At 41.2% G+C, this 144,179-nt stretch overlaps 2 protein-coding genes and 1 long non-coding RNA gene across 3 annotated transcripts; 1 reads left to right on the forward strand and 2 right to left on the reverse strand.

Moving 5' to 3' along the window:
* Positions 1-38,564: 38,564 nt before the first annotated feature.
* LOC133279556 (uncharacterized) lies at positions 38,565-40,866 on the reverse strand. Its single transcript, XR_009746918.1, has 2 exons — positions 40,770-40,866; positions 38,565-39,670 (listed from the first exon to the last, which is right to left on the reverse strand). It is a non-coding gene; the product is annotated as an uncharacterized LOC133279556 (long non-coding RNA).
* A 579-nt stretch (positions 40,867-41,445) lies between these two features.
* Positions 41,446-118,764, forward strand: USP7 (ubiquitin specific peptidase 7). Its single transcript, XM_061474120.1, has 31 exons — positions 41,446-42,009; positions 75,690-75,794; positions 81,600-81,798; positions 83,658-83,796; positions 84,498-84,586; positions 85,263-85,371; positions 91,854-91,984; positions 94,735-94,789; positions 95,286-95,366; positions 95,464-95,554; positions 96,313-96,395; positions 97,344-97,453; positions 98,345-98,501; positions 99,600-99,744; positions 100,326-100,456; positions 101,528-101,662; positions 101,838-101,939; positions 102,621-102,726; positions 102,985-103,077; positions 103,750-103,817; positions 105,030-105,130; positions 106,543-106,696; positions 107,072-107,139; positions 108,234-108,342; positions 108,440-108,517; positions 108,884-108,984; positions 109,614-109,713; positions 110,576-110,695; positions 112,036-112,107; positions 113,014-113,104; positions 115,911-118,764. Exons 1-31 carry the CDS (start codon positions 41,925-41,927, stop codon positions 116,015-116,017), a joined length of 3,315 nt encoding a protein of 1,104 aa, XP_061330104.1. The 5' UTR covers positions 41,446-41,924; the 3' UTR covers positions 116,018-118,764.
* A 3,729-nt stretch (positions 118,765-122,493) lies between these two features.
* On the reverse strand, positions 122,494-126,906 carry LITAFD (LITAF domain containing). The gene is made up of 4 exons (XM_061473900.1): positions 126,663-126,906; positions 124,356-124,421; positions 123,040-123,199; positions 122,494-122,602 (listed from the first exon to the last, which is right to left on the reverse strand). Exons 1-4 carry the CDS (start codon positions 126,766-126,768, stop codon positions 122,494-122,496), a joined length of 441 nt encoding a protein of 146 aa, XP_061329884.1. The 5' UTR covers positions 126,769-126,906.
* Positions 126,907-144,179: the final 17,273 nt, after the last annotated feature.

Here is a 144,179-nt window from a genome sequence, read left to right on the forward strand (position 1 = left end):
CATTCCAGTAGCTTTATTTTTGAGTTGTCAGCTTCCCTCCATACAGATGGTAATGTCACGTAAGCCACTGCTTTTGAAATCAAGAAACAGGGTCATAGGTTTAGTACACTTGTTTACTACATAGCCTTGTTGGGTACTGTCATGAGAACACTCATTTTACACTGCTGGAGTAAGCTTTGAAGAGCAAAGATCCCATAATCTTTTTAGACCTGATATTGTTTTGAATGAGAATAAATGTCCTCCTTTTATCTAGTAGCACATACCAGTCCTACAGCTGAATAAGCCATGAAAAGCAGGCTCCCTGATCACACCTTAGAGGCTCAGCAGAACCTCCGCTGAAGCTACTGAATATTTTGTTTCCTCAAGGACAACTGAATTTGAACTTTTTCTTGAAAAGAGCAAGTGGGAATGCTGTGCACAGCTGGAGTTAAGCAGTAGTATGAACAGAGGTTAGACATCAGATCTTGGATTGCAGCTTCAATAGCAATGTCCTTTCAGTTCTTACCAAATTATTTAATTCACAAAGTACATCTCTCCCCACACTCTTCTAACCAGTTGAGTAGGAAAAAAGGAATCAATCCACCTACTCCCATATTGTAATGACTGACTGTTTGAATTTAAAGCATTTCAAATGCTAAATATAATATTTGCAGTTCTGCACCTCAGCTATTGGAGGATTCAGTAGCTGTTCGAATACCAGTAATCTCTTGGGACCCAGGCCAGGGAAGACTTCATCTAGCTTGTGTGGGAGTAGGACACACAGCACTCCGCAGATGGGTCCTGTAGCTTCTCTGCTTAATTCTCCTCCTGTGTAACAGAGATAGTACACTTCTATTCCATAAGAAGTATGGAATTAATACCTGCCCTTCAGGGATCCCTGTAGTGTCAGTTCTTTAAAATCTGCTTTACAATTTGTCCAGAGCAAACAGGACATGCAGTAAACTGGGGATGGTAATAGAGTCATTCAGCCTCAGTGGATAATGCATGGGGTTTTTTCTTCTGTAATGCCTCTTTTCTAGTTCAAGGAAAAGGTTGATGTCCTATTGACTTTGTAAGTGCTTAATGAAATACCTTCTTCCACCAGGAAGATTGCATAAGAACAGATTTTTGTAATGAATTGTTAATAAAATATTTAAAATGAAACATGACACAAATACCAAAGAATACAAGGTTTAACGGACAAGTTCTAGTTACTAGATGTAAGTTGACATTATCAGCTCTAGCTGCCTGGCTGACATGTGCCAGCAGCCACAGACACAGCTACGGGGATAGCAGGGCTGAATGGGAGCCCCAGCATCAGCTCCCACAGTGCATCCCAGTGACTTGGACTCAGGTAACTTTCAGCAGATCTCAGGATGTGAACTGAGCCCCTATCCTCATGGTGGGGGCTAGTGGTACTGTGGGGGAGGGTAATGTGGAAAACACAACTGGAACTTCATCTCAGATTAAATCTCTCCAATACACACCGTAAAGAGCAAGCGCTGGGCTCCAGAAGGTTGATGTGTGTTGAAGGCATCTCCGCAGCTTAGAGAAACACTGCTGTTTCCTGTTGCTGCTGTTCGATGGAGTACAGGAGACTTTAAGTGGCACTGGATGGGACTCGAGCTTTGAGTGCTACTTCACAATCTGAATATATCAATTTCCTTTGAGAAACAAAGACAGAGGAAGATTGGTGTTGCAGAGAGTGGAAATGTACTCTGATGGGGCAGTTTTCTGTGTTGCTATGGTGAGAGTATGTCCTGCTGTGCTCTGTTGTAACAGCCTTAGAAATACAATGGCTAAAGTCTATTGCAGTGCAGATTTATGAGGATGCTGGATCACTTATTTGAGCATATTCTTCTCCTCCCAACACTATAGTCAGTTGTTGTCAATAAATGTTCTGTAACTCTTCCTGTATTTTACTCCTGGGAGCAAACCAGAAACAGACCTTTAAATGCAATAAACATGGAAATGGGATAAGCTTCGTTTCTTTAAAAAGGGTTTTTTGTTGGGTTGTGTTTGTTGTTTTTTTTTTTTTTGCTTTTTTCCTGTATTTTCTTTGCCTTTCACTCCAGATCTGAAGTTCTGGTTCTAGCCTTGAGACAGTTTGGGTCTTCTATGCCTGTTTTACCACTCCAGCTCACCTTCATTTCATTTGGTGGGAGATGACGGCAGCGTCAAACAGAACAAGGTTTAGGCAAAGTACAGGTATTCACATAAAGTTCCTCCCCAGCCAGATTTTTCCTTCCATTTTCTTATGTCAGCGGTCACAGTTGTGTATCACATACCAAACCAGATCAGACTGAAAACATTCTTTTTATCTTACTGTGTTTGAAAAAAATACTTTTTTTCAGCCAAATTAGTCCCTTCATCTGGCTTATTAGCCTCATGTGATGTGGAGATGGTGAGACACAGTCTGATAACAGAGCAGGCTTCAGTCAATATGAAGTCATCAAGCAAGAAGAGCTAAATTAAGTGGTTTAAGTCATTCTTCTCTTCTGTAAGAAAAGTATTAGCTAAGTCCTTCACCTTTAAATTGTCTTTTGGAGAGGAAACAGAAGGGAAGAAGATAGGGAAGGGAGGCTTTTTAGACATTGGCCTTCCTTAAGGAGATGCCAAAGAAAAGTCATAAATAATTCCAGTACAACATGCAGAACAAATGAGGCATGCTAAAAACTCAGTTCAAACCTATTTTAATTCCCTTAGGAACAGGGAATTAAAATTAAAATTACCACCCAGGTACTGCACAGCTTTGGTAGCCTGTTTCAGTACATGGTCTTCCAGCCCCATGGATTATTGCCACTGCCATCAAGGCAGTTCCTTGTCTTTATTAATACCTTTGTGCAAAACAGAAATGGAGGTGTCTGCTCTGTGGAGAGGTGCTGGAGGCTTAGTGCCCAACAGCCTGCGGGACCTGGAAGGAATTTCTGGGCTTTATCATGGTCTGGAGGGCTGGTTTGGTTTTCTTGGCTGGCTTAGCTCTCTGTCAGAGGTTTGAAGAGGCTTGTCCTTGACCACTCGTTGCAGGACGAGTTTGGTAGCTTAGCGTTTACGATGAGTAAAATCTGGCTCGAAGGTACTTGTGACGTGTTCTCAGGGGCACCAGTTTGGTCTTGTTAAATAAACTACTTTTAGATTTGTGGTTTTCCTATACCCCTATAATCTCCATAGTGAGGCAGCAGTGGGATCAGCTAGTTGGTATGTTCTCTGCTTCTCATAAATTCACACTATTCCTTTTCTGAAGTCATGCTTTGCTGCTGTCACCTCTTTTTGTTTTTTCTTTTTTTCCCAAAACTGAATTGTTCTTGTCCACATGGCACATCATGTTTCCTACATAATGGTTTCTTCGTTTTGGGGAGAACCATCAGGATGTATCTCTTTAAAAAGGTGGTTTTCTATTTATTTCTGTCATTTAAAGATCACTGTACCAGGTCCTTACCTGCGAATCAGTGGAAACAGGTTGTAAAAATACATATGGGGTGAGAAATGTCTAAATTTCCTTGACTGGAGCAGGCTGAATGTCTTGGTTCACAATGTGCCACAGCTAGCAGCCCTAGGGACGTTGGGAATGAGGGTGCTGGAGGAGAAGATACACATGCACATGTCTTAGTACACAGATGCTGAAATATTGGGGCTAGAAAGCTAGCTAACCTGTTCTAAATAGTAATATATTCCTCTAAATATAGCCTAGAAGCATCACATAGAGTTGAGAAGGGAAGACATGTACTCCTGGTGTTCATTTTGAGGGCTTAATACTGCACGTAGGATTTTTTTATAGCTGTTTTATCTGAATTCATGACAGTTAGATTATCCCTTGGTTTTATTGCAGTGCATAATACTTTTCATATTCGGAGAACCATAGTTCAGCAACTGTAATCAAATAATTACAGATGCCATTAGCTGAGTTATTGCACCAATCTGGGTGTATTTCAATAGATAATAAATTAATAAAATTAGCACTTAACTTCTGGAGACTTCCACGCAGAAACGAAAATGAAATGAAAGTGCTACTCAAAACTTCCTTCATTAAGAGACTGTGGGCTTGATTAACAGGATCTGAAAATCCAAACATTTAGAACTCATTTTCCTAAATTTCTACCCCCAATAGTATTCACAAGAGGACATCTCACTAAAAATAGATCAGAAACCCCACTACACAAACCATGTGTAGGAGGGGAGATGGGAGCAGCGATGCCACCTCCTCTGGCTGCACTCCTGGAGCAAGGAACGTGCTGAGCAGTTATCTGTGTCAGACATTTGGATGGCAGGCACGGTTGTACAAGTAGGAGGTAAAAGGAGTAAGGTCTCTGTAAGCAGTTCCTCTCCACCCTTAAAGCTTGTTTGTGAAAGAGCTGGCTCATGAGAAGGGTCAGGAAGACAGGGCATCAAAAACATTGGGAAAGAACAACAAAGGGAAAGAAACAAATGGATGCCCGAATGCCTGCTAGAGTTCCCCTCCAGTGTCTCAGACAAAGACAGAAGGCTCAAGTCTGGACTTGGTGATGGTTACCCCTCATGATGACCTTTGTTCTTTAAGATTCAGTGTCTTTGCGTCCCATGGTGTAAATCATATAGTTTACAGTAAATGACTCCTTAATGTGTAGCCACTGACAGTGGGGATTTGTGCTGCACTGTATTTCAACCAGCTTTAAACTCACATTTCTCAAATAGATTTGCGAACAATGGTATAATGGGAACCTGGTCTAGTGGAAGGTGCCCCTGCCCGAGGCAGGGGGTTGGAACTGGATGAGCTTTAAGGTCCCTTCCAACCCAATCCACTTTGTTATTCTATCAACTAGATGCAAGCCCCACAGCTGCAGAGCAGCCGAATCTCTTTAGGTGCTTCCACCAGAAACTGCTGAGGCAGCCTGAGATGTTGTGTCTCACCTCACCCAGTCCCCGCCCCTCTTCTCTCAGTGTATCCTTCATCCATACACACCATAAAGAGGCAAAGTGTGGCATCCACAGGGGACATGAGCTGGGAAATGACCCTGGCACTGGAGCAGATCAGGAGCATCTTCTCCATCCATTCCTGCCTGCAATGCTGATGCAGGGCTGCCGTTCTCTGCCCAGAGCCTGATGCAGCCATTCTGGCAGGGAATGTTTGCACATGAGAAAAAACACACCTGAGCACTCAAAGGAGGCTGAAACAGCAAAGAATCTCACTCTTGTGAATACAAAATAAAAGGGTTAAAATAACTAGGGGATTCACTGCCAGCACTGCAGTGGTCTGAATGCTTTTGCCTGAGGAATTCTCTAAGTTCCCACTACAAAGCCTGCATGAGTAGGGCAAAGGAGGCTGACAGCTGTCTCAAGCAGTGATGCAAGTACCAAGTACATCCTCCCTGATGCACACATACAGAGCAGTGGCTTATGGACTTTTTGAGTCCAAGGTTTCATCCATTTCCAGTAATAACTGTCTGTTAATTAATACTATCCCTTTATAAATACAACCAAAACTCTTGAGAAATTACATACTGTGGGATCATTTTCAGCAAACCAGACTGTGAATAGCATTTTACCTTTTATCTGGCCCAGGAATGAGTGGCTCTGGCTATCCAGACTGTTAACTGTTGTACTGAGGCGTAACTCGACAGGACACTCGACACTCCCCAGTATAAAACTGCAGCTGAAATTCTCTGCTCTGTGATAAGCAGAAAATAAGGCAGATTTTCATACGAGCATTTCAAGTAAGCATGGGAAAATAAATTGGAATTCTAGATAAAGGCTTTGGTTGAAGCACTACCTCATTTCTGGGTTTAAACCCTTTCTCATTCTGGGCCCCATCCTTGGATACGGTTCCTCACTTTCTATGCTGTGTATTCTGTGTGCTATTAAGGGAATGTTATGTTCCACTTGAGAGGTGGTAAAATGAAAATCATATAAATACTCGGGGAAGAGCTCCTTGAGATGCTTCAAGACTTAAAGGGCTATGAATTTGCAAGCTCTAGTAGCATGATCTCCTTTTATGGCATACATTTGTATCGAAATATGGTATTCTCACACTCAGATTTGACACATGGATTCCTTCCAACAGGAATAGAGAGATGCCATCAGTCATCTGTATTTAAAATCCAAAAGGAGGAAGTTACATATAGCAACTGACATTAGGTGATGAGAGGGAGGATGCCAGTGATCCCTATTGATATCCTCAAAGTGTGACCCTGAGTGAGTCCCTAAACCTTTCTGTGCCTCAGCCTGTGATGCTGAGACACAATTACCATGTGCACTTTATCAGCAAGGATGTTGTTCAAGTTATTTAATGAATACTTGCAAAATTATTTGTGGCACTTGAATGAAAGAGGCTATGTAATTGCCAAGCGCTGCTGCATTGTATAACTGTATATGTCGCAGGAAGTGTATGGCAAGCCACTTGCTGAATAGCCTGTGAACAAATGATCTTTTAGCCTGTTACATTGAAGCCTAAGTGCGGATCCTCTGCTTTTCTGGGCTTCCTTGTGCAAAACCTGGTGGTAGAAGCCTGCTACTGTGTGCTAAGCAGATTTTCGTAGTGGTGTCTTCTGACTTGGAATTACTATTTAGAAGCAGAGAAAAATCCATCAAAGTCAGTAACTTCCATCTCAACAGCAGGGAGAAAATACCACATTTCAAGAATGTTTCCATCAGGATTGAAACCTTCTCACTGAAGGTGTCTTTGTCCCATAGGAGTGCAATCCTTGCATGTATATGGTCAGTCGCCTATACTGCTCACACATACAGCTGGGAGGTCAGACCCATGGATGTGTCTTATCACACAGTACTGAGCCCTTCTGAATGAACATGTATGACAGTGATGAGACTGGTTGCTGGATCTCACTCATGGCATATCACTTGCCTCTCTCTGCCACCTCTGACTTCAGGGCTGATGCCCTCCCTGATTTCCTGACCCCTGACGTACACCGCACACAACTCCAGCCAGTGCTTTGTCCTGCCTGTGTAAAGAAAACAACTCTTTTTTGATGTTTGCACTAGAATTCGCCAACTGCAGCAGTGCAGAGAGGAGCCAGTTCAGCGGTCATTTTTGCCACCAGTGTTTCTCCCACACAGATGCCTTTTTGCAGAGTCCTGTTTTAAAGCTTTACTGCATGTGTCAGGTGGCTTTGACATTTAACTAAAAGCACAGAAGTATTTACTGTTAAAGGAAGTCTACAGGACCTGGTACAAAGAGTAGTCCATATGAAGGAGATGAATTCTTACTAATTTGGCCTTTTCCTCCAGCAACATACTGGTTTTATTGCAACTTTCTACTCATCTTTAGAATCTTCTTATCCACCTGCAGAGGAGAGGCTGTGTGCATCTCACCCTATGCATGCTCTGCAGGCACAGGGGTGCTGGTCACGGCACTGTTCCCCCCAGCGGCAGCACTGGGAGCCAACAGCAGGTTCAGTGCTGAGCTTTGTTCTCCCAGTGAATGGGAAATCCTCTATGCAGTCTTTATGTAGCTGTTTTCCTTTGGAAAGCACTGCAGGATCTGTGCATGTGTGTAACCTGTTTATACTGCATGACTACAGTGGTCATTTCACACGCGTGTCAATCAGGCTTGAAGAAGGGGTTGAGTCTGGCAGGGACAGAAAAGAACTGGAGCCTGTGCAGAATAGGTATGGCTGCTCTGGTGCTGATGGAGTCCTGCAAAGGCTACATTCATGGGTGCATGCTATACGAATAGGGAAATCATAGAATCACAGGCTGATTCGGGTTGGAAGGGACCTTAAGGCTCATCCAGTTCCAACCCCCTGCCATGGGCAGGGACACCTTCCACTATAGCAGGTTGCTCCAAGCCCTGTCCAACCTGGCCTTGAACACTGCTAGGGATGGGGCAGCCACAGCTTCCTTTGCCCTGTCACTGCATGCCCTTGTCAAAAGTCCTCTAGATTTGGGCAAACATTTAAAACCCGTAGAGCATGATTACGGTTGCTATGGATATCCAAGCTAATCTGCTCTAAAAAGGTGTTTTGAACTCTCTTTTGATTACTAGGAAAAAATACTTCATCAACAGGCCCTGGATCCCAGAGAGGCTTCCTGGGTGCAGTGCAGCAGTCATTCATGGTGGCAGGACTGAGTGGCAGAGGAGGACAAGCAGCTGGGCATAGCACCTACATATGTCAGCTCTTCTTCCCATTAAAAAATAACAGGAAAACTTCCTAGCAGTGCCCCACTGGAACAGAAGGCGAGCAGGAAGTGATTTGTTGGTACTGGAATATTCACTGCCACCTGAGCAGGCTCGACTTGGGAAAATACAGATTCCAGGAGCTGAACCCCAAGGCTTCTTCACAAGCATTGCTTTGTGTTCACACAGACATTGATGCACTGGAGTGCTGGGTGCATATTTGTTTAGTTTCTTGAATTTCACCTTCCTTTCTCACTGTAGTAGATGAGAAATACCACAGAGCTCAGTTCTGCCTCTTTAGGGCAGTGAACACTACACAAACACCCCTTAGCTTAGGGTTTAAAAACACTATTTAAAGATTAGCATGCAGTTCATTTTGTTCCATGTCGAGGTATATGCCCATTCATTCTGAATGTGAATATGAAGTCCATAGATTCAACGTAAGCTGCTTCATTCCTCAGTGTGGATTTCACTGAGATGGAAGGAATAAAGCTGCTGCCCACCCCTGGACACAAGCTGATTTTTGGACAGGATTGGCGTTAGCAAATCCTCTCCAAAGGACAGCACAAAGGCAAGAGGTGTGAATTGCTGTAGCTATCTTACCTAAATTTAATTTCAGTCTGTTTTCTTTAAGGAACTACTCATGAGCTTATTTGAACAAGTGGCCTTTAATAATAAGCCCAGGGGTGCTCGTGATTGTAGGTGATCTGTTTCTGTTATTAATGCTTTATTTTTCTATATGATTTTGGGGGAAAAAAATCCTGAAAGAGATTTTTAAACAAATCAGCCAGTTTCTTAGGCACATGCCAATTTAGGTGACAAGAAAGCTGGAGAGTGACTTTTTACAAGGGCCTGTAGCAACAGAACAAGGGTTTAACCTGACAGGCTTTAACCTGACAGAGGGGAGATTGAGATGAGATCTCAGGAAGTTCTTCCCTGTGAGGGTGCTGAGACACTGGTACAGGGTGCCCAGAGAAGCTGTGGCTGCCCCATCCCTGGCAGTGTTCAAGGCCAGGCTGGACGGGGCTTGGAGCAACCTGATCTGGTGGAAGGTGTCCCTGCCTGTGGCAGGATGGAACTGGGTGAGCTTTAAGGTCCCTTCCAACCCAAACCAGTCTGGAATTCTGTGATAATCTATAAATACTTATTATTTGTACCAGTGCAGTTTAAAACAACCGTGACTCCAGCATGACCGTTTTGAGCTGTGTGTTAGAGAATGTGCTGTCAAAAATCAAGTCTTTGACTTTTTGTGTGAGCAAATGTGTGTCTTGGGCAGTTTGCAATCCACTTGGTGGGCTCAGAAGCAGGTCCCAGGGAAGTGCCACACAATTTGATGTGCTTTGCAGGTGATGGAGCTAAAACTTGGAGGAAAACTTGGCAAACATGAGAAGACTTGGGACTACACAAGGGCTAACCTGAGAACAAGGACTAACCTGAGCCATGGCTCTTCCATACACAAAGGCAGCAGTTCCCTGCTTGTGATCCAGCAGTGGGGTTCCAACACATGCTCTGGAATGACCCAGCCAAAAACTGCTTTGTGTGCTTTAAGGCATGTGTACAGGCTCTGAAGGACAAGAGCTCCTGTGCTGTTTGTGCACAAGTACTTGTGACCAAGAAGCTCTGGACCAAGATGTGAAAGCCCTGAGGTGTGAGTATCCCAATTGGCATGGTCTCCAGTATCACCACATTGTACTGTGTGAGAAAAACCCAAAGTTTTACTAAAGGCCCAAAAGCTATTTAGCTGGGAAAAATCACCCACTTAAATGGGCAAAATTTTTGATATCTTCCAAGAGGAGGGCTATCTGGGAAAGCATTTCAGATTTCTTCCTTTTGAATGCACATCTCATTTTTTAGGCCAACTGAACAAAATGTCTGTCTGGAGAGCTCCAGAAAGAGGAACAAAACTATAAATATTCAGCTCTTGACTTCAGGTTTTAATAAATGATGAGCTCTGGGAGAAGCATTTTTTCTTGCAAATATCAAATGACTTGATTCATTTTATAATTTCGTTATATAGTGCTTGTCACTTTCTCTCTGGATACAATACAGCAGTCTCTGGCAATGCTTTAAGATGACACATCCCGAAGGAAATTGGGTCCAAGGGTCTAATGAGGAACAACCAGCTGAAGTTTGTTCTAATGAGGAACAACCAGCTGAAGTTTGTATCTTTGTATCTGTGTCTATATCTATAAATAAAATCTCCTGCACTGGAAGGTCTGATACAAAACATGATGTTCAAAGGTTATTGACCTAAATATATATCTAAATGACTGAGCCCCTAGGGCAGGATGATGGATAGAGGCTCACTCTGCTGCTGCTTGCCCACAGACCTAGGCTCTGCTTGCAGCACTGGCACTGACCAGAACTCTGCCTCTCAGATCTCTGCCAGCCAGCCTTGCATGGACAGAAGCCTGCCATCTGTGTTTCCAAACCACATCTGGCACACCTGGATGCTCATGCTTCTTGAAGATGGATCCTGTGGCCCATCCAGTATCACTGGCTTTTATTGAAAACCTTGACATGCAGATGCCTTCTGCTCTAAGGGATGTTATTGTGAAGCCAAAGCAGACTAAGGCCCTTGTAAACTGTTAGTGTTCTACTTGCTTATATGCTATACATATCAATGTTTTCCAAGAAGTACACGTGGCTGCTCAGTGCAGTGCATTGGCACCACCCGAGCATGCCTGATTCCAGTAATGACAAAATAGCTATGGTGTGTTGCTGGCTGCTTCCGTCTGATGCTGTCCACTGCTTCTGCCCACTGCTGCCCACTGCTGCCCACTGCTCCCTGCTGCTGCCCACTACTGCCTGTTTCTGCCCACTGCTGCCCACTACTGCCTGCTTCTGCCCACTGCTGCCCACTACTGCCCACTGCTGCCGGCTTCTGCCCACCGCTGCCCACTGCTCCATGATGCTGCCCACTATAGCCTGCTTCTGTCTACTGCTGCCCGCTTCTGCCCACTGCTCCGCGCTGCTGCCCACTGCTGCCTGCTTCTGCCCACTACTGCCCCCTGCTGCCTGCTTCTACCTCCTGCTGTTTGCTTCTGCCTCCTGCTGTTTGCTTCTGTCCACTGCTGCCCACTGCTGCCTGCTTCTGCCCACTGCTGCCCACTACTGCCCGCTGCTGCCTGCTTGTCCACACTGCTGACCACTACTGCCCACTGCTGCCCCCTGCTGCCTGCTTCTGCCCACTGCTGCTCACTCCTGCCCACTGCTCGGTGCTGATGCCCACTACTGCCCACTGCTGCCTGCTTCTGCCCACTGCTGCCCACCACTGCCCACTGCTCGGTGGTGCTGCCCACTACTGCCCACTGCTCTGTGCTGATGCCCACTACTGCCCACTGCTGCCTCCTGCTGTCTGCTTCTGCCCACTGCTGCCCAACACTGCCCTCTGCTCTGTGCTGTTGCTCACTGCCCCGTGCTGCTGCCCACTACTGCTCACTGATGCCTGTTTCTGCCCACTGCGGCCAGCTTCTACCCACTATTGCCTGCTTCTGTCCACTGGTGCCCACTGGTGCCCACTGCTCCCTGCTGCTGCCCACTACTGCCCACTGCTGCCTGCTTCTGCCCACTGCTGCCTACGTCTGTCCGCTGCTGCCCACTGCCTGCTGCTGTCCACTGCTGCCTGCTGCTGCTCACTGCTCCCTGCTGCTGCCCACTGCTGCCTACTGCTGCTCACTGCTCCCTGCTGCTGCCCACTGCTGCCTGCTTCTGTCCACTGCTGCCTGCTCCCTCTGTGCTGCCGGCTCCCTCTCCCTGCTGCTTGCTCCCTCTCTCTGCTGCCTGCTCCTGCCTGCTCTTTGCTGCCTGCTCCTTCTCACTGCTGCCTGCTTACTCTCTCTGCTGCCTGCTCCTGCTCCCTGCTGCTCGCTGTTGCCCCCGCTTCAGTGTCTAAATCAGACACCAGCGCCGGGAATCCTGGGCTTTCCCAGTTTACACAAAGCATTTGCAGATGGTGTGTATCCCTTGAGTCAAGCGCTGCGTGTGACGAGTATCCCTCTGGTGATCTTGAAACGATTTCTTGTAACTTGAGGCTAAGAGAGATTTTATCATTAGTTTAATGCCCACCTCTAGGGAAGGAGAAGTGTGGTCACCCTTCCCTGCGGGCTTCCATGCACTGACCTTCCAGGGATTTTTATGATTATTTTAAAATCGACACAATAATATATTTAGGAATTTCAAGGAATAACTTTCCTCCCAAACAAATCCTGCCCCGCACTGCGTGGGCTATCACACGTCACACCAGGCAGTTCAAAGTAAGAAAATGAATAATTAATCCTAAGTGGGATTGCACTGCACGTACAGCAAAACTTCAGAGGGTACATCTTTCCACAATAGAAACCAAAGGTTTAAATTCTACCTACTGTTTTAAGCGGGAAATTTCAATTTACCCGAAGAGATTGCTAAACACTAACGTAACCCTGACTTTGGGAATCTGTTTAAAAGTGTTTGTTTCCATGAAAGAAAAGCCTTTGGGAAATGAAAATAGCATGAGTTATGTAAGGAGTGACTTAGAGAGCCATAATACAGAGAGAAAGCCTGAATTACAGATGAGTGTCTGCAGGGCTGCTCCAGGCTCCTCCAGAAAGCTGCCTGGCCACTGGCACACAGCTCAGTTCCCCATCTCCTCAGGGGCCAAGCACCTGCAGTCAGCTCACGTCGGGTGCAGCGGGTGAGGAGGGCACATGTCTGCCCAAACACACCTCTGGGGAGAGACTGGTAAAGGGAACACAAAGATCCAAAGAAACAGGGAGAGGTTTGCTACTGGACTGAACCTCCTGGTTGGCTGCCCCTGTGCAAAGTGGCTGCTGTGCTTGAAAAGAGGGACATGCAGCGTATGAGAACCTCTGGACGAGCAGGTCTATCCCTGAAGTTCCCCTGGGATGCTGCATCCCTGCAGCCAAAGTGGTCCTTACTGGCTCAGCCTCTCCACCACATCACCTCTGCAAGGGGAGCAGTGTATTTATTTTCCTCTTCCTGCTTTCAAACACTGTATGGCGCTGTGTGTGTCCGCTTCATCCCTGAGCCTCCCAGGGAGGGAAGCAGTTTTGGGGGAAGCTGCTCATTGTGCTGGTGGGCCTCATCCTGAGAGCAATTCCCCAGAGCAGCCCGAGATGAGAAGGAGTGCTTTTGGCCAAGCACTGCCTCTAAAATCACCGAGCTTCACTTTCCCCTCCTCTGAAAGAGCAAGTTGTGGGTTAGAAAAAAAAAAATCATGTGAAATCCGGGCTGAAATTCTCACACAGTGACAAGATTCGGGCATGTGGAGCTATAAGAAAATCAAATCCCCCAAACACACCAAATACTGTGAAATGCCTCCTATAGCAATTAGGAACTGGCGGCGCTGCAGGAGCTTGTACACCTGAAAGGCCTTTCTGGCCTGGCAGCCAGCTTCAGGTACAAATGCTTGGCTGTTGGTACCATTAAGATCTCAAGATAAGGGCAGAGCCCAAGAATGCGGGATGTTAATGAGGCATCTCCCACCCTCTGGCACAGGGGTCTGGGTGGCAGCTGCCCTCCCCCGGGCTGGTCGTCACCTTGTCAGCACAAGAGCTCCCCTTCCCACTTCCAAGCTTTCCTTTACTGCTTTTGCTCTGCAAATCCCAACGTGCACTATTTTTAGCTTCTGCAAAGATGGACCATGGTTTACTTTGCTCTTGAGATTGATGTCCTTGTGCAGCATCCTCCTGCCTTCTGCTCTGACTGGCAGCATTCACTCACTTGGCATAAAGTCTCATTTTTTTTTTTTTGCTAGAATCCTTATGTAGCAAAGGGGACTTGCATACACTATGTGGTGTGGGCTCCTTGCAGGCTCACTCTGTCAGCAGCTCTTGTTAAGGCAAGACTGCAAAGGTTTAAACACAACCTCCTGCTCCCGCTGAGCACTCAGATGTGTTTAAATCCCTCTTGGTGACTCCTGAAGTATGAATGTGCTAAGATACAGAGTATTTGTCATTGTGCACTCTAAATGTTTGAACCGGTGCCATCGCCCGTGGCCAAAACAATGAAACTTCTCTCCAGAAGTGGAGCAGAGATGGCCCTTGTAAAGCTTGACTCTGTCTAACATCAAAGTGGGTTACACAAATCGAAGATGAATTCAGCAGCTCTGAGGGGGTTCCCCTTCCTGGCCTCACCTTAAGAAACCTTTGTGTGGAGCTGAAGCCTTTCAGACAGGGATTCAGGTAGGGGGGACTCGGAGAGCTTGGCCTGGCAGCCATGAGTCTGGGGAGAGGCTGTGCCTGGTGCTTGGCAGCTCAGCACTAGCACCCTTTGCTCTGGGGGAAGGAGGGAGCTGGTCCTCTCCCAAACATGTCAGATGAAGGGGAAGAGAGCAGCAGACTGGCACTGAGGACCAAACTGTGTCAAAGGGGCTGTATCCCACATGCTGGGTGCTTTATGGGAGCGGAAGAACACGGAGACCGTCCGTCATTATCCCCCGGTGCTGTTGCTCAGCAGTAATTCAGAGCAGGTTGAAGGTAACAGAGTTATTACAATGTTTCGGTGAAAGCCACTTCCTCATGGTCGCAGCATCCCAGGAAATCCCTGTACACCCATGTTGCTGCCTGTCAAGGAGGTAGGTGCACTGCAGACCGCGACTGGCAGTGGAGCACCGGCTCTGTTCCAGGGCCAGCTTCAGGCTGCTCCGCTCTCCAGCCGGGAGCTGCAGGAGCACAGGGCTGTTTGGCTGCAACAGACAAGATCCCTTTTCTTATAAAGGAGTGTGAAAGGTCTCAACAATGGGTGCCTCCTCACCAGAAATACTTATCTCCAATGCATTTGTCTTTTGCTGCATAATACTTGGCTCAGGTTCTTGGTGCCTTGGTCTCTATGTAATTTGTCTAGAGCAATATTCAAAATCCAAGTAGATTAAGAACTTATGTTCTTAAATTGGGTTTGGTTTTTGCTTTGTTGTTTTTTTGTTTGGTTTTTTTTTCCACTGTGCAGCTGTACAACTATGTCTTTCTAAAGAAATAAGAAAACCAAACTATGATCCAGAATGCTTTAGACAGATATTCCTGGGATAACCAGTGAGTAAGTTTTGCTTTCTTGGAAGAAATCATTTCCACAGACCTTAATACTGATCTTTCACATCAAACCTGTTAGAGGGAGCAGAATCATTACACCCATTTCAGTTACACTTAACCTTTTGACTTCCAATACCTTTAGGTTCAGACAAATTACAAAATCCTGACGCATATTAGGACTTTGTATTTCATCATACCATATAGTTTCCTTGCTAACGGTGCTTCACAGACTCATGTGAGACAGATGCTACTGCCAGCTTCATTTCACTGACTGAAAAACCGAGGCAGGGAGGGATGGGATGATAAGAGCAAGACGGGAGACTGGCAGGGCTGAGCCTGGCCCTCCCCGGTTTTGTCTTCTTACAAAGACGTGGGCAAGGCTCCCTTTGAACCCGGTCTGGTTTCCTGAACCGCTTCAGGGACTGTGATTAGCCAGAGGAAAAAAATGTAAATTTGTAAATGTGTATTTAAGAGAGAAAGAAGATTGAAAAGGTACACACAATAAAGCCAAGTGCTTTGGAAATCATGGCCATTAGGTCTGATTATCATTAAATCACAGCTTTGAGCAGAGCCCTAGGGCTCAGCTCAGCTCAGCTCGGCTCAGCCCTGGTGTCATCCCTGGTGCTGCTAGGTTACTCCCGCTGAAGGGCTTTAGCAATCACAGAGGTGTCAGCTCCCTGCTTGGAGCACTCAAACCTGTCCTCAACTTGCTATTCAAGTACTAAACCTGCACAAAATAAGTAAATAACATCTATTGGGTACTGAGAGCTGAGACATGAAACACGAAATGAAGCAGTTGGTAACATACATTTATCTTTTGGCATTTTTAGAAGATTACAGGAGTGCAATGATCTCATAAATTTCCTAATGCACTGAAGTCCGTGCCATGCTGAACTGTGGGGCTGGCAAGGCGAGAAGCCAGCTTACATAGGAGAATGACATCACTGTCCCTCACATCATCCCATCGTTAGTCTTAAACTACAACACATAAATGCCGCTGAACCAAAACTAACCCAAGTAATTTCTCACACCAACGGACCTATGGGGGGTTCTATGCTCTTCGGTTTCATGTATTTCAGATGCTGTATTAGGTACATCTAACTTAACTGCAGGACCTGCTGCCTGGATGGGGGGCTTAGGGATGGGTGGCCATGCGGATGCAAGCACCCCATCTGTAAGCTTCCACCTGGGATGTCTGGCAGAGGGGGGTCCCCAGGGAGCTATGCTGCACACCCCATAAAGGGGTGCTGCTGGGAGAGGCAGCAGACTCTGCCTGAGTCCTTGGGGAGTGGGCTGTGAGCAGGCAGACATACAGGCCCAGCTGGCCAGCTCTGCACTCATTTGGACCATCTTTAAGCACGTCTGTGTAGCCTGTGTATCAGTTCACACATGGCCCGTTCAGACGTGCTGGATGAGGAAACCTGGAGGGGACTCTGCTGCTAACCTCAGGAATTATCTGATGCCCAAGCACTGTCTGGGAGCAGACCATTTAGTTACAGCTTTTTAGAAGTCAGTTCCCCAGTCACGGAATGACTAAACTCTACAGGGAGGAAAACAGCAAAAGAAATTAATCTCCAAGGCAAGTAGATGTTCCAATAATATTATTCATTTGGTCAAATAACTGGCATAAAAGCAATATTTCCTGAACCTCTTGAGAGATGTTTTGCTTTAAGCAGAGACCTGACAATTAGGAGACCAAGGGGTGATGGAGACCTCGAAGGATTCAGACCCACACAAGGACAGAAATACCAGGACCAGGATCCCCATGAAAGGAAATAATTCTATTAGACTTCACTGCTTGTCTCCAGTAAATCTGCGTCAGTCCACCCACACTAACACTATCCGTTTTGGAAGTGAGAATCACTCAATAACTCCAGCCAAAGTGCATGATTTTTTTTTTTCTGTTGGACAAGAAGATGTCAGAAATCATCAGTATTACCTTGTGAATTCTCAATGTCAAGATGGTTTTGCACTGAATCTGGAGTGTTGACCACATGGGGCCAGTGGGGCTTTGTGCTTCTCACTTCAAATGTGAGTTATACAGGATAAGTGACTGAGGGTGAGGATGGAGTGCATCTTGTTACTTCTTATCAAAGCTCTATGTGCTGGCACAGGTTGCAGAAAAACATTAAACCATAGCTACAGTTAGAACAAGGTTTAGGAGGCACAAGAAGCTTGACTAGAACATTGAAGAAGTGCCTCTTTGGGAATAGGCCTGTGTTAACAGGGCATTTTGGCCAACTGAGAGAATTTGCATGCAGGTTTTGCTGCCTCAACAAAGCAAAAGAAAAGATTTTTCATCCTTTCGGCTGTTAATTCTTCCAGAATTTGCTTGCCAGGGTAATTGGGATGGTGAGTGATTAAGATCTGCTTGCAAACAGAAGTATAATGAGGTTTTAATATCTGGCATTTCCACAGCAAGACTCTAGAATCCCCATAAGATAAAATACACAGTCAGTAAGAACAACAGACATCTCTTGGGTTGTCACCAAGTAGTCTCTGGCTTCAGTGCCTTTGTGTGGTTTTTAAAAGAAAAAGGAATTGAGATGTGAGATTATAATTATCTGTGATGGCAACACAATGCTCACAACAAGAAAACAATGCTCCTTGGACTTCAAGCCAGGGCAGCACCCGTCCCTTCCTCTCTCCCTCCCAATGACTAGCTGCATTAGAACAAAACCACCACCGGAAGAGCAGGCACGCTGCCCATCGGCAGAGGGAGCACTCCCTGCCCTGCCCTGCCCTGCCCTGCCCTGCCCTGCCGTTCTGTGCCAGCCCAGCTCTGGCATGAGCCATCGAAAGGCCCCCATGCCGCAGTAAAGTGCATTTGGGGCCCGTGCTGGAGGATACTGGATTATTTCTTGCTTTGAAACAGGAAGTCTGAGACAAGGCATTTCCCATTCTTGTTCCAGCATTATATGAATGGCCTTTTAAAGTGTTGAGGAGAACTAAACACAAAGGAATGTCCCACAGAGGAATGGGTTTTGACAAAGCCCCTGTTTTCTTCTTGTCCAGCTGCTTGGCTGAGCATGATCCCTCACAGGTCAGTGTAATTCTGCTCGCTTCATGGTGTGGTGAGCTTCTTCCTTGGTCCCCTCCTCTTGATGTCACAAACCATGAGATCTCTTGCACTTTAAAAATGGTGCTTCCTCTGGGGCTTTAGGACTAATGATCATGTTTCCAACCAGTGTGTGGGGGTTTAGATCCAGACCCACTTTTCCAGGTGCTGCCCAAATCAAATATTGAACGCTCACTTCAGTCATGGAGGAAGCATCCCTTCCATGCTCAAGTCTCACTGCTGAGGTCCCACCGCCTCCTAGACGTGGTTGAACAGGTTTCTACTGTCCTTGATGTGTAGGTAGAGCCTCTTCCAACTCTGCCTCTGCTTTCTGACCCTTCCTGGATCCTTTCCCCTTCCACCACCTCACCCTCTTCTACAAACTGCTTTTCTTCCCACATCTCTCTCCCCACCTTAACCCCTTCTTCCACTGTGCCTCTAAAATAAGATCTCATGTTCAGTACCACAATTTACAGCACATCTTGAACTCATTCCAGTCATTGTGTCAACAACTGGATGTACAAAAGTATAGTTGATGCCTTCGCCATTGCCCATTTCATCCTATTCTTCACCCGTCAGCTACTGAGCAGAAAAGATGTGGGCTCTGCATCTCAGGAAAAGAGGATCTCTTCTGAGACTGACCCAAGGAGGGAGAAGAACAGGGTTTGCACAGGTTAGTGCTGGACTGTCTTGTTGATAGAAACCTGGTCTTGAAGCAGCTGCTGAGGCTATTTTCAGCTGGAAACCTCTCCTGAGGAGGTCTCAGGTATCCCAAGTCCTGTTCTGAGCAGACAGGGTGAGTCCCATCTTTCTGAATATTCTTATAATAAGAATCAAATCCATGTCAGAAACAGTGAGTGGTAACTTCTTTGGGTTTATTTGTTTGTTTGTTTGTTTGTTAATAATGACTAACGATAAAGCTCAAAGGTTTTAGCTAACTTGTGATTACAGTCCTGATTATGGCTTATGGTCAATGTTAGATCCCCTGTTCACACCTGTCACTACAAATCCACTGCTGACTGTGTGTTAAAAGGGAATTCAAATATGGATTATGATATGGAAATTGAGTTCCCTGTCCCACAGAGACTCCCAAGTTGTGCTGCTCTCAGCTTAGCAGTTTCTGATGAGTACATCTCCAAAACGCCATGTTGAAGGCTGAGGCAGGGAAGCGGCAAGCACTCTGGATGGCTGGTAGAGCTGCCAAATGGCCTCCTGACAGTTCCTTTCTTTTTATTATCTTGATTATCGTTCACAATGTTTCTGCACTTTTACAGTATAAAACCGCAGACATGCCTCCTGGCTGCCTCTGTACACTGTCCGTTAATCAATGCTTAGCTAATTCATAAATATCCCCTTTAAACTTGCCTTCCAGCCTTTGGGCTGCTCTGTAAACTTTTCTATGGTGCATTTTGGAAAGAACTTGTAAATTATTCAAATCCCTGTTCAAGGTCAGGTTGGACAGAGCCTTGGGTGATATGGTTTAGTGTGAGGTGGGGTGGCAGGGGGGTTGGAACTAGATGATCTTAAGGTCCTTTCCAACCCTAACTATTCTATGATTCTATGATTCTAAATATTGCATGAATTTTTCACGAGTCCTCTGCAGAGAGGTGACATTCATCTGAACAATCCATCTTTAATTTGCACCAAATGGGACAAAAAAAAAAGTTAATCTGTCTCCTCAAGGTCGTGCAACAGTCCAGGTAGAAAAGTTTGTTTAGCAGTTTCTTGACTCTAGTCAAGACCTGGCCTCAAACCGTGCGGCAGGTTTAGCTGCAGATCTGCCACTAACAGCAGCGGTGTCTAGCTGCTGCTCAGACACACTCACCAGGCCAGTCTCACCTTAACAATGTAGCCATCGGTGGGGATGGTTTGTAACCTGTGTCACCTCACCAGGAGAGAAGTGCTTTGTGACTGATTCATATTTTGATAGTGCTGCATTTTATGTGCTGTATGTCAGGCTTTGGCACCATCAGAAAAAGTTCTAGTGAAACCTTTTTGTGAGAGGCAGAATGGGAGGGGGACAGGAAGATGGCTCTTCACCCTGCCTTGGTGAATGGAATGAAAAATATCTCACATAAAAAAAGAGAAACTGGCAGTTCACAGGAATGTTACGCAGTCTGCCTGTGGCTCTGCCATGTACTAAGTTCAGAAACTCTAAAAACCCCGTGGTTTTTTTCCTTCTGGAATCCAGAGAAGCTGTATAATATTCACATCCTTCTTTAACAGACCGAGGGGGTGAGTCGCCTCCCTTATCTCACACTGTTTCCTGACAGCATCACCTGAGGCACTGAGCAGCATCACATTATTCAGGGTAGGACTGGGAGAGTCAGCACAAGGGCTGGAACTGGGGACCAGATCCACATCTGGCAGCTGAGTAGCGATGATACACACACAAGAAATCCTGCCGTAGCTGAGGTTATACTCCTTATACTTAAATTGGGGCATATTATTAAAAGATCTGAGAACTCTTGGTGCAGCCAAAACCCAAACAACTTAAACTTGGTGAGTTAGTGTTTCTTTCAAGCTTTTCACCCCACTTGTAACCTGGTTGGTGCCAAATTGTACTTGAAAGACAATTTTCATCTGATGCTTTATGTTATTCCACTGGATCAATGTAATATTAGTCACCAGACAGAGCAGAATGAGCTGAAATACAGCACTGAAACTGCATTGCTCTAGTCTGGTGTACTCAGACACAGCTCAGCATCCAACTCTGTCACCTTAAATTGACCTTTTGTTCCTAATCCTACCTTCTCTGGAGATAATATCCAGTGAAAGTACTGTAACTTTATCTGGAGAAGTCTAATGTCAATCAAAGAACAGGGTACTTTAACATACAGAACATTGTGAGACAAATACCAGTCTTAGAAACAGAGAGGATGCAGAGCATGCTACGTCCTTTCATAATGAGCTGTGACAGGGAAATAAAGTTATTCATCTAATACCTCTGAATTTAGGAGGACTGAAGAGATTTCAAATAGGTCCTTGTGTTACAACAGTTGCATTATTTTATCACATTTTTATATCCTTTTGTATACTAATAGAGACATTTCTACTTCAACATTTGCAATCGTTTATCTTTCCTGCCACTGTGTTCCAAATATCCATTTCTCCACTGAGAACCTTCCAACACAACCATGTAATCACTGTCAACCAAGCACCTTAATGTTTGAGTATTGTATCATAGTTGCCTGTATCATGAACTGCAAGCTTCTTGGGACAGAGAGTGCAATGCACTTTTAGAGAAAATGTGAAACAATGGAGAGAAGATGAAAGTTGGTCTTGCTATAGAGCTTTCTCATGACCTCTTTCAAGCCCTTCAAACCTCCTCTGCTGAACTTTGTTTCTTACTTTTTCACTACAGCACTGTAAATCCTTACAGTCTCTCAATAAAGCAGGGCAGCACATTTTGTTCTCCCCCCTTAAAGATGTCTTATGCTTTGGGATGCAAGGCAAGAGGTAAGCAAGTTGTTTTTGAAGGGCCTTACAGTCTGACACTATGCCAGAGCTTATGAAGGTTTAAACAAAAATTAAAAACAAATGACATTAACTGAAGGTGTTGATTGGAGAGGGAAATGAACATTTTGGGAACTGCCAAATATTTTTTGATCCAGTGTCAATCTACAGGCTTCGCCTTCCATTGACTTATCACTTTATTGCTCTTTCAGCTCTTGCTTAGTTTCAAAATGACACAGGTTCTCCCAGGCATCTGGTAACCAGGGAGAATCCTTCTCTTCTGTAGTCTCGCATGCACTGCATACCTCACATTGGTGGCCTTGCAAGCTGTGATGATGTCCTTCCTGAAATACATCTCAAGAGTGAAATAACAACTGAATGCTGTACAGAAACTTTGGTAACATCTATGTGCATTGCTTAGAAGTTTGCAACATTTAGCATGTTAGGGGCTTGCCACTGCCATACTCTGGGCTTTACACCGGGCTCTAATTCTGGATCTATGACAAGTTCCTTTTGCCTGGGCAGTATGTCTCAAAGTTTGCCTTTGTAATCCCCATCTTACTCTTGACTGGGAGTGCAGTGCAGCTCTCAACAATGCAGACCACATGGGAGACCTTATAGAATCATAGAATAGTGAGGAATGGAAAGGACCTTAAGATCATCCAGTTCCAACCCCCCTGCTATGGGAGGGACATCTCACCCTAGACCATGTCACCCAAGACTCCATCCAACCTGGCCTTGAACACTGCCAGGGATGGAGCATTTACCACTTCTTTGGGCAACCTGTTCCATTGCCTCAGGAACCTCACAGTAAAGAACTTCTTCCTTGTATCTAATTTGAACTTTCCCTGTTGAAGTTTAAACCCCTTACCCCTTGTCCTATCACTCCTTATCTTGGGACACTTACTGCAGCCAACCATTAAGACAAGCTTTTACCTTTAAAGATGAGTTTAAATCTTCAAAATCTGACATGAGAATCCCTCAACAGATTTGAAATTTCTCCCTACAAGAAAGACCCAGAGCACTTCCTGGCTGTGAGGCAGTGAAGTATTTTCACATGTCTCATAAGAGAGCCAAGCTTTCATGGGATATAAAGTGCTTAAATCCTTCTTCTGTAATGGCTCCATCTTCTGGGATGCAATCAGGGAGCTTTCTAAGTACATTATCAGTTTGATGCCCAAAATTTTCACCGCTCCCTAAGCCCTATAAGCTTGGTAATAATGTCCATTGAAGTCTTCGAACCTGCTGAGCCTGCTCTCCAGTTGGAATTTACTAGTCCTGCTGCCTCTCTAGTACCAAGTCCAAACTTGTGAGCAAATGACTCTTCTTTCAGGAGTCCTACATGCTGGAAAGCAGAGATAGTTTCATTATAATCTCCTATGACAGCAGGATGACTCTTAGCCCTGGGAAGAAGTAGGTCGTATTAGGGAGACTAACAGGATTATGAGCAGTTCAGTAGGACACTCAGAGGCCACAGATCTCTCCCCTGCTGCAGCTGATAAGCACTATGCAGCACATCTGAAAGTGCTGGATGTCCCTGACAAAGGAAAGACTTAAATTATTTTTCTTCAAGTACACACCTGTTTTTAACCTGAATAGAGACAAGAACAGGCAGCCTCATAATAGGGTCCAGAGAGCCATTGGGAAGACGATGCAAAATGATTCCCATTTTACTCTTGATTCATCTCCTCAAAATTCCCACCGTCAGAGTGGGAGCTGTGAGTATGTGCAGGATGCAAGGCTGGGCACAGACCAAAGTCCCTGCTCTAAATCTCCAACCACTGTCATAACAGCAACAATTATATCCTCTCCACTGCCTCTAGAGGGTAGAGCAATCACGAATGTCGTTAGTGGGCAGGTTGAACAGGGCCACTTAACCCCCCCTGTTAAGTGGGCAGGTTGAACAGGGCCATTTCAGGCTCCTAAAAGCTTCACAATTTCCTTGGCAACCCTGCACAAAAATCGCCAGTCAGTGCAGCCAGCTGGCAGCCCTGAGACTGGTGATACAGCAGTTTTGCAGTGCTCTGCCAGATTTATCCCGCTCCAAACATATTCATAGCAGTCTCATGGAAGTCCCAGGACTGCTTTGGCAGCAATTGTGCAGGATAAATAAAGCTCCCATTGTTGCAGATGACTCTGCTTTCAATCGCATGGGAATCCAGGACAGCAGAGACTTCTGACTGATAAAGGTTAGCACATTTGTACTACTTTTCTAGTAACACAGGGATTCAACAGCACCACTGAACTGCACCTTTTGGAGTTTGGTTTTGGGCAGCTGTTTCCTAATTCCTTGCAGTATTTTTCTAAGCAGCTAAGGCTCCAATACAATGTTTAGTTCTTGTGTCCCCAGCCTTGCTTCACTGCTATCTGAACAGGCATGTAAATATATTCTCAACCACAGGTATGTCTGGCTCTTCACCTAAATACAGAAGAATTTCTACCTTAAAAATCATCAAGGGAGGAGGGGTTTACATCATGAGAGGAGAACACAGATCTATAATCAAGGGCTTGTGCGATTTTGTAATTGTTGAGTGGAAGAAACAGTGCTCTTTTTATGATATGCTTTGATAGAAAGTCTTTTTATAGTTAAGTATAAGCCATGCAGGTTCACTTAAAGCAGCCCTGATCACGACCTCTGAACATATTCCTGAAAACTCTTTGGATTTCACTAGCTGTAAATATTCCTTCCATAAAATAAATTAAAAAAATCTGAAGCAGTTCTTTGCATGAAACCTTAGCATTACATTTATTTGTCCCTCCAGCAATTTACCAAACTGAAGTTACTGCTCCTGAATATACAGCACGTATAGAATAGAGATACAACCTCTTCAAAGACAGAAAGTGTTCCACCTTCATTTGCATAACTACCTTCCTCCTAAAACACTTGAGAAACTGCATGCAACTTCCCTGAACCAGAAATTTCCCACTAGCAGGCACCTGAATAATTAGGGGTGTTATTCAAAGTTGTATCCCAGCAATCTGGTTTGCCTATACAGCATGTGGGGTTTTTTGAGCCTAATCAGAGCTTAGAAGGCAGTTTATATAAATCAGCCTCAGGATGGTAATATGATAGCAGCCGCACGGATTTATAATGCAGCCTTCTACATGGTGCAAAGTCTGAGTTTGATTGTTTATAGCAGGCAATGAAAGTCATACCTCTGCCTTGCCCTTTGATTTCTCACCTGATCTGAACCATTAAAAGCTGCAAAAAAAAACGTTGGCAGCCTTTTTTTCTAGATTTAATTCACTATGTAGCAGCCTGTAGAATAGAAAAAACAAATGTAGTGAAGTTAAGGCAGACAGTTTTTCTGAAGTCTAAACATCCTCACATGGGGCAGGATGAGAGTGTAAACATGTGTGTCGCTCCATAACAGCATAGGAACAAAATTGACCATTTCACGCTGCAGCGACAGCTGTGTGCCTGAAGCCCAGCAGTGCAACAGCGCATTGCCTGCATGCTGGCAGCCAGCACGCTCAGGCAAGCTGGTCCCAAAGAGAAGGCAAAAAGTGGCATTGGGACTGAGAGAGAGTTGTTTGTTTTCCCACTTCTCTGGATGCCAGATGTCTCAATCTGCCTGTAATTTGGGGAGGGAGGGATCCCCAGGGGAGAATGAGGGAAGGGAATGGAGGAGGCTGCTTCCTTTGGTCTCTCAGAGTGGCAACTCATTGAGAATAAGGGAAGACAGACAAAAATGTTGTTAAAATATAGTCAATTAGGGCTATACAGGGCCATACAAAAGGAAGCAATGTTGCTTATAAACAATACTCTATAAACAGAAGAAATGATGAGACTTGCTTTCTGCATGTTATCTCATGCAGATTCTCTGATGTCTGATAGCACAGTTGTGCTCTTCTTGCAGCTTTTATACTTGGGGAGACATGGTGGGTTTCTCCCCTGTGCAGCACTCTTAACAGAGTGACACATGGAGCACTCTGGATTTATTAATTTGGGAACTTATCTCCTTGCTTCTTTTGTGAAAAAAAAGAAAAATGTGAAGGGCACAGCCTGACCCCAACACAGCCACACAGGGCCAATGCAGACAGCACTTCCTCACCATTAAAAACAGGTTGGCACACCTGGGCTTTGTCTCCAGCAATCAAAAGTAATGTAATTTGTCTGACTGGGAGATCGTCTTCACTTTTGTAAGCTAAATGGCAATCTTTTTGCTAATGGACTTCCCACAGCCCTCATGCAGCTGTTCAGACCATGTGCGGTTGGCCAGAGAGGGCAGACAGTGCTTCTCAGCACTCCTGGTTCACCCCAAGCACTGTACACACAGGGAGCCCCTGTCCTCAAATCACCCAAAGTTGCAGCTGGGTCTCCATCAGCTCTAGCATAACTTGCCCTTCTAAAGGTCTCAGAGAACAGATCATTTGACATTACGTAAAATACAATGGAAACACGAGTGGCCAGGACTTGCTCTGCAGTGATGACCTATGGCCATTGTAAAGCCTATGTGGAAAGTCACCTGATGCTGGTGGCTTAAGACAACTGTGGTTTAGGGCACATTGTTTTTCCTTTTATTGTGCTTCTCCAGGAACGTGGGGCCACCTGAGATTTGCAAGATGCATATTCTGCGGTGCCCAACAGCCCTGCAGTGGGCTGAACTGACACACATGTATTGACCCCATGGAACTGTTCAATTTTACGGCAGCTGAGGATTTAGCTTGCAAAGCCTGCAGCGTGTTAACTATGTTATCCTTGTAACTTTGTTGTCAGATGATCCCACAGCTCCCTGGGAATGGGACTGTGTTCACCCAGTGCTGTCCTGTGTTCTCCCCACAGGATGAGCTGGTGGTGGTGAATGAGCTCCTCTTTGGAGAGCTGTTCCAGGCTGTGCTCGCTGTGAAAGACCAGGATATTCAGAGCATACACCCAGGTAAGGCTTTTTTGTTCCTTTTTTTTTTTTTTTTCCAGTATCTTCCTTTAACCTTAATTTTATATTTATACTTTTGGTACATAATGCCTTTCCTTCTCACTCTGAACATTGCTGACAGTAATAGTGTAGCTATACAGATGCATTGTCCTGGTTGGTATACAACAAAGATTTTAAACCCATAAAGAAAAATTAGAAGTGTTATTTTGGTGATGAGCTCTTTTATTAGAGTGGAATACAAATCACAGAACTCTTAATATTCTTTACCTTGCTGCCCAGTCCCCTCTCTTCTTGAATTAGCTGTCATTTTTTCCAGCTTATCACCAACATGCTAAGATTGCGATAAACTTCACAGCAAATTATTTTGGGAGTGGGAGTAGGCAGTCTGAATTTGGGAACTCTGAATTCCAGATATATTGCAGAATCATTTTACCTCTCTGTTACGAAATTCCTCTGGGACAAACTGAGATTGCCTACAGGTTACTTTTATCCTTTTGTGCTTCTTTCACCTACTTAACCTATTTTTCTGCTTCCTGGATTCAACTATTAAGGTTATCCAGTCCTTCAAGGAAAGATTCAAATTTCCTAACAGAGATGCCATTGATATTTGAAACCTCTTATTTCTTGAGAGCAGTTCCTCTGGGACCTCTACAATAGCTAAACATATGTTGGTTATTTTCAGTGTAAGGGTTAAGGAGCTGCCCCAAGAAGCAGAGGCAACACCAGGCATCTAGCTGCAAACCACCACACAAACCTTCCATTTGTAACATCCCTATTCAAGTGTCTTTTGCACAGTAAAAGCATTCAACAACAAAAACAGGCCACAAGGAGTTTGTGTCATTGTTTGATACAAGAAATGCTATCTGTGAGCATCTAGTAAACTGCAGATATGTTTTTAAATGTCACCAAATGTGTGGCCTGAAAAAGAATCTCTGTCTGCAAATTGCAAAGCAAGATGACAGATCTATATAGGAAGATGATCTACATTGTTCCTGCTCTAATAGCCAGACTTCCTCTGTTTCACTGAGATGAGCCTCTTTCATATAATTTCTATGGTAATTTTTCTGTACACAAACTCCCAATTACTACAATATGCGTGTAATTGGTTGTTGTGTTAGTTAATCATATAGCCAAATAATCTCTCCATAAATAAAGCAGGAAGAATCACACCCCATCAATCTAGGAAAGCAAATGAAAAGAAGATTTTCTACATAAAGATTTGTAAAAACACTTCATTCCCTTAGTCTCAAGAAAAGAGAGAGTGTGCTCTGCCAGTGATGCTGCTGCTGGGCCTGGCTGTCTCCTCCTCTCCTTGGGTGACGGCTAGTGTTCCCAGAGGGATCCTCCTTCCAGGGGATCATCAGGCAGGTTCAGGGAGTATTTGCTAGGCATTAGGAAATATGAGATTTGGTATTTCATTGATCAGTCTACTTCACATTTTGTCTTTTGGAACTGGAAAGAGGTGGATTCAAAAATAACAGGGAAAGAATGAGGAAGCTCCTCTGGGCAGGAACCAGCAGAGAGCTGATGAAGCCAGAAGAACAGGAAAATCAACAACACAAGGGCCAATAGGCCTCTCTCCTTCACAGAGGGTATTGCTATTTTGTCTTCTTCGAAGTCTCATATCCCCAGAAATTACTCCTGAACCAGCCTTGGCTCCCTCCAGTTCTTTCATATGATGTTTTCTGATAGGAATTTTCAAAGTGCTCTGAAGAATTAAGCTTTGAAAAGTTCTAGCTTTCCTGACAACTATAAAATGGTGCGCATTTTTATTTATTTAATTTGTGTCCCCCCACCAAAACAGTCATTTTATTTCAAAATAATGGGCAAGGAAAAGTATTGAACCTGAGTTGGATGTAGCAGAGAAAGACAAGAGGGTGAGTGAGCATTCCACAAGGAGCATGAGTTTGTACATCTGCCTGTGAAACAGCAGTTTTCCTGCAGTGCTCCATACCCCACTATCAGGCAGAAACCCACAAGCAGGTATGTTCTTCTGCACTGCAATATGCTGTAGACGTCGAGTGACTGTATCGCTCTCCAGAGCTGCACCCTGCCACAGGTTGTGGGTACATGCTCGCTTCCCTGCACACAGGAGCATTCACCTGCACTAATTTCACCCCTCCGCACCAGGACTTCTACCTACCCTTGCAAATTTCCTTCCCTTCAGGTAGTGGGTAAGCCTGGGCTTCCACTCCTGCCTCCCTCCAACAACATACCCTCTGCTCAGCCACTGATTCCCAAAATCAGTGTCCATTCTTACAACCCCTTAAACACCAGGTAGAGTCCTTCCAACTGTGGATCCTTGACATATTTCCCTGCTGTCCTGCTGCTGTGTGTGTAAGATAACTATTTTACTTTTCTTCTTCCTTTGCTGAAGCAGAAGAGGACTAAGGATGTTCCATGAATTTCTAGACAGCCAGTCCTCAAGCTTTTGCCTGGCATGATTCAAAAATAGCTTATCAGTATGTCCAAACTCTACACAGCCAGCAGAATCAGACCAACAATCTACTTGGCCTCTAGTACCTGTCACATAGCCCAGAACCTCTCCCTCATGGCTACTATATGATGCTTAACCAAGCACCAGCTCATGTGGGACAGCAGATTAAAATCAGCAGTCTGAGGTTGCACTGCCTTCAGCCTTATTCCTCTCCAAGGCAGAGACATCTGATCCTCTGGGGAATCAGGTCCTATATTGCCACTGTCAGCCCAATATACTAAAGGAAAGTAACTCTAGCTTGGGTTGGCCTTAATACAGAACTGCAGCAGTCCCAGCTCTAAATCATAAAAAGTTGTCTTTGCTTTTGGGGGGCAGTGACACCTGACAAAAGCATAGGAAAGGTGACTGACAGTAGTGATATCTTTAAGCATCATGATCTTTGCAATGTAGTATTTCTGGGACTGTCTGACATTGCTATTAGTTATTGTTCAGGAACATAAGAAATGAGGACATTGGACTGGAAAAAGTTTCCTATTTCTTTGGAAGTAGAGCCTAGCTGTTGTATTGAGAGATGATCAGTAACAAGTTGGAAGTATCCTTAAAGAACAAAGTATTTAAACATCAAATTACCCTTGTGTTTGAACAACACTCCCTCTACTACAAATAATTTTCAGCCCTCAAATTACAGGATATAAAGAGGAAGAAAACTATTGCATTAGATTTGCAGGTCTGCAAAAGTGTATGTGTAAAGTTATGCACAGGAGTATCCCCATTGAAAAGCTGTGCCTGTGCCTGAAGGCGTCATGGCTCATCCTCTTCCAGCTGTAGCCATGCTGGCCAAGGCAATTACTGCCTTCCTCAAGTCCCAAGAGTCTGTGTAACAAGTACTTCAGCCTGTCCTATCTGTTAATACAGGATTGCTTCCTACTGTTTCAAACCCCTTAAGGGACATGCTTTGACCTTTTTTTCCTGGAAAGATATGTCCACAATTTAGTAAGTAGCACTAATAAGACAGTTTTCACATACTCAGCCCGAAGTTTTGAAAAAATATTCTGTCCTCTCACTCAAATTCCCAGAACAAATAATGGGAAAATCTTTGTTTTTTTTCTGTTTTTTTTTTTTTTTTTGTACCTGTGTAGATCTGAACTATCTCTTAGAATAATCCATTTCTGCATTAATGTGTGCATTGTTTTGCCTAGTTGATGCTTTGTTCTCTAGTTTCGGTTAAGCTTTAATGCTGTGAATGCCTAATGACATCTTACACTATACTAGCAACACCCAAACAGTATCAATTGAAAAATACCAACAGCCTAAACCAAAGAAAGTTACTGACCTATAATTTTTCCATTTTAAAAGAACATTCAGGTTCTCATTTCAGTGAAGATTCTCAGTCCTACATCCTGATTACTCAGAATTAGATAAACACAAGCCTTAATAACTGGGAGAGGTTTGGGTTCATACTGTGGTTGCTTGGTACTAGTGCCAAGCACAAGCTGGTGGTCTCCACAGCTGGATCAGCTGCTCCCAGTTTGAGCAGGAGCTAATGTTTTACCAAAGAAATAAACTAGCCAAGGAGGGAAAAAATAAGAGGATAAGAATGGGAAGAGAGTCTGACAGAACAATACAGAAGTTACAAAATCAGTATCTTATTAGAGACTCTCCAACAATAGGACAGAGGTGAACAGTCTCTTAGGGAAGTCAGTTCTCATGAGTGGCTGGCCATCTATGCAGGTCTGTCTAGATTCTTAACCCTGGAGTAACAGGAGGTGACAAAAAGAAGCTATTACAACAAGAAAAGACATGTAATGATGGAATTGGTAGGAGAAATGGATGGATACAGAAGCCAAGACATATTTAAAACAAAAAATAAGGCAACTCTCTGAAAGATACATGCGAGACTACAGCAAAAGAAACTCTGAGCTAAGTAATGCTATCCTGCAACAGATGAAGTTTCTGCTGGGTTGAAGAGCTTGATTCCTATAACACTGGAAACTATTTCCACAGCACAGGATGACTAAAATAAGATTTCTTGCTGCAGACTAAATCTAAAGCATAGTGGTTTTGTAAATGCATGGAGAAAGTCCACATAGCTAGTTATCTTTGATGGAAATATCCCTGAGACAAACAGTGTAAGGGATAGAGGCTGCTTTGGTCAGATCAGATGAAGTTTGACATAACTTAAAACTTCAGGCCAGATAGGTGATAAAACCGAAAGGTATTGGAGTAGTTTAGCCATTAGACGAGGTATTGGTAACAGAGTTCCCTGTTGTGTTGATACAAAGTGAGACAATAAGTTAGATAAACCTTTCAAGGGAATTAATTTGCTCAAGTAGCACTTTACAACTGCTTTGTATAAAATATTTAGAACAGGGCTCCATTATAAGATGCAGGGTAAAGTAACTCAAGTCTCCTCCTTGCAGTGATTTTCATCTGAGTTCTCTACCAGGTAAAATCTATGAGAAAATAAGCGACTGATGCATGAAATTCACTTGATGTCACCAAGAAAGTATTTAAGAAACCAGACAATGACTGATTCCAAGGAAATGAGAAGGCCAGACTCCATAAAGACCCTAGAACAGAGCTTTTGTAGGAGGTTTCAAAAATACCCATTGCCATATGAACTCATAACAAGGTGTTGAGCATCTACCTCGGAGAAATTCAGTTTAGATAAAACTTGTTGGCATTTTTATATCAAGGAGCCTGACTACTGGGATGTACTGCTTCCCATGTGATTTGAGGAAGGTCAGTGCTTTAAGCTTTAGGCTCTCATGGACTTATCACCAAAGAATCATCAAGAAAACTGTCAGTTCTTCTTTACTTTCAGCTGTAGGTTTTCCCAGATATGAAACGCAGCTGAACATCACTCAAAATCTTCTGCTTGTTCTGATCTGAGGCCAGAGGTAAAGGATTTGCCTTTGTTAGAAAGCCCCTGGCAAGATCTTTAAATATTCAATCCTCCTGGGGTTTGGTGTGTTTTGAAAGACATTCCTTCAGCTTCTGCTGTAGAGGACTTCTGGGACTGATCTCCTTGAAGCTTCTCAGAAGCACAAAATCCTATCCTCTCCCCTGCCCTGACTGAAGCATTCAGCTGACACCATGAGTTAACCATTGGTGGAATCCTCCAGTTTGATGGTGACAATGTACAGGGCCTATGGATAGGAATATGAAAAAGACATCCCACTGAGCATGCAGAAACACCAAATTAACCCTTTTGTAGAAGATACTGTGTGTTACACTGTTAAAGAAAAACTTCTTGAAAGTATCAATGCAAGGAATACAGTGAATACCAACAACAGTCTGCCAAAACACTGAAGTAGCCTCCAGAAAAGTCAAAGAAATCAAGTGTCAAAGCAGGTTCTTACATGCATCATATTACTCCAGGCAACAGCCTTCAGCATTGGCAAAGCAGTGATGATTCTGCAAAGACTTCCTTTGCCAGGTACAGTCAGAAAGAAATGATGGGGGATATTAAATATGCATATACTTGGTGGAAAGGGCAAATGATGACCACAGGAATCCTGCTTTTTGCTCGATGCAGCAACTGTAGACATCAAGGATCAAACAAAAAAGTTATTGAAAATTATCCTAAGGATCCCAAATCAAGAAGTGAATTCTGACCAGAGGCAATCTTTGAAAAAGATCAATTCAAGGTTTTCAGTGAGTAGTGTATCTGAAAAACTGAACTGATAATTCTCTCTCTTCCACATGCCCTACTGCTACCAACCACACCATGCATCACAAATTATTTCAAATACAATATATCTAAAACTGCCAAAAAGATCCTCCCCTCACTCCAATTTTCTCACAAGAATTAAATGGTTTACTCTTACTGAAAACCAAGCTCAGCCAAAATGCACCCTGAGTGAAAGGCCACTTCACTTCCACTACAGTGGATATAGGAGGGGTTGCCTAGAAAGCAAGGCATGCTGAAATAATGACAGCCTGCTTTGAGCTGTGATGTTAGCACCAACTGAATGTTTAAGTAACTTTTCTATTCAAATCACAAGACAGCTTGTACTAAATATAATTAATATTCATTATTAAATATCAAGAACAAATAAATGTAGAGAGATGCCACATTTTGCTTTGACTTCACCATTGTGGAAATGTTAATTCATGCTCTCATCTTGCCTCCCACATTCTATTGTTAGTTCTTCTTCTATGCTCCTTAAAAGTCCAGCTTCCTGAACTCCTCTGAATGTAAACTACCTCTGAATGTAAACTAATAATAGGAAAAAGTGCAATTATGTGATTCCAAACAACTTTACCAGTTTCAGTTCCATTTCAGGATCCTGGTTAAATTCATCCTTCCTATTTTTAAGTCTTCAAATGCAATTGCCCCAGGGAGCCTTCCAGATGTTTATCTCTGTGCTCCCAGCCCTGCTCTTTCTATTACTCTAATTGGTATTTTCCTCCTCTCTGCAACATTCTGCACAATTCTCATTGCTGTGGTGAGAAACTCCACCTCCTCAAACCCCACATATAGGAGCAGTTTTCTAGCATTTAATTCTCAGTCTCTGCTTAAATGTCTGTAGCAATCATTTCTGTTCATATATGCCTCTGAAAATACCTTGGGGGGGGGGGGTGGAACAAAACCCCATCTCATTTGTTTCTTAAGGCTTTTATGACAAGAGGCTGAAGGTATCTTTTTTAATTCTGTCCTGGGTTTTTGGCTTCCTTGCACTTTGACCTCTCCAGCTTTACTAGCTGGCAGATAGCATAGAAAAACCAGGAGGATTACAATAGGGCCGACATCTGAACAATCAGAGAGCAAGGGTTTCTAATCAATATACTTCTTCCTCCTACTGAACTCAAATTCCTAATAATACTTAGGAGACAACTTACTCTGGGAAAAATTCAGCAGTTCCATCTTTATCAAAAGTCAAAGGGCTTTCACTTCAGCAGTTTCTTGTAGGAAAAATGAAGCTTTGTAAGTCTAATACTCCTTTCATACACACACAGAGGGAAAAATATTTTTGTGCATTTTACTGAGACCTTCTGAAATCAAAACTCAAGGCACTGAAGGACACTACATTGGCTCCTGGATCTTCCTGCACATAGCTCCCTGCATGATCAGTGCATTTGAAAGTGGTCTAAAGAGAATCATGTCTTCTAGGACCTAGTTTATTCACTTCAAAGCAAAAGGTTTATCTTCCCAAGTTTATCTTTAAAAAGTTTCCGTTATTAGTTTCGCTTCTTTTAATTTATTCCCTCTCTACGATCTTTTCTCTGCCACTTGAACCAAATGGATTAATTCAGCCAATGTTGTAACATTTCATTTGACATAAAAACGCTAACTTCAGATCTCAGTTCCCTTGTTTTATTTGGTGATTTTGTGACTACAGGTTTTGTGAGGTTTGCATGTAAAACAGCTTAAAAGAATAAGCGGAGTACTGGAATCCGATCCACCTGTGCAGACTCCACTGACTTCATTGGGTTTACCTAAGCTGATCAAATTGTAGGATCAATTCCTACATTTATACTGAACTCTGCCAGATGTAAGTAACACATTGAAAAGAAATCAAATCTATCCCTTAATATACCACAGATTATCCTTATATGGTAGACAGAGATTCAATGTAGCCATAGCATCACCTATGCTTATGCTGTCCCTGCCCTGTTTGTTAAACTGTCAGGATAAAGTGAAGACCAGGGTGAAGAGGAATCTGGCAGAGAGGAGGCAATCATCAATGTGGACCCTTGAAAGAAGGGAAGGATTTGTGGAGGCAGGATTTTCTTCTGAAGAAGGTAGAGGAAGGTGATAAGGAAACTGCAGTGGATAGATGGCACTGTAGGTCTCATGCTGATGCCTGTGCTGCCATTAGCTTCATAGTACTCAAAAGCTAAACTCAGCATCCAGGTGGGGATCTGATGCACAGCCAGGCAAATGGAGGTGCTTTCATGGAGGAGAAACAGCTCAAATTTTGAAGTACTCAGATTTTCCATGTTATATTCTATATTTATTTTCACTTGAACATAATAGTTTGCATACTGGTTTGTTTGCTTAGCAGCACTAACGCTTGGCAGACCTACTCAACATCAGGAAACACTTTATTTAGCAGAGACAGTACCTGCCCATCTTTGTGACCCTTTCCTGTGATCAGACAAGCAGAGAACTACATTTGTTGATACATAACTACCTCCTCTAGTTAGCAAGACCCAACTTAAATGTGTGTTGTGTTCTAGATGAGTAATCAGGTGCTTTGTAGAGGAGATGTCACAGAAAAGGTCTGTGACAAAGCCAAGAACTGAAGTCCCATTTCCTAAATCTCAGCCTGCTACCTTAACTGGAAAGTTTCTTCTTGTCTTCAAGAACTTTCTTGGCAAAGGGAATAGAAATTCTTTAGCATCCTTCACAGCTGGATAGACAAGTGGCCAAATACCATTACATGTGATAGTTACTTTTGGTGTCAAAAGTCAAGAGACTTAAACAACAGCAACTTTGCAACAAGGTGATCAATTGCTATGCTGTGTCTGAGGAATTCATCTTATTTTCATTCCACTACTCTGTGCCACCTTTTCTTGTATATGTGAGAGAGGGATGGCCAGAACGTACAAACCATCATTTTTTTTCTAAAAAAGACCACACAACTCACTTCTCTAATACATATACAGCTCACATTCTGGTGCTGACAGTGAGTTAGCTGTTGTATGACCTGTGGTGCACAACAAGCTACTTCATCTTTTGCTGCCTGTTTGTAAATACAGGGATCTTAAGCACCTCCCCTCCCTTACAGTGGAAATGTACAGATTATTCAAATTCACCACATGACAAACATTTTGAGAACCTCTGCTGGTCAAGTGCTTCAGCAGAACAACCCATGCTGCATGAGAGGCATCCGTTTTCTTATTGTCAATACTTATTTTCCATTAATAACACATGTATTTTAAAAAGGGCTGTTGCAAGTGTACTTAATTGCATAGGTACTTTCCAGCTTCACCTTCTGCCTTCTACTCAGAGACACCACTTTTACAGCTACCCTTAGTTGTACAGGAAAAGATAGACCAGTAAAGTACCTTCCATTCCCTTTTTTCTTTGAATGTATATCACTGTAACATGTGGCTTCATAGTTTACTGTATCCAACAAAATTTGATGAGAAAAATGAATCACTGGACTTTTCAGTGGTAGTGAACAGAGACTGAGTTACCTCCTAGCAGCTTAGATGTAGACATACAACTTTTTAGGAAAATGGGCTTGGTTTTATTGTGAAAATGAAAGTTCATCAATTCTTCTCTTAAACAGGAATGAAATTAAATGCCTTGACTCTATGAAAGTTGTATGAAAGATGTGGCTTAGAATAACTGCTCAAAAATGTACTTTAAAACATGTAAATGCATCATGGAATGCATTAAGTTCTAATGGATTTACCACCTTTGATTATTAATGATTTATATCTCTCCTTCAAAGATGTTTGTTCAGTTAAAGAGAAATCATCAAACTAAAGATCTCTGAATTGAAAACATCCCTGAAAATTTTGTAATTATGTATTTTACCCTGGTTTCTTGATGAAACAGAGCTTAGGTATTTCACTGTCTGCCTGCCTGTCGCCCTCAACATAAAATGGTAAAGGAAGAAGACTGAAAGAAGACTGAAATAATATTCCTGCAAACTTTGTGGAAATTGCTGCCTCATTAAAGAACCATAGAATTAATTTCAGTTGGGAGTGACTTTCACAGCTCATTGGGTCCACCCCTGCTCAGAGAAAGACTGGGGTTATCTGGAGCTATTTGTCACTTTGTGAAAAGAAAAGCCATGAAGGTCTGGGTTTATTGCAGATGCTGAGGGTTAGAAAACACTGAAAATACATTTACAGGACATGAAACTTCATCCATCTCACTAACAGCACAACAAGTTGTTATAGCTACATACATTGCAGCCAAACAAATTAATCTAGTTTTTCACCCAGTTTCATGCCTTTAACAACATTCTCTGCCTTTCACCTCATGTTCTGCAGGAGCTGGTGATTATTTTCTTCCCAACACTCAGCTTGAAGGCGCTTGCTAGAGCCACTGATCACTTGGTTGAATGGGAAGGTCTCTGATTCACCATTGTGTTCATCTAGAGTGTCCAGGACAATGGATTTGATTTTTTGGTTCCCTAAATAAGGTCTCCTGGGATCCACCTTTCACTCTTCAGGTACAAAGCAAACCAGGCAGCATTAGCAATAGGGCAAAGCATCAGAAGGACCACAAACAAGCAAAAAGAATGCTTCCGGCAACAATGAGGATATTTTATCTACTTTTAGCCATGTAGTACTAATCATCTCTGATCATGGATATGGAATGAAGGAGAACTGTGACAAATGAAAAGAGGCTGCCTGAGTGGGGAAAGCAGCCTGGGTATGGTGGGTATGGTCCACCATATGCAAACTCAATGTCTTGAGGAAGCACGGTGCTGGCACAGAGGCACATTTGCATTAATGTATATTCCTCCAGAAACACAGCAGAGTAAGCTGCACAAACAGTAATCCCAGTTTTGCTGGTTTAGTGCATCTATATTAAGTGTGCTGGTTTAATTGCTCTTCTGTCATTAAATGGCTATAAATTTTCTTAATTATAGACATAGCCACCTGCACACATTATGGAGCACCATAAGTGGTGCTGGAAGTAAGTGTAGAGACTGGCCAGGAGAGGACATCTCTGAAGCTGAAGCCAGGGCAGCAAATGGAGCAAAGACAGAAGCAAGATTTCCTGAGGCAGCTGAGGAACAGGGAGGAGAGCAACAGACTGGCAGAAACACTCCTGGTCTAGCTGACTCTGCCATGGGGCAAAGGGCAGGACAAACACCTTCCTGCCTTCCTTCAGCCCACTTTTCTGTGGTTCACTCCTATAGTTTTCCCTGCAGTAGCCATAAGGCCCTGCTGAAGACAGGGGAATCCCACCAACAGGGCAGGGTGGGCCTCCCCGGTTTCAACATGGCTAGGATATCTCACCTTGAGGGCAGAAACACAGTGCAGACCCAGGACTTGCTCTGGTTCCTGAAGGCTCAGCTTGCCACACATGCAGAGGAACACAGGCTTGAGAGTGTTTTAAAAATAAACAGCCTGAGTTAGATTTATTTTTATATTTCAGGGAGGTTCGGGAGCAGGCCAGCCTCACAAAATGAAGCTCATTTCTTCAATGGCATTTTAAAGATGATAGCAGCTCTTTAACTTCATCTCTCATTACAATGACTAATGTGGAGAGAATGCCAGGAGGCTGCAGCCAGTCTCACAGCTCCGTTGACCTCCAGAGCACACATTAAGGGATCTCCTTTGCCTACTAATCTACCACCTCACCTGGAGGATAAAATCCTCTGCTCAGGTGCAGCTTTCACCAGCATTTCATGTGGGCACAGGGGCCAAGAAGGACTGGGATAGTTGATAGGACAGAGGCCTAAATTTAGACCAGATTCAGTAAGTGGCTGTAAGAAATGAAAGAGTAGAAAAAGAAGGACAAGAATAAAAGCAATAGGAATGGATACATAGATTGTATTCATCATGTTCCCACTTAAGATCTTTATTTTTTGAGTATCAATAACCCTTGCCAGAGATTTGCCCAACTCCTCTGCGCAAGGAATTTGCCATCAGAACTACAGTAGACAGGAATCACTTGCAGAGGAATGTGGCTGTTGAGGATGGGGGGTGCAGTGCAGAAACACATTTATTAAGGAAATAGAAGGCATTTGTGGAACAGCTGGAGAAATAACTGACTGGGTATTAACGCTGGAGTAGAGGTTGGGTGAAATGCAGGCAGCAATGGTGTGTCCTGGTGGTTATACAAAAGGTGACTGTCCTTTCCTTCAAAGAACAGTTTGTGTGTCTTGTACTGAAGAAAGGTGAAAAACATAGTTTCAGGATGGAGTGGCAGTGGACCAGAAAAAAAAAATCAGCATAAGTATTTTTCATGTAGTTGGGGTAAAACATTAGAATATGTTGAGACCTGCACTTCACCTTAGGCTTGGCAATTAATAAGATTTCTATTTCCTGTCTAGAAACAATCCAATCACAGTGCTACAATCACTGTCAGATGGTATAAAATGCCTACTAATTAATTACTTCATAGATGCATCTGAGATTATTATATACACATACTTAAAATTTATTCCCTCTTAAAATAAGTACCTGAATCAATTCTCAATAGATTTTTTCCTTTTTACTCATGGCTGTTTTCACACACTATAAATGATACATTTTCACATGTCTTTTCAAAACATTATAAGGTAATTTAGTCTGGATTGTAGCTGGACTCTGAGAAGATAAAAGTTCAGTTAAATTAGGAATATACAATCAAGTGCTAGACTGTGATATGCCATCTTTACAAAGTGATGACGCATCGCTCCTGCATCCAGTTACTGACAAGAAAATTCCTGCCTCTCTCGTCCTTACTGGCCTTCCCAGAGAAAAAGGTTTGTACAGTTACATTTTGCATGACTTCTACTCCTCTAAACCAGCATAGGAAGTCATCAATTTTGGAAAATCAGTTACCTTAAAATGAACTGAAGCTCAAAGAATTTTTGTATATAATGGAATGTGTTTCATGCTTACAATAACATCAGCTTATGGTTGACTTTAGGGACTCAATCTGTGCAGCAGTGAAATTGTGTTCCTCAGTTGCTCTCTGCCCACAGACTCAGTGTCCATGGCTGAAGAATCGGGTAATAAGCTGTACCCACCTTGTTGTTGTGACATACTGGTTCATCCTGTATTCGGGATGGCTCGTGGAGGGAGGACAGAGGGATGAGTTTAAACCTGTGTATGATTTAGGAGGTTGGAATGGAAGTCATTAGGAAAGAGCAATTGTTCTGGGAGGTAATTATAGGGGAAGACTGGCAGTAGGGAATTCAGAGTTTAGGACATTAAGAAACTAAAGATACGTGCATCAATCTCTCTGAACCTCTGTCCTAATCCTCCTCTTTTGTCAAGGTATTTTAAACCCAAGTCTAGCAGATTTGTTATGTTTTTGCTTGGGTCAATGGTAACAAACCATTTCTAGATTATAAATCATTTTTCTTTAAACAGCTTTTGAAAATTCAGGGGAACACCATGGAAAGTCAGAATGTACTTTTTGGAAGGCAAAATATCAAATTTGCTGTTTTTAACACCTGATCTTCCCACTAATATCTTCAACTTCCCTTTCCCTCTTTCTAGAGTTTTATTACTTAAGGCAGAGCTTCAGACTTGGAAATTCTTTTCCTCTCCTGCCCACCCCTCCAGACTCCATGAAGGGGCCAGCTGGAGCCCAGACAGGCTGGACTTGTCCCCCAGATTGCTTTTGACTTGCTCATTTTATAAACTAGAAACAAAAATAAACTTTCAGTTCACTTATCCACTTGCAGTCAGAGCAGTACTGTCTGCTTTGGGTACACTTTCAGTCCCTTCAAGAGGCCAAATTTTGCATGTCCTGAACCCTTCCCTTCACAAACGATTCAGCTGCCTTTTTCCCCAGCCCGTGAAGTAAATACTGGACTGTTAAATACAACTCTCCATTGCCTTCCACATACTCTCACCCCTAAGTGAAGTTGCTTCATGTGACCAACTGACTTGGTCCAGTTGTTACTTATTTACCTGCACCCCTCCTTTCTCCTTCCAGCACAGACAGGTCCCTGCCCATAGCAGGGGGTTGGAACTAGATGATCTTTAAGGTCCCTTCCAATCCAAACCATTCGGTAAATTTATGATTCAATGACTATGCTCTCCACACAAGCAACCCAGGTCAGGAACAGTCTTGTTTACAGCACGTTCCTTTTTCCTCTCCCCACACATCACACAAACTCATCCTTTCTGCCTGCCCATGCACTACACGTGTGGCCTAGGGCCGCGAGGCAGTGAGGTGCCCTGCCAGGCTTACTTCAGACACAGCTGATGCCTGTGCCCCGGCTTCAAGGCTAGGGCAGAGGTCTGGGAACGGCTCCGCCGTGAGCCCCGCACCAAGCCGCACACACGCGGGCCTGGGCACAAGGGGGAAACATGCCCACAGAAGCCCAGCAGGGCCTGAGAAACCGATACCGGCCCGCGGCCCCCGGCAAGCCCCGGCGGGGGCCGCCGCGTCTGCAGTGAGAGGGCTCGCGGAAGAGACAAGGGCCCGGGCCTCCCTCAAGTGGAGCCGAAGCCCCTACTCCTGGACGGCGGCAGAAGCGAGCCTCCGCTGCAGAGGTCGGGAGGGGCCCGGCGCCTCTGCCGATGGGCAGCAGCGGCCGCCCTCCCCGAGCTACACGCAGCTGGCGGCGGCGGCCTTCGGGGAGACCACGGCGACGCCAAGACCCGAACCCAGCCATTGTAGCCCCGCCCCTCCGGCCTCCTGTGGCGGCGGCGGCTGCTGTTCCCGGGGCGGCCGCGGCGCTGCCTCCCCCTCCCCGGCTCGCTGGGCTGCCCCTCATGCGGATGTGACATTTCACGGCGTTTACCGCAGCCGCCATTTTGAGAGCAGAGAGCGCTGGCGGCGGCGGAGCGGCACCAGCGAGCCGGGGCACAGGCAGCAGGGGCGGCCCGCGGGCCGGGAGCAGTGAGCCAGGCGTCGGCTAGCGGCTGTGCCGGGGCGCTGGGGGGGGCGGGAGGGCAGAGGAGGGGCCCCGCGGCGACTCCCCGACTTCGCAGCGCCGGGGACACCTCGCCGGGGGAGGGGGAAGCGCCGGGCGCCGCCGCCGGGCCCTGACTCCTGGTCTCCCGTCCCCCCCTCCCCTCCTCCCGGTCCCCTCCCCTCCGGCCCCCCGGGGAAGCCGCCACCCCCGGCCGGTCCCTCCTCCCCACCCCTTTCCCCCGACCGGGTGCCGCCGCCGAGATTGGGCGAATAGCGAGCAAATACGTGCGCGTCTCGCTGCCTCCGCCGGCTACCCGCTCCCTGTCCGCCGGAGCCCAGCCGCAGCCCCCCGAGGTGGGTGCTCAGTACCGGCCGCTGCCGAGGCCCCGCCGCTCCTCCACCCCTTCCCTTCCCGACACAGGCCTGCAGCCCCCAGCGGGAAAGGCCCAGGCCGCCGCCACCGCTGATCCCGAGCCCCATCCCGACATGAACCACCATCAGCAGCAGCAGCAGCAGCACCAGAAGCCCGGGGAGCAGCAGCTGAGCGAGCCCGAGGACATGGAGATGGAAGGTAAAGCCCGGCCCGGGCAGGGCCTGCGCCCTCAACTCTGAGGAGAGTTTCCCCCTCTCGCCCTTCTCTTGCTGGTTCCCGGGGCTCCCCCGCCCGGCGCCGCTTATCCTGCGGGGAGCTCCCGTCTTCCCTCCGCGGTAAACACGCGCCCAGCCCTTCCCTCCTTTGCGAGCGGACTGGCCGCCCCTCGCCGTCCCGCGGCTAGCTGGGGATCCCCCTCCCGGGGCGCGGGGAGCTCCGCCCGGCGGCACTTTGGCCGGGGAAAGTTGAGGCGGTGAGGAGCAGTGCGGGGCCGCGGGAGGCGGCTCGGGGTTGGGGGGGCTCCGCAGGAATTTGCATCGCGGGAGGGGGAGGATGCGGGGGAAGCGCTGCCACAAAAGGAGCCCCTCGCCCCCGGGGCGAGGCGTGCGGACGTGAGCCCGGACCTTCGGCCTGGCGGGGCTGGAAGCCTCCCCGTCGGGAGGTGAACCCGGGAGGCGGATGGTGGGGACAGACAGCCGCGCCCCGAGGGGTCCCGAAGGCCGGGATGAGGGGGTTTTGGGGTTTGTCTCAAAGTAGTTGTGATTTCGGGGGAGGGTTTTGCCTTCTGCGGGGGAAGGGGGCGCGGCTGTCCTGAGGGCTGCCGGGCGGTGGACGGTGGGCAGCGGGGCCTAGCCCGACGCGGCCCGGTGTCCCTACTCCTGCCGGTGGTGGGCTTGAGTCCTTGCCCTGCCCGGGGCGGCGCGGCCCGACCGCTCATTGTATGCAGGCAGCCACGCTGCTCGCCATTTTTAATTAACCCTCCTCTGAGGGTTATTTACAGGAACGGCTGCAGGCGGGCCTAGCGCGGGGTCGGCGGGCAGCGTTGGCCATGTGTAGCGGCTGCATAGCCCTCGGCCCGGATCCTGCACCGTCATGCAGTTGTGCTGGTTTCATAAAGGAGGCACTACATTTTCAGGCTTGTTCCCTCTCCCGTCCGGTGTGGTCTCCGTTGGTGCCTTTTGCATTTTATTTTGCATTGTGTTGTTATTTTTACGCACCCTCCCTCCCCCCTTTGAACAATACCTTCCGCCTGGATTTAGCGATGTGAAAATTATTTTGAGCAAATGTATGGCAGGATTTTGTTCCCTGAGGAAGGGCAGCTACAGCATGCTGCTCATACCGATGGAATTTGACTTGGAGGTCAAAAACGCCCAACTACCTAAATATCGTTTAGAATGCCTGGCTGCGAAGATGGCAATTCTGTTACGACCGTTCTAATCAACAGTGGCATAAATATTTGCTAACACAAGATATTTTACTTGGAAACAATGACAGTTGACTTAGTAAATGTATCTTTTTGCTAAATAATTGCCATTGAAATCAGGAGGAGCAGAGATGGAAGTGGAGTGGAAGTTTGTCAGGGTGACTGTGAGATTACATTTCAAGATTAGAAGGTCATTACATAAAGCTTTGCTTTCCTGAGCATAAATCTCTATTTCATGAAATAATAGCTAAAATTTATTTACTATGAGAGTGATTGTTTCTGTTTTTGTTTTGAAAAAATCTCCAAACTGGGGTTTATATACTGTGTGACAAATGCATTAAAGGAGGTGACTTTAAGTATATGTAATATTTGTTTGTATGCACACAAATGTTAACATCTCATGGGTTATATTTTCCAGCAGATTGTTTGATAGCCCTTAGCAAACTGCTTTTTCTGAATACCCTTTTCAAGTCCTTTAGAATATTGACTGTATTTAATGGTTTTTTTAGTTTGATTTTTGTGTGCTTGATGCCCTACAATGCTGGGCACACTGTGAAACGCTAAACTTTTTTATGCATTTTAAAGGTTTTCTGAATGTCTCTGGATTGCATCTCCTCTCTGAGTAGGGATACAGGAGTCCAAAATACAGGCAGAAGTCCCTTTGGCTGTGGAAGTCTTACACAGGTCACCACCTCCATTGGAGGGGTGAGGAAGGAGTCTCTGCATATATCAACATAGCAACACCAAGAATAAATACAGCATTATCTTGGAAATCTAGTTGAGATCTATTCGGCCACACACAGCTGAGTCTCAGTGATATTACAAACTGGCTAATTGGTGAGAGTTTACAGAACTGTCAATTTCATTTGTGCAAAAACAAAACTAAGAAAGTTTAGTCTTTGGAGATTTTTTCCTGCAATACTTGATTTTTCTTGAGAAATATGTTAAGTACAAGATAGCAGATTATTGCTGAGTTTTAATAATCATCATGGGTGTATGTTCATTTAGTGTGTAAAACAGTGTTTATTTTAATTTATGGGTGTGCTTTCTTGAGAGAGATGCTTTCAAGCAGTGAGGAAAATACTTAACGTGTAGTTAACTTAATTTTAACATGCACGGAACAGTGTTGGGTGCCATTCTTCAGTGAGTGATCATGTTAGATTTAGGAGGTATGTGAAGAATGCGCAGTAGAAAATTGCACATCTTGATTTTGAGTTAGGTGCAGGTTCACTTATTCTATGTACAGCTACAGCAGATGATTGATTTTGGTAAGCGAGATAACCATTTCAGATGTAGTAAAAGAAGTGTGGAATTAAACTCTGTAGGATTAAATCAGATGTATTTTGAGTGTCTGGTCTCATGTCCCTGTTTTTCTCCCTTCCCTTTCCCTTATGACTAATTTACTCTTCCTTAATGACATTATGGACGCTGTGTATAAATAATAGTAGTACTAGACAGGGCCATAAGACTTAAAGTGGGAGGAAGAGATTCCCTTTAGAAGGAAAAATTAATCTCTGCATCATGAAGGAAAGAAGCAATGACAGCTTTGGTAAGGGTAGGTCCCTGCTCAGCGGGACTAGATGTGATGCAGGCTCACCTCCTTGCAATGCTCAGAATGCAGTGGTGTTACTAATCACCTCTGTGTGTGTTTAGTCTTCTGTTACCTGTGGATGTTGTTTGTAATCAGCTTTAGCCTTGCTGAGGCTAAGCAGCAGCGGTACGTAGACAGAGAAACTTTAAATTTAAGGAATGTCTTGAAGGAGGTTGTGTTTCCTAATACAGTTGGGCAAACAGTGTTTGCTGCTGCTTACTTTCATCTTGTGTGCCATGCCAGCCGCTGGGCTGACGCACCTCCCTGTGAAGGTGAAGTCCTCAAGATTAAAAACAAGAAGTGGGGGTTTAATTTGGTTCACCCTGCAGCACCATTTAGTGTTGTATGGTTGTGGTGAAGGTTTGGCATTGGGGTGGGAAGGAACAAGAAGGGCTGCTTGAGGCAGTGCAGATGCTGGCAGTTATTTGGCCAAATTCTGTCACTGGTTATGGATTTTGTGTGCAGCTCTGATCCACTGTCATATAAAAGCTTGTGATTCTGGCTGCTGTTGCTGCCTTTGGACTGAAACCACTGAGTGGGAGTGTGCAGGTGAGCTGCTGGTGCCTGAGTTTTAGATAAATTAACAGTTTGTGGTGGTGATTAGTAAATTATCCTGTAGAAATTTTGAGTTTATGCTGAATAAATTTAGTGCAAGAAATAATAGTTTTTCTGTACTGTAAGTAGGGTATATAGGTTGCTTTATTAGGCAAAGAATTACGGCTCTTTAGTTGCTAGTGAGTTGCTCTATAAAGTGTAATTGAATCCAAATCCCAGTACTTTTATATGCTGCTTCTGTAACATGTTTTCACAAATGTGTCCTAACTTCAAACAACTGGGTTTAATACAAACCTACAGTTACATATTTCGTAAAGCTTTTTCATGGAAAGTCTCATTTGTGCTTACTAACTTTAAGTTTCCCTTGTTTATGGTTTGAATCTGCTTTTTTGGTAGGTCCAGCCTCTGCCCATAGTTATGTATGTACATGTGTTTCGCATTATGGAAGTTTATTTTCCAAAGTAGCCAGCGCAAGCTTACTGAAACATTGTCACAGTCCATGAATATGTGGTGACTGGTAGTTCAGGTTGCACACTTGTGTTCTCCTTGTGTTGCCTCTGCAGCCGGTCAGGCAATGCTGGCTTCCAAGTTTTATCCTAGTTAGGGCAATTATCCTAGTTAGGTTCAGGCTTGATTGACAGGTGAAATTATGCAAGGTATTTACAAAGAACGATTAAAAAAAAAAAAGAGTAATTGACATGGCTCTGTGCGTGCATGTATATGAAGAGTGTAAAATTGCACTTTTCTGCAGTTCCCGTGTAATTGGAAGTCTGTGTTGCTTGCTTTTCTTTCTGGTTTTGCTTACTACTAGATTTTACTAGATTTCTGACCCACTGTGATACTGGTCTCAAGTACAGAAGTAGGGTTTTTTTTGTTGTTTTTTCGTTTGTTTGTTTGTTTGTTTGTTTTGCCTCTTTTCTGAATGCTTACTTCCCTATCATGTTTTATCCTCATTAATATTCTCAATTCCTAGCAATTTAATATCATTTGCATATATAAAAGTGTTCTTTTTTGCCTGCTTCCATGCCTTTCTCCTGAAGGCCTGTATCTCCCTTTTTTTCCCTGAGCTCCTTTGCTGTCTTCTGTGTTGCTGCTAGCTAAGCAGTGATAAAGTAGTGCTATATGTTTGGGAGGAGAATATGCAGACAAATACATCATACAACCGTGGGTATCTGCTTGTTTGTATGTTCTTCCTGCCCCTTCCCCTTTCCAGCCTTGACATTTTTCCATGAAATGGATGATGCTCAAGTGAGGGGAGATGAAAATGCTGATGCAGCAGACAGCAAGCAAAATTAAGTTAATTCTGATGTTATACCTAGAGAGAAGGACCAGGCCTGGCTTTTTATTCCTGGTAATGATCATGTTTACTACCTCTGGAAACAGCATGCTTGGCCTTGGGAAAAGATGTGTATTGCATTTTTCTGATGTAGCTGCTTCACACCAATTGAGAAACCAGCATTGGTGACTTTTAAAGAGTGTTAACTGTGTCTAGAGTTTCTTCTGCTAGTTCTTTATAAACTGGGTGCTCAATAGGTTGTCAGATTTAGTAAACTTTCTATGAAGGAGAAATGGAAAATTCAGAGGGAAATTTAGATGGCACACTATTGAGGATGAGCTATACAAAACAGATTTCCTTACTCCACTCCAGTATTCAGAAGAGAAGTTAAACTGCTTCCTGTCATTACTGGATAGCTGTACTACATAAGTAGCAAGGGGTGTGTGTATAAAATAGAAATATAAGCCCAAACTTTCAAAAAGCAGATGGAGATAGTTGTTTGAGACGAGCTGAATCAGTTTCATTGCTGCAGAATTAATTTATCGCAAGAAAATCTCAACACGGCATCCAGCCTGTAGCAGTTAAACCAGTTTAACCAGTACATCTTGCATGACATCATTTGATATTTGGGGTAAGGGTGAAAATGAACTGTTTTAAAGCTTGTGAAACGTCCGATTTTTCTTAAATGATAATAAATTTAAAATAGAGCGTTGTTTGCTTTAGGTGTTTGCTTTCAGGTGTTCAGATCAATTGCTTTAATTTAACTTTGTATTTTGTAACTGTGAAGGAGTAAAATACTGAGTAGTTTGCAACACAAGCGTTAGTAATAGCAAGCGTGCTTTTCCCTCTCAAATCATATGTATATAAATATATATATTTGCAATTATTATGAAGTGTCTTGGCAAGTAAGAGTGGGGGCTGGAGACTGGCTGTCTTACCTGTCAAGTCATCAAATATGCCCTGCTGTTTTCTGAAACTTTTTTCATTGGTCACTTAAAATAGAATGTGTTTTGCTCCAATAGTTGCAATGTTTTCATTTGATACACTAGCAAGAAGAGGAAGAGTGCACCTAGCATAATGTATCTGTGTGTATTGTTGTAGGCTTAGACTAACACATCTTAATATTTCTGCTAAACCGTTTTTTCTCTTCAGCCTGGCTTACTGCTTGTAGTAAAACAAGCTCTGTAAGTTTAGAAACTGAATGGAGTTTGAATGACTTGCCAGCAAAACGAAGAATGGTCAGCTTGGAAGTAGTGTTTTATTCTGACTTGTGTTTGTGTAGTTCCCTAGAAAGCTGTTACTTTGTCAACTAGAAGTAATTAAGCTTCTGAAAATTAGTAGATGGATTTTTGAAAATACTGAAACTGTACTGAGTATTTGCAGTTTGAGGAAGACACTGTTAGGTTTTCGCTGTAGTGCCTAGGAATCTTTGGGACTCTTTTCAGAATATAAACCCATATTTGCAGGCTGTTTTATGTTGGACTTATGCATCTGGAATGCCACGGCTTGGTTATTCAGCGTAGCAGCATTTGCAGATTTGTTAAACAAAAGATCTTAAATTTAAACTACTATATGGTAAATTTTGCTGTAACTGAAGTTCTGTTATGTAATCAAGACAGCATATCTCAGTTTGTGTTTTTAATTTACTGTTTTAAACATTACTGAAATAAGTAATTCCTGACCCATTTAATACTGAAGATTTAAACAAAACCATTGTGCTTTGTAGCATCAAACATTTTGGGAGAACAGGATGTTCAATGCCTCCAAACCTGCAGTTCTTCTTGGCTGTAGCTGTAAGGCAACCTCTGGAGTGATGCTACTCAGAGAAGATGTATCAGGAGCATCCTATTTAAATTGGGGAAGAGAAAACGCTGGTACCTCAGCTTATTTTTGCATATGTGATGAAGATTTTTTTAGTAGTCATGCTACTTTGATATGAAACATCATAAAAGTGCTGGAAAACAGAATTTGCAGCTTTATATTTTGTATATTAAGGGGTTGAATTCACTCCAGTAGAATTTTGTGTTTAAAAGCAGAAATCTCTGTAAATTCTTACAGTGATTTTCATAATTTCTTTTTTCCTAGTGTGAGTGGGAAAGGATGTGTAGGAGTATCATTGGTGTTCACCGTAGCTCTAAGTTTGATCATTTGGTGCTTTCACATAGTGCAACTGTAAGGATGTTCTTAAAAGCTATGTCATCTCCAGCTGTGCATGTGTGTTTTTGTTAAGATCTAAGGAAGATTATGGCTTAGGGCTCTAAATGTGATGATGTACAACCATTGGATGGATTTCTGTTGAGCTGTGTTTAAAAAAGGAATGGTTGTGTGTTTCCACAATAGAGATTTTTCCCTCCCGTATGTTTCATACGTTTTGGTAAGTTATTTTCTAACATCACTGATACTGTTTGGCAGAAATTTGATGGAGATTTTGATAAAAGTATGAGGGTGCAGACACCTATTAAAACTTGGCAAAGGTTTTAAATCCATTTGGCTTAATATGCTTATTGTTAAACAGATCAGGGTGTAACCTTATTTCATAAAATGGCTGATCTGTGAATTATAAATGTACAGGCTGTATCTGCAGTAAATAAGTTAATAAATAAGTTCATATAAACAGTATTTAAGAAAAGTGAAATTGAATTTTTAAGAATAGAAAGTTTCCCAGTGTAAGATGAACACATTCTGTGACTAGGTAGGAAATGTTTGGTGTAAAACTTGGTTCTGAGCCATGAAGGTACAGGATAAATTGTGGATGTCAGTTTCAAGCCTGGGCCACGTGGTGCCTGTATGCACTCTGGAGCGTCTCACGTGTGGTTGCCCATGCCTGCAGTGGGACCCAGCAGAGGGCTGGGGACCCCCAGCTGAGGAAGAAGCCACCCTGCGTGTGTTGGGGCAGGTATGCCACCCCCTTCTGTTGTTTCACTGTGCAGATCAGTCCTTATCTCTCAGTAGATGAGGACTTTTGGGTAGATGTTTTAAACTTGCACATATTCTGTGGTTCTGCTGTGCTAGACATGGTGGTGGCAGCAACAGTGGGGTTGTGGTTTGTTATGATACAAACGTTCTGGTTTGCAGGTCTTAAGACCAGAAAGGATGGCCACTCTGTATCTGAGGTCTGTATTTTCATTCATCATTATTTTATCCATCTGCTGTGAAGGGACTATTACTGATCTGGTCCTGCTAGGCTGCCCCAGCCCCTGTATGACTAGAAGAGTATCTGTGTTGGATTGTGTTTATTTAGCAGTGTACAGTTTTTGGACAGTAGCCTGTTGCCTTTTGTTTTTTTGTATCTTGATAATCTCTGGCTACTGGAAAAGAATGAAGACATTAAAAGGTGTTTGGGGAGCAATCAGTTTCAGGTTTTGCCTTCCCACCCCCACCCCATACATTTTGTTTTAGGCAATCAAGGTGGAGTTGACAATCCTGGTACTGGAGCACGGTGGTTTCTGCATCATCTTTAGGTTTTTTTCAGTAATGGAGATCACCCCATTTGGAGATGGGGAAGAACTTACATTCTCCCTTCCTCCTTGTAAAACCAGGCAGCTCTCCTGATGCATTCAACCCATTGCTGTTGCTTTACAGTAGTTGTGAAATACTTCAAACTTGTGTATCACCAGAATATTTCTGGAAACCATGATGAGGTACAATTTTTAAACACCAGTTTACCTTCACAGTATGTTTTAACTGTTCCATTTAGATAAATGGTTGGTTTGCTTCTGTTACAGATGTTACTGCTGACTGGACACTCAGATGCTGTTGCATAGGTTTACAGACTTCAAGTCCTAAGACAGTGAGGTGTACTTTTGTTTAAAAAAGGAAATGTGCTTAAGCAGAGGCTGTGTGAACCCTCTTTATTTGTTCATTAAGTGAAGTTAAGGATAGTTAGATTCTCTTCTTCATTTGGAATAGCAAGGAACTGACCTCAAGAATTTCTCATCTGGTTATGTACTGGTTGCTTAATAATGAGAGGTGAACCTGATTTCTGGAGAACAGTAAATACTATTAGAAGTTTGGACACAAGTGTGTCTGTAAATTATATGAATTAAACAGAGGATCACAAGCCCTCCTTTTGTTAGTAGCAACTACAGTAGTGATGTTTCACAATTTTGTTCTGCTTTCCCTTGTCACATTCTTCCTCTGTGGTTTTTATCTCCTCTGTTTCAGTCTGACTGTTTCAGATACTTCTTGGACTTCAGCCATGTGTCAGAAAAACAGTCTTCTTAAAAACTAGTGTAATGCTTTGCAATATTTCCATCATGCCATGAAGGTAGTAACCATAAGCATGAGTTCTGTTGTTCAGGGTTGATTTGTTTGTTTTTCCTTCTTAAAGTGTCCTTACAGATGAGGAATTAAAAATAAGCAGCAGCAAAATCAAACTGAAATGTGCCAGAAATCAAAACTGACTAATAATTTTTAAAGTAGTTTACTCTAAAAGTTTAACCACAGGATTTGATAATTGATTCTTCAGGTGTATTGCTTCTGTTCTATATTGATTTGAAGATATTCTCAGATTTGTCTTGGTTTTTTTAACACATTTTGTTCCTTGGGCTCATGCTTTGGCTTGTAGCCTGTGCTCTGGAGTGTATCATCCAAAGTAAGAGAGGGTTGGTGTGGAAGGGATAGGGACCTTACTGGAAAAGATTCTTGGGGCTTCCCTCTAAAGGAGGGAAAGCTGTGCAGCTGCTTTGCTTACCAGTGGAGCTCTCTGGGGGAAGCGCTCTCTTGCTCTTGATAATAGCACAGATTAAGTGGAAAACTGATCAGAAAGTTGCACAAAATGGATCTCACTTCACCTGTGCCAGTTGCCTGTTCATAAGCAGCCTGGTCAGCCATGACTTTGTTCTGTCCCCTCAGCTTTGCTGGAGTTGTGTAATGTAACCAGTGGGTCCTCCAGTCCCTGCAGCTGAACAAAGAGCTGAGCTGGCTCTAGCAAAGAGTAGGTTTTTAGAGGTGTGAATGAGCCTGGGGACTGGGTGTGTTAGCATTGCCATGAAGAAATGTGTGTGGAATTGCAGTATCAGTCTCCAGACTTAAACTTAGGATAAAAACACTTCAGCTTTATTGGTTGGTGACCTCCCTTGCTGGATTAAGAAAACATTCCAACTAATTCTTTAAGACCTTTTAGCAGCCTTCAATATAATGAACTGAGAGGTGTTAACATTAATGCAGCGAGAGACCAGTGCCTCAGGTGGCTCTCCTCAGTACCTTTATCTGTTAGCTGCCTTAGAAGTTATGCGTGCCTCAGGAGTGTTTGTATAAATTGATACTGCAGACTAATAATAAAAGATGAATCAAAATCTAGATACTTTGTGGCCCCTTAGACGAACAAAACTGAAGTCAAATCCAATAAAAATTCTTGGTTGCTTGAAATACAGCATAGTCAGGGTCTGAATCATAGAATAGTTAGGGTTGGAAAGGACCTTAAGATCATGCAGTTCCACCCCTCCCTGCCGTGGGCAGGGACATCTCACACTAAACCATGTCACCCAGGGCTCTGCCCAACCTGGTCTTGAGCACCACCGGGGATGGAGCATTCATAACTTCCTTGGGCAACCCATTTGACTGCCTCACCACCCTTACAGTAAAGAATTTCTTCCTTATATCAAATCTAAACTTCCCCTGTTTAAGTTTTAACCCATTATCCCTATCCTGTCACTACAGTCCTTAGTGAAGAGTCCCTCCGCAGAATCCTTGTAGGCCCCCTTCAGATACTGGAAGGCTGCTATGAGGTCTCCATGCAGCCTTCTCTTCTCCAGGCTGAACAGCCCCAACTTTCTCAGCCTATCTTCATACAGGAGGTGCTCCAGTCCCCTGATGATCCTCGTGGTCCTCCTCTGCACTTGCTCCAACAGCTCCATGTCCATTTTATGTTGAGGACACCAGAACTGCACACAATACTCCAGGTGAGGGCTCACAAGAGTAGAGTAGAGGGGCAGGATCACCTCCTTCGACCTGCTGGTCACGCTCCTTTTGATGCAGCCCAGGATATAGTTGGCTTTCTGGGCTGCAAGTACACACTGAAGCTGGCTCATGTTCATTTTCTCATTGACCAACACCCCCAAGTCCTTCTCTGCAGGGCTGCTCTGAATCTCTTCTCTGCCCAACCTGTAGCTGTGCCTCGGATTGCTTTGACCCAGCTGTAGGACCTTGCACTTGGCATGGTTAAACTTCATGAGGTTGGCATCAGCCCACCTCACAAGCATGTCGAGGTCCCTCTGGATGGCATTCCTTCCCTCCAGCATATCAACTGAACCACACAGCTTGGTGTCATCGGCAAACTTGCTGAGGGCGCACTCAATCCCACTGTCCATGTCACCAACAAAGATGTTGAACAAGACCAGTCCCAACACCGATCCCTGAGGAACACCACTCGTTACTGGTCTCCAGCTGGACATTGAGCCATTGACTACAACTCTTTGTGTGCGGCCATCCAGCCAGTTCTTTATCCACCGAGTGGTCCATCCATCAAATTGATGTCTCTCCAATTTAGAGACAAGGATGTCATGTGGGACAGTGTCGAACACTTAGCACAAGTCCAGGCAGATGACATCAGCTGCTCTACCCCTGTCCCTCAGTTCTGTAGCCCCATCATAGAAGGCCACCAAATTGGTCAGGCAGGATTTCCCCTTAGTGAAGCCATGCTGGCTGTCACCAAGCACCTTGTTTTTCATGTACTTTAGCATGCCTTCCAGGAGAGTCTGCTCCAAGCACAGAGGTGAGACTGACTGGTCTGTAATTCCCTGGGTCATCCATTTTCCCCTTCTTGAAAATGGGGGTTATATTTCCCTTTTTCCAGTCGTCAGGAACTTCGCCTGACTGCCATGATTTTTCAAATATAGACAGTGGCTTATCAACTTCATTTGCCAGCTTCCAACTTGGGTGTTGTGGTTGGAACATTTGCCAGTGAAGACCAAGGCAAAGAAGTCATTAACAACCTCAGCCTTCTCCAAATCCAGGGTAGCCGATTCTCCTGATGGCTTCTGGAGAGGGCCCACATTGTCCCTAGTCTGTCTTTTATTTGCAGTGTACCTACAGAATCCCTTCCTGTTATCTTTCACATCTCTAGCCAAGTTTAATTCTAACTGGGACTTAGATTTCCTAACCTGGTCCCTAGCTTCCCAGACAACATTCCTGTATTCTTCCCAGGCTGCTTGTCCTTGCTTCCACTTTTTATAAGTCTGAAACATGAGCATAAGAGCCTTCCTAATGCCTTATGCATCCAAATGTATGAACACATGCTTTTGCTAGTAAAGTTATACTAGTAGCACTGAATGCAACACAGAGCACATCTTTGCAATCCATTTTATTAAATAATAATACTACTATTACCTGTTTTTTTGCCTAAATTTGTATAGTGGAAGCCCACTTGCATTTAGCAGGGTGCATCCTAGAGCTCTAGAGTAAGGGGCATCAAATGTCTCCCTCATCCAGGTAGTGTGTCTGGACTGGTGTGGTGCAAAGTGGCTGTGCTGTGCAGCAATCAGCTGAGAATAGTGCCTGCAGAAAAGGGAGTCTAACCCAAAGTTGAGCACAAGCTGCAGGGAAGGTCCTGGATTTTGGTCTGGACACCAGACTTCATTATGTTGTATGACTTATATGCTCCTGGGAGCCAGGAGTAGAGTTTGTGTCTGTTTGACTCTTAACACTGCTACAGAGAAGAGGTATCTTCTGGAGCAGGGTTTTTTTGACCTCTGCACCTCTGTATTGCCTCCTCACTTGCACTGACACCATTGTGTGGGAGCACGTGGTAGACAAGATGAATGAAGATATCTGAATTTCAAGTAACTTCCTTATTTTGGGTTTATTTTTAACCTGGCTCAGTTCACTGGTCTGCTTTATTGTTTGGCCCTGCGAACAAGTGGGTCAGCTTAGCTGAGGAGTCAGGAGGGAGAAGAAACTCTGAAGCCATTAATAACTTCTCTAACTTAGTTTTTAAACTTTCCCAAGACCCTTTATTTGACACTTGGATCTGTCTCCCCCAAGAACTACATTAGGGGATAGGGCTATAGCAGAGTTCCAAGGATGAATATCAGATCCAGGCTTACAGAACACTAGGTTTTGCCATTGTAAAAACTGAATGCCATTCAGCTGCAGATCACTTCTGGGGGTGAACTTGTTCCCATTGCAGGTCTGCTTCTGAATGTCTTCACTTCTGTTGCTTTTTTTTTTAACCACAAGGGTATTCCTTGTAGCTGAAAATGTAGTCTCTTGCATTTTCCAGCTTAAAGATCTATCTGAAGCTTGTCTGCTTTCTCACCTACAATAAGTGGGTTACTATTTTCTGATTTATGTACCTATTAAAACTTCAGACAGTTACCTCAAATCATAATCTAAATGTGTTTGTGGGGGGTTTAACTTCCTGTCCAAACTAGCTTTACTTCTGATATTTTCAGCACAATGATAAAAATTTCCAGGTCACATTCAGACCTGGAGTTGGTGCTTACTGCAGCTGTTCTGTCAGCCAAGCTCTCTTGCCAGTGTCATGGTCCTAATTTAACAGGAGCCACTGGTTTCTGGAATGTGGTTGGATCATACAGGGTTTTAGCAGGTCTGTTAAAAGAATTTTCCAAGTTAATCTGCCTCCTGATCTGGGAAATTTGCACGAGATGATGCATGGAATTTTGGTAATTTTAAATTCAATGTTGAGTATACATATTGCGGTTAGCATCATGTTCACAGATAAGACTGAAGAATATAAAACTGGCTCAGTACTGGCTGGCTTAATGCTAGACAGGATCTAGTTAGTGTAGCTGGGGGAGAATACTGGCAGAAATTAACTGGGCTAATGTTAATTTTTGATCTTTCATTTTTAGTATACCTTGACATGCACAGTAACCACCTCAGATGCATGCTTTGTTAAATCAAAGGAAAGGTGTACAGTAAAAGTATTTGAAATTTTGGCAGGTTGCAACTTTGTAAATAGAGATATGTGTTTTCTGAAGTAAGAATTCCTTTTTAAGTAAGTGGAATTCTTGACTGATTTATAGGTCATTTCTACCCTAAATATGGACAGCTGCATGCTATGAGAAGCTCATTAAACTCTCAGTATTATAAACCCATTCTTCATGGTAGTGTTGCATTTTTGATTTTGGCATCATGCTCTCAAATTTGGGGAGGGGTTATTAATTAATTTAGCAAGATGGAAACCTGCTTCTCCAGTGGGGATGCATCTTGTTACTGGCAGCACTCTTTCCTTGGGAGCAACCTCCTAGTGGGTGACTTGGGGGGATGGCAGAAGCTAGCTGGTATGCCCCTGTGTTTCCTAGGTGAGGGTGCACCAGAGGTAGGGGGAGAAGTATCTCGGGAGAATAAGCTTTGAAAATAGGTTACTACTTCCAGAAGAATGATTTTGCCATACCTACTGGTCTGGTTCAGCAAGGCAGCTGGAGAAGTGGGCAGCTGAGAAGGCTTTGGTTGCCTTTGGGCTTGAGCAGAGGAGCGGCTGGAGAGGGGTTTCTGTTGCTTTCCCCCTGCAGCCAGGGAGAAGATGGTATGTTAACTGCCTGCCAGGCAAGGAGTGGTGGCAGCGCTCGGGTGGATAACACAGGGTTTCTACTGGTGTGTGTTAACTTCAGAAGTTCAGCTTACATTCAAGAGATAGCTCTATAGCTGATTGAGATGGACATGAATTTTCTGAGAGCTGGAATGCTTTCCTCACCCTACCGTATTTCTCCTCCATGTAAAGTCACTCACTGGACTCTGTAACTTGTGTCATGGTTGAATGTATGCAGCTTCCTCCTGGGTATGCAGAGAAATTTGGACTGTCCTTGTGATATTCATCAGTAGCAAAAGCTATTTTAAAATGATATTTTAACAGTAGTTTGATACCTGGGCATGCCTGAATAATGTGGGTTTGGCCTACCCAGATTGTTTTACTACTAGCAAGTAGTTGTACGATTTAGGAGAAAATACAAATATCTCTAGATGTGCCAACTGTAGTGGTGAGAGATACCTTCTCCTTTCCACAGAGCTCCACCAGTTCTTTCAGATGTGTTTTTCAAGCAACAATAATTAAATATAAGGATGAGAGTTAAATTGTTGGAGCTGTATTGGAATGCATGTTATCAACTGTAAAAAGTTTAAAGAGCACCAGTGCATTGTGCAGCCCAGCAGGCTTTTTTAATGCTCAAAATGCTATTCTTCTAAAAAATATTTAATATTTGTCTATTAAAAAATAACTAGGGAAAATATAAATAAATAAAAATATTAAAAATAAAATACAAAACTATCTCAGGAGCAGTAGTTGTAACATGTAGTTAGTGCAGCACAGGCAGTGCCATCATGTAACAGGAGTTTGTAACTTAGTGCAGGTTCTTAACTTCAGCTGTGGAGGGATGCCATAATCCTGATGGAGCACTGTGAGCATCAGTGTCTTGAGTTTTAGTTTACATGTGTGCAGATGCATATGGGGTCCATTTACTGGTGGATCTGGAATAACCTTTCCTTTTTTCCTGCTAGCTGGAGCTTGGCATTCAAGTGGACATTCCCTGAACAGTTCAGAATTGCTGTGCCAGAGAGTGAAGGTTGCAGAGACTTGAAGTGCGCTCAGACATCAAGAATGCTGGATTATATTAAGTGATAAGGAATAAGCATTGTTGGCATTAATTCTTATATTTATAGCCTTTCTGTTACCTTGTGGAATTGATGGAGTTGGTTGCTAATAGCATTTGCAGAAAATAATGGAAATAATTCCTCTCCTCCGCCCCAACTTTGTGAACACTGCATCAATTAGGCAAGTATGATGGCAGAATCATAGTAAAAGGCAGAACTGGGTGCCTGTAAGATACATTTGGAGGTGTTTCTCTTTGTTCTGGGATCATTTATTCTGTCTCAACACTTTGAAGCAAATATTTTAATTTTCAAAGAAGAGAGGGTAGCATTTGCAATGGTTTGTACAGTGAAAGAACATGGGGTTTGGCTTGGTTTGTGCAACCTGGCAGCAGTGGGTGTGATACTTGCGCTGTGTGTGCAGTTCAGTCCCTGTGATGGGCTTCCTCTCTCTTGCCATGCACATGGGTTAAGTCCCAGGGCATTGCCTTGAGAAGGGGAGTATGGGGAGATCTTACAGCCTGATAGAAGCTCTCTAATAAAATCCCAGAGATCTTTAGCATCCCACAGATTATCATCCAGATATTTAGTGGAGTCTCTTGTTTACCCATACTGTCCAAGCCAAAGTGAGACAGACATCTGCTCACCCTGCCCCTTCTCTCTCGCCGTCTCTGTGGTCTTGTGGGGTTTCTTTGATCTTAAAAAGTGTGCTGAAAATGCACCAAGAGTAAAATATCCACAGGGACATTAAAATACCTGGATTTGGCCATATGAATTAGAGCAAATCAAAACGTGTATGTTTATTTATTTATTTTAACATTTTTATGGTCAAAGGATGTAATGGGGGCATAGAATATCTGCTAGGTAAAAATCTAGACAGTGTATTGTGTCTGATGGGGCTTGTGAACAAGCTTAAACGGGTAAAGACTCTCCTGTTACATGTGGACATATTAATTTCCTTTTGTATAGCTTAGCTGTTAGAAGTATGCCAGTGTTGTGTTACCGCCCTGATAAACGTAACACATTGCCATTTACTTGTAGTCACCTGGGTTTTGTAGGTGAAATAACTGAATATTGTATCAAAGGGTTGGTTTGGTTCTTTTTCTACTCTGAGTGCTGTGTCCCAGACTGCAGCTTCTCCTCTCTGCTAACCATTAGCAAAATAAGTATTCTTTTCAGTCCCAATCTATTTTGTATTTGGGTTTGTTGACTTTTATATCTCTTATTATTCTTTATTGTAAAGGTATGGCATGTGTCTTTTCTGAAAGAAAGTTTTACCCTTTCAGAAGGGGAAAGGTATTCCTGTGTGAGTAACAGTTGCAGTTAAATTATTACTGTCTCTGTTACAGAATCACAGAATCCCAAGGGTTGGAAGGGACCTCAAAAGATCATCTAGTCCAACCCCCCTGCAAGAGCAGGGTAACCTAGAGTACATCACACAGGAACTTGTCCAGGCAGGCCTTGAATATCTCCAACGTAGGAGACTCCACAGCCCCCTGGGCAACCCATTCCCGTGCTCTGTCACTCTCACAGTAAAGAAATTTTTCCTGATGTTCACATAGAACCTCCTATGCTCCAGTTTACACCCATTGCCCCTTGTCCTATCACTGGACATCACTGAAAAAAACCTAGCTCCATCATCCTGACACTCACCCTTTACATATTTGTAAACATTGATGAGGTCACCCCTCGGTCTCCTCCAAGCTAAAGAGTCCCAGCTCCCTCAGCCTCTCCTCATAAGAGAGATGTTTCAGTTGCCTGTAGAAAGCCTCATCAACTCCTTTGTCCTGATCAGGAGGTCTATAATAGACCACCACAACTGTGCCACCCGTACCAGCCTGTCCCTTAATTTGCACCCACAGACTTTCCACTTGGTCCTCATCTGTCCCTGGACAGAACTCAATACATTCTAGTCTCTCTCTCACATAAAGAGCGACTCCACCACCTCACTTTGCTGACCTATCTTTCCTAAAAAGGACATAGCCGTCCATGACCACATTCCAGTCATGTGAGCTGTCCCACCATGTCTCTGTAATTGCCACCAGGTCATAACCTTTAGACCGCACACAGACTTCTAACTCCTCCTGTTCATTCCCCATGCTGTGTGCATTGGTGCACAGGCATCTCAGGGAGCGAGCAGAGCACGCTAGTGGCACCCTTGGGAGGTGGGAGGCCTTCTGGTCTTCATTCATACTAGAACAATGCCCCACTAGTTCAAACCCAGCTACAACCCCCTTGCACTTTGAATCTAACCTAAAGCTCTGTGACTGAGCTCTGCTAACTCTTGCCCTGGTACCCTTTTTCCCCTGCGGGACAGGGTCTAAACAACTCTCCTTTCCCTCAAATGAAACAACAGATTGAGAGTCCTCCCTAGTCCACCCTCCTTCAGGCCCTAGCATGTTTCTCTTGGGCTTGTCCCTAACAGGCCCAGTTATCTCCCCTTCTCCCTTCATATCTAGTTTAAAGCCCTGTCAATGAGCCCTGCTAACTCCTGCCCCAAAAACCTTCTTCCCCTCTGGGACTGGTGTATCCCACCTGCCACCAGCAAACCAGGTGTCTCATATAGCAGCCCATGATTGAAAAACCCAAACCCCTGCCTTTGGCACCAGTCCCATAGCCATACATTAATCTACAGACTCTTCCTATTTATCTCTTTGCCCTTGCTTGTAACAGGTATGGAGGCAAACACCACTTGCGCTCCAGACCCTCTAACCAGCTGTAATTCTTAAATTCTCTAGTAATTCTTAAATTCTAGTCTTCTTCTGACTTTGACCAGTTAACATCTGGAGTTCATTTCAGAATTGGGTCAGACCTGACTATAATCACAATTAAATTGGAGTTCTGCTTCAGTTCTGTCAGTTTTAGGTATTAAAAAACCAGGGACTTTTAGATGAGAAACCTTCAAATAGTGCACTCTAGTTGCAGATCCTTATAATTATTTTTTTTTTTTGTTTATACTTTTATTTCTTAAGCAAGATTTTTGGTGGAAAAGGTCTGGAGCTGAGGAAGTGCAAAGGAATTGCATACTAGTAAGACAGCTTGTGGTGTACCTCTATGTTCAGATGTTTCTCTCTTCTCTGTGATCCACTGCCATGCACTGTCTCATGCTCATCCCGTCTGAGAACTGTTAGCGTGGAAAAGTAGTTGAAGAAAAAGACAGGAAATGAGATGAGATGAGGATCCAGTAGTGGGGAGGAATACCAAAAAAATCTGCTTTTATGTGCTCCAGGAGTATACGCAAAACACTGAGAGCAAAATAAGTATTGAGTAGTAAGGGTTTCTATCCCAGCTCTGTGTGTGTGTAGTGGCTGATGATGACACGGTCCACAAATGCTGCATTATTGAAGAGAAAAATAAAGTGTGGGGAGAAAACTTAATGCACTTAAGGTTTTCCTGAGACAAAGGAAGAATCATTCATCATCAATAGAGTAAGGAATCAGAGATACAGCTTAATCCGGTGGTAATTTTTATACCAGCTTCCAGCCAGAGGCAAAGCAGGAAGGCAGTAATTAATTTTGAAAGTCCTCAAAATTTGCTTCAGGTGAGTGGTGTTCACAATGGGGCAAAAATAGAAGTAGTTGGGAAGATTTGCCAGAACGAGCAGGGTGTTAAGATTGGGTATGTATTTGTAGAATGAGGGTCTTCTGCAGAGCATAAGATGGAATTCACTGAGTGATACACAGTAGTCAGCTGTTGTAAAACACATTTTCAAGTCTGGTTTGTTGCTTTTATCCTCTAAGAATAGTCTACCAAAAAGCTATTGAGATAGGGTCTGAGGATTTGGCTTATGAAACAAAAAAAAAAATAAAATGTGATATATAATAAGAAAGTACAAGACCATACACAACAAACATGTGGGTAGTGAAGTACAACTTTTCTCTTCAGAATGTACGTTTGCACAGAAATATACTAGTTATGACTGATGCCATGTGTGAGGTGACTGCCTTTCTGAAGAAGAAAGAATAACTTTGGACAACTTTGGTCTCCCTTTTCATGGAAGAAGTAATTTGAGTGGTTACTTGGGGTGGTGACACATCAGGGCATTAATGAGAGTGCTGAAATATGTGAGAGCCCCAGCATCTAAAATAAACTTCATCGGGAGCATCATCGCTCCACCCTTCAGCCACTTGGTTGCACTGCAAGACAAAATCTAAATTATATACGTGCAGGGTCTTATTTCTTGAATATGTGTCTCAAGTCTTGTTTCTAAAATAGTTGTTTGTGTGATTTGCATAAACCACATAGTTTTGAATTTTGCAGCTGCAAATCTTACCTTATGATGTACATGGCTCAAGCTCTGTCTGTGATAAAGTACAGTTGTAAAAATGATTGCTGCTTTACACGTGTTCCAGTATTTATCAGTAGGTTGTATTTTTTCTTATTATTGTTTGTATTCCAGGTAGCTTTATTTTGGAGATCTGAATTTAGCTGTACTCAACTGATGTGGAAGAGGATGCAGTAGTTGCTTTGCCTCATTGATTTCAGTGCATTTGTATTTGGATTTAGGCTTAAAGTGTGGGTATGGTTGTGCCCTTTTTTTGGATATATATTGTTTTCTTTGGTGAAGGGTCTGGAGCACCAGTCTGATGAGGAATGGCTGAGGAAGCTCAGGTTGTTTAGACTGGAGAAGAGGCTTAGCGGTGGACTTGGCAGTACTGGGGTAATGGCTGGACTTGATGGTTTTAAAGATCTTTTCCAACCTTGTTGATTCTGTGATTAATTTCTGATTGCATTTTCTTAGCCAATATGTGGACTTGGCTGTATGGTTCCATGGCTGCATGGTCCCATAGCAGCTTTTTTGGCACCAGAACAACTGGCTGGCTATTTAACAGTGAATAATAGTTAAGCAGAAAAAGGTTGGTGGGGGTTAGAAGTTTTCCTTTGTTTTCATTAAAAAAAAAAAAAAAAAGTGACTTAAAGTTGCTGACCGAAAAGTGATAAAATTGTCAGTGGAGCTTAACTGAGGATTACAAAATTCCCATTCTGCATTCTTTTAAGAATTCCGCAGTAAATGATGGAAGCTAAAGCCTGAGGTTCTGTCTTTTCTATATAAAACCGTTTTTCAGCTGTGCTATTTGAAAAAAGTTGTTCTCCCTGTAGACAGTATTAAATAATTAACACAGTTTAGTGCTAATTTTGGCATCTGCTCACATTTGGATGTTTTCAGTACAGTAACTTATGTCTTCAAAGCAGTAGAGAAGCTGGTCTTCAGAACATTTTACAACAATAGTAAGCTCTTCCTCAGAGCCTAAGTTGTTATTTTCTTGCATTAGCATCTGGGGGTTGAAAGGTTGCTGTCAGAATGGGAAGGGAAAATAGAAGTTAAATCTCATCTGAAGGTGAAGGCTGAAGAAAGCCTGAACTGCTTTGGGACCTAATGGTTCTGTTGTAAAGGCTGAGGAAGTCTCTTGGTTCATTCCTCTGTTAAGACTTTGTAAATAATGTCAGTGATTGGTAGTGCTTGTGCTGCAGAGTAGAAGGCAGAGTAGCCCCCTGGCAGATGATTCAGGGAATTAAGGCTGGCCAGTAACAATGGCTGTGGTTTCTCGGGAGTGTCCACACCCCAAAATCTTTGTGGAGACTGGTCAAAATGGGGACACTTGTTATGTAGGGAAGGGGCTTCCTGTGCCAAATGGGAGCAGGATGGGGTAAATCACCCCACAGCCCCAGCTCCCTGAGGCATAATCACCGGGCCCACTGTCCTGGCTGGACACTGCTCCCAGGTACAGTCCTTCTCTGCTTGTCCTCTTTGGCTCAGTGAGGTTTTTGTGCAGCATGGAACAATGCTAACAGATGAGGCTGGAGAATTGAGCTTATGAAGTAACAACCTCAAAAACTCCTGGGACAGTTTTGTTTCAGGAATTTGGGAAACTGGTGAAGAATGGAAAGCTCTGTCTTAGAGAATGAAAAAGCAGCTTTTTGTCCAGCTCATTGTAAAACATCCCGTTTGAAAAAGGAATGGGTTTGGTTTGCTCATTCCACAGTTGTTAATTTTAGATGAAAGCTGAATTACTTCTTGTTAATTACAGTGAAAACAAATGGTAAAATTAACCCGAAGTGTATAATTTTGGGTGGTTTTTTTTTGTACTAGGAATCTCTTAAAATCATAGTTTACCATTACACTTGAAATGTATGTGTTAATAAACATAGTGAAAATTTCAGTAGAAAAGAATGATTTTACCAACAGTGCTCTTGGTATCGCTGGGAGGAAACAGCGAATGTTCTCTGTTACCAGGATCTGCACGTGTGCATTAGTACACATTAGACTTAACAAAAAAACCCCAAACCACCAGTCTCTGAATGGTTTAATTGTTGCTGTAGTTCTCGCCAGAGCTAATCTAAATTGTAAAAGTGACCCTGACTTGAGGTTACTGGGCAGACCCATGCCGATTAGTTCAGCTCTGCGATGCAGTACCACGGCCACTGATGTGCCGTGCAGTACTGGCACGGAGGAAAGTGTCAGGAGCACCAGGGCTGGGCTGGGAGGTGAAGCTGGAGCTGGTGCTGTGGGTGTAGGGCTGGAGGGGAGCCTAGGGCTGGTCCCACTCTCTGCCCCACATTACCTGCGTGCTTCTCACCAACTGGGTCTGTCTTCAACTCGAAGGGAAGCATGGCTTGGATGCACTCTTGTTTTAAATACAAAGTGCTAAACATTTCTGTGATAGGTGTGTGGTGTTTCTGCAGTGAAGTTTATAGCACGAAACTGTGTTGTCAGGAATCTTGGATTTTTATTATTTTTTTTTAAATCTCTTTTTAACGTTAGCTGGTAACAGGTTTTCCAGTGTGAATGTTACCAAGCTGCTTATGGAAAAGCCCTGTATATTTGCATGAGGTTAGCCATCCTGGATTGAGCAAAAATCATTTAACCTGGTGTGTTGCCTCTTGAAGTCTGTCTCTAGCACATGTTTATGTTAAATGTTAGGGCAGGGGGGTATGGTGATTTCCCCTCCCTGCTGTGCGCCCCCTAAGGGTGTCTGGGCCTGGCCAGGCTTCCTCCTTGCCTTTTCGCTGCCCCTGATGGATTCTTCTTTCATTCATTGCTTTGCCTTCAGAAGCAAATGGGGAATAATGCATGCTTTGTGTAAGTTCATTGTGTGACTGCGCTTCTGCATCTTGAACACTGAGTGCAGCCTGGCTAACAGCCTTGCTTTCCTCCTCCATTTTAAAAAAAGGTATAGGAGAAGTAAAGAAGTTACAACAAGGAAAATAAACATCATAAAAGTTATCAAAGGGACACCGTAGGGATAAGGACTACATAGGCTAGGAGGTGTCCATCTGGGTAAGGGTGGGAAGGTGTGCTGAAGTCTGGAAAGCACAAGTAGTAGAAGAAAGTGAAACAGAAGCAATATAAGACCTGGAGAATATGGAGTGTAACATCAGAGGGCAGGTTGAAAACAAAGAGTTATTTTGTATAACATAGTTAGACTATGGCGCTCCTGGCTGTGATGTTGTAAATACTACTGGTATCTGGTGGTTTGAGAAGTGGGGGCATTTTGAAATGCAGAGACACCATCCATGAATCAGGCAATCCCAAAGCCATGAGGTGGGGACCTGGGAGGGTGCCCTGCAGCAGTGTCCCTCCCCATTCCTGTTCCCTTTAGACTGCCAGGTCTTCCTTTGTTGGCTGGTGTCAGACCTGCGTACTGTGCTTTGTGGATGGACCTTCTGTTTTGCATCACTGATGCTGCCTTTGAGCCAGAGGGAGCTGGGGAGATGTCTTGGCCTGCACAGCATCTTTAGACACAATGTTTTTGTAGCTTTCAGAAGTTTCAGGTGCAGCATGAAAAAGCATTTTGTGTCCTTTAAATTCACATTCTGGCAATTTCATGTAATGGCTTGTGTATTTGAAGAAGTAGTGTTGTTCTCTGGTGGGGTTTTTACTTATTGATTGGTTGTTTTCCCCATCTCCACCTCCATGTTATTCAGGATATTTGTCTGGTGTGTCCTGTAACCCCCACCTGTTTTAGTTACCTTTTCTCAGAAGTGAATATATCTGGTCTGTTTTCTCTGTCCTCATTCTTAACCTGTTTCTGTGTTATATGAAGCCAAACCAGCATACGTGGCAAGCTCTGTTGACAGTTCTCCTTTATAAATAGTATGTTTCTGCTTCCATATTAATTATCCAGTGTGCTGTGCTAGTTAGAGCCCATAGTAGTTCTTTATAGAAGCAGTCCTTCAAGAACGATTTAGTCAGACACTGCTTTGGAAGTGCCAAGATCTTCCAGCTGTGCATCCCAGCTGAGCAGTGTGTGCATCATGTAGCATGGCATGGCACGGGTCACCACTGTCTGTGTGCTCACAGCCAGTTTTACATTGTTGTGGATTTGCCATAGATCTACCAGATCCAGTTTGCAGATGATTTGGCTTGTGTTTTGATGCTGCTTTGCTATAATAATCACCTTTAAAACAGGTTTTGTAGTTGCATAGTTATCCTAAAAGCAGTAATTTTCTTGTGAGTATATTTGGACTCTTACTATTCAGCAAAGAAGCCTGGATTTAAGCTTGTTTGTATTGTCAAATGAGAAGGAAATATCATTAACTCTGCTTGCTTGCTTTATCACAACGGTGTAACAGTTTTTGAAGTTACTGTCCTGAATCTGATCTGGTTGCTTTTTCTTCTCACAAAAGCCTACCCTTAGAACTACTAGCTAGCTAACCACCAAGTCAGATACCTGTGAACCTAATTTATGGATCTGTCCGTTTCTCTGCACAGCAGAAAGCATAAGGAAAACAAGATCAGTGTTAGCAAATCTCTGGTGATAAAGGAAGACATCACTGAAGATAACAGGAAGAAATGTTGAAGGTGTTAGAGGTTAGGTATGAGGTCTCTGATGTTCCCATTGCAGTTTCTCTAGCTCAGTAACTGAATGCTTGTTACATACTTACGCAGCAAAAGGTTTTGCACTTTTGGCAGCAATATAAAACATTGCCTTACGTAGGTGTGTATGATTACATATGCCAGCTGTCCTGTTTAAGGTAAAAGGCTAAAAGATGTTTTAATTTGTTTTTTTTCCTGCTCATGTCTAAAATCTATTGCAGTGCAAAATCCGTATCATTATCCATTGTTGTTCTCTGGTAGGAAATTTTTTTTTGCATTCAAACTCTAACTTGGACAGATCAACAGTGTTTCAACAGTTTAAAAACATCCTATCAGAATTAGGAAAAAAATATTTTGATGCATTCCTGCTAGCTTTCTGTGCTGGTGCTAGTGTGAGCAGAGCTCAGCATGAGTTTAGACTGAGTTTAGGAGTGAGCCATTAGCATCAATCTGTTCTCAAACAGAATTTCAGAATCTGAAATAATGGCAAATAAGATTTTAACTTTATAACAAAGTACTTAGAATCAGTCTGCCTTCATAGCTAGTTTGGGCAAGTGGTATATGTAATCATACAAAACCATGTAAGGCAACATTTTATATTGCTGTCAAAGGTGAAAAACCTTTTGCTGCCTAAGTATGTAACAAGCATTCAGTTACTGTATTTACTTTAAGAGATATACCCCAAAACTTTCTGACACAATGGTCTGACTCATCCAAAGTGATACAGAAAGTAGTTCTGAAAATGTGTGCAGCTGACAGACCCTAAAACTTACGCTGGTACAGGTGGTGAAAGGTGTTTGCTTTTCCATACTTTAACAAGGAAAGGAGCATAATCATCACCCCATAAGGTGCTTATATCACTATCCAAATAAACTCATTTTAATTGCTATGTAGTTGTCTTTTTTTAAAAAATGCCAAGTGCTATAGCATGCTGAGTAGAGTATCATGTGCAAACAGAAATGCTCTGTGATGCTCGGAATGCCCTGGCTCCTGTTGCAAGTATATCCTTTTCTTCCCTGTGTCAGAAGTTCATTTTAATTTGAGTAGTTTTTCATCCTTTCTGGTGATGATTGCCGAAGAGCTTAGCATTTGTTGTTGCAAGAGATAAGTCCATTACTCAGTAAAGCAGTAAAATATAAAGAGGGGTGTGATACTGGAAAAGCACATTGTTTAGGGTGTGTTCAGTAGGTTGGGACCGAGTGCCTTGTCTTCAGCAAAGATGTAATCATACTACCATCTCTGGAATGCACGGAGACAAGATGTGACGAGTTGGGGTAGTTGCTTCTGTAGCCTTGCTGCTCTAGATACAGCGAAGAGAAGGTAGTGCAAGTCCCATAGCTGTTGCCGTAACAGGTCATGACACTTCTGATGTTTCAGCCTTTCCTTATTGTGGAAGGAAATAATTTGTCTTGTCAGCTGTTCTAGTTACTGGGTTTTGGGTATTACATGGGAACCAGAAGCAGTCTTTCTTACTTTCCTCCTGGTCTGATAGTTTTCTAGAGCTGCAACCTAAGCTAAGAAGGCTCATCAGTCTAAGAAAAAGACCTATGAAAGGTTTTTCAGCAGACCTTCTCTTGTCCTGATGACTGCAAAGGAGGGGTTGTGGTACTGAAGAATGGGTAAAACCAGGTTAGTGTCTGAGGCAGGCAGGTTGGTGTCTTTCTAATAAATAACATCATTGTACTGAAGAAAAACTCATGCTGATGCTGCTGTCTAGCCCAAGTTATTAAACACCTGAAGCTTAAAAAGTGTACGAAAAAGTTCTTAAAGGCTGTACAAACTCCTTCAGCAAGAGCATGAAGTTGTAAATACGCTGGCTAATTATAGGTGTGTTGTTAGTGTCCAAACTGAACTCTGGTTTGTGCAGTCTTTCATTTGACACTGAATTATTCATAAAGCAAAGAGTTAAACTGCTGAAAGGAAGCAATAATGTACTCACTGTTTGTTTTAGTAAATTCTTCAGGGTGACTTCTTAAATAGCAGGTTTTGGTCCACTGAGTAGTTGCACTGATAATACCTTAAATGCTTTATGCATGTCTATAAGAAATTAATCGCTTTTTTAAAGACTTAAAATTTTGTTTCGTAAAGTGCCGTCAGACACAGATAAGCAGATAAAGGAGTTATTGCAGCAAATTGCTTAGTTTATAGAGCAGTATATACTTCTGTGTGGGTTATTTGTTCTCAGCTGGTTTTCTATCAGCAAAGTTACACTGTACCTCCCTTTTATTTTCACATAAAGATAACTCAGTAGGATGATGTTTCAGATACGATTTGCCTTATAGACTGGTATCTTCCATGCATGGTGTTCAGTGTTCAGGAGCTTATTAGAGTAATAACTTGTTTTATCCAAGAATAGTCATGTAAACTATTAATAACTTTATTTTCAATTACTCATTAGGTAAGCAGGCACAATTTAAAGCCAGTCAGGCCATCCTGGGTTTTGTCGACATGTTCCCTTTGGACAGGCAGACATAATGATAGGAACACAAGGCAACAGCAATATAATGATTGATCTCTATAATAAGTGGTGGCTGCAGCGTTACTGTCCAGTCATTGCTACATGTTTTGTAGACATGGCAGAGATGATGAGTCTGCTTGCAGGAAGTTGTCCTATCCCAGCAATGTTTCCTTCTTTATTTACTGTCTTGTGTAGCATCATCTCCTCCTGGGGGGGATTTGCAATTCACAGTCAATAATGCAGTAATTCTTTCAGGTGGCAATTAGAAGGCAAAAGACTTCTGTATAATACTATTTCTTTTCTGGCTTTTGCTTTTGGTGTTTTTTTTTGTGGTTTTTTTTTTTTTTGGACCTGATGTTGGATACTTGCTCTCTAGTAAATAAATGTCATTTCAATATTTTTTTTTCTTCCTTCCTAAATTTGCTAAGGAAAATTTTGAAAGCATTGAAAACTTTTAAATTTTGTCTCCTTAGCTACAAATCATCTCACTTCCTATGCTCGTAACACCTTTCTCCCTTAATCTGTAGACTTGCCTTTTGCCTCCTGATACTTCTCTAGAAGCGTTTTCCCCTTAAGCCTTAGTCATTGTCCTTCGTAGCTTTCTTGTCTAGAGGTTTACATTGCGAGATACACCTTCTTGACACCAGATCAAGTAATGAAAGCGTGATGAACTGTGAAGGAAGAAAAATAATAAATGAAACAAAAGCAAATTACCCACCCTTTTGCTGATCTGAGAATTAACTTCTAGCTGTAAAGGTGTATTACATGATTTTTTTTTTATAAGCCATGGAAACATCTGTGGCAGAGGTTACCTACACCTTGACATCAGTACTTCCCTTTCCCCTCCCCCTATGCTACTGGCCAAATGAATCCCTGTTTCTGTTACTGTTTCATCTTTAAAAATGTTTGACATGGATTGCTTTACTTTTGGATGCCTTTTGAAAGGCAGTCACACTACAGAAATCAGTTTAGAATTTTGTTACAGCAACCTAGGACTGTCTTGACAAAATGAAACTGTGTAGAACAGTTCTAATTTGATTCCTTTTCCCCATGAGTCCCTTTGTGCGTAAGTGGTGATTTTACTGTAACTGCTGGTAGGGATCACAGGCCAAGTAGTTTCTCTTACTTTTGAAAGGCCAAATTCTTCCAGAGCAAGTGGAAGTGCTTTGGTTTGGGGTTGGTTGGCTTTCGTTTGGTTTTGGGTTCTTTTGGGTTTTTGTTTGGTTTTGTCTTGTTTTTGTTTGGGGGTTTATTGTTATTTATTTTATTTAATTTTTAAAATTTATTTTATCAGGAGACCCTGTCTCCTGAGAGTAATGCTTATTAATCTGGCTTTTGTAGCAATGGTTTCCAGATTTCTGCAGAAGCAAGTTCCTGGAGCCCCCAGGTTTTCTTGTGAGCTGCTAAAAAGCACTGCCGCTGGTTCTATAGAGTAACTGTAGATCACTTACAGGCATGGTCTGGGGAGTCTGCTACAGGGAGTTGTGAAGTTACCGGTTCTCATTGCCTTTCCCAGTTAAAGACAGATACTTATTCTTCACCTTCTTCATGTTATTCTAAGTTTTCTGTTTGCTTTCAAGAAGCAGTATTACTGCTTTAAGGCTTTCTGCATGAGTCCTCTTTGCATCACCACAGTTCAGTAGCTGCTTCAGAAAGCACTGAATTTACTACTTCAGGAATTTTTCAAGTACATATTTTTATATGCTGCCCAATAGTTAAAATAGAAAAGGTCAATTTGGTGGAAAAAGAGGTTATATTTAATATAATGCTTGAAGTTACTGAATGTTTTTTCGTTATAATTTCTAGCAATGTTGGAGTTTAATTTTTTTTTTCCACTTGTGTGGTGTTATCCATGCAAGACTGACATTCTGAAACGTGCACTGAAGTAGTAAAACTTCTAGATGTTTATTTGATGTATTTAAAATACTGATGTACTTAAAAATATCATGGTTTCAAACTCTTTTTAAGAAACTGTAAACTCTTAGAGGCTTGTTTGATATATTTAAGATACTGATGCTTTTAAAAATACTTAATTTTTAAGCTCTTTAAGATGTGATAATATGTTTCACAGCTGAAGAGTTAGACAGAGAGCTGCAGATCAGTGGCTCAGTGGGGCTGCCTTTGGATCCTTACAGGTTCCTCCGCTCTCAAGTGGTCCAGTGGGTTCTACACTGAGGTGCAAAGCTGTACCTGGACTACATGTTAAGCGTGCAATTGATATCCTTTGATGCCGATGTAATTTAACTGCTACAAGACTGACTACTCATTTTTCAGTGAGATTTTCATTGCCAGACTTCATTCTTATCTCCTACCGTCTTAAATTTTGCTCAGTAAGTCCCTTTTCTTAGTGTTTCCTGCAGCTTCACTTACCCACCATAATTCATGCCTGCCCAATTTACCATACCTGTACATACTGTTCTGTTTATATTTAAACAAAAAGTATTAAAATGCCCTTTAATATCTTTTATAAAATCTTTTGAATTTGAACATGCATTTAGTCCAGCAGCAGAGGAGAAACTTGTGTGTTTTTAGCTTTCCTCTCCTAAACGCAGAGTCCTGGATATAAAGTTTAGTTCATCAGTCTTCACGTTGCAGGCAGCAGTGAATGACTGACTTCTCTTCAGCCTGATAATGCCTGCTAATCTTTAGTGCAATTCCCTCGCTGTTTCTGGGATTGCTATGGCAGCTCTGCACAGAGGCCTGTGGAAACCATCTGTAGTGGCATGTAAAAAGTCCTCAGGACTAGTGATTTCCATTGTGAGACAGTTGTACATGATAATTGTAAGCAGGTTTTTGGTATCACTATTGCTCCTCCATTGTGGTCTCCTTAACCTCAAAATGAAAGAGAAATGTTTCATAACTAGCTAGAGAGAGTGCTTCAGTTTTTCCACTGTGGCTGCCAGATCCGAAAGCTAACGACAAACATAATGTTTCAGAACTTGAATACTTGGTGTGATATGAGGCATGACTGAAGCCTATGAAGTCAGGAGCTGCTGTCATCATTGTTAAAGTAGTAGCAGTGTTCTGTAATTTAACTGCTGCAATAGTGGAGTCATTCTGTTGCTTTTGTCCATATGTGACTGCAAGCACGTGTTTACTGCTGAGCAGCGTAGCCTATGTGAAATTCTGTGGTACTCCTGTCTTGTAACAAGACTTATGTTGTGTCAAAAGCCACATGATCTTGACAGGAAATCTGATCTGCTTTCTCATTAACAGGAAAACTAGAAATAGCAAACTTCTTGAGATTCCTTCCCTGTAGATTTAACTTATTGTAAACAGTAGAACAGTAAAGCCGTAGGTCTTTCAGTGACATTGAGTTTATTTTGTTAAACCAGCTGAATCCATCTCTGAGTACAATCTCTTTTCATTATTGGTGCTGGTTTTGCTCTGAGTACTTAACAGTGTGAGTATTTGAGTATGATAATGTTGAGGTCATAGTCCATAACAAGGAGATTTTTATTTTAGTATTTTCTGTAAGGTCATGGCAAGATTGTAGTTCCAGAGAATTTTGTTGTGTCTTTTTTTTCTTTCTCCCCTCACATCAGTTGCAATAACCATTTTGCTTTCAAGCTTTCATCTCAACACCTCGGCAACAGACTTAGTTGATGAGCGATGTGAAGTGTGCACTAGCAGAGTTATTTATATGTGAGCCAGTGCTTTTTCTGCGTAAGATGACTGACACTTCTTACTAACTTTCTCAAATCTATTGCCATGCTTCTTTTTCTTTCCTGTTACACATGCCAAGTTTTAGACTTGATTTCATCTCAGCATTCATGATCTTTCAGTAAATAAGTGAATGCTCTCACTTTGCTCAAACCATTAATATCTTAAAAGCCTCTTCTTGGAAGGCTTAACCTCCAAATGGCAGAGACCCCCTTTGAACACTTCAAACTGTATTGTTGTTTTTTAGTTCAGTGGAATGGGTAGATGGAAAACTATATATAACAATAAATCTTAGATGTTTTGGAGGAAATTGTTATCAGTTCACGTTGTCTTGCATTCCTTTTTGTAATGGAAGAGTATCTACGAAGTTGTGTGTGTTGCATTTTGGGGAGGTAGCAAACAACTTCAGTGCTCTTCACCAAACACTGACAAAGTGTCTAAAATTCTGCATTTGAAAGCTATTTTTTTAGTTAATATTTTGCAGTACTGTATTTAAAGAGTTAAAAATATTCCTTATTCATAAGGTCACTTCATACTTTGTTGTAATACTTTCTTAATTTATGTGATTTATGTTAACTTTTGTTTGATTAATGCACTGTGTCTTTATACCAGGGATATGGTTAAAACTGGGTATTCTGGTCTAGGAACTGACAGCTAACATGGCTGGGGTGATGTTGACACATGATGGTTTAAGCTGCATTAAAGACGGTGCTGTATGAAGTGATATGCTTGATAGGAAGGTTTTTCTGGACATTGTGGACAGGTTTTGTTGTTTTGTTTTCTTGATCCTGTATTGTATAATTTGAATAAATCTTTGACATCATTCTGCTTGAGGCAGAGGAAAACAGGATTCTTAATTAACTGCTGGTAGGATTTGACAGTTCCTTCGTATGAGCTGCAGAGGACCAGAGAAGAAAACAGAAATTGCTGGTTGTCAGTGCTAAAGTTGAAAATAAATTTTGCCGTCCTGCTTGCTAAAAAATGTTGAACAAGAACTGTTTTGCTCGTGCAAATTATTTACTGTAATAGTTGAATTCTATTAGAAGTTAGAAATGTTCCTTATTCACAGAAGCCACCATACTCACTAATGTTGTCTGGATTCCATATCTGAAAGCTGTGTTACAAAATGTGTCAGTACATGAATGCCACTGCTGCTTTTTCTGACATCATGATTAAGTTTATCTTATCATTAAATAGTATCTCAGAAGCTGCCTCTGTTTTTAAGTTGATTGCTTTTGCTGTGATCTCTTTGGCATTTTCTCCCTCCTCTCTCTAACACCATTCATACTTTTGGGGAATGTAGAGCAGTATCTCATAGGAAGCTCTTCATTTTCTTAGTTAAGGACAGTGCTTTCCCCATAAAATACAGTATCAATGTTTAAATCCTCTGTTAAAAGGAGTATTTTGGATGAGCTCTTATTGAAGAACTGGCTATTCCTCAGATGTTTCCTTTATTTTGTTTCTAGATACTAAGCTGCCTTGATGATAACTTTACAATTAATTTAAAAAAAAAATCCTAGTATTAATTTTGTGTAAGCAATTGTTGGGTTGCTGTAGGCATGCTTATGCTCTCAGACAGGAGTGACACAGGGGGCAGCTCCCTTGTTGGACTATCAACACATTGTTCAAAGATAGCAAGGGAAAAGACAAATCCACAGGGATCTTCCCTTCATACTCTTCTTCTTGTCACTTTTCCTGTTCTTTAGTTGCAGCAGTTCAAACCTGTTCCTGCACCCGCCCATGATTTTGTTGTAATTTTGTTCTGTTTGGTTTAAGTTTATTAAAGTTGCTGTTCTACTGGTGCTGTGACAGCTGCTAGTGGGGGCTTCTGCAGCTGCATCACTCAGGAGCCCATCTTCTGCAAAACTTTTTATTAGAAAATTAAAACTTTAAATCATTCTTCGTTTTACTTTTGTACTCATAATAAGAAGGGTGCACAATTTGTTGCGGGTGCTGCATACTGTGTTTCAGCATTCACATTTCACTGGTGCCTTAGCAGGATCTGCTGCATCCTGGGAAGCTTTTGAAAAGCTGTGTTTGAGCATTAAGTGCGTGATCTCTTGTACCTCTAATCCAGAAGTAAATCTCTAACCTGATCTGTTTCTGTTCACGCTCAGGGTAGTGGTTATTAGTTCTGTGGCTTTACTTGAAGAGTAAATAATCAGACTAGGAATGCTGGTTGTGAAAGTATCTTGTGTGCTGTGAATTGGAATGAGGCTGCAGGAGCTTGTTGCACACACCTCAGCGTGGCTGTGAGGAGAGGGTAGTCTGTGAAGCAAATGCAACTGATCCTGCTTTGCTTCTTGTGTGACTTACAATGGCTTTGGCCTTAGTTCCCTAGCTTTGGAAAGGGACCGGTACCCGTCACCGGTGGCCCGTAGGCGGGAGCATGGACACGGGTGTGGAGGGCAGCGCTGTCCATGGTGCTGACAGACAGGGGCAGCACCGTGACCAGGTTCCCGTTAGCAGAAATCGTGGTGTTTCCTCGGGAACAGTTAACTTCTGAAGGAGAAGGTTACCTGCGGCCCTGAGGACCCACACAGCCAATAACTCGTGTGTAGCTTTTGTGTATAAAATCGTTCTTAGTTACAGACACCAGTGACTGGGCATGGGGTGGGGTTGGTGTGGTGTGGTGTAGCAGAATATACAAGGTAATAGCAGGACTGGTATAGTTAACAGAAACTTCTCAGAGAGTGTCTTTTAAGGTGTGCTTGGCCTTGGGGTGGTTGCAAGAGATTATAGGTTTTACAATTTGATTATGAAAAACAGTTTGTTAAAAAATATATCCACTTCCCTGCAGTTACACTGAAATGATCCATCAGCTTTTGGTGTGCAGTGATAGGAGGTGGTGTTCTTCAGTCGCTGAATAAATCAGGAAGATGCTTGTTCAGTCGAAGCAATGTATCTTTAAAATCATGAGGGGCTTATTTCATGGGGTTGTTTCATATTTCTTCAGTGGTGTTTACATATGTTTTAAACAGTTATTGGAGGAAAACTTCATAGTAGTGATGGCTAGAAACTGGAAAATATTACGTCTGAAATGTTCCTGATAGTAAAGGATTTCCTTTCCAATTTTGCCCAAGTAAAATATAAATCTTATTGTTACATTTGATTAAATGTTTAGGTTGCTTGTTTGTTTTTAAAGTAACACCAAAGACATCTTAAAATAAATAGTCGGTTTAGAAAATCTCCTATTTGAAATTTGTACCTGTATAAAAATGTGGAACTCCAGAAAAAGTAATTTAAAAATTTGTTTTTATTTAATGAGACTTGATGATAAGATGCTGACTGTAAGACAATTTGGAAACTACAAAATAAGTTTCTATTCTTCGTATTTGTATTCCATATTAATGTGGACTTTTTGTTTCATCCATAACTACTTACCTATTTGAGGAATTTTACAGTTAGATGGGTATCAGTACCATTGTTTTTTGTATGCTGTTTTGCACTAAAATATGCCATTTGCATGTCTCATAAGCACTACCTGAAACAGAAATGTTAGTGTAGCTGATTAATTGTTACTTTTTGGTTTTTTTTCTGTGTTAGCTGGAGATACAGATGATCCTCCAAGAATTACTCAAAATCCTGTCATTAACGGGAACGTAGCAATGGCTGATGGACATAACAACACTGAAGAAGACATGGAAGATGGTAAGTAAATATTTGCTAAAAACTTGCGGCTTGTTGGCTTATTTCTATGATTTTTGGGGATAAAATGGTCCCAGTCTTACATGTGTTGTCTGAGCTGCAGCTCATTAAAAAAATGAAACCTTCTGTAGTTATGGTTTTCTGTGTAGGCATCCTTTTAGCATAGCTATACAGTAGGATTAAGCATCTGAGGGCTTGGAATTTTTTTTTCCTCTTACTCCTACTAGGCAATTTAAAATTGCTGAAAATGATACTGTCCATTGTTACATTTTGTGATAAATGTCCCTTTAAACAGCCTGCAGCTGGTGCTTGGCTGCATGGTAATTGTATCAGTTATGCAGTTCCTTCAGGACATTTAGAATCCTTATCTATCCCACTCTCTTGTCAGGTGGCATCTGTGATCAGTGTTTGACTTGGTATGGTAAGTCAGTGGTAACTGTTCTGTTGAGGAACATTGCCCCCCCCCCCCCCGCCCCAGGTCTGATGCCCTTTTACTTGCAAATGCAAATGAAGAAGTATGTACTAATATCCAGTTAACAAATGGGGATGTGTTTGTGAAACTTTTGTTGGCCTGTTCAATGAAAATAGGGGTATACAGGGTTTTTTCTTTTGCAGAAGATCAAATAATTTTGAAGTGGATGTGTCTGGGCTTATTTAAAGAGGGATGATAAGTTTGATTCACTTAAGTCTGTTGTTTAGTGAGGAAAACGTAGAATAATTTTTTTTTTTATAGGAGAGGATATGGGGGGGGGACACTGTGGTTTTTTTTTAAGAATTACATGAAATTTGAATTGGAGAAAGGAGACAAAGTATGAGTAGGATTTCTTCCCCTTTGATTTTTTATTTCTGCTGTCTTGTGAGAGGATAGTACATTCAGGACTAGGCTTAAACTTTTAGTTAGATTTGTGCAAAATGTTGATCAGTTTTGGTTAGGAAAAATGAGAGTTTGTGGTTAAAGGTCAGAAATGTACTTACTTTCATGTATTCATGAAACGTATAGTAGAATACTGATAGAAAATAGTAATGTTCCATTTAGAGAATATGGTTTAAATTCAGGACAAAAGCATCTCATGGTTGAATTTCCTCCATATCATTGTCAAAGAGAAAGTTTCCTATGATCATATTCTCACAATAAAGTAAAAATGAGGTCTGCTGAGTCTATGAAATTTTTTCATGTCTGATTGCCTGATCTCATTCAGAGGGCTTTGATTTCTTGCTCAGAGTAACTAGCTGAGGCTGAAATAGGGAATTTTGTTTTTATCAGAATCAAATTACCTGCTACAAAAGAAGCTAAATGTCATTGTCAGGCCATGGTGTTTGGAGGGAAGATCACATGGGTGGACATTGACAGGCAAGGACACTTCTGTTGAAGCTCTATTCTCAGTAATGTTTATAGGTAGAAAGCCTGATAAGTGTTTGCTATCAATACAGCTAGTAGATAACATGCCTGCCAACTAGCACAAAATTTTGTCCAGAAGTTGGTCTGTATGTACTTGCATAAATGAAGCAAAAGGGACTTAAGCTACAGAAACAGCAGATGAAACCGAGGCCATGTCCAGGGTGTCATGTAATCATATGTACCCCTCTTCGTTCAGAGTAATGGTGACTTTTAACCAAAGAGCTACTGTCAGCCAGTTTTCTGTCATGTATCAAATACTTGACTCAGCTCAGAGAACTGGATATGAAGGAGTCACAGTAGGTAGAAGGGAGGATCTGACAATAGTCGGCAAAAAGCTTGTGGAAGATTCTGTGTTTATGGGGGTACTTACGTATTTGTGGACTTTCTGTAGGGTCAGGAGCTTTGATGCACTCTGCTGTGGAATATCTTTTGGGGTTCAAATGTGTTTATTAAGCAGTCCTTGTAGATCCTCGCTATCATATTTGCATAAGGAGTGTCTGACTACATCTTGGTGCTGTTAAAGTTTGCGTTGACACATGGAAAATAGTGTTATTGCAAAATGTTATAAATGCAAAAACATTCCTGAAGACTTGCATCATGGAAGTGGCTGATGCCTCTTTTCCAAATCTTATAAATCAGATTAGTTGCCTGCTGTTGCATTATTTGCACATGAGTGCAATTGCTCTCTTGCTGTTTGTTCTCTTGCTGTCCTGGTTTGCAGCATGATGTACACAACTAATGGACAGGTTGGAGATTCTCAAGATAGGAAAAAATGGAGGGAGACATTTGATAAACATGTTGTGTTTTCCACTGCTGTTATTCATAGCAAGTCGGATCAATCTGAGCTGATAAAGAATGCATGAAGAGAACGTAGGTACCTCTTCAGTGAAAGTCTTAATGAGTTTAATGGTTCCTGTGAAAGAAGTGAAGAGTAAGATAAAAGGTTGAAGCTTCCAACCGGATCATAGAAACCAGCTTTCTGGTGAATTTCTGAGTTCAAGAGACTTCTGAGGTTATTTTGTTCTTTCTGCTTAGCATAAAAAGAAATTACTGGTAAGACTGGGGGGAAGGGGGGAAGTGCAGCTCTCGCCCCCTTTGCTAGGCATTAACCACAGGCATTGTGAAGAACACATAATGGGAGCAGCAGTGGACCACCCAACAGGACCTTCAGATAAGGCTGTGTTCTCTCAAGGGGTTTGACTAGAACCTGTTGTTGCTATGTGTGATGTCTTGCTAGTTAAAAAGAACCAGCTGAAGGAATGTGTTATGCTTTGTACAGAGAATGCCTAAAGGACCCAGGCTTTGTGATCTGGAATAGCAGCTTCTGCAAGTAAAGTAAAAAATAATAAAAACAAGGTTCTGATAAAATTTTGTTTGCAAGTGCCATCAGTATTCAAAACAGCACATAGAATAAATTATTGTGGAAGTTAAAGTTCAAACAGAAGGTCCCTAGCTAAACATAAACTCACAGCTTTGCAATTACCTACTGAAGTCTCATTTCTGTGAAGAATTGCAGCAGCTAGGAGGCTTTTGGAAACATCAGTCTTAGCCATTTGCTAGTATTGCATGCTGTATGTGGATCATTATTAAAATATTCATAGAATATTCAGCCAGTTTCTCCATTAATAATTCAGGTTCAGAATATTTTAATAACCTCAGTGTACTTTAAAGATAGCCACATTTACTAAGAGAATGAAGAAATCTGCTTAAAGTGTACTTCAGTCTTAAAATGGATCACATTCTGTAGATGGATCTGATTTGAAGGAACTTTGTAACATTAAAGTGCTAAACATGACATTCACCTCATCAGTGAAAAAATCTTTCCCATATAGCAGATATAATCCATTGCATGTAACTTCACCAAGTGTGGTCAGTCGAGTCTGTTCTTTTTACCTTGTGTTCAGGACCACGTGTCATATGTCATATGTTTGTAGTTCAGGGATTTATAGAAGCCTTACTCATCAACTGCTACTATATCATCCTGCCGCCAGTTGCAGTCTTTTATGGAAACTGGTGGACATGTTTGTAAAAATAGTGAAAAAGTTTTTATTTATGTGCTCAGTATATTCATCAAATGTTTTAATCAATTACACTTGCTGAAATAAGGGCTTTCTGGAAGGAAAGGGAGGTTGTTACTTTGGGGGATTGTGTTATGTATTTTTAAACAAACTTCTGTTTTAGGGTTGACTTACATTATGAGGCTGCATTTCTGTGGAGTGGTTACTAGTCACTGCTCAAATATTTTACAGAGAAGAGTACACTTTCCTGGTGAATTCTCATGCATAGGCTTTCCTGAAAAGAAATCAAGAAATAAACTTTCTCTGAAGCCTCTGCAGATGCTGCGTGGGCTGCTGTTTTTAGCTGACACCATGGCAGCACTGCTGCATCCTTGTACTGAAGTGCTCTGAAAGCTGCATCAAAGGAGGCAGAAAGCAAACTTGATTGGCTCGTTTTTTTGAAGCTTAGACTATGCCCAGAAGTACCGATCTTGATCGTGAGCAGGGAGGCGTTCTTGAGCTGGTTCGAGATACGAGTGATGTAGGATTGATCTCTAACCATTGCCAATCAAGTGTGAGAGTGTACAGCTCCTTTGGATGCAACCTGTCTGTCTCTTGGATGTAGGATACCAGCTGTCTACTCTGTCAACAGGCAGTGAGTAGGTAAAATGGGCAGGGAGCAGTTTTTTGGGTACGTGATAGACTACTGGTTAGCTACACTTACATGCAGGGGGAAAGAGGACTAATCCTTTGAACTCTTCTGTTACTGAGGAAGCAGGTAACGCACAGTAATGTGAAGGTCATTGCAGGTGTAGAGAGGAGAGGAAGCCTGTTTCTGCTATAGTACTATTACTTTCAAGAGATAAGTGGGAATGTTTAGTGCTGTCAGGCCATACACAAATAAGATCAACTGTGTTGCCAAGATCACGATAAAGAAGTAGGACAACAGCTTGAAAAGAAAACTGATTTGCAAGGGAGAAGAGTCTGCCAAAGCTCCCCAGCAGTGGTGGGCAAAACTTGTTAATTTTCTGCATTGAAGTGTATACTCATTACACTGTTGCATGTGGTAATCAAGAGAGTTTAATTTTTTAAGTAAGGGCTTGCCTGTTTTTTAATAAAAATCACTCAACAGTGTCTGGTGCCATGCAAAGCTTCGAGTGAGGGACTGCTTTGAGTGTAGGGAAATAATCCATGTTTGGATTCTGTGCGCCTTGTCACATCCTTTTGTGATCTGATTTTCAGGATCTTGGTGGTGTTGTACATCAGTGCTTTTGATTTCAGATGTCACTGTGACATACCTGCTTGAGCTGTGCATCTCCCATAGGTGGTGCAAGCATAGCAGTCTGACCATGGGTGCTTGTTTGCTGCCCTATATGGTACTCGAACCTCTGTACACATAGTAGCAAATCTTTCCCTGTTACATGGGTGTGAAGTTGGAACCATGGAAAAGAGGGAAGTGTCTTGTGTGTACTCTGGTTTATCCCTGCCCTGTAAAATTCTTGGGATAAGTTGCAGGGTTTTCCTCCCTGTATGTCAGTGAGGCACGTCACAATAAAGAGAGCCCAGCTTTGTGCCTTCCCGAAGGTGTTGCAGTCTTCAGCACCCTGTTATAGCTGTGTACAACAGAAGCAGAACAGATGGTAATATATGAAGAACTGGGGATGTGAGAAGAAGGCAAAATTAGTTTGTGTGTGTCAAATTAAGCCATTTTAAAAAGAAGTGTCTCATTTAACTTTGTTTTAGATCACTAAAACTCTTTAAAATGCTCACATACCACAGTGAAGACACTACTCTTGAGCTATTCTTCAGCAAACTGGTATGAGATTTTAAAAGAAAAAAAAAATCCAACAAACCCTCCTCAAAATTTGGGGCTCATCTACTTGAAAAGATACTATTGCAAGAAATAGCTAAATGGTGCCTTGATATCGATAGGGCATATATATCTACATATCCCTATCGATAGTTGGAGAGATTGTGAAAATCCTTTGCACATCTTGGTTCATGCAAAGAGCTAACTTAAATTTGGCTGGGAAGATACTACACAGCAAGAAGAGTTAGAGTGGGCTATGATTTGAGTTGTAAAGTGTTTGGCTGTACCCACTGCTTTAGAAGAAACTAGAGTGGTATTAGGTGCTAAAGAATTACTTAAGAAAATAGTGTACAAAAGGAATGCTCTTCCAGTGCTCTGTTTTCCTGAAGGATGTTGCAGTGTTTTTTAAAACTAAAAATCAAAGCTTCAGTTGCTCTGTGCCTGTCAGGGTTTGGGGTTTTATTTGGTTGCTTCCAATATCCCACTATATAAAACATGTTTGTGTTGCATGATTGTTGAAAATGGCATTTTGGAGTGAAGAACATATCGGTTTTGGTGTGTGGTTTTTTCTTTTCAAATAATTGCGTATGTGTTTGTTCCAGACACAAGTTGGCGATCAGAAGCAACATTTCAGTTTACAGTGGAACGCTTCAACAGATTGAGCGAGTCAGTTCTCAGTCCTCCCTGCTTTGTACGGAATTTGCCATGGAAGATCATGGTTATGCCACGACTCTACCCGGACAGACCACACCAAAAAAGTGTAGGATTCTTCCTTCAATGCAATGCTGAATCTGATTCCACGTAAGACCCTTTTAATTACTGTATGGGCCCTCATGTGCTACTGGCTAATCTGCATTGCATCTAAAAAGAATATTTTACCTCTCTGCAAGAGGAAAGAATTCTCACAGGGATTTGATTCCCCCTTTTCCCCCTGACCTTTCTAAATCCTAAAGCATAAGAGTAATCCTCTCTTTAGGAGCTAAAAGTAGCTTGTGTAGCCTCAAGTTTGTGGTAGAATTTCGATACATTTGTTTGATTGCTGGGTGCGTGGAGAAGTCTTTGATAGTTTTCTTGGAATGGCAAAAGTTCTGGGTTTGTTTCAGATTGAGGTGGTACTGGAGCTTCTCTAACCCCGCAGAGCTAAAATCCTGCCCTGTAAAGTGTGTGAGCAGGTAACTGCTTACAACTGAAGCAGAGCAGTGTATGAGGTAGTCATCTCTTGTTTAAGGAGTTCATTGCCTGTCAAGCAAGATGTGGATATATGCATGTTAGAATTGTAAATAGAATGGTTTGGGTTGGAAGGGACCTTAAAGCTCATCCACTTCCAACCCCCCCTGAACGTGGGCAGGGACACCTTCCACTAGACCAGGTTGTTCCAAGCCCTGTCCAACCTGGCCTTGAACACTGCCAAGGATCAGGAAGCCACAGCATCTCTGGGCAACCTGTTCCAGCGCCTCACCACCCTCACAGGAAAGAACTTCTGCCTAAGATCTAACCTTAATCTCCCCTCTGTCAGTTTAAAGCCATTCCCACTTCTCCTGTCACTACAAGTCCTTATCAAAAGCCCCTCTCCAGCTTTTTGTCAGCCCTTTAGGCACTGAAAGCTGCTCTAAGGTCTTCCTGGAACCTTCTCTTTTCCAGGCTGAACAAGCCCAGCTCTCTCAGCCTGTCTCCAGAGCAGAGGTGTTCCAGCCCTTGGAGTATCTTCATGTTATTGGAGTCCTCCATGCAATCTGTGTGAATAATATAGAAATTTAAAAGATAAATACAGACTTCTGGGACATTACTGCAGCTTATCCAGCTAGAGTGCAAAACCCTCATAGGTATCCTTTCCGATAGAGTAGCTCCATTCTGTCGCCAAATTTCACACAACTTGTAGTTCACACTGAATAGTAAGTTGCTCTTTTCCATCAGTTTTGTAATCTAAAATGTGAGTGCTTGGTGCAAGCAGTAAGGAAGAAAGTTGTGTCACAACTAGTGAACCACTAGTCACAGAAATGGTTCACATGCAAGTTGTCGCAGAACAAGGCTAATGTGATCTTCAGATGTATCAACTAAGGTGCAGCTGGAGGAGCTAAGCAAGCAGTAATGTCCCTGCATCAGGCAGTGACAAGACCACGTGTGATCTGATATTCAGTCTGATTGTCTTGCACAGGTGGGATGAATTTGAACAAGAATGGTCATAAAGGAGTGCTTCTGAGAAAATCAGTTTTGAGAGTTTATCTTGTTGGAGGGAGGTTAGAATCGCATCCTCCTTTCCTTATTGAAAGGCTGAGTTAACCACACTCTGTAGACAGACACCAGCACTACTTGGTGACTACTACAGAGAAGGCCTAACCATCTATATTGCAGTAGATCAGAATTAGCTCACCTCAGACAGCATTTAGGTTAAATCACTGTTACCTGCAGTTGCATGACAGTATTTTCTCAACATTGTTGCCCTCAGAAAATCTCCATTCTGGATTCATACTCATAGTGTGCCATCCGAAAGCCCCAGGGATTCATGTCCTCGATAACAATTAACCAAATCTTAACTTCTAAGGGGGGGGGGGGAATCCTGTATGTGAAAGTAATGTCCCATAATCCCTAACAAAAAAATATTATTCAGTGACTATGCAAAGCTTGTTTCTGAGTTTCAAATGTTTCTGCTGTATTTATAGGTCATGGTCTTGTCATGCACAAGCAGTTCTCAAGATAATAAACTACAAGGATGATGAAAAATCATTCAGTCGTCGTATTAGTCACTTGTTTTTTCATAAGGAAAATGACTGGGGCTTTTCCAACTTCATGGCCTGGAGTGTAAGTAATTGGACATGCATTAACCTATTGCTAGATAGGAACATTTTTGAACTTGGACTTGTGGGTACTAAGATACCTGTAGAAAAGGATTTTCTCCAGGCTGTGTTTTTTCCTGTCATTGCTGTAGATTCTTTTTCAGTTTCTCATAAGTTCCTGTACTTAATTGTTGTAGATGGCTTTTACTTACGTTGTGATTTAAATACTCCCTCATTACTATTTCCTGCATACCTAAATGCTTTTTTTTATTTTCACTGTGATAGTCAGTGTCATTCCAAAACAACATAGATTTTCTTGCATTTCCTTGTATTTTTGTGTATGTGTACACATATTTAATGCCCTAGTAATAAATGCTACTAAGGCTTATCTCGAATTGAGACAGCTTATTAAGCATTTTCATCTGTCTGAGATACTGGTGAGAAGCAGCAGAGCCTTTGATTACTGACTCTTAGTGTCCACAAAAAATTGAAATAGTACTGCAGAATATTAAAAGCCAGGAACAAGATTCCTGACTTGAGACATGAAAAGAATTAATGTATATTGAGCTGAAGAACAGTTTTATTGTTGCCCTTCAGTTTTTCTTCATTTTATTACTGCTGATAGCTCAGGCCTGCACATTAGAAAGTGATGTCTAACTGGTTGCTTCACTACAGTCAAGTTGCAAGTTCCAGTTTTCATGTTCGTGGGTTATTCCTGTTTTACAGGAAGTCACTGATCCTGAAAAAGGCTTTATAGAAGAGGACAAAGTTACTTTTGAAGTCTATGTTCAAGCAGATGCTCCACATGGAGTGGCGTAAGTATCTTTGTTTAAACATAAAATTCTTAAATCTAGTATTTTTATGTTGCTCAAAATTGTTCAAGTATTTTGTGTTATTAACATTTGTAGCTCTCATTAGACTTTCTCACTTTATCTCTAATTGGTGAATTCTCACATGGCAGTATTTTTCATTAATCACACAGATTTTTGCATAGGTTAAACTTCAGCTTGCATTAGTCAGCATAGTGTTGTGGAGCTTTCAAATTCTCTATGAATTTATCTAGCCTCACCATTTCTGATCTTAGAGCTGGTAAGGGTTTTAGACACTTGTGGCTCTGGTGTCCAACTTGCCTTGCTTTACAGTTGCTTTAAAACTGCCTCATCTGAGTCATTCTACTTAATGTCACTTGTAAACAGTAGTTGTACTGAAATGAGACTGGCCATTGAAAGTACAGCTCTGAGTTCCAGTGTGCTTTCACTATACTTTTTTTCTTGCCATATAGCACATCTGTAAAAAGAAAATGTAACAAAATTGCAAAACATTTGATTGCACACTGTTGTTACCAGCAGGCAGGAGTGAAGTATAGTTAATTGGAACCTGAAGTAGTAGAGAAGAGTAGCTGATACCTACCAGCAGTACTACCATAGAACAAGTACTCTTTGTTATAGTTAGTAAAGAACTATCTTGTTTTAACAACTAACTATTTCCTAGGTGGGATTCAAAGAAGCACACAGGATATGTTGGCCTGAAGAACCAGGGAGCAACTTGTTACATGAACAGTTTGTTACAGACTTTATTTTTCACAAATCAGCTACGAAAGGTAATTAATATGTAAAAGGAAACAAGGTTGCTAATTGAAATATACAGTATAAATGCTTCAAAACAGAATTATATGTTCCTTTTGCTTCCTTCATCCTTTTGGAGAAGTGACTTAAATGGTGATACATGTTCTACTTAAACCTGAGTGCAGAAAGCTTGTTTTTTAACTTCTGCAGTTTGTTGAATGTAAACTTTTGGTTTCTGTGAAAGTAAACAGAGTACCTGGTGAAGATCTGCCTTCAAGGAGTGTTTCTTAAACTGTATTACGGGTTCATATTGCTACAAATTGCTGGGGAGTGGGGAAGGATGACTACATCATGCAGGTCAGAGATGGAAGTAATTTCTCTTTTTTGATATAGTTAAAATAGAGAAATCAATTATGACTTCTTAGCCCACGAACAGTGAGTGTATAGAAAAGATAAACATGTACAACCTTTGCAAGGGTTTTTTTGTGCATTTTAATTTTTATTATGCTGTTGAATTTCCTGCTATTATGGTTAGCATCTCTAATTATGGAAAGCCATATAATTTTAGTAAACATAATTTTGTATTTCCTTCATTCATGTGTAGTTTGCCTACTGTTATTTCTTTGCTGGAAAAACTTTAAATATCAGCTTAATGAGTATCTCATTCAAACCCAGGATGAAATATTCTAGCTAATGTATCATTTTAGAATAGTGCAGTAGCCTTAATAGAATAAAAACATAAATGATGACTTGACTGGAGGTGACTATCTGAAAGAGGGGATATACTTGGGAAGAAATGTAACTGCACCATTTAGTTCATATTGGAGTGTCCTAGTTATCCTGATTCAAACTTCTGCACATTCCTGTGCTTATTGTATCTCAGTGAAAATGAGCTGTTCTGACTTACACTTTTTTCTGTGTATACTAATTATTACATTTCCATTTCACTTCTTTCTCCAACTTTTCCCTTTTTAATGTACCTACTTTCCACTGTCTTGGATTTTGAATCATCATTATTTAGATCATTGGCCTTTAAGTGTCCCAGTTGGGATTTCTTTTTTCTCTTTTGCAGCATGCTGCTTACTCTGAAGCATTGCAAAAAATAGCAGATCAAGCTCCAGTAGACTGTAACTAAGATCTTACCAATGCCATGCACAAGGAATAAACACTTGTTTCACATGATGCACCTGTTTCTTCCTTGCAAGATCTATAACATACTCATTCAGCTTATCATTCATTATAACGCCTGTTCCTTTTGTTCAGCACTCACAATGTTTGTGCATTTTATGTTTTTGGACAACTTCACTTGGCTCTTGAAAGAAAGATGTGTTCTTATAATAGCTACATCTAATCCAATTGAGTAGTTCCTTTCAAGACTGTCTGTAGTCAGTAAATCAATATGAACCATGAAATAATCTTGTTCTGTGAAGAAGAAATTCTTTTTGTGATACAGATTTGTTTCAACTGAACTAATCTTTTCAGGCATTTCCCTGCAGTTCTCCAGCCCCCAAATAAGTATCAGCTTCTAGGGAGTGTTAATATCTGAAGAGTGAACATACGAGAAAGCTTGATTTACTAGCTGGTCACTGCAGCTTCCTTTATGAAAATGTTACCGGACATCAGCTGAAATGCCTCATTCTTTGCTTGTACTTCAGGTTTTTGGATCCCCCACAAACAGAACAGACTAGTGGTAGTTTTAGACAGTTTTACTTCTTGTTTGCCATTATTACAGATAAGGGAAAATCAGTAGTTATCTTCTCTGAGAAGATTAATTTCTTGTTTTCACTTTGAGCAAAGCTGTTCCTCTTAAAACAGGAAAGAAAAAAGAAAATGTGTAGTATATTTAGTTTGCTTATCACCAATTCCATTATTTCTGTTAATCCTCTTGATTTAGAAGAAATAATGATTTCTATTGCTGTTACTTAGAGCTTTGTTAACAGGAAAGCTGCTGTCAGGAGTAGATCTGGAAAAGCAATGAACAAAAGCAAAGGCAAGCACATACCTATTGAAAGTCAGCTTCTGATGAAGCATAGGTGGGGATGGATGGAGAAGTCCTTCCTTCCTTTCTGTTTTTAGACAGCAGATGGAAGGTTCTTAGGTACTTGGAATGAGATCCTCCCTTTATTAGCCGCCAGGTGGCTTCAGTGGTAGGGAACTGTCATGGTTTAAACCCTAGGCAGACAAAGCAAAAGAAATTTCTCTTCAGAGAGTATCTTTATTTGTCTGCCTGTAACTGATAAATGCATGTTTAAGTGTACTCCACCTAGGCTAAGGACAGTGGTAACTTCTAAAATTGGTCCCAGTTTCATTATGAGCCATGTTTACATGAGCCTTCCCATGTCTGTCAGCGATCAGTCAGTACATGTAGCTGCTTCCAGTCTTTTTTAAGTCCATCTTAAAACTCTCTGCTGTTTCTTTGAAAAATTCCTTACAATTCATGAGAACATTGCAGAATGTTTGGATAACTATATGTCGTGATTTAAACCCAGCCAGACAGCTCGATCACTCACTCCCCCCGCTTCTTGCCCTCCCCTTACTCCTGAAGGGATGGAGAGGAGAATCGAAAAGAATGCAACTCTCATGGGTTGAGATAAGAACAGTTTAGTAACTAAGGTATAACAGAGATCACTACTGCTACCACCAATAATAATAATGATGAAGGAAATAACAAGGGAAGAGAACACAGCACCTCACCACCCGCTGACCGATAGCTTGTCCCACCCTACCCTACCAAGCACCGACCCATACCTCGTCCAACCCCACAGTGCCCTAGCCCTTCCGGGTAACTCTCAGTTACATCCTGGGCATGCCGTGCTGTGGTATGGAATACCTCTTTGGTCAATTTGGGTCAGGTGTCCTGTCTCTCCTTCCTCCCGGCTTCTCCTCCTCCCTGGCAGAGCATGAGGCTCACAAAGTCCTTGGTCAGACTAAAACATCATTGTTATCAGCACTGTTCCCAGGCCAAAAGTCAAAACACAGACTAAGAAGGAGAAAAATGGCTGCAACTGCTGAACCCAGGACACTATACTAAAATCAGGAATACTGGTCCAGTACATTTCTCCCTGATGTGGCTCTCCTCAAGTTGTCCAGTGTATTTTAACTTAGATTGGAATTTCATACATAGTATTTTCTTCCCTTCTTCAAGTAGTCATCTTGACTTTAAGCAGTATGTTCAAGCTTATCAATAGCATTCTTTTACCATATCAGTTTCTAGAATTCTTCTCATATCTATGTGCCTTTTGCTTATAGCCATTGCCTGTACATGTTCTTGTCACTCTTCTGTGTTTGTTTCCTGAGGGAACTTCTCAGGTGTTAAATTAGACGTTCTGCTTTTTTCAAATGGATCACAATCCTCTCTCCTTGTTCTTGAGGTCAAACTTTCAGAGTTGGGAGGGTAAGGCATAAAAATAAAAGTTTGTAGAGCATTGTATTTGAAAAGTGTTTGGTTTAGATTGGAGAAACACTTGAGCTTTGAGAAATCGGCTTTGATACTGTTTATCTACATAAACAGAATGAAGTACCAAAGAAGGGCTGTGCTTTAAATGTTTATTTTGTAGTAACATGTTTAGGATTTCAGAAGAAACAAAGCTGGTGTTTTTATTTAATGGTAGCTGGAATGCAGTAATTGTAAGTAAATTGTAACTTATTACTTTAATATTTCTTGAGAGTTACGGGAAAGGAATTAATTGTCCAGATGGTATATGAAGAAAGCAAATTAGAACTAAATGCAAAGGATCTAATTTTGATTAACTGTCAAGGTAATCTGAACTCGCATTATATCTTTGTGATAAAAGAGTCAACAAGTAGGTTGACTTTGAACCTGTAGTATCATCTTGGTTTGTTATGAAAAATATTTAGCATTTTAATATTTATGTTATGAGAATGCATCAGTACTGGCTGTATTTGTATTCATTATGTGACTTTTGTATCTTCATTTAAACATAGCAGGTAACTTACTATATATTTGGGGTTTTAAAAGCATTGGTAAGATGACAAAAACAGTTAATAGAGGCTGATTAAAAAGACTTGGAAGATTTGAGGCTTGGTCTTTCAACTAGTTCCTGTATCTACCTTTAGGCAGTAAATACCAGCTCATAAAAGAGTTCATAAACCAGGGGCATCAAGAGGTTAAATTCACTTTGCAAGATGCCAACTTGATGTTCATATTTTAAAGCAAAAAATAACTTTTTGTTGCAAAATCAAAGGTATCATTTTAGCTATTCATATTTGAATTGGAGTTTGCCCAGATCAGCACGGTTAAGTGTAACTCTGCATTTGGATGATAAAAAACAGAGAAGCAATTGAAAAGAATTTTCTTTTTTAGTTTTATGTTCTGATCTTAGGAAAAGAATTTTCAGAACATGGGTGGCCAAAATTTACAATAGGCTGTGTAGAGAGGTTGTGGGACCTCCATTCCAGGAGGTGTTCAGAGCTGAACTGGGTACGACCCTGAGCAACTGGACCCAGCTTTGAACTTGGCACCTCTATGCACAGGGGCAGAGTTGAAAACCTACAGAGTTCTCTTCCAGGCTGAACTACTACAAACTCCAAACTCTTAAAGCAGATCTTGGCTCATAAAAAAAAATTGCTGGTGCAGCTACATAAAAAAATACTGTTTTTCTCTTAATTTTTCCAGACTAGGCAGATAGTTAGCCAGATGGGTTGGCAAAAATAATGCCATGAAGTTCAACAGTTCAACTTGTTGCTGGTGATAAAATTGAAGATGCTATTTACTTCAATTTATGAGATTTCAAAAAGCAGTTTATGCAAGTCTCAAAATTAAAGCAGAGGAAAAGAAGCCTTTTTTGCTGCCATAGAGGTGGGGCTGGGCTGTACTTAAAATTATCTTAAGGAGGTAAGGTTGGCTCTCCTTCAAGAAAAGTTGATGATAACTTTCAGCTCTTTTCTATTTATGTGTTCTTTCTTACGTACATAAGTACTTGCAAATAAGTAGGAACATAAAATGTGGAAGTTACTAGTGTTCAGTCATGATTCTGCTTTAGATCATCTCTGTTAAATTTTGAGAGTTGCATATAAAACTTGAAAGATGAAAGTCTTGTGAACTATCATATTGCTTAACAGTTACATAATTAAACAGTGGTTTTCTGTCTGAATATAAGGGATTTTATTTCTTTATGATAACTTTTGATATTTTTGTAAAATTATTTTACTTATTACTGTAGCTGTTCTGCTGATATTTTATATTATTCCAAGTATTTATGTTGCTGTATTTTTGAAAATTTTTGTGGATATTCAGAACTGGAATAGGAAACTGGCCTGCCAACTTCTCAGCAACTTTCTTTGCCTTTTCTCTTTCTTCTTTCCTTTTTTGCCACTCCCTTGTGTTCTTTTTGCATCAGCTTTGTCTTTATCTAGCGGCTATGTCATCTGGTTAGCACCACCTCTGTACGGAGCTTTCATATAACAATGAATGTGTTTCCCCAACAATTCAGCTATGTAGTGGAAGTATTACCCTTGCTCTCTATATAGCAAGCTGAAGTGCAGGATAAGTTAGAGGTGCTGGACACCTCTTGAAATCTAGGCTGGTACAGAAGCAGAGTGAGAACTATTGAGATCCAGTTACGCTCTTCACTTGTAGAAATGTATCATTCCCTGTTACTTCACAGACAAAAACTCAGGTGGTAAGTTTTCTGTTGCTTAACACGTTATTTTCTCATATGCTACTAAATATCCGAGTCCTTACTTTTTCATGTGTTGTTACCTAATCTCCTTCCAGAGCTTTCAAAATGAACATCTCCCTGTAAATACCTTTTCTTGGCTGCAACTTTTCCTTGGATATATTGGTGTACACTTCTTAAATCTCATTTCAGTGCCTGTTGAATTCTCTTAATCCCCATTGGGTCTGTTTGTGTAATTTCTTTGTTCTCAGTCCCTCCCAGATCAGTATAATCAGAGAAGTGAATTGTTAAGCTGTTTATTTGCTGGACAGTGATGACATTAAGTAAAAGTGAATGTATTGGGGAATCTCAAAAGCTTCCTCTGACATCCTTCACCTCTCTTTGGATCATTTCTGTTTTCAGTTGCTTGCTGCCCTTTATTGTTTCATGTGTTTTTCTGTGTTTTTTCCCCACATGCACTATAGGTGACAGTATTCACAGATAGCCTCAGCTTTGTGCTGTAGCTTGGCTGTTTTCAAAAGCCTATAGTATTGATCCGTATATCTGGTTTCTACTGCGACCAGCCAGCAGTGATAAGTTGTTTGAAGGTGTTAATGCTTTAATGCATTTACTTTTCCATAGTGGAATAAGAGAACTGTTTTAGATAAAATAACCATGGATGGAATCTGTTCTTTGCATCTGTCTGACCACTGTGTGCTAAGAAAAGCCATTCCATACAATTAATATTTTTACACTACAGGATGAGATTTTTTGTAGTCTCTTGGAGTGATAATTGAATGGAGTGATATGAAGGAAGTCGCTGAAGAGGAAATAATATATTAAACAGTATGAGCATTAAACTTTTCCTTAGATACTAATGGAACTAAATGCTTTTTCAGGCTGTGTACATGATGCCCACAGAAGGAGATGATTCATCCAAAAGTGTTCCTTTAGCATTGCAAAGAGTGTTTTATGAGCTGCAACATAGTGACAAACCAGTTGGAACGAAAAAGTTAACAAAATCTTTTGGGTAAGTTGCAGAAATTTGGACTATTTATTAGGCTGTTACAGACTTCATGAAGCTTTTCTTTTAAAGGGTTTTATTTAAATCAGGCTGGGTTTAGAGAGGTGCAGAGAAGTGAATATGTTAATGGCTAACTTTCCTTAGTTTACTTAAATAGGTTTGTATTTATAGTTAGTAGCAAAGACAACTGATCTAAAAGTCAGTTTCGGGGGGGGGGGGGGGGGGGGAAGGGAAAGGTACATGAGCATAGCTGGTAGTAGCAGGGTTATAGTTTACATACTACATGAAAATTGCATTGCACATTTGACTTATCTAAAATTCAGGACAAAATACGTTGTTGAGCCGTTGTAGTTCGTGTGTTGTTGTTTGGGGGTTTTATAATCTAAATCCATTTTAAATTTAGAGAAATGTCAGGAATTTGCATTTCTCTATTGTTCTGCGTTGATGACAGTTGTAACATTTCCTTATAGCACCTCCAAGGTGCATGTATATTTGCCTGTGCGCAATTTCTGCATTTAGTGCTGTATTCTGCTTTGTGATTTAAAGCTTAAGAGGAGTATCTGTTGCATGAAGTAAAGGTGTTTGAGCACACGCACAAAAGTAATTCTTCACATTTTCCTCATTCTGACACCCTCTTTTCCTTCATAAAATGATACAAAAATGCTTGCAGTATGTTTTAATTTTTGCCTCGTATCTAGTTCACTGGCTGGTATTTTTTCCAGTCTGGTGGTACTTCTTGTGGTACTCCTTGTGAGATGGTGTAATTTTAAAATTACAGGGTGTAATTTTAGGTCTGGAACTTCTAGACATGGAATTCTAGAATTTCACAATATAGCTGTATTGAGGGTGTTGACTTTTTTTCTTTACTAGCTTGATGTTTAAGCTGAGCACAAATTAGAAAAGAAGATTAAGATTAGCATAACCTCTACAAGCCTTCTTCTTGCATGTTGTTTAACAAGGTGTAGGATTTTATCTTAAACTGTTCTAAAAGTTTATATTTTCATTACTTTGCCCAGTATTTGTAGACTTCTGTGTTAATTTGACAAGCATTTTTTATTTAAAAAAAAGGTAGGAAGTTTGTATTGTCTTTTTCACATAGGGTCCATCCTGCATCTTCTGCTAAAGCTTGTAGTAGTGCTCTGTCCTGATAAGACTCCTTGTAGCCTTGCATCTATATAACCTTTACTTTCCACCTTTTGGAGAATTTTAAAATGAGACCACCTCAGCCACTTCAATGTTGTATGTTTATCTGGTCATACCCTCTTCCTACTAGTGCACTGTATGTTTAGTTTATTTAGTTTATTTTTGCTGTCCTGTTACACTGGAAGGACTTGCTGATGCTATAAATATTTCATCTTGAGTTAAGATCCCAACTGTGCCTGCCATCTTTAGTAGCATGAAAAGGCTTTTTCCAAGGGTGTTGCAGATGCTTAATTTTGTATCCGAGAGCAAAGTTTTAAAGGTGTGTTCATGCCTGCCTTCATTCTTGGGAAGGAAGTTTAGATTATGCTTGAAGATTTGGTCTTTCTCACCATATTAAATCAGAGAGGGGTTTCTGGCCTTGTGAGATCTATCTACATGCTGGGCATTGAGAGTTCTTAAGGAAGTTTGGCTGCTTTGAGTAGAAAGCAATCCATTGTCTGAAGGAACCCCATTTTATTCTAATAGAATGTAACCTTTAAGATGGCTAGTATTGAAAGCCTAGGGAGTCAGAAGATTGTTTTCCGTTCTTCATTCTTAATTATCCAACAGGTCCCTTCCTTCAGCTTGTTTAAGTGTGGGCCACTACACAGTTGTTTTGGCACACTTTTGGGAGTAGTACGCTGCCCTGTGAGTCAGCAAGAAGAAAGTGGGAGGGGAAGGTAAAGTTGGTATTGCTCCTGATCACCCCTCTGATTGTGGCTTCAAAGGCTGGGGTTGAACCTCATGCTAAAGCTAGAACCTACAGTAAACATAGGTTATCTCATATGGCTAGCAATGATGACTTGAAAAGTATTCTTGAATTTAGGTTACAGAGTTCATAGGATAAAGTATTTCATGTGGAAACTAAAACCAGTTTATGCTGCTTTTTTCATTCAAGGCAGTAGTGCTGAAACCCCTTGATGCAGTGTGCCAGGCTGTTGCTCTCACCCCTCCTTTGACCTGACTGTTCTTGCATAAGGACAGTTTGGGAAGCCGGATGTCTCCTTGGATCCTTGAGGTGCTATGAGTTCAGGATTAACTGTTTAGATGAGCACAAAGGAGCCAGTATTTCCTATAAATCCATTTTCTACTTTTCATGCGCTGCAATAATCCCTTGAACACTTCTTGACTGCACCTGAAGGGCCCTCAGAAGAGAGGCAGCTAGAAGCAAACTGCTGCGGAATCAATTCTGACGGCCTTCAATTGGTCCCAGACCCTTTCTTCAGAGGTTTTTGACGTGAACTGAGACTAGGTTGTGGACAGGAACAAGAATTCTGCTAGCAGCAGCCTGCCTCTGACTGCCTTCCTGGTGCCTGTCCCCAGATCCATAGAGAGGGAAGGCAGAGAGGGCACGACTTGCTGCCAGAATGTCCTACAAGTTCACTGCCCCTTCTTCCTGCCGAGTAAATGCTACATGCCTGAAAAAAACAGTGCATCAGCCAGTACTAAATCTCAGAATCTTTACATCTTGCGGAGTATTAAATTCTTGATCTGCTGAGAAATCATGAAAAGGTCTTTTGAGCTATAAGTTTTCTGCATAATATACTAATTTTGTATTAATTTGCCTTACAAAGGTGGGAAACTTTAGACAGCTTCATGCAACACGATGTCCAGGAATTATGTCGAGTGGTATGTTTTTACTATTTCTTACTAAACTGTGATGCATAAATTTGTCTCTTGATATTGTGTATACATAATATAATGTAGTAACAGTTCTAGTAGTACTGAATGTACTGATTAATTTAAGCTAAGTCTCCCAGACACAGAGGTTTTTCATTGTTTTGTCTTTTTTAAGAATGGGATTGTGTGGCTTTCTGTGGGTGAGGAATTCATAAAGGATAGAGAAGGCTGAAAATAAAAGGACTGCATGCTTGTGATTCTTGTATAGTCATGGAGCGAAATGCAGTTTTGAAGACACAAATACATCATTACATTTGTGAGTTTTTCCAGACTCGAAGGAATGTAGCAATGTAGTTTTTAGGGGGAAGACAGGGATTTGAAGGATTATAAAGGAGATGGCAATAAGAGTAGACTAATATTTAATTTTTATTCAGATGACTTAATCAGTGAAGTAGTCACCAAAACCTGCAAGTTTATCCTATGTAAAAGCTAATTTTTCTTTCAGCTGCTTGACAACGTGGAAAATAAAATGAAAGGCACATGTGTAGAAGGCACTATTCCTAAACTGTTCAGAGGGAAGATGGTGGTATGTATTTAATCCTTTAGGGGTTTTTTATTTAAATAATTAAAGTCAGCAGTTACTTGTATACGTTGAAACTATATGTTTCTCTTTTTATTTGCAGTCTTACATCCAATGCAAACACGTAGACTATCGATCTGAACGAATAGAAGATTATTATGACATCCAGCTAAGTATAAAGGGAAAGAAAAATAGTAAGTGATATGCATCAGTCAAATATTTCAATGTCTTGGACACTTTTAGTGCCTGTTAATTTCAAATGGTTTTCCTGGTGCTCAGCACTTTGAAATATCATTGTTTTAAGACACCTCATTGAAAACATTTTTGCTGAAAAGTTTTTTGCTTACGTAACCTTTTTTCCCTTCTCCCATTTCCTTTCCTCTCTAATTCTCTCACTTACCTGTTTTCATAAAACTATGAATTTTAGGAGTTTTCCTGGTGCTTACTGTGCCATAGTGGTAACAGTAGTGTCACAATAGGTTATCGTTTATATCTGAAGTTGAACTTGGAGGTAATAGATTCTCCTTTAGATCTAACCAGTAAGCAAATAAAAAGAATGAACTAATTGGAGCAGCATAACAGTGATCCCTATCATCGCTTTACCAAGTACTTTGCAAACAAGACACGAAAAAGGCTGAGTCTAGCAAATGGAATCATCTAGCCTTGATACTTAACGGTTGCAAAGTGAGAAGAGGAGATTTGGCAGACAGCTGTAACTGTGATTTTAAAATCTGTTGGTATTCTCATTTGCAGTGGGAGTTCCTACAGTTTGGTGCATTTTGTGACATTATTAAGCAATATAAATTCTTTAATTTCAATAAGGACAAATATTCAAACATGAACTCATGTTTTAATGTTACTTGATTAATACATTGTGAAGCCCTTAGGCTTAGAGTATGCTTACATTTTTCTTCCTTATTCCCTACGATTCCCTCGTCTTATGTTCTTTCAGTTTTTGAGTCCTTCATTGACTACGTTGCAGTGGAGCAGTTGGATGGTGATAACAAGTATGATGCAGGAGAACATGGCTTGCAGGTATTTTTTAAATTTATTTCTCTGTCCTTGATAAAATAAGAAAGCTATGGTAGCCAAAAAATGTTGCAAAACCCATTCTAGGTTGTATCAACTGATTTTGGTGATGCTTCTCCTTAGACAACCTTTTATGTAGCTCCTCTCAATATCTGTTAGATTTCTTAAAATGGAGCTTGGATTTTAAAACGATCTAATTAGCAATGAGTTTTATTCTTATACGTGTGTTATAGTGACTAGAATGCTGAACTTCTCTGCTGATCTCAGGCCTGAGAAGTTCTTTCTCTAAGAGAAGTCTGTTCTTATGTGTATCTTGTAAAATAGTGGCATATCTCTTTAAGTAATGCTAGGGAGGTAATTTTTCTATCCTCAACAAGAACACCAAATGAACCCCTGGAATGTCACACATTTATGTTTGCACACGTTTCTGAGCTTTTCAGCTGCACTTTGCTGCACCCACTGCAGGAAGCTGAAGTCCCTTATAAAAATATGTTTTACTAAAGCTTATTCCTCCAGCTTCCATATACCAGGCTTTGTCAGTAATATAGTATGTATTCTTCAGCTGTTCTTAGGAAGGTGCGGCATGGTGGCCAAATACTTGTTTGCAGGATGCAATGAAAGTGAAAATTTTAATTGATCAAAATAGAGTTTTTACCTTTGTATTCTTTTTTATTTATACAGATAACTCACCCTTATTGCAGTGAGGTGTTCACATATACTTGTGTGAATGGCCTAAATTTAAATGAGTTCTAAGTGTTACTGGAATAGCTCTTGGGAAGGTTGGTGCCATGTTATGATAGTTAACTTCCCCCCAGGGTTTGAACTGTTCTTTGCACATGGTGTTGTCAAGCCTATAAAAGAAAAGCCCATAAGAAAAGTGTCTGTAGTAAGCAAGTATTGAGAGTTGCTAAAAATGTTGCAATTTAAAACATCTGTTTCCTTTAAAATGTCTAGGAGGCAGAGAAAGGTGTGAAATTCCTAACATTGCCACCAGTATTGCACCTACAGCTTATGAGATTTATGTATGATCCTCAGACTGACCAAAACATCAAGATAAATGACAGGTAACTACTGGTGGTGGTTGTTGTGCTTTGGGGGGGGGGGGGGGGGGGGGGGGGGGGATGTTCAGTGTATCATTTGGGCCTGTGAATGTATTTTACCAAAAACACTTTGGCAAAATCCTATTTTGGATTCAACTCTGAGGAAGGTGCATACAGTCACGTATGGTGGAGATCTCCAGAAACTGCACTGATTGTATGTTCAGGTTCTGAGTAACAAATTCAGTACTCAAACGGTTATTTGTAGCTGTTGTTGTGAATACGAAACAAGTGAATACATCTTTTAGTACTTTGTGGAGCATTCTGTGGCACATATGGGAGGTTGCTACATTCCCATTGGCTGTCACAAGGGTAAATAGGATGAATAGGTAGACCTCTGCTTTTCCTATCTTATTTCCATGCCTGCTCCCTGTAAGTAGAGGCTGAAAATTTCTCAAGGAGGTGCATTATTGATTGTAGACTTAAATCTGTATTGCAACAGTTTCAGTCTCAGCCAGAAAGGTTGACTGCAGCAGCTGAAAGACATCCCAAAATCAGGTTCCAGTCCAGTGTTACCTGTGCTAGAAAAGCTGTATTTATGTACTAGAAAATAACAGGTTCCGAGCTTCTTCCTTTGGCACAGTGAATCTAAACCAGTGCTATTTCAATTCAAGTGCTCTTACCCTTGTAACTGAGGGCATACTTTTTCAGAGGTGCTTATGAAGGTTGTTCTTATTCCATATTAAACCAGTATAAAATCTGCCACTTTAAGCAGTGTATCCTGGATAGAAATGGCATTGTAGCAGTAGCTTGTTCAGGTTTTGTAGCATGCTTTAAGAGTAACTACTGATGTCCTATGTAATAACATGCATCTGTCTTTACTATGAATATAACCAGCTTAATTCTTTTCAAAACTAGGTTTGAGTTTCCTGAACAGTTGCCGCTAGATGAATTTTTGCAAAAAACAGATCCCAAGGATCCTGCAAATTACATTCTCCATGCAGTTCTGGTACACAGTGGAGATAACCATGGTGGACATTATGTTGTTTACTTAAATCCAAAGGGGGATGGCAAAGTGAGTATTGAAAAGTGCCTGAACATATTTGTGCTTTGTGAATACTTGCAGTTTTTGTAATGGGCAAATCTTTGTTCTTTGAATATTTGTTCCCTAAAAGGAAGAGTGTGCTGGCACAGTCACCTCATCTCACAGGGGTTGACTTCATTTAGTTCTTAGCTTGGTACTCTTTCATTTGGTGCCTGTTCAAATGTATTTGGAAAACTTCCTTCTTATTTACAAAAAATAAAAGCCAACAACAGCCCGCGTGTCTAGTTTTTGCTCTTCAGGGAGGATCCTGCATTTGAAGGCAGTAAAACAGTTGCCTTCTTAAGAGGAGCAGCTTCATCTTTGCTGTTACATGTTTTGGGCAAAACTTTTAAGTAAGGGAATCCCTTCAGTGTGTGTATACGCATTGAAGTTGTGCTGCAATCAAAGTTTATCCAGCATTCTTTCTTGGGCTGACTTCATGCTGAAGCAACTATGAATATTTCAGATGTTGCCATGACTCAGAAGTTCAGTATCTTTGCATGTCCCACTGTTACAAGTTTAGATGAATTAATTGTACCTGTTTATAGCTCAGATGCCTCTTCCCTTAGGTTGACTGCGTTTGTGTGCATGTGACTGTCCACAGTAAAAGTAGAAGTCAGACTTTGCTGTGAATTTCTGTTTGTTTCTTAATTGGCTTTATTGTTTTAATCAAAAATTTGCTGTAAATTACTTTCAGTGGACAAATAATTACTAGATATCTTGTGCATCACTGCTTTATATATTATCTTACAACAAATAAGATCAATTTTCTAATTCATATAGAAATGTTTGGTATTTGAATAGCTGTTTAAGATAAAATTCGTTGAATAATTATTGGGGTTTTGATATTCAGTGTAAAATGTTGAACTATTTCAGTAAAGATTTGGTATGTACAGCCTGCCTTATGCTGAGCACCAGTAGCAGGTAGAACAAATGATACTGAACTAGGTTTTTTTTTAAACTCGTGCTGCTTGAAGAGCTGTTTTAATTACTCCAAGGAGACATGTCAGAAATAGGTGTAATTTACCATTCAAGAACGTGGTTTTGTGTGGTGTATAAAATTATATTTATATAAATTTTTTTCTCTAGTGGTGTAAATTTGACGATGATGTTGTATCACGATGTACAAAGGAAGAAGCGATTGAACACAACTATGGAGGTCATGACGATGACTTATCCGTACGGCACTGTACGAATGCCTACATGTTGGTTTACATCAGGGAATCCAAATTAAGTATGTATACTCTGCATGTGTTCCAAGTTAGCTTTTACGTACCGGGATTTAGGGCTATATTTTACATATGAATTCTTAACAGTCTTCCAATACAAAAGGACTTCATTAGTTGCAGTTAGAATTTTTAGATTCCGTGGGATCAACTGGCCTTTCTGTCTTTTGACAAGCATGTGCTAATCTAGACGTCTTGTCTTAGCACAGTGAGGCAAGATTGTGTATCTGCAGAGTTCCCAGCCTTGTTTGTTTTATAGGATGGACAAATTAGTGAGCTACCTTCAGTGATGGAAATAGAATCAAATTAATTACAAATATGTAAAACAAAACAAAAAAAAATGAGTGGCAGCAAGTATTTTTATAAACCCTGAAATGAATATTTAATTCAGAAGCCTATGATAGGCACTTCATGGAAGTACTACGTTTTGGCTTGGAATAGAAAAGGCTTCTTTTGCCAAATCATGATGATATCAAACCATGTTTTTAAATAAAAGCTGAAAAAAAACCCTGGTTTTGACTTCAAATCACAGGAAAGTCAAGTGTGTCTGAAGAAAACCCTGTTTGATATAATAAAATCTGCTTTGTAGGTGAAGTTTTGCAGCCTGTCACAGACCATGATATTCCTCAACAACTTGTAGAAAGGCTACAAGAAGAGAAAAGAATAGAAGCACAGAAGAGGAAGGAGAGGCAGGAAGCTCACCTCTACATGCAAGTGCAGGTCAGCTTTTGAAACAGATCAAGTTGCAACTATCTTACTATTAAAATTCAGAATGTTGAGCCACCAAAGACAAACCTTGATTTTAATTTTTTTCATTTGTGTTTGGAAGTAGTGTTTGAAATGAAATTATGATTTTAGTGCTTGTAAGTATATTTACATATGCAATTAATCCTAATGAAACAAACATGTTATAGACATGTCTATTTCCTCTAGAAGTTAAGTGTTTGCAAGTAGAAGTGGTAAGTTCAGGTGAGAGGAGGGAGGACCAGGTTATTTTAAATGGCTCACTGCCACTGCAGTTTTATCTCCTTCAGGAGTTATTTTCTAAAATTAGAATGTATCTGCCCATAGGCTGCAGGCCTGGACTACTGCCAACCTGAGCTCATCAAGTAGAAGCAGAAGGAGAGTGCTTATATTTGCAATTACCTTTTTGGAAAAGCCAGATGGACTAGATTATTATGAATTGCCTTAAGGAATCCTGTTTATGGCTCTTTCCAGAGCCCACCTGGCACAAGAAAACAGAATTCATTTTCCATTTGCCTCCATGTTTCCTTCCATCTTCTTTCTGGTGCTCATAAGTACACATGTCAGTGAAGCTTTACTTGTTCTACACTGCAGTTACACCAGAGCTGTTGTCAGTGGAGAGACTGGCAGAGTTGCACAGTTCGTCTTTCTGTTGACCAAAAATGCATGGGAGCTGTGGAATATCTAGTAGACGTTTCAGGCCGGCCTCCTTGCATAACAAGAGTAGAATAATTATGTAGCCTTTTTTTAAGTGCCAAGATTGCTAGAGCACGTGTTTTCAAGATTGGGATCTAAGCACAACTGGGTTTAATTGTGTGGGATTTGTAAGATTTACTGTATTTTAATTACACTGATTTGGCTATCAATCACAATTTAAAATAATTCATTAGAGTCTGTATACTTGCAAATTTTCTTCATGAGAACATAAATATTGTTAGCACTGTGCCACTATGCAGAGAGCCAGTGATGTTGCATAGTAAAGCATCATAAGAAGCTACTACATTGTGCAGTTAACATGAATAGTAACCTTTAAATGTAATTTTCCAGATAGTGGCAGAGGATCAGTTCTGCGGTCACCAAGGCAATGACATGTATGATGAAGAAAAAGTAAAATACACTGTTTTCAAAGTATTAAAAAACTCCACGCTTACGGAATTTGTTCAAAATCTCTCTCAAACAATGGTAAGTTTCCTGTAGCTGAATATCTGTATATTTAGGATTGCTTTGTGGTCTTTATCTTCTCTAAGTATTGGCAGCAGTAATAATACAGACCCTTTAACATAGAAGAACTGTTTGGGTTTAATAAAAGTATCATTTTTGTTTGTTTGTTTCCTGTCACAATTTCTATTTATTTTAGGGATTTCCCCAGGATCAAATCAGATTATGGCCAATGCAAGCTAGAAGTAATGGAACAAAAAGACCTGCAATGTTAGATAATGAAGCAGATGGCAGTAAAACGGTAAATATTCACTGATTGAGGACATTATTTCTGTAAATGACCCACGATTTTTAGTCCTCTAAGAATGTGTACATTTGGGGCATCAGAGTTTTCAGGGGTTTGATTTAACCTGTATCTGGTAAAGCTTAATATTTAAGAAGACTTGAGATTTAGTGGATTGACTTGGATGGGAGGCAGGAATGTGGTCTGTGATTAATCTTCCATGAAGAAAAAAAAAAAGATCATGAATTCTTATGTCCAATTTCAAACAAAAGTGTCTTTTTGAGTCCTCCATTATTTGGGCAGTGATGTCTGGATTAATGAAATGTCTTGCTTACTTTGATGCAGTGTTTTACAATTTATCACAGAAAACTGATCGGTTTCACTGTCGTGTTACTTCTCAAAAGTAATTTTCTTGCCATAATAAAAACAGCTGTAGGTGTAGTACTTAAGTGACAAAAGAAGTAGGTCAGTTTTAAATAAAACATGTCATTTGTGCTTAATTGAAACTTTTTTGGTGTCTTTATCTCTGTCGTCATTTCTCTTAATAAACTTCATAGAATTCCTGTCATTGTTGCAACTAAAAAAAATAAATCTCCCACTCATAGAATGTCAGAAAGTATCTGATGAAAATGCAGATATCCAGTTATATAGTATATTCTCCAGAGACTTTTTTTTCTTCTTCCATATCTTTCTGTATAGATGATTGAGCTCAGTGACAATGAAAATCCATGGACAATATTTTTGGAAACAGTAGATCCAGAGATGGCTGCTACTGGAGCAACATTACCCAAGTTTGATAAAGATCGTAAGCATATATGCTGACACTTGAGTAAATAAAAAATACTTTCATGTTGGCTATATCTCAGAAAATTCACATGTTTTTAGAATCACTGAAAAAAATTATATGTATAAAGTTGGCTTATAAAAAATCAGCATTTAAGAATATTCTTAAGTATGCTGATAAAATTAATAAATCAGGCATACCTTTGTTACTGTTCATATCCCCACCTTCACTCTCCAAATAAGCCTTACTTAATTTTAAGTCTTGTTTCTTAATTTGTAGATGATGTAATGTTGTTTCTGAAGATGTATGATCCGAAGACTCGGAGTTTGAATTATTGTGGACATATCTACACACCTATATCCTGTAAAATACGTGAGTACTAAAATTCAATTTCATGGCTACAATAGAAACTTTTTAAAGACAATGGATTGCATATCTTTTTTAGTTGTTTTTTTAATTTTTTTTATTAATTTTAATATTGCTGTCCATTTTTTTTTCTATTTCAAGTGGTTTTGGTTGTGGAATATCTTCCTGCAATAGCTTTTAAAATAACTCTTCTACAACTTTTCACTATGGTCGCCTGAGAGCAGCTGCTCAGGCTGAATTGGTGTGAGCCTTGGTTTTTATATGGATCCATGTAAAGAATTCAGCAAATGTCCACGGAGTAAAAATACTTCTGTTTGTCATTTGGAATGTCTCATTTTGTTGAGTTGTACATGCTTTCCGAGTTTTGTATTTTAGCGTGCTCATAAGAGATTAAATATTTTCTCGGGGGGGGGGGGGGAAGCTGTGCTACTTCATCTCTTTGATCTTGGATGGCCTTGCACATAATTTTTTTGTTACTGTTGTTCAGATTAAGTGGAAGGAAAACTTAAAAGTCTGTCTTTTGTTGAATGTCAATAAGGGAAGCTTTAACCTAGAAGGCTCTCAGGCATTTTTTAAACTATTTATCCAGGGTAGAAAAATAGGTTCTCTCCTTATTGCTGGAGGTCTCTGTAGCACTTAAAGTGCAACACATTTCATGATCCTTTTCTTTTCCTATAGGTGACTTGCTTCCAGTTATGTGTGAGAGAGCCGGATTTCCACAAGAAACTAACCTTATCCTCTATGAGGTTTGGACTGATAGATTATTTTTTTTTTGTAACATTTTTGTCTTTTACATGGTATAACTAGAGGGGGGAAAAGCTTTATTGGTTAAAAAAAAAAAGATTGCTCATAACAGTGGTAATTTATAAATCGTAAGCACTCTGTAACATGCAGCTGTGAAGTCTGCAATGCTGCAAGAGAATAGCAGCACACAGTTAACTTCAGAACAGATTTCAAATTAAACAACCAGAAGTGTGAGGCTTTAAAATGAAGAAACTTCTTCATGAAATCCTGCATGAGCAGCTTTGATGCGCTGAATCTGTGCATATCGTCCGAGTCACAGAGTTAGATGAGCTAATAGTGCTAACATTGGTGGCCATCGTATTTTCAATGCCCTCCTTAGGCAGTGGGCATGAGAAAATGTTTCATTTTCTCTTTCCTTCCCCAGGTCAGAAGTCGGCAAACAAAGTACTTAGTCTGGTAACATGTTTCTGCCCAACTACAGAAATAACTTTATAACTGCTGTATTTAATGAATGCTGAAAATGCAGATCTTGCTAAGGCAAATACCTTGCTATAGTAAGAACAAGCAGTTGTTGGGTGGTTTTAATTGTGAGTTTTGTTAGTAGTTACACATACGCTTCCATCCTAAAAAGCGGAACTGTCAGGTACTCTACTATGTGCCAGTCAGGGCTGTAGATTGACTCCAGTTTGTTTAGACAGGTGTTTTTACCCCAGGAGGTCAACTTACAAGTGTAAGTATGTAATATGCATATAGGTATTCTATAGTATACACATTTTTAATATGGCTTTGTTTTGATTTCTTGACTTTTTTTTAATTAAAAAAGGCAAGTGATTTGCTATACAGAAGTACTGCACTATTAAAATTAAGTGAGCATAATCAGTGTTCTCTAGCTTCCTGGAAGCTGCTTCAGTAGAAAATGAATCTCTGAATTTTGAAAAGTTTTTAGTGCTAACAAGATAATGCTAGATGATAAAATACTTCTGAAAATTGCAGTAAATTGAGGGAGACTCCAAAAGTAAAAATGAGCAGCCAGCTTTATGAGTGACAATTAGATGTATCTGGACCTTAGCTAAGATTACACTTGATTTTGTGTGTGTGTTTATTTTAATTGTAAGAAGATACAGGTTACTTTAATGATTTCTTCACTATTGTGACCTTTACTTGTATGTTTTATTTTTATTCTGGGATCAACAGTTTTTTGCTCTTTATTGCAGGAAGTTAAACCCAATTTAACAGAAAGGATTCAAGACTATGATGTATCTCTTGATAAAGCTCTTGATGAACTCATGGATGGTGACATCATAGTGTTTCAGAAGTATGTATTTTAAGGGGCTGGCTTATCGTTGCAGTTAAATCACCTGATTCACTTTGAAAGCAGAACTTCTTTAACTTAGCTTTCTTAATAGCAAAGTAGTTTTCCAACAGTAGACATGTTCTCAGCAGTTCTCGTTTGTTTATTCAAAGGGGAAACAAAAATAAAAAATTCTACCAATATTTTAATTATCCCATGCCACATTATTTAAGCAAAATAAGGTTTTGTCCCAGTTCAGAAAACTAGTAACTGTATAAATAGGTCTTAATATTACCCAAGAGTGTGGTTCAGCAATGTGTCTGAGTTCAGCAGCTTTTTACTGGGAGCCACTGTAATTCAGACCCTGAATGAAGGGGCCTACCAGCATTTCAGCTCTCAGGCTCACTACCATTCCCACTATACAAGGCTCTTGGCTTGGAGCTCCTTTCAGCCTAGAACTAAACTAAACTGCTTTCCTTTTTTTTCCTTTTGCTCATGCTCACAGTAAGGTCCTTAGTCTGCGGTGATGCAATGCTCCCAGTTTGCCTGAGCATATGCAACTCGTAGGTGTACTGGTGCTTCAACTGGAGCTTTCTCCAAGGCAAAAGGAGAACTCCTGCATCTTGTATCCATTAAAGGGATCTTTCATAAGCTTGTCAGGGCTATAAATCAGCATTTCAATGCTCTCACTCCTGATGGTCACACCCAACTGTGTTGCTCTGTTTCTCTCCATGGGCTGACAGTGGGTGGAAGCCAGCTAGTCTATCTTCAGCACTCTTACCCCAGATTATGTGAGATGAATGTATTTCTCATGTCATGCCTTGGAACTCGCATTCCCTGTTGACCCAGTTGGTGTTATGCACCTTTGGCTGGCTGCTGACTCCTGGGTAAGTGCACAGCTTGTACCCTGGTGCTATTTCTCTGCTGAGAAGATAGGGGTACCAGTCAGTAGTGACCCAAACCAGTGTCTGTGTCAACTCTTGCTTCTGTCGTTCAAGGAGTGCTATTGTACATCTGGCCTCTGTTCAAAGCAATTAATGCAGTAGTACCTCAATACAGGAGTACCTGGAAAGCTGTGGCAGCATTAGTACAGATGCGCAGTGATGTGCCAGGGTGGGAGGGAGGGACGATAACTGCTAGAATGCTGCTGTGAAATGACTGCATCCAGGGTGTTGCCAGATTGCCCAACAAGTGAGCACAGTGTGCAAGTGTGTTTGCCCTTGCACCGCACAGAACTACTCAGGGGTGTGGGTCACTACTGACTGTATTAGTCCTACTGTGTACAAGTGGTGGCTCTTTACAGAGGTTTCTAAACTTTATTTCTGTGTATCTCAACTGTTGCTGACTTACCATAGGACGTGTTTTTAAAAGCCCTAACTGCTTTTATATGTAACAGTGTGATATGTAATGGTATTACTGTTTGTTTGCTCCTGTAGGGATGATCCAGAAAATGATAACAGTGAACTACCAACAGCTAAAGAATACTTCCGAGACCTCTATCATCGTGTGGATGTCATTTTCTGTGATAAAACCATCCCAAATGACCCAGGCTTTGTTGTTACTTTATCCAATAGGATGAATTACTTTCAGGCACGTGTCCTGTTTGTTTCTCTGCTTTTGTTTCCTTGTTCTAAAAGTAACTTTTGCACTAGTTCACAAGTGCATTGCATTATGCATACTTCAGAAAAGAGTAGATCTGTTCTTGTACACTAGTTTTTGGATTGTGGTAATGAAAAATTTAAGGAAGCCAGTAATGTTTGTGAGAAGAAAATGCTCCCGAACCTCCCTAGTTTTATTAATAATGACTTATTTGACAATAGCATTCTTTCTTGATATGCCACTCTGCTCTTGTCAGGTAGTTTCAGTAGCATAATGTATTGGTGTGTAATGAATGACTCTGTGATTGTAGAGCAATATCACAACTGCCTGTAGTAATTCAGAATGTACCAAAAACTTTATTTGCAGGTTGCAAAGACAGTGGCACAAAGGCTTAATACGGATCCAATGCTATTACAGTTTTTCAAGTCCCAAGGGTAAGATAAATTTTCTGTGTCTAAACTGTTCTTTTAAAATGCTTATTACAGTATTTTATAGATAGGTGGCAGTTACTTTGTAGCTTTTCCAGGTGGTTAACTAACTCTTGACCAGTGAAGTGTTAGTGCTCTGGCTTGCATGCACAGCAAGTTGCACAGTTTTAAGTGCTACAGTGAATGGCTTTAGACCCTCAAAGAATTGCATGTTTTAGAAGAGATCTAAGTGTGACTGAAAAAAACTGGACTAATTGTTTAAATTTATGAAAACATTAATTGCTTCAAAACCTTACTGTAAGAGACCAGTTATTAAATTAATGTACTTGCTGTTTCAGTGAATGCAGATTTCCAGAATGGGGGAGAGCAGTGCACATAAAAGCAGCATTTTTGCTGATTTTACAGGTTTAAATACAGAAGTTAACTCCACTGATTATTTCCCCTCCTCCCCCGATGTCTGCAAATGAGATTTTATGAAAACGACAATGATCTAAAGAATTCACAGCTGCTTAAAGGGATATTTCTGGTTAAAGTGGTGTTCTCAGGCACAGTTGTGTAAAATTGGATTTGAGTCTGCATAAAATGATAGCAGAAAACAGTATATTTGTTGTTACATGTATATGCTGCAGGAATAATGCACACACAAAAATGACATAATCTTTTTGTATTCATGTAGATTGGTCTCTATTAAGCTGTAGGTATCTCTATCACCAGTGAGTCTGTCGTTATTTGAATAGGTCTTTATAGTTGACAGTGCTGTGGTCACTCTGGAATTTGCTGGGTCATATGGCTCTACAAATTAACCTTTCACAGGGTAAAGCATGTGCTGCTGTACTAGTAGTTTCGGAGAAATGTAGGTCTGCCACCCTGCAGCATTAAAAGTGAGCTTGTAAATGTCCAAGAGGGTTAACATGCACAGTAAGTTGTATTTCTGTTCCCATGTGCTCACCTGTTTAGAAATTACTAAAGCACTGAATAGAATGCTGCTTAGGCTGTGCTTGCAATTGTGAAACTGGAAGCCAGGGGAAAAAATGTTCTTGATTTACTGAACAGTGGTGGACTGTAAAGAGATACTAGTGTTTTTCTTTTTCCTTCTGTAGTTATAGGGATGGCCCTGGTAATCCTCTTAGGCATAATTATGAAGGTACTTTAAGAGATCTTCTGCAGTTCTTCAAGCCTAGGCAACCTAAGAAACTTTACTATCAACAGGTAAGAGTCTTCTGTTTTTATTGGTGTGAATTAAAAAAAAAGATAATTCTACCCTGTACAAATTATGCCTAAAGTGTTTTTTCTTTTCTTCCTTAAGCTCAAAATGAAAATAACAGATTTTGAAAACAGAAGAAGTTTTAAATGCATATGGCTAAATAGCCAGTTTAGGGAAGAGGTGAGTGAGGCTGGTTGTTATACACATGCTGTCATTTCTGTGTCAAAGCTGCTATGGCTGTGATTATGGTTTACACACTGTTGTCCCTCAACAACACAAAATTAGAACAAAGTTGTAGATTATGTAATGGGAAAAAAAAAGCCCTACCACCAAAAAATCTCCCACAACCAAAGCACCAAAACCTAATAACAAAGAACTGTTTAAAAGTCAGGACAGTTCGTAAAAATTAAGATAACACAGGTGTTCACTTTAATAATTATTATATTTTGAAGATGATTTTGTGGTGAAGAATCTTCTAAATTCTATTTAATATGGCTGTTTGCATTTCCAGATCTACTAATGGTTTTCCTGTTTCAAATTCTCTAGGAAATAACAGTATATCCAGATAAGCATGGGTGTGTGCGGGACCTGTTAGAAGAATGTAAAAAAGTTGTAGAACTCTCTGAAAAAGGTTCAGGGAAATTAAGGTAAAGCTGGAAGATTGTGATTTCTTTTACGTGATCATGTGGGTTTTACACAGAAAAGTATCCCTAGAATTTAAAATATTGTGGAGAACATTATTAGCAAATAATAGTCCGATACTGTGTTAAAAAGCTTCCTGGTTCACATTGTTAAGGGAGTTCATATTAACTGAGAATACAAATTTTATATCATTGTTTTGTATTTCATAAAGTTACATCCTTGAGATGCATAATTTCGTCAGTTGCATTTGTTACGTTGCAATGTAATAGCTGTTTCCAATTCCAGCATTTCATGCTGTTGTTCACTTTTCAGATGTTAGAAGTGGGGTCATTTAAAGAGCGTTTTAAAAATAATCTAAATTTGAAAAACCCTTTGTTTTGTAGTTGCACGCAGTGGGTCTTTGTTTCACCATGAGCCAGTAATTCCTTAAACTTTAACTTCCTTTAACTTTACAGCTTAATTTTTATTAAAGACTGAATTTAAAGTTTTACAAATACGGTTGTAGCATCTTTTTACATCCTGAGTACACTAATCCTCAACGTCTGAGAAAGAAATGTTGCATTGATTGAGTTTTTATTTTAATTTGATTCTTTTTTTCTTGCTTTAATGCTTTTCCTATTTGTTTGTTTTTAAGGCTGCTAGAAATTGTAAGTTACAAAATAATTGGTGTCCATCAGGAAGATGAGCTGTTAGAGTGTTTGTCACCTGCAACAAGTCGAACGTTTCGAATAGAGGTAAATACTACTTTCTTACAGAAACTTGAAAACTTGACTCTGAGAGAAGAAACTCTCTGAAGTGGTAATTCTCCTTGGCTGGATTCTGATTTTTAAATAGTGTGATACGTGCAGCAAGCTAGATTACGTTATAATATGGATGTGTTTTTAAAGATAATAACTTCTAAAACTTTTCCTTTGTTCCATCTGCTTCCCTATAATGATTTTATTCTTGAATTTTTTTTATGTATGTTTATTATTGCATGAAGACTTAGCAAGGGAGGGCCTGTGCATAGGCCATTTGCTGCCTTACCAGTAATTCCAGTTTGAGGACTTATGATATAAATGTTTATGTTTAGAACCTGCTTTCATACTCTGAAGTTAAGTGTTTAAGAATACTTCTTTTTTCTGTTAAGTTTGAGCTTCTTGAGCTAAATTTAAGCCTTACAATGTGATTGATTTTTTTTTTTTTCTTTTAAACATTTCATCATTCAAATCTGTTAACTTGCCTCAAAGATCAGAAATTTAAAAAAAAAACAAACAAAACACAGTTTCCGGTGTAAACTTAATGAGGAGATGACAAGAAGGCTTGAGATACTGCTGTCAGCTACTGCTACGGCTGACAGATGATTGTATGTCCAAAATGCCAACTGGGAAAGCCAGGAGAGTATTTACTGAGTAAGGGAACCTGGAATGCTGTCCTGCCAGGGGTGAGCGACTCCTGTAAAAAGACTCTTGTCAGACAGCATGGTTCTTTTGATTGCTTTCAAATAGACTTGCCTGTATCAGTAACAGTGCATGAGTTATGCTGTTAGTTACTGGGTAAGTTACTTTTTAGGGAAGTTTTAGCTGATTGCAGTTATAACTTTATGTCTTGATCTAGGAAATTCCTCTGGACCAGGTAGATATAGATAAAGAAAATGAGATGCTAATCACAGTGGCACATTTCCACAAAGAGGTTTTTGGGACATTTGGAATTCCATTCTTGCTGAGGATACACCAGGTACAGTATGCCTTCCTTTTTCTCCCCATGGGATTATACTGATGATGTTTTCTTAAAGTACTGTCAAAGAAATTATGACAAGTGTATAAAAAATATTGCTCTAGTATAAAAGGTTCTGCTCCATATATGCCTTTTTACACTTAAATCGTTTACCATCTCAGTTCTCTTTTACATATACAGACTATTTCATGTTTCAGCGAGCATGTGCAATATCTAGAAACTATTCATTGCATTGGCCGAGAGCTTGAAATGCTATTAAAACAATACTACCCTTGATCCCCCTTGGAACCTTCCTTCCCCTCTCCAACAAAACAGAATCCTATTTCTAGTACCACTTTAATAACCATGGTGCAAACTTGTTGGCAAAAGTAGCTAGGCAGTGGTTGCTTGGTTTCTTATGGAGACATGTGATGATGAAAAATGAGTTTGCTTCCTTCAATGTTTTCTAAGATGACTTTGCATTTCCTAGCCTCTGTGATTTGATGTGCTTTATCTTCTAGGGCTAGAAGCGAATACAGGCGTGAAAGCGCATTTTGAAAGCTTTATTTAAATTCTTAAGGTTTTTTATGTGGTGCTGCTTCAGCTGAATGTCACAGAGATTCTTTGACTATCGGAGTGTGTATTTCTGGGGAAGTTAGCAATTTGCTTCTAATCTAACTTTAATTAGTTTGTATGAAAATTACCTACTTTTCCTAAAAGTTTGGGAATGAGAAATATGTCCACATCTCTGCATCTCATAGAATTTTATTGTATTTCTATTTTTTTATCAATATGAAGTAAAACCTGCATGTTGATTTCTGGTGGAAACCATTTGCAATTCTTCCACAACAGTGTGTGTGTATATATATGTATTACGTATATAATATATGTATATTATATATATATTATTGATCTTTAAGTTGATGGTATCCATCACTTTTTTTGGCAGCTTACATATACAGCATGCAGAAACACACAACAAAAGGTTATTGATTGAGTGGGAGCATCACAGGTGTAGACATTTCTAAAAGTGATGTGCTTAGAAAGGATATGTAAATTTTATTTTTCCAAATTCTGATTTTGCTGCTAATATTCTAACTTTTTCTTAACTTTAACCTGACTTGCACATATCATTAGCAGTGCTTGGCTGATCTATGGGACAGTTACTGAAAGACTTAAAGCGGATGAGTTCACAGCACGTTTTATGTTGTTATCCATATTTTAGAGGATGATGTTGGCACTTGTGTGGTTTTGTAAATAACTGAGAGATTAAGGCAGTGTATTTCAATGAAGGTTGAAGCAGGAAATACTAACAGTATCCCTGTATTTTTGTGATACTGAAAATTTTGTTGAAATTTTAGGGTGAACACTTCAGAGAGGTTATGAAGCGGATTCAGACAATGCTGGACATACAAGAAAAAGAATTTGAAAAGGTAATGGCAAGTTGTGAGAGTTTAATTGCTGATTATAGACCCTAAAGGAGTTTATTTTAAGAAGCTGAAACACCACAGAATTGGGATAAGTGTAAATTTTGATCAATTGAACAGTTGTTTGACTTAATAATGCTTTTTTCTGAGAATTATTAGGTAGGATGTGTAGAAATGTTTCTGTCCTGCATCAAAAGAGGTACCTAGCAAAACATTAAAGTAACCTATGAAAGTTTAGATGGTGCAGGACCCCTAGAAGCCATTTACTTCAGGTTCCTGCTTGGAGCAGAAGTAGATTAAAGTTAACTGAGGCTGCTCAGGGTCTTACCTCGTTGCAATTTGAAAAATGCCAGAGATGGGAATTGTGTCATGTTCTGGACGCTGTATGTTACAGCATTACCACAGTCATTGTGAAGACTTTGGTTTTCTTTATATGTAATCAGAATTTTTCATTTTGCAGCTTCTTGTGATGGTTGCCTGTTGTCTTTTTTGCTGTAGAGCTCTTTGAGAAAAGTCTGTTTCTGTGTAACATCCCACAGTTGGTGGAAGACTGGATGCCCCAGTTAGCCTTTTCTTTGGGCTGAACAGATCCGTTTCCCTTAACTTCTTGTATGTTCCAGCCCCCAGCTGCTTGCTGAACTTGATGCAGTTTGTTGCTATCTCTTTTTCCCTGGAGAGCCTCAACCTGGACAAAGTACTCCAGAAGCAGGTTCATGATTTCCTGAGCATTCATTTTTTCCCTTTATGCAGGTTGTTGGTGAGCATTTTAAATAGGATTGGCCTTTATCAACCCCTGAAGAATACTACTTACAGTGAGCTGCAAGTTAGACTGTGAAATTAGACCTTAGGGCTTTGTTTTAATGTGGTATCTTACCAGCTGGCTTTTTTTTTTTTTTTTTTCCCTTTTCATAGTTTAAGTTTGCAATTGTAATGATGGGCCGACACCAATATCTCAATGAAGATGAGTATGAAGTGAACTTGAAAGACTTTGAGCCCCAACCTGGTAAGTTGTTAAGATAACCTCACTATTCTTCTGACCTGCTGAAGTTGCTCTGCCAGTTGTTACAATGTGACAATCCTTAACTCAGGGTGCAGAAATAGTTTGCTCTTTGTACATAAAATATATGTAGTAAATAAGCAGGTATTTGTATACACTTGTGCACGCACTTAAGTGTATAAGTTAGTCTGAGAATTTGTATTTTATAGGCATACAAATAACTAAATCTGTTTCCTTCCGAATTGAAAGTTTGCATTTGAGTGACTAAATGGGTCAATATCAACATACTTTACAGAAGAGAATAACATCAGTTGTACCTTATCTGTACTGTCCATCTGCTCCCTTGTATGTTTGATTCTCACATTGTTACTGAAGTATACGCTCCTTTTATTGCATCAAAGTGCCTTATCATAAGATCCTTATTTTGAATGTGCTGCAAAGAGGTATTTGAACTCTCATATTCACTGAAGATACTTCTTTGTTCTTGATATCTTCAATGAATCTGGAGAATCTAACAAGGATATTGTGAATGTGAATAGGGTGCTGTTTAGATTATTTTCCTAAGAGCTGATCTGCCAAGCTACAAATGCAGGTATGTTCTGAATTTGTCTGTGGATGGTTTCCCATCTTGCTTACTTGACCGATGTTTAAAGCTATATTCTTGGAGGGATTTACACATGGGAGAAACTAGGTTAATAATTCAAAAATTCCACCACAGTGGAATTTGAGAGTTTCAGTTGGGAATGGCACCACTGAATCTGCAGTCAGGGTTCTGCTGAAAGCTGTGAATTCATTGGGATATTTCCCCCCCCCCCCCCCCCGGTTTAGCTGACTGTTCCTTTTTGTGAGCTGCTCTGTCTAGTAGAAATGAGATTGAGGACATCTTGCTCTGTAGTTCTGTTTTTCTGATAGTTACAAGCTCTATCTTTTGTTGGCAGGTTATGCTAGGACCAAACTTTCACTCAGTTGTTTTTGGGTTTTTTTTCAAGCTGTGTTCTGGATTTATGTAACAGTTGTAAAGAAATTGTGTAACTGGCCCTTTATTTCAAAACCCACAGAGAGCGAGACCTACACTATTATTGAGTACTTTGCAGGAACCTAGCAAAACATTCTCTAGTTGTGGTATGTTACACAGCCAGGTTTATGGCTGTGAATACAAGAGGATTTGCCAAAGCTTTGAATGCCTGCATCTGTGTGCACAAGCCATCTGTGAGCAGAGGCACGTGTCACTGGAGAGATCTCTTTTTCTGCACTAGCTGTGAGGAGTCTCTGGATGATGAACTCAGGGGTGGGCAGTTCTCCATGGGCACATAAACTCTCTCTTGTGTGCTCAGAGCAGGCAGAGTCTTGATTTTATTCTGTGAGTCATCTTCCATAGGGCAAAGCAACAGTCTGAAACTGTTGGGCATTCTGAACAACGTAGAGCCAGTATTGCCAAAACAGTGTGAAAGACTAACCAGGTAACTAGGTCAAGAGTACAGAACATGGCAGAAATTGGAAAAAGGAAAGCTTGAACTGTTTGTAGGAGTTGTAGGGAATGAGATATTAAAGGGCTTTAATTTAAGACCTCATGGGAAGTTGCCCCTTTGATAGAACTCATCACACCACCCCTGGAGTTACTGTATGGGGTGATATGATGCTCTGATGCATTTTAATCTAAGTAGTATTTCAAGGAGTGGGGCTCACGTGTTTCTACAAGTACCAAATTTGAACACATGCTGGACTGATTAAACCAAAGCTTTGGCATTCTCTAATTTGATTGATGTAGCTGATGTCAGTAGTTTCCATCTGCCTTTACAAAGATGCACTCTAGCAACAATTGTGCTGGCACTAAGTGTAGGACTTAATTTCTTTCTTTAAAAGGCATTCAGGTGATCTCAGCAAGATTGGCAGTTCTGGTTTATGTTTGGCATTGACTATTATGTCAAACAAAATGACAAATACTTTGGACTGAAGAAAACATACCCAAAACGTAGATGCAGGCAACCAGCAAGGTCAAGTGTTTTATGCTTTAGTGGTTGCATTTGATGGCTTTGAATGTAGGAGTGTGCTTTTCTTGCTGGGGCGCTATTTAGTTTCTGCCTTTATCATTTCACTTCAAAGCACATTTGATACTCTGCATTGAGGACATCTTAAAAGAGAATTTTTCCCATTTGCAAGAAGTATGTGGACTGTGGATTTTCATGAAAAATGGTTGTAGATAAACCCCTATTGGGTTGAACAAGAGAAAAAAAAATCTGTATGCTTTCTATACAGCCTAAATATGACTAATTTTTTTTTTCCCGGGAAGATAAAGAGGAGGTCAGTTACATGACTTATTAATGGATTATTTGCATTTTACAATGAATTTAGCAAATACTCCCACTTAAACCAGGTGATGAGAATAAATTAATATAGCAGAGAGAACTTCTAGTATGGCAAAGATTATATGTTGTCGTATTTGGATGCTGGATGCCTTCCTGTTTCAGAGGCTGGAAGCTGATACTTTGGTGTGCCTATGGCCATAAATTATAACAGTAGTTCTCTTTAGTGCCCACTTCACTGCTTTAAGCTCCTGTAACTGATTGAAGAGGAGAGAAGTCAGCTACCTGATCCAGGAACAGCTGTCAAATGTGTTACTGGAAGAAAAGCAGTGATCAGGAATGCCACCCTGTTGGCTGTGGACTATAGGGTTATTCTACAGTCCTCTTCTATATACATTGGGATTCCTTGCAAAATGTGAACAGGGCACACAGCAGTAGCTTGTGTAAAGGAAACTTTCCAATTTAGTCTTAAAGCTTACTATTTTTTTTTTCTCTCTTTTCTTTTCTAGGCAACATGTCTCATCCAAGGCCATGGCTAGGGCTTGACCATTTCAATAAAGCCCCAAAGAGAAGTCGCTACACTTACCTTGAAAAAGCTATTAAAATCCATAACTGACTTACTTAACCAGATTGTCAAGGCAAGGGACAAAAATAAGTGTGTGTGTGCACCTTTTTAACAACTGTAGAACTTTGGTACACGTGCACTATATCTGAAGTCTTCAGCAAGAGGATTTGCTGCTGATGTTAATTTTATTTTGTTGAGGCTGTTCAGTTTGGCTTCTCTGTATCTATTGACTGCCCTTTTTGAGCAAAATGAAGGTGTTTTTATAAAGCTTGGATGCCAATGAGAGTTATTTTATGGTAAACAATGCAAGGCAATTGTCAGCATAATGAGGGAAGAGTTTAGTAGAACAGTTGACATTGGCAAAATATTTGTCTGTAGTACGTTTATAGATGGCATAAGCTGGCTGGCTGCCCATCCCAGTATGGTGTTCACCATCACTGCAGCCAGTAAGTCTTATGTTTAGACTCACATCAGATTTATTTCCTTCAGTTATACTTTAAATGACATTTTTGTGCATTTGTAAATGCAAAAAAACTCACATCATCAATAAATAGCAATCTCTACTTCATTGTGTACATTGTTGGCACTTATTCGGGATTTTTGTCTCCTCCAGCTGCATAGAATCTTTTTTAATAAACTAGTTTTCGTTTAATTTAGTCACTACTTTACATCCCGTTTTGCCAAGTGGATGCCCCGAGTCATAAAAAGAAAGATATTTGGGTATTTTTATTAAATTTTCAGCCATTGATAAACACTGTTGCGATTTGTTGTGCCATCTTCTGGCAAATAGAATGACACTCAAAAGTTGGCAAAAGCAAGTGAAAAGATTATAAATACCATTAATTTAGTTATTTTGGGAAGAGATGGGGAAAACACAGGAACTAGCCTTTTAGCACAGAGGGCATGCTCACTAGTGTTTAGTAAGCTGTTGACTTTGTATAAAAAAGGAGGAATAAAGAAAAAAAAAAAGAAAAAAAGAAGAAAAAAGAAAATATGAAAATGTATATTTAATGACTGAACATGTACAATTTAACACTTGGAGGTTAATTTTATTGGGTGAGTCTGCAAGTGAATTTCACTGATGTTGATATTCATTGTGTGTATTTTTATTTCAGTCCCCAGACTGCTTCCTTTTCTTTTGGAGCTCATGCCAGCTGCGTGTCTAGTTTTGAGTGCAGTAAAGATAGAATCAGCAATTCACATTAATTTTACATTCTTTTCCAGTATTTTATTTTGTTTCTGTAGCCGCAGTGTACAACAACTCTTCCTGTATATTGCCTTTTTTTGCTGGAAAATGTTGTATGTTGAATAAAATTTTCTATAAAATTTTTTTCGGTGAGTGATCACATGGACATTGAAGATTTTTCCTCTCCTTGGAAACAGAGTTTTGGGAACTGTTTTCATTTGTGAGGTTTTGCTAAAGGTGTGGTGTTTTGTTTTTGTTTTGTTTTCTTAAGTGTTAACAATAGTGTAACCCTCATGTTGTTTGTTTTGGGGAAGATTTGTGGGATTTTTGTCTCATTGTTTTGGGTTTGGAGGGTTTTTTTTTTGTTTTGCTTTTGTTTTGTACCTCCTAACTAGTCAAATTTGAGCTTAATCAATAAAAGGTTTTCCAGGGAGGAGCCATGTACAAATAAGACAAATGGAAGAACTTATTTTACTAGTTCATTTGTAAAGCTTGTAGTAGAGTTTTTGTGGTAGACTTGACTCTGCCTGCCTGTACAAAATTTTGTGGTCCAGATTCTCAAGTCTAATACTATAAATGCTGTAAAGTAAAATCTGGAGTCTCTAAAGGTAAGCTTCCTTAATAGAGCAATAGATCCCCACTGTAATGTCTTCCCTGTATTCATAACCAAAACAGAAAATGCTTAGAAGCTTCCCTGTCTCAGACCTGTCAGTAAATGTTTAGTAGGGCGTGAGTACATGTGATGGCCTTTATACATTTTTCTGAGATGGATTCTGGTGATTACTGAAAACACCAGCAAGGATTTGTAAATTTAATTTTAAGATCTAATTCTTTCTTTTAGCTTTAAAATGAATTAATTGCTCAAGTTTTAGGCATTTTTTTTTTGTTTGCTTTAATTTATATCTTTCAGTGCTTTTAATTGTCTCTGATTTCTAGTCAAGGCTTTTCTTTTTTGTTACCTGAGTGCAGAGCTTCCAGGTAGAGGGAAGTGCTTTAAATGACTTGCCTTAAGTGGATAAAGTTTTCCTTTAATTTGTATTTGCATCAAAGTGGTGAGAATTACAACCCCATCCAAGTGGTGTTCTTACTAGTACTTGTATTGTCTCTGCAGGCTTTCAGTAAATGTCAGGATTTGTATTCAAAACATTTTGGTAAAATCAGAGACTCTGGTCAGCAGTAGTAAGCCCTAATTATGTTTTGTGACTTTAATGTTACAGTAACTGATCTAAAAATGAGCTTGTAGCCAAATGTCACTAATTTTTCATGTTCATGCATAGGATGTTGGAAGCTTTTAGGAAGTACCTTAAGGAATCACAATACTTCCTATTTCAGAAGAGAATACCACTAACGAAGTAAATTTTGGGTGCCTTTTGATTTTTTAGATGACGAGTTTTAACGTGCTTCAGTGTTTGTGCTATTTCCTCACTAGTTTTGAAGAGATGATACATTCAGGCATTCCAGATGCAGTTCTCAATAACTGAAGGTTTTTAATGAAAAAATAAAGTAATTTTTTTTTGGAGCACAAGTAACTTGTTCAAAAGTGGAAACACCTACAAAGAGAAGAGGAAGACAGGATGTTTCTCAGGTGCAGTATATTTAATTCATTCTAAAAGTATTTACAACAATACAGTCCTCAAAATTACCTTTCTTTCAAATTTTTTATTCAGATTTTGGAATTATCTGGATAATAAGCAGTGAATGCATTAAATGAAGTTAATAGAAGTGTTAAGCAATAAGGACGTAATTTCATGGTACAGATCATCAGAGCAAAATTATGTTAAATGGCCCGTCTGAATTCTCCCTAGGAAAATAGCAAGCATTGTTCCTGTAGATTTACATAGTGCCTTTTATCCTAAAGGAGTCCAAAGCGTTCTGTGAGATCTAAGCAAATCACACCAGTGACATAGCTGCTGATTAGAGAGTGACAGCCAACCAAACACCCTGTGTACAAGAAGGCCTACTGAGCAACACCTGGACAAAGCTGTGCTGCCCCAGGATGTTGGAGGGATCGGGCCGATGTGCCGGAGGATGTGCTGAACGTGCAGTGCCTCCTGCATACTGGATCTACCTCAGCTGCTGCCCCTGCAGAGCTGGCACGCCAGCATCCTGCCCACATCCCATCTGACATCCCACTGGAGCCCAGTCGCCCTGCCCTGTGGGCTCTCTGCTGGCTGCAGGTGTCAGGGCCCAAACACAAGCTGTGCCGTAGTTTTGCTGGTGAATATCCTTTGTGAGAAATCATTTTCTGTAGGAACTGTATATATTGTAAATAAAGTAGACTAGGATAAACACTGGATTGGTGTCCTGTCTGTTCATTTTAGAGAAGATTTGGGTATGAAAGCTAAGGAGTCACTCAGAAGTCAGGGTGATTTTGGTTAGACCAGGGTGATAAATTCAGCTGACCTGTGTGTTAGGAATGACATTCACAGTGTAGGGAGAGCTGGCCACAAGGCAAACGTTGACTTCTGTGGCAGTTTCCGGTTTTTGAACTCTTGTTTTTTCCTTGGAGGAACTGAATGATTTGGATATTGAGGCAGAGAGCATCAGTGTTTGGTATGTTAATGCTGTGGTGTCATTTATTGTTGGCTTTTAAACCAGCCTGGTCTTTAGGGTCAGAAAAAGGGGAAATACTCACCTGTGCTGTGACCAAATCTGGTTTCAAATCTGTGCTCAACATAATTTCTATCCCAGGTGGTGTTGAAGTTAGCTGTGTACCAAGCACAGCAGCAGTAAATTACATTTCCCAGCCACCAGGCTGTGCCTGGAAGCCTGCATTTTGTTATTAAATACTTGTGTAAATTGTTGTTTAAACATCTCCAACTATTGATGTAAAAATGATCCAACTACTTCTGTTAAATGATTCCTGTACATCTTAAATCATATAAATAATTTCTTATGTATATATTCATGTGGGGTTTTGCTCTGTCACCTTTTCTCCTGTTACTGGTTCCATGCATTCTTTACCACTACTTAACAGCAAAGCTTGCTGTTTCACAGCCAGATTTAAAAATGGAGAAAAATCTTAACATTTAAAAATAACGTGTGAAATGGCATGAAACCTGTTGGGCCGACATCTCCATGAGTGCTTGTGGATTTAATTCGTGTGGTAGTAATTTCACCCTGGGTTGAAGTAGGTTGGGTCCCCATTGGATGGGGCATTACTGACCTGGTACAACAGAAGGCACTTACAATTGTACCACTGGGCTGGGAGGTGGAATGTGTCAGCCTCGATAGAAATGCCTCCCTTGAGGAACTGCACTGTGGAGCCTGTGCTTCTTTTGGAGGTTGTGAGTTTCTAAGCGTGCGTACAGCAGTAACTCACACAGGTGATAGGCACTGTGTTTCCAGGTAGTTCGCTTTGGCTGCTGCTGGTGCTGAGGTCCTAAGGAGGGCCACGTCTGCTCCAGGCGCTGTTCTTGGTCCGATGCTCATCAGCACGGGTTGTGGCCCATATTGCTGCAGATGTCGGGCATGCTGAATCATGCTGTGCTTGCTCTACAGACAGTTTGTGCTTGGCTAGTAGCCACGGTTTCCTTCAGCAGTGTCCCTCAGTGCTGCTGTTCTCACCTTCAGCAGGTCACCGTGCCTGTTTGTGGTGCTGCCACGCTGCCCCAGCCTGATACTCCCTCTGGTTTGAACTGCTTGGAGAACGCTCGCTCTGCGTTATCGCTGGCGTTGATCCAATGCTCTTGTTTAGCTCAGGACCGCGGCTTGTGCCGTCCGAGGCCTGGAGCTCGGATCCATCCACCCTGCTGCAGCGAGGGGCCCCACAAGGGGGCGCAGTGTGGCGGGAAGGGCACTGCCTCAGGCGCCCGGCGCTGTGGCGCTGAGGGCTCGGTGTGCCGCCTCTGGCGGTGCCGGCTAGGCGCGGTGCGGTGTCAGCGGGGAATGGCGTGCTGCCGCGGGAGGACGGCGAGTGCGGGCTGCCCTCCCGGAGCGGCCTGCTGCGCCGGGGGAGGCCGTCGGGCTCTCTGGTGTCCCCCTGGGGTGTCCTGAGGAGAGGAGGGTTCTGTGCGTGCCGGTGGCGGCAAACCCCTCCTACGGCGAGTCCCGGCCTCGAGGGGGTTCCCGCGGAGCTGGAGCCGATGTGGCTAAATGGCTGTTGAGGGGGACACTTTAATTTTTGCAGCTTAAGGGGACTAAATAGCTACAAGAAATAACTCGATCAAACTTAATGTCAGAAGAACTGGGAAGTTTAAAGGTTATTTTAACTGCAAGGTGGTAGGGATCCTTTGGAGCGCAGGCAATGTACCTCATCCATAGTCAGACAATGTCAGGGGATCAGCCTGAGTGCTGCCAGACACGCACCCCGCTTGCCACTGAAATTATGGTACTAACACGAAAACGCTTGTGGTAGAACGTTGAAATCAAGGGTTTCTTACATTCTTCTGTTGACTTTTCCAGCCAGCAATAAACAGCAGCTGGTCCTGTCAGTGTTGAGCAGGTTCTTGGCACCTTCTGGGCATGTAACTGCAGAAATTTGGTTTTGCAAGTGTCTTTGGATGAGATCTGTGAAAGCTCTCTGCAAAGTGTAAAGCCCAGTAAGGCCTTGTCTGGGAGGTGGTGCACTGCAGTGGTGAGGCCGAGAGGTAAAATGAAGGCCTTGTGCTGTGGTACTGGTGGCTTTTTTCCAAGCTGTGCTTGCTGATTTTTCTGTGTTTGCCTGTTGGTTCTTGGTTTGTAAACGGGGTGTCCCAGGCTGACCAGTGTCTCCGCTCAGGATGCAGTGGGTCATGGAAGCAATGCAAACAGATGTTTTGCCAGTATTGTTAACAATAACAAGTTTATTTTCTTACCATGTATGTAATACAGTAAAGACAGTTTCATAACTTAGTGTTTTATTAATAAATAATCAGCTACACTGTACCACCCACAGCCCTGCAGGGGTAGTACTATGAAGAAGAGCAGAGAGAGATGAAATCCCAGCCTGTCAGTTCCAGTGCATAGAAGGTAAGTGCTTCCCTAAAATATGCGTGTCCAAACCTCTCGGTTAGTGATGGGTTGAAAAGTCCAGAAGAGTCTGTGTCCCATCTGGGTTGGAGATTTGAGAGCAGCAGTAGTAGCACTGAAGTAAGTACTCATGAGCTGGTCACTTCACAGCTCAGGACAATGAATCAAATAGAGCATAAATACAAGTGACACTAAATTAGTCTTCAAGACTTTTTGTTTTAAAGTAAGTCCAACTATGTGATGGTAAACTCCAGACAGATTCACCATCAAGGGAGCAAACTGCAGAACCTAAGCCTACTCCTATATATTTCATACCAGTAGTTTTATGTGTAGAATCTTATGCAGTTAGGAAACAGAGACTTGATGCCATCTGGCTGCATAAACTTTGTTTCTATAGTCTTTTGTATCTATAAATATGAAAATGGCAGCATGGGCAGTAGTGGTCTGCGTCCTTGAAGATCCTCACAAAGAAAGGTACAAAGCAGCATCCAAAACAGCACCTACAGCCAAAGAGGAAATGGACATGCATGAATGATTTACTAACTTTGCTTTCTGCTTGGCTACATCTGTGGTTTTCTTCTGCCTTATTCTGTCTGCCATTTCACTGCATAAATCTCAAGTCTTCTAATGTTTGAAGTATCTTCCAAAAAATTATCTTCACCATTAACACCTGATGCATTAGTCTGATTCTGAGCCTGAATCCTAAATTGTATTGGGGCAGTAGACAGTGTTGTACTAATTTTTGCTTGTCAGTTAAATTTAGCAAGTTTGCATCCCCTGTAGCCATGATGACTGTATCTAGAATGGACAGAATAACTAATTTCCAAGTAGAGAAGGGTAAAAACCATCTATACAAGCACTAGCTAGAACTTTGGGCTTTTAATACTTTTTTAACCTTCTGCTATGAAGAATCTTCAAAGCATGCATGAAAGCTTACCCAACCATGCACAAGCTGGTGCACAGAAGGTAGGACAGTTTGCCCAGTCTGTAGGTGACCTGTGTGGTGATGTGCTGGCGGCAAGAAGGGCATATTGTGGATGTTGGTTTGCTTGAGAAGATTCCTGCTACGATAATTGGAGGCTGAGACACCATGTAAACTGAGAGCAAGAGGAAATGAGAAGGAGCAAAATTAGAAATAAAGGAAATCTTTTACAAGTAAGTCTTAATTGGAGAACGCAGGTTCTTAATATGGCTGATCTAGAAGCATGTATGGTCCTATTGCTGATTTCAAGTATATTGATAAGAACTACAGTAATGCTTGTTCTGTGTATCCCAGTATGTTGCTTCTACCCACAGCGAGTATTTACCCAGATGAGGACATATGCAAGGAATTGCCGATACGATAACCCTCATTGTCAGGCAGTCTCCACTAGCCACTCTGACATAGAGAATTTATCTTCTGATACTTAAAATAATATGAAAAAGCATGTTCTCCCTGAAGAAGATACTTGAAGGCTATAGAAGAACTTTCTGGATCAACTTTTCAGTAGTTACAACAAATTCATCGGGGTAGTTATTCTAACATACAAATGTCATTACTTGTATGCTGGTGCTGTGCTTACTCAGTGAATTCTATAGCTTCCCTCATGTTTTTTTCAGTCTGGACCTGACTGTCATAATTCTTGAGGGGCATGGCTTTTGTAGGTACATGAAAACTATTTTTCAGAAATGTTTTCAGTGAAAACTAGGATTTTAAACATCCTAAACCAAATTTAGGGTACATTCATACTGTAGCCTGAAGCAAACTTTCAGAGTGGGAAGGTATTTTCTGTTAGATAGATAGGATATAGTATATCTGAGTTTAATTGCCTTCTGGTCTTAGTGATTTTTAACAATGTTATGTGTCTCCTCCTGTAAGCGATGTTATTTGACTGTTCTTTGAAGCCTTTCCTCAGCGTCCCCTTTGAGCTTCTTCACTTCCATAAAAGTGGCTAGAACAGGAACAACAAAATACACTGGACTTAAAATTGTTTGTTCTGAAAGTCCTAGTTTCTAGCTGATTAAAAAAAAAATAAAAATAAAAATAAATTGGGGGCTTCTGTAGATTATCTAATGCTGGAAAACCAAGTCCGAATCTCTCATCTTTAATCTTCCAACATTTCTTGGGAAATTTTCCAGCCTCTTAGACTGGGGGGGGGGGGATGTGGTCAGAAAACTCCATCTTCTGTGTTGATTTTAAAACTAAAAATATTTCACTTTTGTTAGCATGTAGAACCTTAAAAATTATCAGAAGCACAGTCCCCTGGCACTTACCTGGTTGCTCAATGGTGGCTGTTTCCCGATAGGAGTAAGGTGGGGGAGCAGGATATTCATAACCCCCTGTGCAAAGAAAAACAGGGAAAACCGTAAAAATGCGTACAGCTTAATGCTTCCTGAAAGCCCCATTCAGAGTCTGATAAGAAGCTGTATTGGGAGGTGCCTTGCAGGTGGGGCCTGATGTAGCTCAGTGAAGTACAGGGCAAAAATGCTGCGTTGAACCATGGAATTTTAAAGGCAAAAGAGCCCACAGTGGCAAGCTGGCCTCATTTCCAATATAACATAAACTGAGAAACCAAATTGTTTTTTCTACACAAAGGCAGTAAATGCATCTATTCCAGCATACCGTTGAAATGATACTTGGTTTTAATTTAAGGATTCTATTGATAAAATATCCACTGTAACTAGTTCCAGTGATACACTGAAATTCTGTTAGTATTTAGACCCTTTTCTAGCTCGAATTTTATCTGCCCTCAGCTTCCAAGTATTTTCATCATACCCTTTGTTCTAGAAAATAAAATTAAAGATCTTTTTACTTTTGTTACGGAGAAAGGAGAAAGGAAGCTGGTGACTAAGACACCTCGTGCTTTTCTAATTCTTTAGTTCTGATCTCACAGATTAGGAGTGTAATCAGTTTACCTGAGTGTGAAATAAATGAATATGTAAAATATACATTCGTGAATACATTCAAAATAAATTAATGTATAAAACTTTACAGCCAGCTGGCATAGATGTGGTCTGCAGCAGGAGGACAGTCCCTGTGAGAAGTCTTGTTTGATCAAGCTTGCACAGCATCAGAGCTTTTGCCCCCAGGCAAAGCAGCATTGACCTGGCAGTCCAGCCTGCACAATTGAGCCTTGCAGGAACAGTGTGAGCTTGAACAGGGAATAAGCCCACACGGATACAAAATGAGATGAAAAACTGGATTTTTCCAAAGTGAGACAAAATATAGTGGCAAAGTTGAAAAAATGGTAGCAATGTTTCCTTGAATGGCTTGCCAGAAGTGGTAGAGATTTGCAGCAGCATTTGGTTTTAATGGTTGGGTGTTTATAGTTGCCAGGTTGTTTGTTGGGGGGGGTTTGTTTCTGTTTTGGGTGGTTGTTTTTTTGTTGGGTTGTTTTTCTTTTTTTGGGGGGGGTGGTTTTGGTTTTTTGGTTGTTTTTTTTTTGAGGGGGGTTTGTGGAAAAACAAATATGTAAAGAAATTAAAAGGTAAAGGATTTCTTTCTGATTTAGAATAGGAATATTACCAAAAGTGAGATAACACTTTATGTGTTTTTGTGACGGATCTGCAAGGACAAGACACTGCAGCTCAGTGTTAACATGTGTTGAGTGCCCATCCCTTGGCTGAGTAGTTCACAAGTGACTTTTTCTCTTCAGCCTCTTGCAAGCTCGTCTGACTTTAGAAAGAGGCCAGAGAGGTCTTTGAAGACAAAAGCACTTACTGAGAGAGCTCATCAGAATAAAATGCTCTGACAATGAGTCAGGGTTAGAGGCACAGTACTGACACATCTAGCCTTATCAGTCACCTTCTGACCTCCCATTCTGGTTTTCTGTTCCAGTCCCGGTCTGGTGAATGGCAATTTCCTCAATAGCAGGAGGGTAACAAAGGTAAAATCACTGATATCTCAGTGTGTCTTTTAATGAGTGTGGGCTTGAACAGGCACAAGACAAAGAGGTGTTGTGAGGTAATTATGTAGGTGTGAGAGCAATGCCTACTTTCAGAGGGAAAAGCCATCCCAGCAGAGCAGCAGCTGTCCACATTTGTAGTCATTGGGCTGAATGGGCACTCAGTCATGATGTTTTCCCCATGGTACAATAGTGGGGAGGGGTTGTTCGTCCCTATAGAACCTGGCTGCAGAACTGACTCATGTAGGGATGGCAGCTCTGGGCAGCAGGAGCATTTGGGAAAAGGCCAGTCCTCAGGAAAACTAGATTACAATTCAAGCAAGACAGCCTATCCAAGTACAGTTTGCTGGCTGAACATTTGCTTGTTAGAGATATGAAATTATTGTAGAGATACAACTGCAATTCTTTTTCCAATAAAGCATATGTTGTTTCAAAAATTATTAACTAAACCAACAAAAATGTTCTTTTGCCATTTTAAGTGATGTTTCTGTTAGGAGATTGTATCAGTTTGCCTACCCCAACTCTGGTTTTATATTCTGGCATAGGTACTTTCTAAACTCATCATGTCCTGGCTAAGCTGGGCCCTTTAGAGCTGGCTCAGGTACACTGTCAATGTTTGCCACACAGCCACGAAGAGGGTGCTCTTTCCAAAACCCTCCCAGTGAAGCCTGCTTACCTTCTTGACTGCAGTACTCTGGTGCAGAGGGTTCTTGTGCATAGGGCTCATGGCGCGGTTCATACATAATCATTGGAATTTCCCCACGTGCCTTCTCAGTGGGCATCTCTGCAGTTCACCTGCCAAAAGCAGTGCAAACTAAAATCCACTGTGACTTCCAGTGCCCTGTAATGCCTGCTTCTGTAATTCTTAGTTCTCACACTCAGATTTTACTTAGAGGAAAACCAGAAGTTCTCATATTCTGGCTTTTTTTATATACTGAAGTGCAGTCAGTTCCTGTTACACTTCATGATGAGAGAGATGGGAAGGGAGAAGAGAACATACCTTTTTTACATATTTCTTTGTGCTGTAAAGCTAAAAATGTTCCTCCAGGAAAACACACTAGTCAAAGTGTGTAAACTCGTGACTGGAAGTGTTACCTTTGCAGAAAAGTTAACCTGATTTTTTTCTATGGGTTCTCAAAGCAATCAAGGAGGGCTAGAGCACATTTGAAAAACCTTTGTGTGTCATTAAGGCAGAGCTGGCAACAGTGCAACCAGTGGCAATCTGGATCTGTCTTTCCTTGAGTTGTTGTGCAACCTTATCATCGTCATTATCAGGACCAGTTTTATACTGTGAAACTATTGTCTCATCACTACTGTGACAGGCTTTTGTTGTGCAAGATCATTATTAAATATGACTGCACTGCCTGAGGCTCTGAACAGGATCAGGCCACAAAATATATGTGTTTTGCAGGTGTTAGCAGGAACTGCTCCTCACAATAAAGGAGAGTGGGAGGAAGAGGAAACAGACGTGTCTGCATTACTGCAAGTGGAATGCAGTATTAATTATTTCTAGCTGTCCCTTAAACCAGTATCAGCCTGTTGGTTTCCTACTAACGTTAACTGTAGGAGTCATTTGCAGAAAAAAGTTACAGTCTTTTGCAGAGGTCAGCAAGGAATGGCAATTTTGTGAGGAAAAAAAGGAAGAAAGATCTTTGTGAGGAGCTTCTAAATGAGCCTGATGCAGGTTTAGTGGCTGCTCAGGTAACTCCATTTAACTCCTTGCATTCCAGCTAAATGTCTTGGGTTGCTGTGCAGACACCTTCCCTGGTTCAGATCAGGACTGTGCCCATCTCACTTGCTCTGTGGTGACGCAAAAGTGAGGGGTTCTATTGTTAAGACACTTGGATAAGCAAATAGAGTCTAAGAAATGTAACCTTTGGCAAGTCAGCACAAGCTGGCTAAATATGAGATCAAACTGGTGTAGGATAGAAATTGGTCTTGATGGTCAAGATGGTCTTGACAGGTCTGTTTTCAAGGAGCTCTGGAGGGGAATATGGATGGGGGAGGCCAAAAGAGGGGGGAGTTTGTAGTGCTGAGATAAAGCATAGGTCTTTTCAGGGAGGAAGAAAAGGAGAAATTTGAAAATACCACTAGGGAAGAAGTGTTCACAAAGAAGAATTTTCACAAATCTGTATGAATTGAAAGTGATATTGGAAAATTGTAGCAGAATTAATAATAAAGGGAATAGATAGAATGGTGGCAAGAAAAAAATCAGAAATGCAGCATTGGCCATGTTAAAGCCAAAGATGCTGAAGAAAATTGCTAATATCTCTATTGAAGAGGAGGGATGTGTATACTTGTTATAAAGAATCTAAAATAGGTGATTGGGAATGTCAGAGGTATTAATAGGCCATTGCTGAAGCTTCATGAGGATCCCACTGAGCAAAAAAGAAATGCTGAGAATCAAGAGGACTTGGGTAAGATGAAGCTATTTGAGCCAAGGAAGAGTAATGATTACAGAGAAGACAGACAGTGTGTCAGTAGTAACTGTGGGTTCAGGAGTGTGCTGATAGACAATATTGCATTAGCCAGTGTTAAACAAGGGTTGTTTACCTGGGACAGGGATCAGTGGGCAAAATTATAGGGAGTCTCTAAGTTTTTGGCTTACTGTTATCTTGGTACTTAAACACCATACACTAAATACTGGGTGGTGTCGATTCAGGTGACATTTCTGCTGAATTCATCTCATTCACTGTGAAGCAGGAAAAGAAGGAAAGGGCTTTTGGATTTCATCCAGTGACTATAGGCCCAGGCAAAAGGCCTGTTGTAAGGCACAATGTAAGAGGGAATAATAATGGTTAACATAGTGAGAGTGTTGCATATTAACAGGTGAATGCAAGCAAACACTGACTAATCCTTGCTCCACCCAGTGAGGTATTAGTATAATATCACCAATTATAAATGTATAGGACAAGAGATACAGAAGTGAATCAGCAGCAGAGCCAGGAGTAGTGTGGGAGTGCCACTGGATGCCAGGTTTGTGCTTGATCTATTGAGCCATCAAGCACAGAAGCTGTGGGCCATAAGCTGTTGATAAAGTTGGTGCCCTGAATTTGCTCACTTACAGTGTCTTGATATGCGCTTCTAATAGTGCTGTCAGTAGCTCTGTGTATTGTGATAGAGGGCCTGCCTCAGAGCAGGTGAGCTGTGAGAACTGGATGGGCAGCTGGGCCCCAGCTTCTGCAGAAGCTTCTTCAGCCTACCTGGGAGAAAGTACCAGGGTGTTTGATACCCTCTGGGCCTGAATGCTGCAAGTCCAGAGGTCCACGAAAGACATGCTGTAGGATGTTTTATGCAACAAAGTAGATCCTTTCATTTGTCATATAAGTGGTTACTCTCAGTTCTTGGTTGCAACAATGTCTGTGGTACCCAAGAGTTCTCTGGGGCTGTGCCCCCCAAGCCTGTAAGCGTTATTGCCATAGATTAGAGCTAGAGATTTTCATCTCGTTTATGATCATCTGCTGGGTATAGCTGATGGGTATGGGCAAGAGCATACAGTGTTAGTAGTCCTGTAGGAAAAAGATGTAAGGAGAAATACTGGTCAGCAGTTCCTGAAGAGCAGGAAAATGTCCTATAAACTCCGCTCCAGAAACCAGTAATATCTAAAAAGCCAATACTTAATAGCTAGGGAGGTGATGTAAATTGTCTCCTCTGCAGTTACACTGAGCAAAGGGAGCTCTCTGCAAGGACACAGCAGACCCTTAAGCACTCGTGAAGTGGGGGCTTTGTTTATCTGAAGATTGAGTCAAACAACTGCAAACTGATTGATTTGCAGGCAGTAATATGAAGTCCCAGGGCACCAAAACAAGTCTGTGCCTTCTCTCCTCTGAAGTTTCAGTCTCCTCTACATATGAGTATAATGGGTTTGCTGTGGAAATTACTGTTATAAAAAAAAAAACAAAGAAAGAAAAAGGAAAATCACACCCAGAGGCATATTCACAAAGAGCCAATTCAGGGAAAGGGAGTTGGAAACGACAAAGCCGTTGTGTTTCAGGAAGGACATATCCTAGGGGAGGATGGACAACAGCAGTTTCCATCATCTTCCTCTGGATTTGCCCCAGGCACTTGTGTTCTGGTGTGAAGAGCAGTGTCATGCAGCCAAGGAAAGCTGCTGAACTGCCAGATTTCACAGCAGGTCCCAACTCTCACCCGAGCCTCTGCACATTCTCCCAAAGTCCCTGATGGCTACATAATACCACAGATGAGCATAGTCTGATGTGTGCCTGCAAAGAGGCACAGGTGCTGTCATATTTGCTTGATAAATGGGAAACTGAGGCACACAGAGGACAGCCTTATCAGGAGTCCTGACAGAGTTGTTTGGCCTCCCCTGTTGGTTCAAATAATTGAAAAGAAGAACCATGGCTTTCCTCCCCTCTGTGGTATTCTTCGGAAAGATTTTTCAGGTGCTGTATGTTTGCAGGGGTGGGTAAAGTGCCATCAATGCAAATCATTTGTCACCTTTCAGAAATACTTTATTCCGTTTGATTTCAAGTTTGTTAGTAATACGCTTTTCTCACAAACACTTCTTCAAAGGTGACATTGTGGTATTTGAAATGGAAGCATTCATGAGCCTCAAGAGTCCCATGGGATTCGTGCCTGGTTTGACCTATCTATAGCTCAGCAAAACACAAACTGGGAGCTACTTGACAGTCATCTCAGAAATCTCATTATTTGAGTGCTGATGCATCTTTGTTTTAATCTTACAAATGTGCCAATGAAGTATGTATGATTTCATTTGAAAACTGAAGTTCACTGCACTGCTAATCTTTCTCCATTTAGATTCAGAAATTACAGTCTGAGAAGAGGCAGATGGGATTTGGCAGGTGCATGTGTATCAGTCTAGGTAACATTTCCTTGGAATTCTGTTCTCTTGAAGGAATGATGTGGTACTTCTGTGAAAGCTGATAAAGATTTACTGATCTATTACTACTATTATTAATAATAATAATATTAATATTAAGTTATTATTTATCTGGGGTTTGTTTTAGCAAGATTAATTGTTGGTCTCATATTGCAGACTCCAAATGAAGTTTCAAAACAGTTTTCTAAAGTGCTTGGCACTGGCCTGTCTCTATTCCAGTTGAAGCAGTGGAGCTGCTCCCGGGACCCAGACCTGGATGTAACCGCACAAAGTACCTCCTGTTTCTGGGATTGGAGGGAAAAATGTAGGGACAACTTGGATGTGTGAGAGAGGGACTAAAGCTGCAAAGGGCTGTTTCTGTGCCCTGCCTGTACTACAGCTGGCTGTAAGGACTGGATCAGTATCATGTCACCTGGCATGTGGTTTTCCTATTTGGCTATCACATCATGTACCAGGATACCATCCAGAATCTTAGGCAGGACAAGAAGCAGACGCTTTATAAGTGTTTAATCTGCATTCCAGCTCCAGCTGATATTAGTGTGAGATTTGCCATTGATTTCAGTAAGATTCAGAGATGGAAGAAAAGGAACATAGAATTTGGGAGGAAGCATTAAGTGACTCATGGATTTGAAGAAGATAGAATAATGCACTCAAAATTTCTGTGTTTTGTAAGATTAATGTTAAAATTTTATAGTAAGTGATCTTCAGATTTCATGGATATAGATTTCATCTATACCTCACGTGGAGGTATAGATGTTTTCACCAGTGATCTGCTGGCTTGCAGGATGCTAGTCCAAAGTCTTTCAGTTTGCTCTAATGTGTTCTCCTGTCATTACTAGTTTAATGCTTTCTTGGGCATTTAGCCCTTCCAGCTGCATTTATGAGACAATTTAAGGTTCTGCTATTTTAAAGAGTGACCATAAAATGCCATCGCTGGCATGCCATTGCAGCTACGACTTGAACAATATCAAGTGCCTGTGTTTTACTTTATTGAAGCAGTTAATTCTAGTTTTCAGCTAGCAACAAAACACCGAATTCCTCAGTGGAGAGATCTTTTCCCCTTAGCTCTGAGTTGATTGTTTATCGTAACATTCACAATGTGCTGAGGCTTTTCAGATGTTCAGGAAGGCAGATTTCCAGCTCTAACACAGCTAAACAAAGATTTGGGGGAACAGCATTCAGGTATTTGTTTATTCTTATTCTTAAAATAGAAGCTAAAAGAGATTACTGCTGGCAGCAAAGTAAAAATAGGACATTAAAAGGTATTCAGGATGTCTGAAGTGGACAACCTTTTCAATGAGATGAAGGATGCTCTGCCAATTCCCTGTTCTTTACTCCCAGATTTAATTTTAAATTCTATTATTATTCTGGCTTTTAAGCCTATATCAGGCTACCAGCTTTCTTTCTCAAATGGAGAGGATGTCGCTATGGGGGATTCAGCTGAGTCTGAACTGTATTTCTCTTTGCAAACTCTTCACCTGGTTCCTTTGGCTTGTCTGTTGACTGCGTTGACTCACTAGCCACCATGTAAGGTCACTGCTTAAAGTGGTCAGTGGAACAAGTCGGTGGTTCATCTGTTGAAGTCATCAGGATGTTTTTGTTATTGAGCCAGGTAGCCTGAGTAGAACCTAAAAAGTCACTGTGTAGATATGGCGTCTCCTCCCCTTGTGTGGAAAGGGAGATATTTATGTGTAATCCAAGTCCCTGTGGCTTAAATGGAAGTTTAGACTAAAATGAGCATAACCATTGTTCATAAAATCAGGAGGAAGCATATAGTGAGCAGTGAAATGTTGGTGAACTAAGCTCTACTGAGAAAGAAATAGCTTTTTGCTTCTTCCATTTTGGAGAAAATCTTCTCTCCTCCTTGGTATTGTAAATGGTAACACAGAGGCAAAGAGATTTTAAAGGTCTGGGGGTTTGTTCTGGTTTGGTTTTGTTTGCTGTGATGTGTTCCCAAAGATCTGGTTGGTTAGTTACTGGGCTTGTGCAAGCAGCTGCAGCACTTGTGCATGCAGATCAGCAGCCTGGCCCTGTCTATGTGGACTCACAGTCCCTTGATGGATAGGGAAGGACTCCCTGAAATTTCCAGGCCTGACCCAGAGCATATGTTTATGTTAGGTCATTCCTTCATGAAGGGAGCTTTGGTCTATAATTCAGTACCTTTACTGCTCCTGTTGCTCTCACCTTAAAGCCATTCAAAATACTGTGAACTTTCAGAAACCACCTAGCCTAAAATCATTGATGGTAGTTTATCCCTGTTTGTTACTGTGCCAGCATCATGTGTCTATAGAAAAACCTTCTCCCATTAAGACAGCCCAGAGAACATTCCTGGCTCTCTGCAGCCTTTCCTTCACAGGGCTAAACAAGCTTTTGAGTCCTTCTTGTTTCGGAGTGAATTCATCCTTAGCTATGAGCAGCCAGTGAGCTCTGTCCTCAGCCTATATAATGGTATGAATGCCATCTTATATTTAATGGAAATGCTGGTTTTAGAACAATCCAGTAGCACTTTTTCTTTTTCCAAAGCCATATTGGGCTGATAGTTTGTATTTATGCTATTATTGACCAGCAGTAGGCCTTTCTCCTCTAATGTCATTTTGTGCTAATGAACTCTCAGCTTGTAGCTGAAATTCCTGATACAATTTTCTAACTGCACTGCTTTGTAGCATTATAACATATGAATTCTGTCACAGCATTTCTCTAGGTTTTCTTATTCTGTGTAATAGATTTTCTGCTTCCATGATTTATTTCTTCATTCATGCATTTTATTAGCCACTCCCATGTTTCTGTCAAGGTTATAAATTAAATCACTGAGTAAGATCCATCACCTTTGATGCAAACCAGATGTATCTTAAATACTGTTCCTTCATTTATTCTTTGAGGTATAATCCCTTGCTTCCCTCAGATGAACAACTTTATTCAGATTTAAAAGGCCTTTATTCTGAAGGATGAGCATGCCTGGGCCCTGGGATTGCATTAGAATTTGTCCCTCCCTAATTGCCATTACAAAAATAGAGTCCCAACCTCCCCACTAAAAGGAAGTATTGTCCGGTGGTTTGTGTATTAACTGGAGTGTGTGTGTGGGAAAGATGGGCTCAGTTCCTGTTCTGCAACAGTGATGGTGAGCAAATTAATTAGTCTTGGTTTTGCTTAGCTCTGCTGTATATGGAAACCCTGTACTAGGGAGACACTGAGATCATTCTACAGTGTCATGGTCCACATTTGGTTATGCCTTGTCTTAAAATTTGAGCAAACAACAGAGGATAGGAAATGCTGAGTTGTCCTCTATTGGCACGATTTTGTCTTTCACATTCTCTTCTAGCTGTTGGAATTGAGGGAAGCCTTACGCGATTGTTTCCAGCAGTTCATCATTACCTTAAATTTTGATATTTGCCATTTAATTCTTTTATGGACTAACATTCCTTTAGCAACAGCATTGAATCATGGGTAGCCAGCATTTCATTTATACCCATGTAAAAATGATGTCCATAACTTGTCCTTCAATTGAAAAATGACCTAACAGCTCAAGTAACATGTCATATAGCATCTGGACCTGGTTTAGCAACTTTTACATAGTTATTATGAACAAACATTCATTTGAAGAAAGCAGGTATGTGCTCTGCTCTTATGCGTAAGCTAAACCCATTCCTACAGAGGATTAGTTTGACTTTCCATTTTTATTACTCTTCCCATCTTAACCTTATCAGAAAGCTTATTTTCCTCTTTTCCATCTCTGATCTCTTCTAGGAAAAAGTTAAAATATTCTGAGAAAAACCTTTGCCTTCACATTTTAGGAACATGCAGATTTCAATCATAAAGAGTTAAAGAGCCACAGCTGTCATGCTCCTTGAGCTCACTGTCTGGTTTAATCCTTGCCACTTCCCTTCCTTTACTCCCTAAGGAGCAAATATAGTATTGATCCCAAGCCACTTGAAATCTCTTACCTTTAGGTAGCTCTGGCAAATCTTGGGAGCAAAACTGCTTCAGGAGTTGATCTCTTCATCCATGCCTTTTCAATGTGTGTGTGTCTAGGAAGGGAAGCAGCACACATGACCTCCCGTCATGCCACAGCAGCGTATCCATTTGAAGATGCGAGTCAGGTTGTCACAGTGTATAATTACCCCAGTTTGCCCACAGACCCAGCCTACTGCTCACACCTGCTCTGCAGCAAAAGGAATGTTGTGTGACAGGCTTGCATGAGTTTGTTGGTTTGGGTTTTTTTAATAATAACCCAGAAATTTGACTTTGTGCTAACCTGGAAGCTAGACAAAGACAATTAGAAGAAGCATAGGAATAACTTGAGGACAATGGGGAGAACAGTATATGTCCTAACCCATAGTGCCTCTATACAAACCATCATGGAGAATGTTGACAAGCAACAGGTACAGGTGTATATGAGGCTCTGATATTGTATTACTGAAGTCAGTGATCACTTTAACTTTCTGACCAATTAGTTTGTACTTAGGTTAGCAAAGATACCTGTGCTGGATGGTAACCCTTGACATTATCGCTGAGATCATTTTGGTAACTAGGTTTGTGGCTGAACTGAACTATTTTTTAAATAGGTGCTTTGTCTCTGTGGTGGGTTGACCTTGGCCAACTGCTAGACTTCCACCCAGATTTTCTGACCCTCCTCCTCAACAGGAAGGCAGGTAAAAATAATGGAAAAGTTCTTTGGTTGAGATAAAGACAGGGAGATCACTTACCAGTGACCATCACAGGCAAAAAAGACTTGGGGAAAATTGATTGAGTTTATTGCTCATGGCTGGTGAGAAACAAAGACAAAAATTGAAACAAATCCCCTAGATGCCACAGATTTGGAGTCTCCAAGTATAACAGTGGCCACATGAACTTCCCATTAAGGACCATTCTTGCTTCATCCAAACCCACTGCAAAACTGTTTGGTAGAAAGACTGTTCTCCACAAGAGGAGCTCATCCACAATGTACTGGACAGGGACAGAGAATGATGCATTGTGTTTTGCCTGTTCAAACCATGCTTTTTGCTTGGCGCTTGAGCAAACAAAGTCTTGACCAAGAAAGCCTCATAGCAGTGCAGGAAGCCCCTGACCTGGAGAGGTTAGGATTGCACAGTAATTAGCAAAATAGTAAGGTATGGCTGAGGAACTGCCAATGGGTAAAGGAAGAAGACAATGAACAGTTGAGCATGCCAAGTTTTCATGCTGCTTATGTTACCATAACTTAGTAACTCTTTAAAAAAGAGATTGTTGTTAATGGATGGTTTGGTGTTACCGGTGAAAGCACATCACCTGCCTCTCACTCAGACTTGAAGGACCAGGTACAGAGTCCAATTTGCCTCACCAGCAAGAATGGAGTCTCAGCACTTTGTACACTATACACATGCTATGATTTACCTTTGACCACCATCAGAATAGTTGTGAACTCCCCTGACAAGAGCCACACCTCCAGGCTAAACGAAAAATACGAAAGGATGGCTAAGATTAACCGTGGCTGGTCTGATTTTTGCTTTTCAAATATTTGCTCTGTCACAGATTTCACAGATTTTCACAGATGTTGGGCAAGTTAGTCACTCCTCTGTGTTCTCTCCATGTAAAGGGGGAAATAGACTGATCATAATAGTACTATGCAATTTAATTTTAATAGAGAGGTTGAAATGCTGCTTTATTGAAACTGAAATGCTTTGGGGAGATATACTATTTTGACATTTTCTCAGTAAAGGTTTTATTTCTCAGGGTTCAGTAGTCATTTCTGATGAGGGAGAAAGATCCTTGCTCCCATGTATATGTCTAAGTATTCTAGGGTTTGAAGATATTTGATGAGGTTAAAAGCCAAGATGTATAGCTATAATGCATAAATACAACAGGTAGTAATAGGGTATTGAAGAGGCTGAAATATGGAATAAGTAAAAGGAATGCTGATCTATAAAAACATTACTAATTATGTATATTCTTATATGTTGTGAAGATGGTAGCCACTAGCACTGAATCCTTTCACTCCTTGCTTTTCAGTGACTCTAACATTGCAATCAGAGACACTACAATTAAGCAGGAGGTAAATCTGTGGGAGAAAGGGCCCATTTCTTTGGGGAGAGCTGTCTTTATTTTTTCTTCCCTGAAGAGTAGAAGAAAGAAGGTGATGAAAACATGAGTGAATCCAGAAATCCTCATGCACAAGAAATTCTTACTGTGGTGTAGGGTGGCTTAAGTGCTTAAATATTTGGAACAGCTTTAATATGCTTAAGATGCTGCCAAGCTGACGCTCGTGAAAGATCCTGAAGTTGTTTAAGCTCTTAGGGGTGTCTACAGGCTTGTAGGACACAGGCAGTCACCATTTCACCTGTTCCAAGTGGCACTGGGCACACAAGTTTTCACATCTTCAACCTTTATTATAGGTGAGGTGAGAGGACGCAAAGAGCCTCTTGTCTCCTGCCATACACACTTTTCTCACTGCTGTGGTCACCCACCAACCTCACTGTGATTCTTCAGCTTAGGGGAGAAGTGAGTGACTTTAAACCTTTATTTACATGCCTGTCACTGGCTTTCTTTTGCAATCTTAATTATGCTGTTTGCTCTAAGAGGATTTGTGTGATACTTAGCAAAGAGAAAGATGATATCAGTCCCCCTGAATCATTATTTCAGCCCCCTTGAATCATATATATCAATCCCCTGAATATCACGTATGCTATCAGAGACAAACAAGGGTGTAATAATTACTATAAATGAGTCCATCAAGGGCTGATTGCTTTTCCTATCATCACAAAAGATAGCCTCTTATTGCATGTAGGAGCTCCATTAACAATTATTTGGGGACTTCTCTCTTGTTTTACCTTACAGTCTCATATGATGGGACAACTGGATTCAAGACTTTCTTCTGTGTTGATAGCCCTAGTTCTGACTGTGGATGTAGTAACCATGGAGTTAAGATCAGAAGGATCATTGTGTATAATAAAAGCTGTGAAACCTCACGTGGGGATTCCTGCATAGCTGCTGGTGGAGCCAAGAGCACTTCTAGATACTGAACCTTACACAAACCCATGTGTAAGGCAGTACCATGGGGAAGCTGCATCAGTGAAAGCTCTGGGAGGTTTGTAGCCTGGCCCAGGCCTAAGAGCATCCTGAGGGTGCACACTGAAGAGAGCACACAGCGGTGCAGCAAGCCCCTGCTAAGGCAGGGCAGCTCTCCTCCTTGGCCAGGCCACATATGAAGGTGGAATGGAGCACACTGGAGTTCTCTGTATCTCTCCATTGACTTCAGGGGTCTTCAGCCAACTAGCTCATGCTGTGCTCCTCACTTATAGGTGGATGAAACTGTGAGATGTGGCCCTCCCTTTGCTCCCTTTTAAATCGTTTGTATGCTCTTTGAAGCATGATTATCTCTTTTTTGCTGTTTGTGTTCAAGGTCTAGCACAGTTGACTGAAACCTTTGTTGAAGCATGACAGAATAAAGTTGAATCGAGATCTTATTGCAGATAATCCATATTTTTATATAGCTTCTCTGCTACTGGAAAACTAACAATGAATAAAGTCCTTTCCTAATAAAGCTTGGCAAAAGATCTGAATATCTTCGTGGTTACAAAAAGCAGAGACCTTGTGCACACAATTCCCCTCCTGTTTACACCAGCAGTTATTTGTTTGCAGTCAATGGTATCTGGAGCTGGAAGTATTTTGTAATTCAAGAAATCAGCATCTGTGAACATCCCTGCAATTGTCTACCATATATATAGTACAGGTAGAAAAAAATCCTCTCCAATTAAAACGTCAGTTTGTCATAGCTGAGGATTCATACTATTGACTGGGAACTTGCCTATCCTGTTTGGTATCTGAATGCAACATATTTCTTGGAACACTGATTACACAAGAAGGATCAGAGTGACTCAACTATGAAACATCATTCTTTTCAGATCAAGGTCTAGAGATGTGTTGCTTTGGTATGCAAAGTAAATATGTAAGTGTCACATAGTACATAGCTCAAAACAAAGCAGAAACCACTTCCACACAATGGTTTCCAAATGAAAAAAAAAAGGATCAGCAATATGAAAAAGTATACACAGGCTTTTTCCAGTAGTTCGCCTGTTGAAATAAGACATAGACAAAAGCACCAGCCACGTGCCATGCAGCAATCTGAAAAATCACTGTACACTCTGCAACTAATCTGCTCTGAAACCCCAGCCTGCTGCAACTGGACTGTGTGCCCCCCACAGTGGAGACATTGTTCAGCTAAGCTAGTAGCACAGAAGTCATGATTTTCTTTATTTTTCCCCTTTTAATGTAACAGTTCTAAAAGCTCAGAGCCTGGTGTCAGAAAGATGTTTGCAGCTTTTTTCTAGACTGACTTTGCCAAAAAAGTTTGGACCAGGTGATCCTTGAGGTGCCCTTCCAACCTGGTCTTCTGTGATTCAGAGAGTCGTACTGATTGACAACCTAAGGCAGAGGAAAAGCTTAATTCAAAATTAATCATTGAATCAAAGGAAAACTAGTAAACCTAGGCCTTGGTTTGCAAGGAATATCCTTATGGAAAATGTTTCATTGTTTTCTTTGTTATCTAGGTAATTTCTGAGAAGTCAAGTCCTCACGTTCACAACAAATTCTACTTTCATGCTAATACACCCTTGCCACCAATTGTAATATTTGTGCTTCCAACTTGGCACCACACGGTTTGGCTTAGACAAGGCAGGCAAAGCTGTCAGCTGAGACCTGTGGAATTACTGCTGAGCTTTTGTGCCTTGGAGTAATAGATCACAGCATGAAACACTGCAAATCCTGCTGTAAGAATGAAATTGCATCTACTGGTTATTATCACACCTTAGCAACTGCTAGAGCCAGAATCATGAAGGAGTAGACTCACAAACTGGAAAAAATGCAGAGTTGAGAAATTTCATGCAGAGATGACAAAGCCCATTCCACTGCATGACTGTAGTGCTGACACCAGTGATTATGCAGTTGGGCTGTGTTTCGCATGTCCAAGAGTTGTAAAAGCTTCTGCTTAATTTAATGGACTTTCTGACTTTTCTAGACAATAGGAATTAATAGGATTCCTATCTATATGATGTATGTGACAAAACCACCTTAGAGATCATCATAGTGGTATCAGAAGGAAGAGGACTTGACCATTAGCCCTCAGGAAGTAATTAACTTGAATGGTAAAGCCTAAGATGCTGGAAAGGTGATCACTAGAGCTGGCTTGCAAGCCAGAGATGTTTCTGATGTAAGAAAAAGTATGTGGTTGGATGACTGAATTATTGTCTAACTACAAACTTGGTGCAGTCAGAAGAATAAGTATCTCGGTATTTCAGTTGTTCCTAGAATTCTACATTGCTTTAATTATAAAAGTGGACAACGTGGAAAGGAAATCTGACATAGTTTAAATAGGCCAAAAATACCTGTTTCTTTGCAAAGGCTGTGTTGACTTTGCGCAGGCTTTACAAAGACTAGTTGCAAGTGCAATCAAAATATTTTAGAGGTTGCTTCCCCTCCAGGGCACCCTGCCATACACAACAAGGTCACACCTATGTGGTTCTACAAGGAAAAGGGACATGAAATGCACAAATATGCAGAATCTCATTGCTGCTATCACTCATGAAGAGGGGCTTCAGGTCCCTGCAGCCAGGAGGAGTCCAAAGGTAAGGGAAGTGCTGTGTGGTCCAGTGCCTGCATGGGGGTTGTTCCCGGAGGCTATTAAATCATAGAACACTGAGGATCGGAAAGGACTTTAAGATTATCGAGTTCCAACCCTGCCATGGGCAGGGACACCTCACACTAAGCCATGTCACCCAGGGCTCTGTCCAACCTGGCCTTGAACACTGCCAGGGATGGAGCATTTATAACTTCTTTGGGCAACCTGTTTCAGTGCCTCACCACCCTCTGACTAAATGGGCCATTAGTTAACCTTAGTCACAGATTTTTGTTGTTTGGGTTATTTTGGGGTTTGTTTGTTTGTTTGAATGAATAGATAATCCATTTTACAGTATATGATCATATCTTTTTTAGCCTTTTCCCTTAACTGGGCTTTCAAGAGCACTTAATGAAACTCCACCAGAAAAGAGGTTCCACTTAGGGAGAACAAGTTTTCCTATACCTCTGTCCTTAGCTTTTCTGTGTGGTGACTGTTCATGAAGATGGCATTGCTGAAAGAGTAATTTATACAAGTTACCTGCAAAGTATGTAACTAGAGTTACATGAGAATGTGACAACAATACATAGAGAGCAAAGTCAAGAACTCAAATACAGATTAATGATACATTGATTAGTAGAATAAATATTGTATTAAAACAGACAATTCAGTCTGTACAGATACTAATGCACTGTGGATTCAAACCTAACAAACCCCAAATAGTCTTTCCTCTGGTCTCAGCTCACCCTGCAGCTGGGTTACTGGATGCTGCCACCTACAGTCTGCATTGCTCCAGATCTCTCTTTCAGCCACTGACAAGACAAATACAATCTATCACGTCCCTTGCTCACTTTTAGAAGCCTCGGGTTTTGTCGTGGTTTAAACCCCTTTTAATGCAGTCATTATTCTGCAGGCAACGTGACCTGAAAAAGCAGTCACATACTCTGGAGAAGTTACTAGTTGTGATCACTATGGTCAAGTGAAAACCAGACTGATCCACTTTTTTTTTGGCATGAAGAGACAAGTATTCTGCCTGTACATTGTTGGTACCCAGCTGGCTGGGCTACAGTGTCTTTCACTGGGACAGTAAACTATTCTGGCTTTACTGAGAGAGCCATTAAACATCCCTTTCTTTGGTGATAGTAAAATAACTGAAAACCACCACCCGAAGACAGAATTTACACACCCATAAAAACTGATGAGGCTGGTTGGGCCAGTAAGTGCAGGAACTAATTGATCTGCATGAGGGTTGTTAGGAGCAACCATCATAGAGATGAAGGTGTCCTTGTGCCAGCATAGGGTATCTCAAACATAAGCTGAGTATTTCACTTACGCAGTTGAGTTCTGAAGTCTCTGAAGCTCTCTAATGCCATTTTAAAGTGGTTTTGAGTTATGGTAGGCTGAAATAAATATACAGAGAACTGCTTCAGCATGGCATGAGTCAGCTGCTGCAAGCTGTGCTGTGTTGGAGGTTGAAGCTGTTACTTGGTTAGAAGTGATTTGATTTGAAGCAGGGTCCTGAGAAGTCCTCTGAGGCAAGGTGCTGGCCTTGGACAAGAAGGAAATGCTTTTGTGATGGTCCCAATATGCACACACGTATGCCTCCTACTTAAAATGGGATGTAAGTACTAAGTCACCACTTCAATATATTTTTACTTAAGAATCATTACAGAGAGCAGTATTTTCTATGCAGAAACTTAATAAGAATGTCTCTGGTGCCTGCTTTGCATCTGTGGGCAAATAAGGATCGTGAGCAGAGAGAAGTGGCAAAATCATTCCCTGATAAAAGTGGTTTGTCATTTGTTTGCCTTTCATCAAAGAGGACATGCAACAGCCATGAGCAGTCCTTCCTTCGAGGACTGAAATCATGAGCACTCAGCCACAGTGCTATTACAGTGACACTGTGGCACCAAGCACATCATCATTAACAGAGCACAGCCAGCCTCATTCATTCCCAGATCTTTCGTCTTTTTTAATATGCACTGTTCTTAGGAGGATTTCACTGCTGTACACGAGGTGCTATATTTGCTTCTCAGATATTTCTCACAGACAAGACACCTAGTGATTAAGTACTGAAGGATCAAAAGACAGACTGGTGCACCTAACCAAATGGTTTCATTTTTGGAGCATAAGGAATTCATGCACAGGACAGATCAGAGAGTAGGTTAATTTTAACACAGCATGCTACTCTTGAGCAGCCCTGCTTGGAGGGGGGGAGTGTTTCTTCTCAAAAAATACTAATTGAACAAGAGTAAGTTAGATTATGTACCTCTGGAAATGCTTTGCACTGCTCTGTGTCTCATTAACTCTTGCAAAAATACTGGTCAGAGCAATATATTATAACGCATCTGTTTCTTGGTGCCTCTATCAGTTAGGAATGTAACAGACAAAGCAAGAAATTAAAAGATAATAAAACCTTTTGTTGCTGAACCTGGTCTTTTTCCTTGTTCCTGGCACCCAATTAATTTCATTTTTCAGGAAACAGCCAAATGAATGATTAATAGATCAGCCAGTGCACTGTTGTGAAATACAGAGGTTTTTCTTCAGAGCAAATAGAAGTATTCCTCTTGTTCTGCTGTTTGAGTGCTCTCTTAGTGGCTTATGGCACAATGGCTAATAGTTTCCTGTAGCAGTCAGACAGGCCAGTGCGTTGAGCAGCTCAGAAATACTATTTTTTCCCGTATCTGTCAGCTGTGACACTTTCCCATCTGCCCCTGCAACCTGTCTCTGGATTGTTGTAACAGCATTAATCAGCAGAATCAACAAAACCCAGATTACATGACTGACAGCAGAGAAAGGCCCAGATGTTACCTCATCAATGTTTTTGCATGGGTTGACCAGCCACATTCTGCCTGATCTTGTCAGCTCGCTACTCTGAGCAATGTTCTTGCACTGAGGCATAGCATGGAGCTTTGCTACGGTAGGATAGAGTGTGAAGAAGAGATTGAGAAAGTGAAGAGTGGCTTTACAGATCCAAACAGCCTACTGTCAGATCTCCCTTTTTATGGTTTAGGGAAGGTACTTCTGGGTAGTTCAGTAGTTCTGTGAAGGAGACACCCAAGTGATCCAGAGTTGGAGAGTTCAGATTTGGATTCCCCCTCTCATTGTCTTGTAAGGAAAGACTATAAGGAGATCTGCTGGAAGGAGATGTGTCCGTAGCATATGTCAATCTCTGCAACATGCCTTTTGCAGAGGAAGCAGTGAAACTAAACTGGCACGTACTCAAACACATACACAAGTGTGAAAAATTATATCCTTCCCTGTTAATCTGGAAGGATAGTTTATCAGTACCCTGTCATGCTGGCATTCTCTGAGAGCAAAAGTTGCTTTAAGGACAAAACCAGGAAATGTTGATTTAGGCCTTTTACACGTACTCCTGATAAAGTCACTCATTGTGACCACAAAAACAAGGCTGATACAGAAGGCAAAGATGGGTTTATCTGTTGTTAGGAACGCAGTACCACCATCTTGTCCCCCTTCTGAGACAGCTTGCTGTACCAGCTAAGTAGTACAGACTTTCTGGCTTAAACTGAACAGGATTTAAAATCTTTTGGAGTAGTTTTTGAGTAGTGTCATTGTATTGTGATTTAGAGTCTATAGCATCTAATCCTGCCCACCACTTAAACTTAAAAATGGTTTTAAGAGGTAGAGCTGCAGCATCTTAATCACTGAGGGATGGTTTGTGTCTACAACAGACTACACCCAAAGACAAAGCTAAAAGCAAATGGCAGTTTCTAATGATGATA

This window comes from Pezoporus flaviventris, unplaced genomic scaffold, assembly GCF_033815535.1.
Source record: "Pezoporus flaviventris isolate CSIRO_AGI_PZ_B2104156 unplaced genomic scaffold, CSIRO_AGI_Pfla_v1 ptg000078l, whole genome shotgun sequence".
Classification (NCBI taxonomy): domain Eukaryota; kingdom Metazoa; phylum Chordata; class Aves; order Psittaciformes; family Psittacidae; genus Pezoporus; species Pezoporus flaviventris.

Bases quoted from the DNA above. Each gene is read 5' to 3' on its own strand.
- USP7 (XM_061474120.1), top strand. From the start codon at position 41,925: ATGAACCACCATCAGCAGCAGCAGCAGCAGCACCAGAAGCCCGGGGAG. The intron at 91,985-94,734 runs GTAAGTTGCAGA...TGCCTTACAAAG, and splicing joins AAGTTAACAAAATCTTTTGG to GTGGGAAACTTTAGACAGCT. The intron at 95,367-95,463 runs GTATGTATTTAA...TTTTATTTGCAG, and splicing joins TGTTCAGAGGGAAGATGGTG to TCTTACATCCAATGCAAACA.
- LITAFD (XM_061473900.1), bottom strand. From the start codon at position 126,768: ATGCCCACTGAGAAGGCACGTGGGGAAATTCCAATGATTATGTATGAA. The intron at 123,200-124,355 runs GTAAGTGCCAGG...TCTTGCTCTCAG, and splicing joins AGCCACCATTGAGCAACCAG to TTTACATGGTGTCTCAGCCT. The intron at 122,603-123,039 runs GTAAGCTTTCAT...CTTTGGCTGTAG, and splicing joins ACCAGCTTGTGCATGGTTGG to GTGCTGTTTTGGATGCTGCT.